Genomic DNA, 144179 nt, shown 5'->3' on the forward strand with positions numbered 1-144179 from the left:
ATAGAGACCAAACTAGGTTCTATCTAGATTCTACAGCTATGCACAGGGGAGACTATACACATAGGTCCTCTTCATCTATATATTTATTAACAGTTATTATATAATCACAGCGTATTCCGCCGCGCCCCACCACTGGAAACATCAACAGAACAAAACTGGTTTCAACAGACAGCATACATAAGCAGGAAAGCCCCGTGTATATACACATATATATATACTCATACATACACTTAACTCATGTAGGCATGTATACAAAGCCACCCATATTGCATTATGTCATAGGTAGACAAAGGTGCTTGGAACTAACTCCAGCAGCGGTACAGTGAGTGCAGCGTCTTCAGTCACCAACTGCTACGCCTCTCCCTGCACTGCAAGCAGCTGCCTCTGCAAAGTTACAGACTGGCTGTGCTCTGTACAGTGATAGTCTCTGCATATGGCTGCACTGTACTGCGCGCCAACTGAGAGGCTAGAAAAAATATGCGGCGCCTACTCCCCGGGAGCAGTAATGGCTGCCGGACCTAAGCCACGCCCCCTCGCTGCCGGGAGTAGAGCCCCGGCGCTAACTGCATCCGGTCTTAACCGGCAATAAACTAACCCCTGCTGCTCACCACTATGGCATAGAGCAGAGGGAGGAGGAGATCACATCGGCTCTCACTTATATGAGAGCAGCAGTCAAACACAGCGCTGTCAGACTCTATTAAGTGAGCCAGCACTGACTCAGCAGTGCAGGAATGTTAAGAGCGTGCGCCAGCAGCTCGTAGAAGGGCAGTGCACAGCGCACCTATGTAATTACAGACTGTCTGAACAGTCTCCCTTGTGGGTATCCGCGCTATAAGCGCGGTAGCTCCGCCCCTTGTAATAACGCTAGCGGCATTATAACAGGAATCCAGGACTGTATGAGCCTGGGAGGGGGCGGAGGGGCCGCAGATCTAACTCAGTCCCCCGCTAGTCAGGGGAACAGAGCTATACTTACCAGCTGCTGGCATCAGGACTGCGGCTAGGCATAGGGAAGCACGGACACAGCTTCTATATTAAGCAGTCCCTCCCTGAACTACTGCCAGGGTGCCTGAGACGCGGACACGCACTCTTTATTAGTGGTGGCGGGTCTCCTGATGCCTTCATGTAGCAGGCTGACAGACACAGCACTCTGTCAGCCTGTCCTCAATGCTTGTTGAAGCTATGAAAATAAATAAAGTTAAAATAAAAGTAAAATGACTAAGTGTGGGCTGGAGCTCAGCCCTGTGACCGGCTCTTCTCGGGCACATTTCTAAAACTGGGGCTGATGGGGCATAGAGGGGGAGGAGCCAGTCACACTTCTGAATTATTTAAAGTGCCAGGCTCTACTCTACCACCGTCTATACCCCACTGTCTTGAACTCCAGTGTCCCCTGGTGGATGAAGGAGAAATAAATAGCTTTTTCATGCTTAACTAAAAACATGTAAATATAAAGAATGACTGGTATATTGCATTCCAAGCCAGCTTTGTTATAAAACTTTCCTTGTACAATTTTTGTAGTGACTCACAAATTCTTCATTCTTCCAAAATAAAGCTCTATTACACACTAGTCACCAACAGCTGAAGGGAAGTATAAAAATGCCATGTTCATTTCCTGTCCTTGGAGTTTGCAAAAGGATGGGCGTGTAAAAAAAAAAAAAAAAAAAAACAATTTACTGCCTTATCTGTTCCATTACATACTGGAGACATGATATCATCCCAACTTGTGTTCCAGAACTTTAACATGCAGATGTGGCTCTGCTTACTTCATAGCACAGTGCATTGTTTGCAGCTGGATGATCTTCTATTTATCTGTGCACACTGCTTACAAATACCAGTAATATAATTGGCTATTATGGATAACATTATTTGTCCCAATTTCCTCAGTCTAAAGCTGGGTACACACTATACAATGTGTGTGCCCCAGTGATTCGATGCAATGCAACAATACATTGCGTGCGCTGTACACTTCACGATCCAGTGTACGACGGCACAATATATTACATGTTGCATGTAGTGGCATAGTGTCGTTCATTGTATCGTTCCATCTGCTGTGCAGAACAGATGGCACAATGCGATTAATGACATTGGGCGTACACACTACACGATCCGGACGATATATTGTACAACAGATAATATAGTGTGTATCCAGCTTAACCCTCTGATGGCTGACAAGCTTCCCATTATTAAGATATACTAGTCTCAAATTATTTGGATACATTTTGTATGTATTATAACTGCTTATGGAAACTATTACTAATGATCTGAATGGTGCACTCAGTTGGTGAGAACTGTATTGTGATAAACTATGGGAATGGTTTGCAACTATGGCCCTGATTCAGAGCGTTCGCTCTGAATCAGGACGGCATTATTTTATTTTTTTTTGTCGGCCTCCTGGCCGCTCGCTAAGCTGTGGGTGAACACCCACAGCTTTTGCGAGTGGCCAGGTGATGGTCGAGACCATCGGGCTTGTGATGAGACCCTTGTGGTAGGGTTTCGTCCATCGCAAGCTCTGAGGCCACCCGTTTGGCCAGTCACCCCCCCTACCCGCCTCCAAATCGGGGCGAGCTGTCAAACGTCAGCCGCCCCGTTTTGGCGCGAGACCCGTAGCGACGGAGCACCTGTCGCTGGCCGAGTCTCGCGCATGCACAGTGTGGGACCATCGACCCGCTTGCGAGCAGGTCTGAATCAGGCCCTATGTCTTTAACATTTGTTTTAGCACAAATTAGCAGATGTACTTGCTTGGGACATTTAATTTTCGATTTACAATACGTGCGCTTACCTTTCTTTAACTTGTGTTTTGGAACTTTTTTTTCCCATTTCCGTGTTTCTGCAAAGAGGAAAACTATACGTTTGTCACTAAAATCCTTGTTAAAATACAAAGAAAAACCATTTCAATCACCAGTGGGCATCTAGGGCAGTGTTTCCCAAACTCATTCCTCAGGGGGAGCACTAGGGTAACATTAAGGACATCTGCATGTACATTTCTGGCCTATTATATACTGCTCAAAAAAATACAGGGAACACTTAAACAACACAATGTAACTCCAAGTCATTCACACTTCTGTGAAATCAAACTGTCCACTTAGGAAGCAACATTGATTGACAATCAATTTCACATGCTGTTGTGCAAATGGAATAGACAACAGGTGGAAATTATAGGCAATTAGCAAGACACCCACAATAAAGGAGTGGTTCTGCAGGTGGTGACCACAGACCACTTCTCAGTTCCTATGCTTTTTGGCTGATGTTTTGGTCACTTTTGTATGCTGGCGGTGCTTTCACTCTAGTGGTAGCATGAGACGCAGTCTACAACCCACACAAGTGGCTCAGATAGTGCAACTCATCCAGGATGGTACATCAATGGGAGCTTTGCTGTGTCTGTCAGCGTAGTGTACAGAGCATGGAGGCGCTACCAAGAGACAGGCCAGTACATCAGGAGACGTGGAGGAGGCCGTAGGAGGGCAACAACCCAGCAGCAGGACCGCTACCTCCGCCTTTGTGCAAAGAGGAACAGGAGGAGCACTGCCAGAGCCCTGCAAAATGACCTCCAGCAGACCACAAATGTGCATGAGTCTGCTCAAACAGTCAGAAACAGACTCCATGAGGGTGGTATGAGGGCCCGACGTCCACAGGTGAGGGTTGTGCTTACAGCCCAACACCGTGCAGGACGTTTGGCATTTGCCAGAGAACACCAAGATTGGCAAATTTGCCACTGGCGCCCTGTGCTCTTCACAGATGAAAGCAGGTTCACACTGAGCACGTGACAGATGTGACAGAGTCTGGAGACGTCAAGGAGAACGTTCTGCTGCCTGCAACATCCTCCAGCATGACCGTTTTGGCAGTGGGTCAGTAATGGTGTGGGGTGGCATTTCTTTGGGGGGGCCGCACAGCCCTCCGTGTGCTCGCTAGAGGTAGCCTGGCTGCCATTTGGTACCGAGATGAGATCTTCAGACCCCTTGTGAGACCATATACTGGTGCGGTTGGCCCTGGGTTCCTCCTAATGCAAGACAATGCTAGACCTCATGTGGCTCGAGTGTGTGAGCAGTTCCTGCAAGACGAAGGCATTCATGCTATGGACTGGTCTGCCCGTTCCCCAGACCTGAATCCAATTGAGCACATCTGGGACATCATGTCTCGCTCCGTTGCACCACAGACTGTCCAGGAGTTGGCAGATGCTTTAGTCCAGTTATGGGAGGAGATCCCTCAGGAGTCCATCCGCCATCTCATCAGGAGAATGCCCAGGCGTTGTACACAGGCACGTGGAGGCCACACACACTACTGAGCCTCAGTATGACGTGTTTAAAGGACATTACATCAAAGTTGGAGCAGCCTGTAGTGTGTTTTTCCACTTTAATTTTGAGTGTGGCTCCAAAACCAGACCTCCATGGGTTAATAAATTTGATTTCCAATGATAATTTTTGTGTGATTTTGCTGTCAGCACATTCAACTATGTAAAGAACAAAGTATTTAATAAGAATATTTCATTCATTCAGATCTAGGGATGTGTTATTTTAGTCTTCCCTTTATTTTTTTGAGCAGTGTATATTCCTTGCAAACTGCAGAAATCATACCATGTGAACCCTTAATGATGGGAGGTTTTAAATTTAACCTGTGTAACCATAACAAATGTTACAAACTTTGCAAAGGGGCAAGTTTAATGGGGAACAGTTACTCTGAGTTACCAATTAAGTTTCATGCGTTTTATTTTTGGAGTTTTTTTATTTTAATTATGCAAGTAGTAACAAAAATGTGTGCATGTGGCCGTGCCATTCTATTTACACATCTAACAATTCCAAAACTATACCCCTAAATAGATTGTGAAACTCCTGTGTTACAGGTTGAGTCTCCCATATCCAAAATGCTTGGGACCAGGGTTATTTTGGATACTGGAATATTCCATATTTTGGAATATATGCATACCATGTGTACATACTGTACATGAAATTTACGTTTCATATACATGTTATACACAGAGCCTGAAGATAATGTTATACAATATTTTTAATAATTGTGTGCCTTAAACAAAGTTTGCGTACATTGAGCCATCAAAAAGGAAAGGTTTCGCTATCTCAGTCATGCTAAAAAAAAATTCTGTGTTTCTGAATATTTGGATATGGGAGACTCAACCTGTAGCTACTTTATTTTTATTTCTCTCTTGTTTTAAATACTTTGGTCTTCCTTGTTGGTGAATAAATACATTCTATAATTTGCGCATGTAATTCTAGAAGAAAAATATAAGCTAATGATGAGCCTAGAAATTCTCATATGTGACTGGAAGCAAATATCCTGCACAGAACACCATGAATGCAGTTTTCAAATAAATTAAGAATGAAAATGGGTATTTGGTGACGTACCAAAACAAGATGCAGTCAGTGGCAACCAGATTCCAAAGCAGAATGTGGGTAATGCAGAGAGTGGAGCTTATAAATGAGCACAGGTGGCTAAATCAAACTGACAGGTACTAATTAAATCACCTGTGGTCAAGCATGGTTATTCTTGAAACCTGGACTGTTTGGGTGCCCTGAGGACTGAGTTTGGGAACCCCTGAGATAAACTGTCTTAGTCCCTTGTATCATACTTGCCTACTCTCCTGTAACGGCTGGGAGCCTCATGAAAATCGGATGGTGCTCCCAGACCCCCAGAAAAGCAGACAAGTCTCCTGGCCGACTGCCTAACCCCCTCCCCGAACCATTTGCAGCTCCCACACAAACCCCTGCACACGCTGAGTCGCATCATCATTGCCCCGCCCCCTGCTTCACAATGTAAGTAATCTCGGCATTGTGTACTGGTGGCGGGGCAAAATTACTCGAATAGTTACCCCCCCCCCCCCCCGCTTCAAATGGGTAATATCCCTAGCCACGCCGCCAATGACGACCTGATAGCCCCCACCCGGAGGCAAGCATGTCTTGTATCATTAGTTCTTAATGCAGAATCTGCACACAAACTGAGTGGTGCAAACCATCGATGGTTCACTATAGACGATTGTTGTACCATCAATTGCTATCACAGATGGTGACCATCGTTGGAAAACCACTGATAGCAGTCCCTAGAACACACACTATAAGACAAGTCTGAACTTGCCAGTTGCATCAGGGGCATATTTATAATGGGTGCAGGATATGTGGGGCACACGGGCCCCTGGGTCCAGGGGGGGGCTCGCACCGCACACCCATATTACACTTACCTCTCCGGAGTCACAGGTCAGCACCGGTGTCTGCCGCCGCGGCCATTTTCCCGTCGTTTGCATAGTACAGGGAAAATGGCCGCCGCAGCCAAATTCCTGGTGATCTGCGCATGTGCTATAAGCTCTGGGCACACTCTAGTGCTGCTGGATGGAGAGAAGGGGGCTTGTGACGAAGACTGCACACGGGCCCCCTCCTCTTTAGAAACGCCTTGAGTTGTATGGTTAGTGCAAGAAGACATGAACTGCCGTACTTAATATTGTTTTTACTCCTGTTCCCAAAGGCTTCCCAAAACGAAACTTATACCAAAGAGAAAAATTAAACACACACTTAAGGATATTCAAAGTCAAAGGTTACATCATGTGACCTTGAAATTTAAAAGTCAATATTTAAATATAAAACTATTTTTTATGAAAACTTTGGTCCCTTAAGCTTCAAACAAGACCAACATGAAAGTTCTACCACAATTAGAAATTATGATTCGTTTTAGTTGACCTTGCAAACATAAAACTTAGGGCCTGATTCAGAGCCGCTCGTAAGCGGCCGCTCGTTCGCTCCGAGCGATGTTTGCCCAACTGCGCATGCGTACAGATCGTTATACGCATGCACGAACAAGTCAGTGCGGTCGAAATTCATGTGCTCACAAAATAGCAAATGCCTGATAATTTGAGTGACAGAAAGAGGTGTATGTGGGTAACAGGGGAAGGTGCTTGAAAACGGGGAGTGGAGATCCGATCGCAGGCGTGTTTAAAGGTCAAAACGGGCGTTTTATGGGTGTGCATAATTAAAACAGCAGCGTCATTGAGCACGTCACTGGGTTATTTTATAGCCAGAACTGCTCGCAAAATTGTGGTAGCAAAAACCAACCACAAGAATAGTGAGCAGCTCATACCCTGGTCGATGTACTCGATCTAATAAATAGCGGACATGACGTAGGATGCGAGCGGCCAGGGGGCGTAGTTTCCCAAAAAACGTCCGCTAGTTTTGTTCGCTCGTTCAGACCTAGAGGCGTGAACAGACAGCAAAGAGCGAATGGTTCATTTGAATAGCAACCCCTTTTTTTGGAACGAACGACCGCAAATAGCGACCGGCTCTGAATCAGGCCCTTAAATTTTTTGTCATGTTTGCAACCCTGTAGCATGAACACCGTGTATCACTGAGGGCTAAAATGTTACATATGAAAGTTACTTCATGCAGTCTATCATCCTACCAAATTTTACGAAAATCTGAGATGGTCTGGTTGAAAAGTTACTTTTTTTCTGATGATTTGGCAAGGAAGGACCCCTTAGAGACAGCTTGTATTAAAATAAGTCAACCCATTTATTAAAGCAACCTAAATTTTTTTTGCTTATATTGACGTTTACAACAGTCACACTATAAAACCATTGACCCTTTCAGTGCCACCATGTTCCACACCCAAATTCAGGTTGCAGCAAAGGTAAAACCTACACAACCCTGCATGACACTAGATTGTCATAACTAATTATCCAGAAGACAAACTATGCTTGATTTTAAGTTTTTCTTTTATTTTAAACACAAATACATTTACAGCATGCAGAAAGTTTGACTTAAATGGCATTTTAACCGTCCCAATGTTGATGTGTATAATTGTATTGGAATTCATCCGCCGACACTTCTTACTGGTATACTGTATTAATGACAGATCATGTGCAGTAAGAGTCAATAGTTTTTAAATAATGCAAATAATTTAGTTGATCACCATGAATAAATAGACTAACAAATCGGATGTACTGTTTTACCATTTCCCATACAAAATGTGCCAGGAAAATACATGGAAATGAAAGAAACTAAAAAGATTTTCATGTAGAAAAAGGTCTAAAAAAAATAATTATATTTTAACAGACTAAAAGCAGCTACCAATTACGCTTGTTGCAGGGGAAAAGAAACACAACAAATTATGCTATTCCATAGTGTAGGCTTAAGCATGTTTATTTCAACCATTCAATTTCATGACAAAATCCTGATATCATGAAGTTTTGTTTAAATATTGAACATACAAATGTAGAAGACAGCAACAGAGGCACAAAGGAAAATATTCTGCTTCCTGTTAGTGTGATGTGCATTGGAAGGTCCCTGTGTTAGTGCACCTGTTGGCTGCACACAGTATGAATACAGTACATCAATGCACTCGGAACCAGTGACAACCACCACTGAGGCACTTGCTCCTATTGTACTGACAGATGGTCATTTTATAAGATATTGACTCCAAAACGCCTGCTCATGTAAATGTACTTTATACCTCTCACCATTTACACCATCTGAGACAAGCAACTGGACAGAGATAGATATAAAAAACAAAACAGGAAGGGGATTAGTGTTAAATGTGTTTTACAGCAGGTCAGCATTATCACTAAAGTTGTTAACTTGTCATCCCTTGTGATACTCAAGCTAAAGTCATGTAGCAAATTGCAGCCATGGAGTGTACAATGTAAACTAGAGGCATCCTAATATAATTCAGCAGATAACTGCAACACTGCTGGAACACACAAACATTTCACAGAGATGACCATTCTAAAACACTTAGAAGCGCAGTAAAAGCAGATTATTCCTTATTTCATTTAATTTACTGCAATAGAGACTAGATCATGCAATTACTTAAAGTGACCATCTAATGCTTACATTACATGTAGGAGAAAGGCTACACTTGGATTTCATGAGTTGTGTGCACCACAAATTGAGGTTATCAGCGCAATCTTTACAAGCCCCCTTTAAAGTGTATCCATTGCCTTCACACAGCGGAGGCGGCCAAATTGTGGGTTGAGCCAAAATTAATGAGACTGCAGTCTATCGATTCACTGGGAACTATGGAGGGACATGCTCATGCATACGGCTTCAGCCCACAAAGTGTAAGCGATGGGCATACTTTAACAAAAGCCAGTGGTTACAAGAACTTTTCAGTTCTCCAAGTTATACTTTTTGTTTTAGAGGTTTGCGCATTTAAAAAAAAAAAAATGTACATGAATAGAAAACCCATCACAATCAAAGTATACAGGATTATCTCAATAATAAATGTATGAGAATGCCTAATCATTTAGGAGGTAGAGTGTAAAACTAATGACATTTTAAACAGCAGAAATATGAATTTTTTGAAGGCTTAGGTCACACTTTCCAAACCCAATGCAAACTGGCACAGTGCCTCATAAGATAATGGAAGCCAGTTTACGTTTGCTTGCTGAATAAGGTCTCACTTGTGAATTACAGAAAAGGAGGTAAGTTTTTCAAGATACACTGCTGTCCATTGCATATCTATATATATATTATCATTCCATTAAACCATCTTTTCAAGGAATGTATAATCTTTAGTGAAATGGACATTTCAAAGTGGTATAATAATGACAATTGAAACATGAAAACACCCCAAAACACACTGCTACAGCCAGTGCAAGCTCCGTTTTACAGTAAAGTGATTAAATAGGCAATGACGATGCCATACACATTTATTAACAGAATGAAGCAGAATGTTTTCACAGCAGTAGAGTTGTGATACATTAGTGCTTGTGAACAGGACAGTCTCAATGTTTCTGAACAGAGATCCCATATCATATATAAAAGTTTTGCTCTTGTATCTTGTTACTGTACATTATTTAAACTGATAACCACTCAGCAGCAGATATAAGAGTAGCCTCAAGTACTGAAATCTTCAGTTTGGTAAGACTTCAGATCAGTGGCAGGTATTATAAAGCACACTTTAGTCGCTAGACACTGTTCAAACTACAGTATTTTAGCTTAGCATTGAAGTTAAGTGAAGTCACTTCAGAGACCAGCTTACTGCCCTTGTATAATGTAGCAGTAGTCTGTTAACGTATTTCAAAAGATTAACCTGGAAGTGTATTAAACCGTTAAAGTTTGTTCCATGTCCCCAAGACAAAAGATTTACATAATTGTAACTAGGTTCTACTTGACCAGTAACGTACATTCAAACTTGGCACAGAGCAGACTAAATTTAAGACATGGATAACAAACTGTGCAATAGATGGAGCTAGATCTTAAATTACATTTCATATGCAAATACATCAAAAGTGAACTCTAGTTTTGCTGCAAATCAATAAGAATTTGCCAAAAAAAAAATTGAAGGGCATAATGAAGAGCTGTACAGGCCAGATATAAATTACAATTTGAAAAACAATCCTACAATCCCCAAAAGGTAAGTGAATCCCAATAATGACGACCACCACTTGACACGTCCCATTTGAGTGGTACTCCAACGATCCTTCAGCAGCTGAAATAAAGAAAATAAAAACAAAGAAAAAAAAATCAACATCGTGCAATATTCAGATATTAAGGAAAACTACACCAAAATATATTTGTTCTGTTATCAGTTCTGTAATCCAATCCTTTACGAACAAGCTGCAATGATGCGGTGCTTTATATAATTCTGGAAAAGTAAGGAGAACCTGCAACCTTTTAAATTCCATTTTTATTTATTTATTTATTTTTATCACAGTCCTTTTCGTGGCACTGATACCAATAACCGAGTGCCATACATCAGCTCCGCAATTTCTCAACGCCAGTCAAAAACAAATCAGTGGGCATCCATGATCAGGTAATCGCGGAAATTGCGCAAATTAAAATTCCCCGACTCGCCAATCCTGATCATTTTTTGTCCTGAATTGGCAAATCAAGGAAATCCAACATGTTGGATTCCCTGACGCTCCGACCCAGGCGTCAGGGGATTGTGGCATTGCGTCAATAATTTACAGATGTATGGGTCCCATAATGGGGTGAGTCACGTTTCTATCTTTGCACCTGTACAAACCACGTTGCAAGGGGTGCAAATACATTTTATTTTCATGCAGGATAGATACAGCTATTAACACTGCAGCTTACATGTGAGCTAGGAATGGCAAATTATGAATTGGGTGCACTACTGTGAAGCACAATGTTAATTGTGGGCAGTACTATATGGCAAGTGCTGTGTCAAAATGTGAATTGGGGACACTACTGTGTTGTATACCGTGAGTTGCGGGCACAAGTGTGAATAGTGGGTACTGTGTGGCATAATGAGATAAGAGGCACTACTGAGTGGCATGTGAATTGGCAATATTTTGTGGCATAATATAAATTGGGACACTATGTCATCATGTGAATTGGGGGTATTATATAACAGTACATATTTTTTAACATTGATTATATAAAGGGTCATGTTACTTTACTTATGCAAATATAACTACATGCATCCAAAACATTTTCAGGAACCTACCCAAAAAATATCCCAGAGTGAACACTAAAGCTGGCCACACACTAGACCAACTTACATCCAACTTGTTGATTGGTTGGAATGAAAATCTGGTAAAGTATGGGAGTAACTGATGATCAGCAATTTGCTCCTAAATTGATAGAAAACAGATGAAAATGGTCGTCAGACAAGTTTGTTAAATGTTTGATCTAAATAATTTGTTCAAACAGTTTTTGTCCATTTTCCAGCGTTTGGGAGCAAATTGCTGACTGTCATTTACTTTCATTCCTTACCAGATTACCAGATCAACTAGTTGGATGGTTGGACAGAAAATCGTTACATGTGTATGCACCTTAAGTATTTATAAAATATATATCTGTGTAAAACTAGATTCAGATATATGTATAAATAAGCACAAGTGCCCTATATACTCCCTGAGGTACAGCAGTGTCCCCCAATTTGGATGAAAAAGAAAATGGTTTCTGTGCTAATGATTTGAAAAACCAATAGAATAAAAAACCTAAACATTTATTAGATATTTATATTAATAGGATAGAGACCAAAGTGCCATTCGAAATAAACACTAAAATTCACAAGCATCAATCAATATTATTCTACATATAGAAAATGGAAAAGGAAAAAGCTTACATCTTGTCTGGTTTCCCACTTCCACCACGCACAGCTACCGGCTGACTATTCTGAGGGAACACTGTCCCCCCACGGATTGCATTTGGGTGTGTCGGCGAGGCAGCTGGGTGCTGACCAGGACGGATAGGTTTAGCTATTACATAGAAGAAATAAAGGAGAGATTATAGTCTTGTGTGACAAACTGTTTTAATTAAGAGTGATCACAAAAACCTAACACATTACAGTAATGTATATGTCATAATGTTCTACTTTACTGTTACTAACCCGTATTAGACACGCATGAAATCTGTACTACAGGTAACAGTGTAGAAAAGGAGGAAAATGAAACAGTATGTCATTAGTTACTATATGTATCACTACCACTACTACACAGTCCTCTGTGCAAAATATCCCATAATTGTCCCTCATTAAGTCATGGAAAGTTTAACACAGAGAATCCAAATCATTTCCGCTTTACTGCTGGCAAGATTTTCATTTGTTCAGTCAAATAGAAGGTAATTTAAGGAATTTTTTTATCTTACTATGGGGGGTATCCAATTAGCCATGATCGGTGAAAAATCCCTGTTTTTAGCCGATGTTTTTTCCCCCCTATCATATTATTTTGGACGAAATTATAAGATATTTCACCCGAAATCACATAGGATCCGTGATAAGCTCTCAGACCTATGTGATTTTGCCATTGAGGCTGTGAAAAAACGTCACTTATCGTGGATTATTTTTCAGGACACATCAGGACCCGAAAAAAAGCCTGGATCAGTGCCGGCGTCAGGCGGACTTCGGGGTTAATTGGATAGCCTCGGGGGAACCATTAGTGCCCAAACAATGTTCAGGGCTAATTGGATACCGCCCTATATATCAAAGACTCAAAACGAGGAGGAGGTAGGAAAAAAAAATTAAAAAATTTAAATAAAAATGAAAAAAATTGGACTTTGCAGCTTGCGCCTACAGACCACCCCACATTGCTGGCCAGAAGTCTGACGCATCCGCTGCCCGTACTAGCACAGAACTCAATGGGGGGGAATTAAATTGTTGTTGTCTGTGGCTGTTAAGGTGTGTATCCACTTCCCGACTGTGAAACGAGAGCACGATTAAGACATTGTAATCATGCTGTCGTTTCAGTCTGTGATGTGCCTACACTGAACGTTCAGTCGTTCAGTGCAGGCACATCCATCATCCCCGTTGAACCCTACGTGATCATCAGGTTGACCAGCCATTTACGGGCAATGATAGATGTCAAAAACAACCAGCGGGCACGCAGCCAAATTGCGGATGATTAGCAAACGATTGAACGATAACAATGTCGTTATAGTTCAATCGGCCTGTTTAATCGCCTAGTGGATACACACCTTTAGAAATGGGCACCCAATGGATCAATTCAATTGTAGCTACGAACAGGGGTGCTAATGCCGCGGGCGCATTCATTTCTGCTTGCACCCTCCTGAGGTGTTGAAAAGCCCTAGTTTCGGGTGCGCTAACCAGGACTTTAGACTGGTTAAGCCGCTTTACGCAGCTAAACCCAGTTTAATGGGGCACAACATGTGCGAAAGGCAAAGGCGTCCGAAGCAATTGAATATTGCCCCCTGACCTTCCATCACTTTAGGCATGAAATTGTGAACGACAAGCAAATTGAATTCCCCCCATTGTTATGGTGCAGCAGCTTTAAATCACTGCAAATGTAAAAGTTTCAACTTTGCATCGTTTACCCGAAGGCAGAGGGCAGCCCTCTTCAAATACTCTGGCAGCATATAAAGTGGTGCCTACTTGCTCATAAATGAAAAAACAAAATTCGATAAACAGTTACTATCTACAATGGATTTACCAATCTGTGCAGAATGTCCCCTCCTAGCCATGTTCTTGGATCTCACAGCTTCTTTAATACGATCAACCTCCTGCTGATAGCGTTTTCTATCACGAGATGCGTTTTCTTTGGCTTCTTTTAGAGCAGACTCCAAGGCTTTAACTCGCTCAGCTGTAGCTCTAAGTCGTTTTTCCAGCTTTGGAAGCTCGCACCGCAAATCCGCATTATCACGTACCAACTACGAAGGATATTTTGTTTATTTCTGTACTGTCTGCACCGTACAACAGTGAATACAATTAGAGGAGTGGTCTCTCTACATACCTGCTTGTGGACCTTTGTGAGCTGCTCAAGGTTATTCTCCAGAAAGTTTATCTTCTGCTTCTGAGCTGCACTGCCCCCAGTGTCATCAGAGTCCATTTCTGCACTCTAGAAAACATATGCTCAGTCATAGGAACGGTCATAGATTAACACTAAGAAATATGAAGAGGAGATGGATTACCTTTTTAACTCTAGTAGTCAAATCTTGAACAAACAGCTTCCTGAGATTGTGCAAAGTCTGGAGCTCCTTAGCCTAGAATTATAGGTGGTTTAACATGAATCTGAAGTAAAATTGTGCTGTAAGAGAATGCAACAGTATACATCAGCAATGCTGCGCTTACCACGGTCTCTTCCAGTCCCTTCAGATCCTGTCGTGCTTGTTCTCTTCTATCCTGCATTACCCTGAAGAAATATTGCAAAACATTAGGGAATGTGAATCACAGCAGGACGGGTCTGAATGCAGGCCGCACTTATACTACATTGTACAGACCTCTGATTCCTGCCAATAGCTGTTCTTCCTATGTATAGTCTAGGCATCTACACATAGGAAGAACACAGATTTGGATCTATATCATTTCTCATACTACAGTAAAACATGTCCTGGAGCAAATCATCATGTACTCACGTGAGGTCATGCAGTTTTTTGCTCTTTTCCTGATCAGCATATTTTAACTTTTCGTGTTCTACTCTCAGTCGTTCCTGCTCGAGCATCATCTTCTGACTTTGGCTGCAAGAAGCAACAACGTAAATAAAACATTCCTCCATTGTCTTGATACTACCTGAAATATAGTTTACCTGCTTGAAAAAACTGTAAGAAAGATTATCTATGCTATATGTGGTGTTCGGTCGCCATAGAGCAATGGCCTACAGTTTAATAAGTGAAACATTGTATTATTTCGACAGAAAACAAATCTGAACATGGAACGGGTAATAAAGAAGTGTGTTCCCATTTTCACTGATGTCCATGGCTTGCCTTCCCAGCTTAGCCATCTGCTGCAAAACTACAGCCATATTTAAAGGCACAGGTGAGGCATTACGACAAACTTACTCTTGAAGCTCTGTGATCAGCTTCTCCTTAGCATCAACCTCATCCCGCAGACTGCTCAGCTGCTTCTGGTGAGTCTCCCGATGACTCTGAATCTGCTGTTCAACAGCATGCTAGGTAACAAAAACATTTTACTATTTACTAATACAGAATTATTAGTGCTAAAGGACATTTAAAAGATAAAGACATACATACACACACGTGTCCTTGTACATCTTTGGTGCAGTCACGCTAAAAAGCCCCTCTTGGCGAATATGTGTCTAAGTCAAAAGGTGATGTGACTAGGACGCATCAGCAGACTGCTGATTAATTTGATATGCAACACTTGTATATCTGTGTGTGACTGAGTCTCTGAAGCTGTATAGGAAGTGCTACAAAGTAGCGGCCACAGCTTTTTTTCATTCCAAGTTCCGTTGTGGTTCATATACAGACTCAGGGGTACACAGGTCTACAAGTGACGCATATTACATTATTCAGCACAGTCTGCTGGTGCGTCCTAGTCACATTGCATTGCTACTTAGACACATTTTCTGTTAAAAATAAACACCCGATGCTAGCAGAGCAACAATATCAGAGATATATATATATATCTCTATATATATGTCCAGAAAAGACTGCAATCTAGTCCATACAAAATGACATCAGGGGGTGCTCCTCTAGAGGCTCAAAGGCCCATTTCTATACAGTTAAAAAGCATTCACCACTTGTTGTACAAAAAGTATAAATCCATTACACAGTGTCAACGTTTCGGTCCCTAAGGACCTTTGTCAAGACTCACTGTGTGTGTGTGTGTGTGTCTCTATGTCTGCACACTTATACATTTTGTGCCCAACGGATGGGACATTCATTTTCCAAAGTTTTGCACCACTAACTATTCCATTTCTTGACGTTCTAACAAAACCCCAGTAAGAGGTGGGACATGTAATGGGTGGGCTGCCAATGAGATGACACGATGTGCTTACTGACAAGTATCAAGTTTAACTTCAGCATTTTTACAATATATTCCTAACACACTATCAATTACATGTGACAACTTACAATAAAATATATAAACCCTCATCAATACATACCTTAACTTCATTAGCAGTTTGTACTTTATTTAAATGTTCCTTTTCCATTTCATGTACTTTTTCTGTGAAAAGAAAAAAGATATAAGTTCGTCAATAATGCACAAAGCCTTTAATTTTACCATTATAATCTCAGTGATTTGATAAATACCATGATTAACAAAATAAAGAAGTTAGCAAGTAAACACAACAGTAATGCAAAATAGATTTTGATCGGCCACATCAGCTCGGATGAAGCCTCTTACGGCAACGCCTTTTACATTGTGAGAGTTACAGTAAGCACATGGAGTGGAGACATTTCTAATTAACTGTTCCACCAGAGAGACAGGTGTCCAACAGCAACTAGGTTACGACTGATGAAAAAGTAAAAGAAAAATGTCTGATTGGTTCCAAGAGCCTTTCCTGCAAGGATACTGGTAGAATATTGTTCTCAAATATCTATGGTCTTCACCACTCTTCATATCTGTCTGTGCTATCATCTATGAAAGACAGCAGATTACTGGAGATGCATAGCTAGGATATTTAGGGGTCAATCCAATTGCTTACTCCAGAAAAGTAACGTATGCACTGCACTATTTTATGTTCTCTTAAGCTGGGTGCACACCAGACAATATGTTGTCCGATCCGGCGGACCGGATGACATTGTGTACTCGCTATGGCGCCGACTATGCGCAGTCCCGCTGCTGAATGGCCCCCGCTATCGCTGTGCATGTACTTGCCTATGCCGGCATCCCCGCCGGATCCCACCGCGAACGACATCGTGCTTGGTACACATAGTTTAGTGTGTACCCAGATTAACCACTTCATGATTGGATGGTTCCCCAATTCATAATCAGACCAATTTCAAGCTTTGGTGGTGGACTTATTTCTCAAATTTTACATTTTACATTTTTTTTCAAGCTACAGAAGTGGCTGCATTTGGTAGTACAGTAGAATAAATGTAGTTCACCACATACTATGAAGGACAGCAACACTGGGCTATAGAGGGTCCATTCAGAACGTAATACTTAAAGTGCAAAACTCCCAAGTGAACTCCACCTTCTATATATCCCCTCTCTGAGTGCCCACAGGAGTAGAGAGTTTTTAGAAGAGCTGCAACTGCCCTGGAAGCAGTAATTTTTATCAGCAACTGCCACTGCAGTCAGTGTCTTCAATACAGTCTCCGGTTGAGGAGGTACCATTCATTCAGATATGCCACACTGCTCCTTATGGAACGGTCCTCTGAACAGTGCCCATGTTTTGTGAAGGAACCTGGGTGGAGTTGCTAAACCACAGACCACCTATTACTTTCACTTTGTCTGTTGTTCCTCACAGAAGCAAGTCTGCTATAAGAGACAGAGGGATATGGCATTTCCAGCTCACCTCTTGTATATCTCTGCTGTAGGGAAGTATTACAGAGAGGGGAAGTTTCTTTCATAAGTGGCTTAGTGCCCAATGCTCTGTTCCTCATCTCGGTTTGCAAGATTCAGTATTTTATTGATTGATACAAATAGGACAGCTGTAGTGTGCAATCTTTATCCTTAATTTCAAAGCAAAGTCTGGAATTATATCAAAATGTACCACAAAAAGTACCTAATGACACTCAGGTGTGACGGCCTTTGCATACTGTGCTAAACTGAAAAAAAAAGCATCCCACAGAGCCAACGTAGGCAAAATCTTAGGCCAAGTTTGTAACAAAGTTCTCACATCTCACCAAAGATCCTGGGGGTGTGGGCAATGGGAAGCTCCCTTCCACCTCCTCTGCAAAAACAAATTACTAAATCTGTTTGTAGAGGGCCCTTGGGCTCAGTAAAGACTCCACTCGAGGAGCCAGACTAATCTCAAAGTGTAACAATGTCAGTCCAGGGTCTTGTTAAGGTTTCCTAGGATTCTAGAGTCCGCTACTCCTGCGATGCTCGTCATACAGGCAATTATCACATCAGGCAGACAGATCAGAGATGATCGGATGGTCGGGAACGAAGAGTCTTCCAACATGCCCAAATGATCCGATCATTGGTCGGCCACATCCGGCAGTGTATGCCCGACATTTCCCGTTTCTTCACAGGGGAGCAACAGGAAAATCTCATCTCCCCAGGGGAAGAGACCAGATGTTGTGTGGTCATACACTGTGAAATAGTATGGCCAATACCTGCTGGTCTCAGGCAGTCAGATAAAATGTCTGATAAACATTTCGTCTGACAATGTATGCCCAGCATAGGCACTTTGAAATATCAGAGCCCTCCAAGGAAACAGACTGAGCTGGAGTTTGGAGAGGCTACTGCTAAATCAGACATGAATGATTCCACATGCTTTCTGGACCATTCCAATAAACAGCAAGATGCGAATGATCTAGCATGGGCTGTGTGACCAGCACAAAACGTTCAATACAAAGAAGAGTCAGAGGTATCTGACAATATGCTTTAAAAATAAAATAAAACAAAAAAAAACAATTTCCTTCTAAAGATCCGTTCAGTGGTACTATGTGAACTGTGAAAAAAATTGAAAGCAAGCTACTAATAAGTCAGCGGTTTTCAGGCCCTTTTTCCTGCTCACAAAAGAGGATAAGGCTAAATGTTAATCTTGACCAGAGGTGGATGCTCCAATAATGTGGTTGTCCAAGACTACCACTATATCACTAAAATTACTTGCTGCAGCCCTAAGAGACAGCTCAGATGGGTTTTGGTCTTGCTGCAGCGTAGGTAAAGCAAAATGTGATTAAAAGGGCAGCCTTCTGCTGCTTGTGGAGGACAGTTTAGAAGAAAACAAATATGGTCAGCCCATAAGATACCATCAGACAGTGCCACAGCAATGGTATACATCAACAACCAGGGAGGCATAAGGAGCTGCGTTGTAATGAGGAAAACAAGATCATGTTTTTTGTGGAATTAACTGTTCCTGCAAAAGCAGCAGTGATCATTCCAGGAATGGTGAATTAGGAGAGAGATTTTAGGAGCATGCATCTGGAGAATGGTCCTTCAATCAAAGTTTTTCAGCATATTGTAGAGGGATGGGGGCTCAGCCAGATGTCAATATGTCTGTTGAACCACAAGGTGGAGCATTTATACTCAAGAACCAGGGACCCACAAGAGTGTATGGTAGACTAGACTATGTAGCAATAGTTCCCAAACTTTTTTGAATCTTGGTGCCCTAGACCTAGAGTATCAGTATTTTTTCATGGCACCCCAAGGCATAAAAGTTTCAAAATTAGAAATTCTCCAAAAATTATTAAATTGTGATTATAGATCATCCTTGGCTTCAGTAATGTGGTGGTAGACAGGGTTGTAATGCTGTTTGTCCACCCATTTTATGATTAGCAGCCACCAGCTCTGGTTTTTCCTTATCCCAGAGGTTAAAAAATGTGGTCCTCAAGGCACCCCAACAGTTCAGGTTTTAGAGATAACCATGGTTGAGCACAGGTGGTTAAATCAAAATGACTCCGGCACTAATTAAGTCACCTGTGCTCAATCTCTAAAACCTGAACTATTTGGGAGCCTTGGGACCTAATTTGGTCCTGGAACACCAACCCGTGGCACCCTTGCAAGTGCCCCTCAACACCCCAAGGTGTCACAGCAACAAGTATGGGAACCACTATATAGGTTCCATTTAATCTAATTTATCTGTTCCCTCCAATGCTATCATGCATTCAAAAGGAAGTATAGAGCGAGGGTGTTGAGGTGCTGTTTGTAGCACCAGACTGCCATGATATATACATATATTCTCCATGTCCGTTGTGATGTCTTCCTCTCAGACATGACCTGTTTCGTCATCAAGAATTAACATGTCAAGATTTACCGGTGGGGCTATTGAAGCCATGAGTTTTCAGGCAAAGGGACTGCCGACCGTTATCGGGACCATTCTCAAACCTAGAAAGTCCATCACGGCAAAAATCTGAGTTTGCAAGATTTGTGTCCCCTGGTATGAGAAGATCCATTTAATTAGCCCATTTAATGTCAGAGGTTTTGTAAAATAACGTGAGACCCTCCATACAATCCAGAATCGGTATGATTTACTGCCGGACCCATGCCCGGCGGTTGGAATCCCGACAGCGGCATCCTGGCAGAGTAGGAAATCCCAATAGTCAAAAGGTAAGTATATACTAACCTGTTTCTACCCCCTAACCATCCCCTTAGGGGTGCCTATCCCTAACCTTCCCCCCCAGTGCCTAAACCTAACCCCCCCTTTCCCGCCGCCTAAACCCAAGTCCCCCCCAGGGGTGCCTAACCCTAACCCCCCCCTTCCCCTAGTCTAAACCTAACCTCCCGGGGGGGTTCCTAATCCTAAATCCCCCCCCCCCCCCCCGGAAACCCTAAACCTAACCAAAGCCCCCCGCGGCTATCCGCATCCGGCATCCCTTTGATCGGGATGCCGGGCGTCGAGCTCCTGGCGTATGTCTAATGACAGGCGCCGGCATATCGACGCCTGTCTTTAGACCCTTGTCGGGGATATGATAGTCGGGAAGCCGGCTGTCGGGATTAGGTCCACTGGCTTCCTGACTGCATACCTACAATCCTTCCATAAGCTCCTTGGGACTTTGTGCTGATGGCATTACAACAACCCACTTTAAACTCTGAGTGGGTGTTATTAAAATTTCTTACAGCGAAAAGATGTTTTTTTTCTTTGACTCCTGGCTATCTCCACAGCATGGAGGGTTTCCAAACAGAGGGGGTCTGTCTCAAAGTCCATCTCATTTTTCATAAAGAAAAGACTGTTGTTAGAATAAAACCATCCTTTTAACCGCTGTGGTTTTGAAGTTTCATTTAAAATCAGTGACCAACATGTTGCAAAGACCAAACTTCAGAGGTAGAGAACTCTTCAACTGTTGGGTGTTGCTCTTAAACCCTATGTAAAAAGAAGTCAAGATTGGAAAAACTGAGAATTTTTGATCCCCACAAAAAAGCGGATGGTCTGCATTGAAGCAAACGATAGCGAGGTGGATTACAACAGTGAGCAGACAGGCATTGCAGAAGGGATGCAATCTTACAATCTGAAGGCACTTTCCCTCATATCAATGAGTGCCTCATTTGGGACATGTGATGGAGCTTGGGTAGCTGTGTCGGCCATCCAGCTGCTCCTCTACGGATAATTTACAAGGCTTTACAATGTAAATGTTTTTTACATCCAAACTTACTAGTTTGCGACAGAAAATGCCGCACTAAGCAATTTCTTAGCATTCTCATCAGTAACAGCAGTTTTGGGAAGCATCAATATCCCCCATAAAATGTAAGAGAAAGTAGGACTTTCGCAATTATATTAAATCCCTCTCTGTATACGTTGGGGGACACTATATGTCTGCCCTTTATGCTCAGACTCTCCTGTAAGAAGTTAAAGGTTAGAGTAAAGTTGTATCCCTCTGTTGATTTGCTCCTGTGAGCCTTGGATAAAGAGATAACAGAGTTTGCTACTGGGATTAGTTATAGATGGGGATGAGTTTAATATCAATATCATTCAGCAGAGTCAGACAAAAGGATTTTACGCAAGTACTACAATTATTTTCTGGATCATCATAAGAGGGGGGACTTATTTCCTCGTGAGTCAGCCCCTAAATCAATCACAACAATCTAACAATTATAAGGCCCAGCTAACCTTTATTCTGTATGATAATCATACTTTTTTGCAAAAATACTTATGTGAATCAATCACACAAGGGCAGAGCTGAGGGAACGAAAGAGGGAGAAACAATCTGTTACTTTCCACTATAAGCAAGGCTTCATTAATGGTAGTGTGAGGCCGCCATGGCAGCCCAGCATTTACATAAGCCTGGTCAGCACCATTTGTGAAGGTAGCTCAGAAGAGGTCAGTCAAAATCAGGTTCAGTCTAAATCTTAACAAGATCCAGCGCACAGCAAAGCCTATTAGTGGTGGTAACAGCAGCACAACTAGCGCTGTGACACAATATAGTCACAATCTACAGAGTCATAGAGCATATCAGCAGTAGCGTAACAGCGAATTGGTGTTTTCACTGCCAACAATATGAGGACAAAGAAAGGATATAAAAAAAAAAAAAAAAGGAGAATAAAAGTCGCTTTCCTTTGGCCAATCTATGAGGCGCGTAAAAAGCACCCAAAATGCAACTAACCTTTCGTTTGAAATACACAGATTGGGTAAACATAAAAGGAACATCGATTACAACATGGAGACAGTTTTGCAGTGAAAACGCATCAAAATAATGGCCATTAGTGCTCATAATTTACCATCCTTCAACAATGAAAGCCAGAGGCCACTCCCTGATTTCCTAAAACACTGAGCAGGTTTTCTAGAATATCTGGTCTGTTTAGGTGACTGTCACAAGATACAAATATAAAAAAAGGAGTATAGAGCTCCACCTTGTGCCCGCAGCTTGACAAGCTCTTCATTCAGAGAATCTGCAGACTCCTCCATTTGCCTCTTCTTCTGCTCCAAATTCTGAACATATTCAGTCAGTGACTTGATCTTTGCTTCATACTTTAAGAAAAAAAAAAAGTTTAGATTTAATTTATAAAACATGTCATGTACTACACTATTTTTCAACTACTACTAACTGGGTCATGTACCCTAAAATACAACATACATATTTATGTATGAACAATTAGTGACCTTCGTTTAAAAAAAAAAAAAAAGTGTCTGGTGTTTATGGAAGCATTCAGGGGTTAACCTGAGTGCTTGGCCTTTTTTGTTTTGCATAAAACAGCTGTTCATATCTTATCATGGTGTAAGAAGCTGTGCGCCTTCCTCTGTTGTGGAACAAGAAGTTGCAGTTGCCATGACAGTCCCTGACTGGACGGGCAAGCTAGGACTTAGTGGCTTTCCTTTGGTTACTATACTCTGTCAGTGTAATGCCGCGTATCCACTACGCGACATAACTGAGCGATTGCAGGATTACGACATTGTAGTTGTGCAATCGCTGAGCAATCGGGCACAAATCGCGCACATTTATGTCGGAAACGTCCAGCAATGCACGCTCTCGCTGGTAGTTTACGACATCAATCATGCTGGTCAATTTACCAATAACGACAGATTGCCCTTGTTCGGGGATGATTGATGTGCCTACACTAACAACTGAATGTTCAGTGTAGGCACAGCACAGACTGTGAAACTACTACACGATTACAAGGTCGTAATTGTGCAGTCGTTTCACAGTCTGCTAGTGGATATGCACCTTAAGACAACACACGTTTGACTAGTGGATTTACCTGAGAGATACGAAGCTGGCATGCAGCAAGTTCCTTCTCGTTCTCATCCATTTGCTTATTACTCTCGGTTTGGGTGCTCTCCAGTTGTTTGCAGCGTTTCACCACGGACTTCACCTCAGATTTCATTTTACTGATGTACAGTCTGGCAACTGTGAATTCCTCATCGATCATGCCACTCACTTCTGGTTGCTATCGGATGAGAACATGAATAGGATTTAGATATTTCGCTCAACGTGAATCATTACAACAGAATGCAGAGATTGTTCCTTTTCAAAATGAAATACAGATTTTTATAGCAGTTTGTAAAATCACATCAATGGTGGTAATCAATAGAGTTCTTCATCCTGGCAGATCAAATTGGATTTTCGTCAATTAGTATTGGGCCACAGCTCAAATCAATGGGCGGCAATTTATTCACCATCATTCATGCTGGCTGACCAAATCCCAGTCTGTGGTCAATGCAGAATACAAGGCTGAGGTGTCTGCAGCAGCTGCCAAGCAATGACATAACTAGCGCTGGGCCCTTTTGGTCCCAAAATTTAGCTTAGAGTTGAACTCCTCACCCAAATCCGTACAAACCAATACAATAACCACCACTGTTCCTTTAATTCGTCATTATTTGCAGTATTCTATTTCTGCCTGGATAAAAAGATTTATGACGCAGTAAGGCAGTATACTGGTTAGCATGGTCTTATAATGCTGGTGTCATGGGTTTGAGTACAACCAGGGCCTGTTAAGAATTTGTGTGTTCTCCTCCTGCTTGTGTATAGCAGGGTAATGGGAATGATCAGATGTAAAGCAGTTGGTAATATGCACTATATAAATAACGTTGTAAATAAAAATATATATTCGACTCAGTTGGCCTTTAGAGAACATATAAATGTACTGCTGTATTTCCACATATAAATATACACTCAGAAAGAAGAATATAAGCCTATCTTATATCACTAAAACAAAAAATCTTGCTGCATTATACGTCTATGGCAGCTTGCCACTAGCACAACTCTGACTCAAAGCAGAAAGGAATCACAACAGCAATAAATTACTAGTGCAAGACATATTCCACAGTGCAGTGCAAAGGGGGATATTAATGTACAGATATACAGGAAATTCTTATTTCTACCAGGCCTCTACCATTTACACACTGTTGCAAATGTTAGAGGCCTGGAGATTTTACAGGCCAAACAAGTTGATAAAGAGATGCAACTGGTAAAGATCAAGTCCCAATAAGCCTATATGCATACATAAAAGTAATGCATCTGATCATGGCCAAGTGTGTTTGTAAATATACAAACAAAAAAAAACAAAAACACAGGTTTACACTTTATTGCATACTCTCATTTAAGAACAAGTGGTCTTTAAGGAAAGCCTTTAACATTGAAAGTCAATGACTTGTTAAGAAGAAAGAAGGGCTTGTAATTTTACAAGTCACTTGCTGATATATATATATAAAAAGCACTCCAACGCTGAAACATTTCCGAGCTCTTTATTAATACATGAGCCACAATGCTGCAAGACTGCCTGTAATAGCAGATCTAAGGAACAATTCCAGTACGAGCACATTAGCAGAGTGACTGTCATTACAGTTCTTGCAGACAGGAGACTGTAGATGGAAAGTAGTCAGGCTTGCATTAGTAATAACGCTAAATTAATTTTTTTTTTTTTTTTTTTTTTTACAAATAAACAGACTGATGTAAAAGCAAGCATCACCTTTGAATCGTTATTTCCTACTGCAATCCCGATCTCTGTGAGATCTTTCAATAATGAGGTCATCATCTCTGTGGTTCTCTTCTTTTGGTGGTTATTCATTTCTTTCAGTTTCTGGAGCTCAGAGTCTATGCTGGATAAATAGGCCTAAAAAACAAACACTGTGAAATAAACAAAGCTTGCTCTGTGTATAGATTGCCAAGCACATAAAACATCCTTAAACCACTTTAAAAGTAAGTGGATAAGAATCATAAAATGTAACAATAAATGTGTTTAAAGTAAAAGCTTAATTACATATTAAACATTAGAAATTGTTGTCATTTTCAGTAACATGACGGTCATTATATTTAGTCACTGCTGTATACAGCACATGCGGCTGCTGAGAACACAGCACCAACGTCTGGATGTCAGGCAGCACTGGCATCAAATAGTGCTTATATTACTGTCCTTGCCCCATTAGTACCAACCAGTGGTCATCTTCTCGAGGCTGGTTGAATAGGGATCATCTGAACAGTACGTAGTTCACAATGAATCTCCCATTGTATAGGAGAAATAAGGTTTATGAAGGGTTTATGCAGATGCCATCGCTCACCGATTTCTGGCTGAGCTCTTCACTCAGAATCTCATACTCTTTAGCTTTGTCTTCTACTTCTTGTGACTTCTGATCGTAATTAACAGCCAGTTCCTCCAGAGCTTGCAGCACTTCTTTCACCTCCTCTTTAGAGGCATCATTTTCAGCCTGCAGGCGGTTTAACTCTGCTTGCATGTTATCTTGGTCCCGTCTTGTGGAAGCCAATAGCTGAAAGTTTTGAAAAATGCATTAAAAACAGCGGTTTTAGGGTCTATTCGCAACCATTGAGTTTGTACCAAGATGCGCAAATGTGTTCCTTCAGTTTTGTCCGATGACTTGGTGGCAGGAGCCAATCAGACTACAGCTGGCCCACCATAGACGCCAGGGACTGGGCTGACATGCTCTATATTAACAAACATATGTATACGTTTGTGGTTATATATAAATTATACAGTTTAAACAGATATTGTAGAGTAAAAGTGAACACATCTGACAGGGCTTTTAAAATCCTTTAACAATTAGTGCACTTTTCACAGGTAAAGTTTTCCAGCTTTGTTACACTGACAGACCTAACACATCTGTCAGCTTGAACATTAATTACTCACATGTTATTAGCAGTCATGAAAGCTAAGCTTTAATGTTGCAAGCTCCATATTAAACATTCTTAAATGAGTAATACCGAATAAGCAGACTTTCTAATAATGAAAGTTAAGGGGCCTATCCATTACACGACTTTGTGAACAATCCGACCAAAGCCAGGAGCTTTTGGTCGCATGGTTCACAAAGTCGTGTAATGGACAGCTGGCAAGGATCAGCGATGCACGTGCACACTGGGTCCTTGCTGACCCCGACTTTCTACTGAACATGTCAGTCAACCTGACGACGCTCGTCAGGTTCGTCATGTTCAGAGATGGGAGGTCGGGCTTCTGCAGTGAATGACGTTCAGTGCGGGCACCGCACCTCAGCGACCTGAAGGTCTGAACGCTAGACATTCAGTCTTTCAGGTAGCCTAGTGGATAGGCCCCTGGCGAGTCACATCTCCATACACCTATGCACGTACCTCTTCTTGATCCAACATCTGCTGTTTCAATTTTTCTACTAACTGACTCTGTTGATTGATTTCTTCATCCTGGCAAAAAATAAAAAGGGATGTAGAACTCATTATACAATTATGCCACTGATTAGGATCCCTCTTTATAAATAATAAAGAAAAAAAAATGGCCTACTGTTTAAGCCAAAGGTGCACTAATGTGCCTAAAACATTGGTAGAGTATGCTTGAGTTTAAAAGGGTTCTAAACTAAATTACAGACGTATAGGCATCCCAGTAATGCTGACAAGCTTAAAGCCTTTTTCATTTCTTACAATATTGATGTGTGCCCATCACTAATTTATGGAGGCAGCAATCTAACACAGTATAAGCGATTAACCACTTGGCTCCTTCTCACATCATACAGCTAAAATTGAAAAGGTGAGAAACAAGAGTATATTCATAGTGTGTGTCCTATAAAAATAAGAGTAAGGGGTAGATTTATTAAAGCTTCTAAAAATGACGAGTGGTGATGTTGCCCATAGCAACCAATCATAATTCTAGCTATCATTTCTATATTGCATCCTAGAAAATGAGAGATCATTTGATTGGTTGCTATGGGTAACACCACCAGTTAATGTTTAGAAGCTTTAGTACCCCTTAGTGAGAAATTGACAAAAGGTGCCAATTAAAGACAATATGGCTCAAATTAGTATCTGCATTTAAACATTTCTTCTGTATTTCCATTGAAGGTCTACTTTCATCCCTAGTTTAATAGCATAACCTCTAAATCAGATACAAAGTAGCAGAAGTTAAAGGGTTTTATCGTATAGTGAATTAAAAAAAAAATAATTCCATTTAAAATGGGGGGTTTCATTGCTGTGTTATTAGTCACACTATACAACATTCACCCCCTACCATTGCTTCCCTGTAGCTTCAGCCCTCACTATCCCATCATCTTCCTCTCCAGTATCTCAGACCATCCCCCCCCTTCCTTGTTCTCCAGCCATATCCCCAACTGCACTTCCCTTTAGTTCTATGTATAGTTAGGGAACAAAAAAAAAAACACACACCAAATCTTACGATAATTTTTCTATTACCATAAGACTACAGCCTGCCATCCATAAGCGAAGCATTATCTAGAGCAGGGATGGGGAACCTTTTCTCTGCCGGAGGGACATTTTGATATATATAGAACATGATTCACGGGCCCAGTGCAGGCCACGCCCTCCGTGTGATGTCATGTGGGGTAGGGCCACAATTGCCGGTGACTACAGCAATGCCTGGAGCATCCCGCGGATGCTCCGGGGAGCTGTAAGGGCAGCGGTGTAACCGTCTGAAGCGTTTTAAGGACGCTCCAGGTGGCACTGCTGCATAGATTCTGGCTGCAGGGTGCCCTTCTAAGCACCCTGCTAACCAGATGAGGCTAGCAGAAAAAAGCTCAGAGGGCCTTATACGGCCCCCGGGCCTGAGGTTCCCCATTCCTGATCTAGAAGGAAACTACAGCTCACTCATTTTCTATGGCTGATATACTGACTGCCCCAAACACACATTAATCACATGACACCATGATAATCAACCTTACCTTGTCGTCCAGTTGTTTGTACAGTTTAGTAACCTCATCTTCACATTTCTTTCTCTCGGCATCCGTGAAGTTAGCAGCAAGAGTGACAGTCGGCTTGTCATTGGCGACAACATTATCAACTACAAATGCATCCAGGTTGGCTTTTTCCTTATCAAACTGCTCCTCAACAGGCACAGTTTCCCCTGCAGAAGTGAGCACACAGATAACATGTACAGTACCATTCTCCATCAAAACGTCACCAATATGAGATCTGACAACCAATATCGAATGGTTCCCCAAGTAACCAAAGAGATACCAAACATTGCCAAGATAATAAAAATAATTAGTAAGGGAATTGTGTGTGTTAATATAAGGAACTACAAACGGATATAGACTAACTCCTACTGCATTAAGTTATTTTATCCCAATACCCTTATGGGGAAAAAAAATCGTGAATGGGTAAGAATATTAAAGCTCCTGAGACAATGAGGGAAATATACCAAAATCTGAAGTAAGCATGTATTGCCCACCATAATCAGGCCTGTTAGTATGCGCTCACCTTTGCGCCAGCGAGCAAGCTCATTTTCAAGCCATTGCACCGTACTCCGCAAAGTCTTTGTTTTCTCTTTTTCCCTTTCGTATTTCTTCTTCCACTGCTCAGCAGTCAGCTCCACATTGACACACACTGTATTCTTAATGGTCTTCGCTCTGACAAAAGTAGAAGAATGGTATTAAACAACTAACTAAAATTCTATTTGAACTAAAAAGATTGTCCAACATATTAGAACGGTGTGCGTCACTACTCGTACTCATATTCATGTTGAGACTTAAGTTAGAAAGCTAAACACACCTGAACACCTAAAGTAAGGGTATTCAACATGAGGCTCTCCAAGCTGTTGTGAAACTGCACATCCCAGCATGCCCTGCCACACAGTTTTAGCATTCCCTACTAGCAAAACTATAGCAGGGCATGCTGGGACGTGTAGTTCCACAACAGCTGGAGGGCTGCATGACCTAGAGCATAGTCATGCTTTCAGGATTCAGCCAGACACCTGAACTAATCCAGTTGACTTGGCTAATTGTTATGCATTTGCACAACACAGTGAATAGGAGTTATTAATTTACTTGTAATATCTCCTCTTGAGACTTTGATTACAAACCTTTGTCCAAACATAAGAGTAGACTTTGTTTCAGCCTCATTATAAGATGATGGTGAACAGCAAATAACGATCGTGGTTCTGCAATTTCCTCCTAGTGAGTCTTGGAGGATTCTTGTCATTTTACTATCACGATATGGAATATAGACCTGTGTAAAGACATACGGTATCAGCACAGAGTTTATTGCATGCAGCAAGTACACATTTCATTGTAACAGAATGGGGGAAAATAGACATAAAACAGGGAGCATTTATTAGATGTAACTTGGGTCCTATGGCGAAAGCAAAGACCTGCTTTCATAACTTACATTACATTTCACATAACAGCATGGACAGTATGTTAGCGGCGATGGGGAATTTTTATTAGCAATGTACATAGGGGAACTAAAACTTTATGCTATACTACACTGGTGATAACTTACATTACATTTCACATAACGACATGGACAGTATGTTAGCGGCGATGGGGAATTTTTATTAGCAATGTACATAGGGGAACTAAAACTTTATGCTATAATACACTAGTGATAACTTACATTGCCTTCTGCCAGTGCAGAGATGACATTGCCAAGAGATGACAAAGACTTGTTAATGTTTTTCGCTTCATCCAGCAGTGCACCTTCAGCTCCAGTTTTGCTAACCTAAAATCATTTGGGGAAAAAAACAAAACAAAATAGATATAAAAAGAAAGCAGCTATGGAACTAGCTTATTTGTACATACACATCAAAGAATCCTCCATAACTTTTGGATTAATCACATGAAAGTGCTTTCTGCAAAACGTGTTCAGGTCAAACTGCTCCATTCAGAAAACCAGTAACAAGGCTCCTATCCGTGATACAGCAGCTTACCTTTATACATAACCTATTCCAATTTGTAGGCTCAACCAAGATGCATGTGTATGAATCCTGCCCCTCCACCATGAACTAGTGACATGGCACAGAGTACCACTGTACTGCCTATACTACCTCAGCAAGGTTACTACAATCCCAAAATAACCATATCCACTCCGTGCAAGCAACATATGTACTTAAATTAACACAATGTGATGGCTGCTTATGTCTAAATACATTGTTTATCAGGAACATTTTTACCCCAGCAAAAGCAAATGTTTCCATAGATTTGAGAAGTCATCCATCTGAAAGCACTTCAATAGCAGGAACACAACTTAAATCCATACATGTAAAATTAGGAGCCTTATAAAATGAGGTGATCACATTTGCGTGCGCGTCACACTAATGGTGCCCTGGCTCCCACTGCGTGGACATTATGGGGCCGCGTTGTTTATCCCGCACTATTCAATTAGCGCCACATCCAAACAGGAGCTGCAAGGGAAAACCTGCGTTAAATGCACCCTCTGGGGCTTAACACGCGAGGAAACTAATAGATTCCAGCACTTAGCGTGGAATAAATGAGTTAATGCACATTACCAGCAAGTTTACCATGCAGGAAAATTGACTACTAATTGAATAACTGTGTGCGTTAAACCCGGAGCTTTATCCGCACTGCAGGTAATTGAGTCTGCCATTATGTGTGATGTAAAACGTACTCGCTGCAGCTGTGGTGTTGTGACTTGCGGAGCTGAATATAACGGGAGGCGAGGGGGAAGGGACAGGGTGGGGTACGCTGAGGTGTCATTTACTAGTGGAATATGAATTATTATAAGGTCTTACCTTTTCACTACCTGCCAAGTCAACCAGGTATAGTTTACCACTTAGCTTCTGCTCTGTTTGAGTATTTTCTTGCTTGACATTAATTAGAAAGATGCTGTGACTTCTAGAGCTGTGTTCATTCATATCTGCAAGATATATTTCACACTGGTGCTTTGTGCTTCATAACAGAAAACATTTCCCTCATTGTCTCTTTTCTTTGTGAATTTCTTCATTAAAACACAAATGGGGAACTTTTAATTGATTTATTATACAGGCCTATACAATATTTTTGGCTAACTTGATGTTTTTTATATTCTTTCAAATTTGTAAGTTAATGGAAACCAATGAAAAGTTTCTGACATAAAATGCCTTCCTGCTGTAATAAATAGACTTGTCTGCACAACTTTATGCTACAAAACGGAAAGGTGTAAGAAAGCCAGAGTACTGTATACTCTAGTGACCGGCCAATAACTAGAAATAAAAAAGCGATGGGCTGTCATTTATGGCTTCAAGATATGAAATGCCAGAAAAAAGAAAGACAGGCAAAACCAATAACTAAAATGGTGTGCGACTTAAATGCCAATCCGGTGGAACGTAAATTATGCCCTATTCCAACGTTTACCTTTACATTTTCAATTTTGTATGGCCTTATTCTTTAACATGGCTGCGTAAAACAACAACTTAAACAGCCATTTACACTTAAATGAGAATTATTTCAGTCATGCTTTAACCCCTCAGTAACAGCTTGCCAATTTAGGAAGGAGATGTGTTTCTAAGCAATGAGAAATGTCTGAAGAATGTGAATTGGCAGAGTCATTAACTGCGCCAGACACCGCAAGTTAGAGAGTCCAGGAATAAAGATGGACAAGTTTGTTTTGAAGTATTTAATTGTTCAATACTCACAGACGTGCATAAGTTCCCCATTTACAATGTACCGCATATAGAAGTTCTAAGTTTGGAGGATAGGGGGGTCACATTTGGGAAGACTTATGAGGTTGTGGTTCACTTGGAATGATTATGTTTCACACAAAATTCATGATTTATAGGGGTATTCAATATGGAGCGAAAACTCAGTTTCTGCGAAGTTTTCGCTCGGATGACGTGATTTTCGCCACTTTTACTTTTACACCGTATTCAAATTTGAAAAGTTTTCGCCGGTGCCAAAAGTATATTGCATTCAACCCTGCGAAAAAGTATCACCAAGGAATGGGTGGCGAAAAAAAAAAAGTGCAGAATTGGGGTTTTGGGGTGCAACATTTCGGAAACCACCCTGCAACCTTCAGACAGTCCCCCAAAGGTAAACTGTCAAAAAATGTTTAAAAAAATACCTCAGAAGACCCCAAAAAAAGCACTTTAATTTTGGGGGCAAAAAAAAAAAAAAAGGGGGGTACAAAGTTAAAAACTAGCGAACTACAATCTAGGGGGGTCCCCAAGTATGCCCCAGGTGTTTTTTTCATTGCAGGCGTTTGCGGCAGGTGGATTTTTCACGTTTTTTTTTTTTTTAAACCTCACTTTAGCAACTTTTAAATATGCTCACCCCATTTTCAAGTGCCCAAAATTTGATGGGACTACTTATTTTCTGCAAAAAAAACTTCTAAACACTATTCTTCGCCACCTTCCCAAATACCCAAAATAGCAGCTATCGAGCCCGTTTAAAGACCCCAAAAACCTTCAGCAGGGCTAATCGGGGGTACCAGAGTGATCCCTCATGTCAGAACATCTTTTTGGGGGTGTTAGGGTGATATCCCCAAAAATCAGCGAAGTTTCCGCTGATTTCACTTTCGCCGGGTGCCATTTTCGACGATTTCATATTGAATACGGGTATAACCGGGGGCGCACGCGCGATACTTTTTAGCCAGCAAAAGCTCTGATGTGCGGCAAAAAATTCGACACGCATAGACGGCGAAGTTTACATTTCATATTGAATACCCCTATTAGAGTAGTTCTGGTAAGGAGAGGGGTAAGAAGGTGCATTTTTATAGGCATTTTTTTTTATGTCAAGAAAGCCATTGGGTAAAGGTTTGTTTTGAGCTTTTGGCAGTCCCCATACAGTGAGGGGAGAATCACACAGCTCTTCCTTGTACACATTATGTGATCTGGGCCCTTCAGGAAGTAACATAAGCTTTGCCTTTAAGGTGTTTTATATCAAGGTAACACTCGTTCTAAAAGTTTAGTGGCACAACCTTAAACTTTGCTGCCCGTGTTCCCAAGACACAGCAAACTCCAAGTGACTGTTTACACACCACGGAATGTGGAGGTGCTTCACACTTCCATATTCAGAACCCTGCATTCACTTTACCACAATGCACGAGATCTAAGGGGGCCAGAACAGAATTAACCTTCAATTGAAAAGACCAATGATGGGTGGTGCACTAAGAGGCATGCAACCATCATTAAGAGAAGACTACATATAAATAAAATAAAAAAGCATCACAGTTAAAGCTACTGTGGCTGGTTGCCAAGGTTTTATGTAGTGGCAAAGTGCATTGTGAGAAAGCTAAAGGCTACAGTCACTTTTATACACTTCAGTGTTTTAATGGGATTTTGCCTTATAATAAAATTACACAATCCCAACGGTTGCTTTAAGTTGATAATTCATCTATTGTCTATTGCATCATGGACCTTAATACCGTAGCTAGAATGCAGCCACATACAAGCATTACTGACCCATGGAAAAGACTGCAAGACAATACACAACAGCATTTCCTGTTAACACCAGTCAGGCTATGGACATGTACTATTTTTTTCTCCATACAGCCTCAGTTACAGCTACTACTAGGTTTCTTAAAGTTCTATACGCTCTACTTACAGTGCCCATATAGTGCTCCACAACAGGATCTTTATTATAATTCAAATATTATGCTTATGTATAACTTACTTGTCACAGCTACATGTCTGTTAGATTTTCCTTCATCTATAGTGTCCATTACTTCTTCAGGACTACATACAAAACGTTCAGTGCAACCCTTTTAGAGAGAAATAGGAAAGTATTACAATATGTTGACAAAACAAAGCCAGTGGAATTAGAACACATCTACGGTGACACCCACCTTTACATATGGTACTCTGTTTTTATCTTCATGAACAGAAAGGTTTATTTTCGAGACTGGAAAAAATGAGAATAAGAAATGAACACTTGTCCAAGTACATCAGCTGGAACGTCAGCAAGTAAGTATTGCACTAGGGCAGTGGTTCTCAAACTCGGTCCTCAGTTCACTTTCTCCAGGGCACCCAGCAGGTGCAGAAATTGCTCAGCGACACATTTTAAAAGATTCACAGCTGGAGCTAATTATTTCACTTGTGATTCTGTGAGGAGACCTGGAAAACATGCCCTGTTTGGGGTCCTGGGGACGGAGTTTGAGAACCTGCGCACTAGGGCATGTGCATGGCAGTTATAGTGGCAGCTCTCAGCACACGAGGGGAAGTGCATGTGACAGTTTCAGAGCAGCTAAAAGAAAATAGTATTTTAAAGACGGGAGTAGTATAATTATTTGATGTATAGAAATAGCAACATCTCCCAATATGTAGACCTTTAACGTTATGAAAAAAAAAAATAGGCATATGACTAAACACATTTTTATGATTTATCAATACCCTGTACATTAAAAAACACTAACCAGCAGCATTTTTGGCCATTGTCATCAATGTTCTCAACTCTCTAGTACATTGTTTTTAGTTTTCCACTACAAGAATCGGCTCCCTCTTAGTAGCTTGATTACTTTCTACCTTTATGGCCTTTGGCAAAAGGTATATCGTCTCATTGCATTGTTTTTTTTAAATCACAAATAATTCCTTGGGAGGGGAGGTGAATAACCTCCAAACCATATTTGCGCTTGTGTGAAATAAATGATATTGTTTACATTATACTGTATCACACTATGGGCATGTATTTTGTTATCTGCATTGTACATGCCTATGAAGTAATAAGAAACTAGGAGAGATGCACCTTACATCCAGCTAAGCTGATAAGTCTGAAGGAACTTCATTCTGTTGTGCAGAAATTTGGCACTAAGCACTGGAGCACTTTGCATTTTTGTCATATATATATATATATATATATATATATATATATATATAGTTATCCATCTACCTCACTCCACTTATCCCGTGACCTTTTTAAGTATAACACTATTGTGCAAATTTCTCTATTTTTCCTACTTTATACAATTGTTTGGACTACATAAAATCATCTATGACGGACTCGGGAATGCAGCAATCTGATACCTGAATCATCCCTGGAGTAGGATCCGATCCACCAAGCTCACAGATAAGCGTATATTTACCCAAGTTTGGTATGCTACCTATTACTGCCAATACATACTATTAATTGTACGTAACCTTATTGCGCTATGAGGCGCATGTCTTCGCCTTTACCATCTCTAGATTAACCACCAATTTGCAATATCGCTTCACTGGAAGACAAGCAGCCACCCACCATTATATTGGGGAAGTGCACAGATCTGGACACTGTTTCGTGAATACTACCTTCTTGCTATAGTGCCTTGAAATATGGAATAAGTTTATAAAAGTTAGTAAACTCATATGTATTCATTTATATTGACATATTATTGAGAATAGAAACGAAGGGCATTATTTTGGGTAACGCCAACAGTCCTATGATTTCTATGGGATAAGCTCAAAATCCCAACAAAGGGGATGCAAGCGCTTAGAATACCGGCAGCGGCATCCGAACAACTGTCAGAATCCTGGCGCCGGCCTCCCAAAAGGTAAGTAGCGGAGTTAGGGATAGACACTAGGAGGAGAATTAGGGTGCAGAGAGCTTAGGTTTAGGACCTATGGTGGGAGGGTTAGGGTATGAGCAGGGTTAGGATACCTAACAGGTGTCTGTATCCTAACCCTGTCGTGATGCCGGTATCAGGATTTTGACCGCGGGGATCCCAAGCGCCTGCATCCCGTACCCAACCCTATTTCTACATATATCTTCTCTGGTGCTCTCTTATCCATCTCTCTATACATACACACATTAGTCTTTAGTTTACACCTCAGGTGGTTTGTATCTTACACTTATTTGGTAGTCCATCATTTTTAGACCTTTGCCACCAATAATATCTTGTGCTGGTCCCGGTTATGTCACATACATTTACCAGTAGGCCATATATCCAATAATTATCTATCAATAAGGAGGACAGGAAAGCTCTGGGAGTAACTTTATTTTGGAGAATAGAAGTACCTTTCCCTCCCCAAATTCAAGACCTACCAACAACAGAACATTTCTTTAAGTATCCAGGAGGTCCAATGAGGATAACTGTACACAGTCATATGTCATCACAGGTAAACTGACTAAACGAATGGTTGGTTAGTTAAATGAATCAATTGAGATCAACACATCTCAAGTAGTCTGTCCAGGGAACCAATAAATAATCACTCACCATCAAGAAGATCCCTTATCTTGTCCAAATAGATTTCAAAATATGACACCTAAACAAAAGAAGAACTTATTATCATTTTTATTGTGGCACCATATTAGTAAGTGCCGGACAGACTCAACTGCACAAATGTAAATTCACACCAAGTTCTGTAAAAATATGAACAAGTTTACACATGTACTAAGAATGATATTGAGTGCTCTAACTGAAGGTAAATGTATGTTAAGCCCATTAGTGTTTTTTCCCATTTAATGTAATGTCAAGCAGTATGCAAAAATACAACACTAACTCCACTTTTCAGTGTGGTATGCAGGGGAACACATTTAAACTGGTGCACAGGTAATTGTAAAACAGATAGATATTTACTGTAAGCCATACCAACAGAAAAACTATTTAAAAGTACAAAATGAAAGTAAATGATTGGTTGACAAGGCACATACAACCCTTTCGCAGTGACCTATGTATCTGTGATTAGATATGTGCCAATAGTTTGTACAGCTTGTGAGTATGACCTCTTACCTGTGTGTTAAACCAAGTCTAGTTTTATTACTCCACAGTGTATTCGGGAACAAACGCAGTATGTCAACACTAAATGAATAATGGTGCGTACACACTGGGCGATAAAGTGGACGACTGAACAATAACGATATCGTTAAATCGTCCACTTTATCGTCCATTTTTAAACACCAAAAAGATGAACGATGACGACGCGCGTTCCCGCGGGTCGTTCGTCATCATTAGCGTTCCCGCTAGGCTGTTTTAGCGGGGCGCGGCGCCCTGCCCTCCTTCTGGAGGGCAAAAAGCGCCCTGCCCTCACAGCCTGCGGGAGCCATTCTCACCCGCGGGACGCAGTGTCCCGCGGGTGGAGAAACATGCGGTGACTCGGCCACCGCCGGAGAATAGACGCCGGGCGCATGCGCCCGGCATCTTTTCTCCCTGTCTGCAGGGCTTGGGGGCTGCCCGGCATGTCCGTAAGTGCCGGGCACGCCCCCAAGAGTGACGAAAAGGGGACGCGTCTTATAGACACGCCCCCTTTTCCGATGACCACGCCCCCTTCTCGGTCGCGTGCGCCTTCGGCGCGCGCACGAGCATGCCCTCTCTAGCTCCGGCGCCCTGCCTCCCGCCGGAGCTAGAGGGAACACTAATCATTGTTCATCGGGCTGACATGCAGGCCAACCTGACGATCTCGTCAGGTTGCTGCATGTCAGGGAATGGGGGAGAGAGCCTGGTGACAGGTAAGTACATTAGAACTAAAAGCAAACTGCAAACCTAAGTACTTTACCCATGTCATCATTACCATCACAAGCATATCATGAGTTTCTCAAAATGTTACCGGTTGTGGAATTAAGGATTCTTTAAGAGTGCAGGGCATGAAATATTTTTTGGCTGCTTCCCAGTTTTGTCTGGTAGATTTACTTCTTGGGCCAAATCGTATTATAAAACAAACTTTCCTGGTGTCAAGACGAGCACATTTTATATATCTCAGAAACACAACTTCTGTTAATTGCCCGATGTAAGACTTTTATTTCTTTCATCTTTTATTTATAAACAGCAGAGAGAATAGACATTATAGTTACCAATCAAAATTACTGTTGACTGATAAACATGACAAAAATGGGAACAAAGAAGCAAACAGTCAAGACTAAAAATGAGACCTAGAAAGTTGGAGTTCTAAAGTTAGGCGATGGAAAGTTGCATATAATACTCAGGTTTCAGGGTGGGTAGAATGCAGCCATTCAGAAACCAAATACCAATTGGAATAAATCTTGTGTTATCCTTAGCAGGGTTAATGGATTCCTTGGCAAGTCTAGAGCAGATGAGTGACCATCTTTCCTTTTCCACAGGAGCCTCAATATCTCTCTGCCAAGCAAATTTAAAAGGTTCAAGGGACTGGAGGAGGGAGAAACCACAATAAGACATAGTACAGGTTGAGTCTCCCATATCCAAAATGCTTTGGACCAGGGGTATTTTGGATAACGGAATATTCCGTATTTTGGAATATTTGCATATCATAATGAAATATCTTAGGAATGGGACCCAAATATACACACAGAATGCATTTGTGTGTTATTATACACCTTATACACACAGCCTGCAGGTAACTTCATACAATATTTTCAATAATTTTGTGGCTCAAACAAAGTTTGTGTACAGAAATGAAAGTCATTTATGTTTCATATACACCTTATACACACAGCCTGAAGGTTATTTTATACAATATCTTTAATAATTTGTGCCTTAGACAAAGTTTGTGTACATTAAACCATCAAAAATCAAAGGTTTCATTATCTCAGGCATGCCAAAATACTTCCTTATTTCGGAATATTTGGATATGGGAGACTCAACTTGTACCTTTAACGCCTTGGTTATAAATGCATTTCTGCTCGTAAGGCGTGGCGTTCCTAAATTTGGGTTAGTGGCTTTGGGATTGAACAAACTTGTAAATTTGAAAATACACAAAGTGTGCTGATAATGCATATTGGTCACACATCCCCGCAAAGGAGCAGGGTGAAAAAGTGCCCAGGATATGGTTAAAATTAAATACTCCTACCGACGTCCATGGACAGATGTTGGTGGAAATCTAACCCAAAGGTAAAAGTGTACATTTCCACAGCAGGAGGGAGGGGGGATAATAACTCAAATCTAGATGTCTGGAACAAGTTAGACTACTATAGTAAATTGAATGCATGGAAACAAAGTGGATGCAGCCTGTCTCAAGGCTGGAGGAAGCCAGGGCAGGGTACCAGCATTGTGATACTTAGCACATTTTCAAAGTCCACCCTTTTCTTACTAGAATAACTCCAGTTCCAGCATAAGACATGACTACGTTGAGTAGCTAGGTAGTAGTTTTCAAAAATCAGAAGGCCTCAACCCCCATTGGAGCCTCGACCCCCATTGGAAGATGATTTAGCGAGACAAGCTCTACTACATCTAGGTATCTTACCATGCCAAAATGAATGTCAGCTTTGGGTATTAGACGTAATATACACCATAGCTTATTGTTTCTCCATCACTCTCCCCTGTAACTTCATTTCCCACTGCCAGCACCCTTACTACTCAATGGTGATTCATTAATCACAGGTCTCAATCATCTCCTGCTGGCAAGACCACTTCCTCTGTAATTAATTTCTCCCCTAGCGATTCATTATTTTGCTTTAGTAATTTAATTGTCTAAAACCCCCTTACCCTGTAATTAATTTCACCACCACAAATCCCATCCTTTAAGTGAATTATATGGTGTGGGAGAATTAAACTCCCCTGTAATTCCTCCCGCTCCCCTGCAGCGTCATACCCCATTAACAAGCAACGGGCAGTGAAATGTTCCTGACATCAGACACCATCCCACTTCCCCAGGTTCATGTAAGAACATGTGCCAACGTGGTAACTGGGGAGCACCCTGCTCCCAGATAACTTGGAGTAGCAGCATATGTTAGTGTGTAGGAGACAGAGCTGTGTTTACAGACAGGTGGTTAGTAATATTACAAACTGTTCATGCAACAAGGTCTAAACAAATGAAATTTGCCGATTTACCTTTATATGAAATTCCAGATTCTCATCCATGGAGTAAATGTAGTTAAATATATCTTGCACTATTCTGGGAATAATGCCCATTCCATCTGGATCATGTAATTTCCCCTGAACAAAAAATAAACATTCGTATTAGCCTGGTAGCAATACACCATTAGAGCTATATTATCGTGATTAACACAAAGATTACCTCCATAGTATGGGTCTTTCCAGATGATGTCTGTCCATAAGCAAATATTGTACCATTGTATCCTTCAAGTACATCTAGAAAAAATAAATATTACAGAAAAATTAAATGGATTTAGCATAGTATTCATATACACTTTATAGGTAGCACAATTTACATGCTGCTCAAGACTTATTTAAAATCACATCTTACTTTTATATAGCGCCAGCAATTTAACTACCACAAAACTGAATTGCCCTACTTATCGCAGATTTCTGCTTTCACCGCAGGAGGGTGCGAACAGAAATCTGCAGTGTAAACATGTTTTAAACAATACAATAATCAAAATATATTTAAACTCAAAAACACATCTAATTTTAACTGAGCAATATTGAATGGTGCTGGGAAAACACACCTAAAAATAACTTAGACAGAATATACACTCAAATTACTCCTAGATAGCACTTAAGAACTTTTTTCAAGCAAGCAAAACACAACACTTTACTTTATTATTGGAAAAATAAAATAATCTCCTGTTTAAATACTCTAATCATGACATACATGTTATTTAACCAACATTTCTGATGCGTTTCGTTATCATCAATGGCGTAGATACCATAGACGCAGCCACTAAGGAGCCCAAGTCGTGCCCCCAGGCACATCTCCCCCTTGAACCCTGCACTCACCATATGCAGTGCAAAACAGTGTTCCCTGCATCAGAGAACCACTCTGCACTGCCTGTTTACAACCGCATCTGAGGAGCAGTAGGACCCAGAACAACCTGGGCTTTTTGCGCATGCACGGCTTCCAGCAAAGTCTTCCAAGTCCCTCTTCGTCTTCAACATCAGACATTCCCGTGTGTGCAGTGCAACGGTAGGTCCCACGGTACCCTATAATCCACTGTTCAACCACCGCACAATATATTTATATTCAGCTACTACCACTGCATCTAAGCAGTACAGCGAGTGTGAATACCCGGCGCACCACAACAAACCCTACAAATGCTGGCTGCAATTGGACAATACAGATAACCAGGTAGGAACAGGTAAACACAGGGATAATAGCAGGTACAGGTTAAGTCATCTGCCGTGTGGACTAACCTCCAATGTACACAATTTCCACCTTACCACTGTAGTGCCAATACCCTGCCTGCTGGGAGGGTAAGTCGTGTCTAACCTCCCAGCATTCCACACATATGGGTGGCTCTCCCATCACCAAGCACTTCAGAGCAGTGTTCCCTGCCTGCTGGGAGAGATGGCCACGTCACACCTCCCAGCTTTCGCTGTGTACGGCTGGCTCTCCCATCAAGTGATGCAGAATAGTGTTTCCTGCATACTGGGACAGGCGATGTCACACCTCACAGCATTTCCTGCACACCAGTGAGGTACACTGGATGGAGGATCTGGACTTGAGATTTAACAAATAAGTATAGAGAACATATGGACGGACAGAATTAACTGAATGTGAGCGGTCCTGTCGGTCACAGTCTAGTAATATTGAAGGTCCAGTGCTTGCATGAAAACCATAAGTAAAAATAAATTACATGATTGGTGGTAATAAGCATGTCTCCTGGGCAAGCCCACTGTTGTGGAGAGCTGCCGATCGAGTAGTCTCTAGAAGCAATTGGGGGCCCCTTCAAAATTTTTGCTATGGGGCCCACAAAGTCCTAGCTACGCCGCTACTAATTTCTAATAATTTACCAGAATAAAATATGTTCCAAAAGTTAGCAATGTAATAATGCTTTACACATTGACGTCAAATGGAGTAATTGAACAGTAACATGCAGCAAGCCAGACAGGATGACAGCTATTTTCTTTTTCCAGTCACTATGCTGAAACATTGCTGAAATAGATAGATCAAGCAAGCTTACCTAACTTTTCCTACTTACAATATAACTCCACAAAGACGTAGACAACAGATTACTTACAAATTACTTCTTTTTAACTTTGGGAGTATTACCTTACTTTTTATAAAGAAACGTGTTTGACAACCCAATCTTCCTGCAATACTCCGATACGAGTTACACATCACTACCTACTGAGCAATAAAATGACAAAAGTCTGTACAATGGGTTAAATGTAATAGAGTGAGAGTTTAGAAAATGTGAGTTTAGCAGTAAACTCAGCCAATGTAATAGGGTCTGAGAAGAGGCAAAATCGCATGTTTTTAGACTAAAAAAAACCTCACGATTTAAACTCTCATCCAGATATTTTCCCATTTTGGAGGTAAAACTCAACCAATGTGAGTTTACTGCTGAACTCTCCTATGTTCTGAACGCTCACCCTATTACAATTGGCCCATTAACTTAATATAAACCTCTTAACATACTTTACAGTAGATAATATAACAATATAAAAGGATCACAGACCAAGATAGCCAATTTAAGAGACAGGAGGAGAAAAGGAGTCTGTAAACAGTGCACAAGCCCCTTCTGAAGAAAGAGAAGACACGGCAAATGAAAAGACAAAGTGGAGGATCCATGTCCTTCACACCAGGATATATAGGACTTCCAAATGCGAAGAAGCAAGATATTGGCGTACCAAGCCACTAGAAAGACCTTGGATGACTTGCGGTTGTTCCGCTTGAGAACCCGAGGAATGAGTGGAAATGGCAGGAACAGGTACACGAAGCTGTACGGCCAAGAGATCAACAAGACATCCACTCCCATCGCTGCTGGATCCCTGGTCCCGAAGCAGCAAAGGGACAGCTGCCGATTTGTCTAGGAGCCCATGAGGTCTATTTGTGGTCTCCCCAACGATGAACTAGAACTAGTTGAAGACCGACCTTGGGATGGGGGGACCATTCCTGGAAGACCAGACCATGAAGATCACGGAAATGGCCATAACGTGTCTTTCTGCCCACAGAAGAATGCGGGTGGCCTCTCTCATTGTTACGAGACTGCGGGTTTCACCTTGCCGATTGATGTATGCCACCGCAGTGGCGTTGTCGGATTGTATCCGAACCGGAAGTCCCCGCAGTAGAGGAGCTGCCTGTATCAGTGCCCTGTATACTGCCCGTAGTTCAAGAACGTTGATCGGTAAGAGGAATTCCCGACGCGAGCAACTCCCCTGGAAGTGGCTGTTCAGGACCACAGCTCCCCATCTGCGAAGACTGACGTCCATAGTAACCAGGGTCCAATTCAAAATTCCTTAGCGTCAACCCAATACCAGGTGGTCTGTCCAGAGCCACCAGATCAAGGCTATGCAGATCTGAGGAGATAGATGCACCAGACAATATATCTGTAGATGGGAACTCGACCACCAGAGACAGAAGATCCAATTGGAACGTTCTGTAATGCAAACTGCCAAATTGGATGGCCTCAAAAGGAGGCCACCATCTTTCTTAGGAGACGACTGCAAAGATGAACAGATACTCTTCGGCTTGAGCACCAAGCGAACCAACTCCTGGATGGCTATCGTCTTGTCAAGTGGCAGGAAAACCTGTAGCAGGGTTGTGTCCAGAATCATCCCCAGGAACTGAAGCCTCTGCGCCGGTACCAGCTGTGACTTCAGGAAGTTGACGATCCACCCGTGCTGTATGAGTATCTGATGACGAAGCCTTTATTAGCAGGTCGTCCAGGTAAGGGACGACAGTCGCACCCTCGGAACGCAGATGAGCCACCATCATCGCCATTACTTTGGTGAATACTCTGGGGAGCTCCTCTGCTTTTAACCCCGCAATCACAGAATGAAGGGATTCCATCTAGAATCTGTGAAAGGAAATATACTGGTTCAAAGTCTGGAGATTTAAAATGAGTCTGGCTGACCGATCGGGCTTTGGAACCACAAAAAGATTGGAATAAAATCCCTGGTTCCCTTGAGCTGTAAAACAGGGTCCAAAATCTCTGCCAGCAGGAGCCTGTCGATCACATGTTGCAAAATCAGTTGTTTCAACAGATGGACTGGAAACCCTGTTGAGACAAAACAAACTAGAGGAGTGAAGGCAAACTTTATCCTGTATCCATGAGATACTAGATTCTGCATCCTAGTGTTGGAACAAGTCTGCCACCAGACCTCCTTGAAGCACCGAGGGCGAACACCCACCTTGGGATCTCTGTGGCGGGATAGGAGCCTGTCATGCCACGGACTTATCCGCTGGCTCAGGATCCAGTCAGCGGGCACTTGCAGCCTGACGTCCTCTCATGCGACCTCCCCAAACTGCTGAATATTAACCTCATGGTTGGTCCTGAAATCTCTCTGGAGCTCAAAAGGAACGGAAAGAGGGTTCTTTAAATGAACAACATGGAGGAGCCGCCAAAGAAGGCAGAAAAGTGGTCTTACCCCCGTGGCTAGAAAAATCCACTTGTTCAACCCTGGACCAAATAAAATATCACCTGTGAAATGAAGGTCTTCTACCGCCCATTTAGACTCAGCATCCGCCTGCCAAGAGCTAGAGAAAGGGATTTATCGGTAAGTACCAAAATCCTAATTTCTCCTTCGTCCACTAGGGGACACTGGAGCCTCAGTACAATGGGGACGTCCCAGAGCTCACATCTCGGGTGGGAGAGCGCTGAGAACCCTGCAAAACTGCACGGCCAAACTCTGAAGCGGAGGCCGCAACAGTATCAAAACGGTAGAATCTTAGAAATGTGTGCTTGCCGGACCAAGTAGCTGCTCGACAAAGCTGTTTTTAAAGAAACCCCACGAGCAACCGCCCATGAAGGTCCTACCGAGCGCGTAGAATGCGCTGTAATGGAAGCTGGTGGTTGTCTGGAAGCCACCACATAAGCCTGTCTGATAGTTAGACGTATCCATCTGGAAACTGTTTTTTTGGAAGCCGGCCAAATCTGGTTGGGCCAAATCAAACCGAACAAACAAAACATCCGATTTACGAAGCGAAGCAGTCCTGTCAACATAAATCCTGAGCGCTCTGACTACGTCTAAGGATTTAGAAGCTGGAGACTCATCCTTAAACACAGGGACCACAATCTGGCTAAAGAATGTGCCCAATCTGGTTCAGGTGATCGGTCTGATCACCTCCCTGTCTCTGCGAGCTGCTTCAAGCTCATCAGACAGTCTTGACATAACAGATGTCATCTGATCAGACCATAATGGTTGGGATGGTGTGTTGGCAGCCTGCGGCTGAGACACGCACTTATCACACAGCAGAGAAGAGTTAGATTGGTCTTGTGTGAACTTCTCTGCACATTTCTTGCATGAGAAGGTTTTTTGTGCAGCTTTAGATCCCTTGGAAGCCATGCTACAGCACTCTGTTACACACATCCGGTAGGTGAAAGGACAGATATAGAGAACACACAATAGAAGGGTGGCAGAGAGGGAGATATGCTATGCACCCTATAGAGCTCTAAATAGAGCTATAATACTCTCAAATAAAACACCCCTTACTGGCCTTATTTAGCCTTCTGCAGTGCAGTCCACGAGTAGCCTTTCTTCTAAAATGGCTCCCCAGCGTCCTTGTGGAAGCGCTGGGGTTGCTGGGAGGCAGGAGCAGAAGTCTGAGTTAAGCTCCGCCCCTTCCACTATGGCACCTTCACAACGCTAGCGGCTGATGCTTGTTTTACCCGCCTTTTAAGTCCTGGCTCTCCCGCTAGTCAGGGAGCCAGGACGCACTGACCTTATTGCTGCCGATGCTGCCGGCGGTGGGGTGTTACCTGGGGAAGCCCGTGACGTGCACCGCATGCACGCGTCTAGGGCTACCCAGAGACTGAGGTCTCTGTAGCTGGAGACCTCAGCGCAGGCAGTAGCAGTGAGGTCTCCCCGGCAGCTCCAGCGGTGCAGACAGGCAGGGGCAGTGGGCTGCCTGTCTGTATCCTCTATTGCTTGAAGCTCAAATATATTCTCTTTCAGTGTGCCTTAAGGAGCATAGGACCAGCTCCCAGGGCACAATTTTTAGACTGACCTGGGGGAGTACAGAGGGGGAGGAGCTAGCCACCATTCAAGTTTTTTTTATTAAAGGTGCCAGCTCCTGGTTAACCCACTTCTATACCCCACTATACTGAGGCTCCAGTGTCCCCTAGTGGATGAAGGAGAAATTACCTCTTTTAGAATGTTTGTATAGACCCCAATTAGTCCAAAACTATTTGGGCTTATAATACGACCAGGTGTTTTAAAGCTGATACAATAAGATTGATTAACTCAGCCTATAAATAAAAGGCAATACCATTGAACGTTGTCATTTGTATGTATTGTCCATATACAATTACAAGCACACATACATACTCCTCACTTAACAACCTACCTGTTAAGCGACCGTTTGGACTTGCGACCGGTTCTCCGACCGGCTAATTGTGGCTTGTACTGGGACAAAAAGAGACAGACTGCTGCGAGGAGGGACCGTGGCTGTGGCGCAGGACACACAGGAGACCTTGCCTCCCATGAAAGAAAGGACGGACGGGATGTGGCACACTCTCGGAGGAGGTGGGGCACACACAGGCATGCGTCATCCTCAACATGGGTCCTACTGCTTCCCGGCAACTATACGTCCTCGCTTAACGACCGATTTGTTTAACGACCGAGTCGTAGGAACGAAGCTCGGTCGTTAAGTCATATATAGCCAGGCATTAAGATCACATTGATCATACTGGTCATCATATGGTAACTATCAAATTGCGCTTGTGTCAAATGCTCCATTTCTGACCTAAATCACAGGGTGTGGCTGTTTGAGAACCGAGGGTTACACAGTATTAATGTTACAGAATGTTGTGATCTTAATCTTTTTTTGCACTATATAGAAACTCCTTTTTTCAATGGAGGGAAAGAGATCACATGAATACAGTATCTCCGCTTCCTGGTTGCAGACACTACCCCTTCTAGCATCAGGTCACTGCCCCTGCAGCATGCAGCCCTGACCTCACAAATCACACAGGTCACTACAAGATCAGTCTGAAACACACTGTGTAGCTGGGAACATTCCAATCCACTGATTGACAAGTTCTTCCAACCCTGGGAGATGCAGATTGGAGAAGATGACCCTAGTAAAATGCACCTTTTAAAACAGGAATTTCTATTAGGAGAGTTTGATAAAGACTACACTGGCTTCGAGTACAGCCTTCATTTTACCCCATTCACATGTGTGCACTGGAGCAAGGATGGTGCACTATATATGTTTTATTGTTGTGTTAATGGGGATAATACAGATCTTTACGGATAATGCAGAGTGGGCTGGTGCATCATATGTGCAACATCAGTGTGGGTAATATAGGCTACTGGGCACCAGAAGAGGAGTAGAGCTGGAGTAGTGTGTGTGTGTAATGTCACTGGGGTTACAAGGAAGTATAGGTCAGTGGAGGTAGAGCTGGGGTAGCGTGTGTGTGTGTGTGTGTGAATATAAATATATATATATATATATATATATATTTATAGATCATAGCTGCCACTCTTTCCCATATATAATTTAACTGCCTGGGTGCTCTCAGTACAGCATAGGATACTGTGTCTAAGATAGCCACGGCACTCTCAGGACATGTACATACAGCAATAACTTCAGGTGGGACGTTACGAAGGTTGAAATAAATTGAAATGTTAAGAATGAAGGTGTTTCTCACCTGAAACTTCAGCTATGGCACTCACAGGACTCAAACATATATGGCTGATGGCCATATTAACAATATGGGGTAATGGGATGGCATGCGTCAGTGATCCAAGAGACATATGGGACATCTGAGGAGATGTGGGGGATCTGGTGGGCATATTAGGGGTATGTAGGGTGATCTTATGCCATGTGGGATGATGTGAGGGACCTTAAAGGACACATGGAGAGGCCAGGGTGTAGTTAAGGAACATGTGGAGAGGTCTGGTGGCTATTTAATAATAAATTATGATGGGACTCAAACAATGAAATAAAACCCTAAAATCTTTAAATGATGAGTCCCCGGTACCCATATAATTTTCACCTCAGTGCGATCACTGAATGAATGAAAATTATATATAATATATATAATATATATATATATATATATATATATACATACATACATACACACACACATTTTAGAGTAAGTATTAAAAAAAATAAATAAATTAGATATTACCTTTAACAATTGCTTTTGCGCAGGCATTGTAAACTTGTTCTTGTGATGTGCTCGACTGGAACACACGGTCAAAGGCATAAGGCTTGGTCTGAAAGACAAAAACCCGGCACACGAATTACAAACACATTAAAATATACATGTAAAATAAAAACAACAATGAATGGCCTATTCCCACTTATGTCCTGAAAGTGTCTGATTAATGGGACACAGCAGTTATACAAGATGCACTCATATGGGCCAGTGTGAAAATGTGCCACGTATGTCAGCTGAGACCAATCTCACCTGTTTCCATTACAAATGCATTGGAAGTGACACATTGTGAGCTGCTAAGGTAAGCAGGGATTCTTGCACTATGCTCTCCCATACAAACAACCTTTAACAAGCGTAATGCTATAAAATGATGTGTAGAGTAGCTGTGGCACTACCCATAAAGCCTAACACTGGCAAAGGGTAAAGAGTATGAATGGGCAGCCATAATGTTAAAGTCTAACTTTATACAGGTTGAGTCTCCCATATCCAAAATGCTTGGGACCAGGGGTATTTTGGATAACGGAATAATACGTATTTTTAAATAATTGCATTGCATAAGGATATATCTTAGGAATAGGACCCAAATATACACACAGAATGCATTCTATGTGTTATATACACACAGCCTGCAGGTCATTTTATACAATATACTCAATTTTGTGGTTCAGACAAAGTTTGCGTATAGAAATTAAATTCATTTATGTTTCATATACACCTTACACACACAGCCTGAAGGTCATTTTATACAAGATTTGTAATAATTTGGGCCTTAGACAAAGTTTGTGTACATTGAACCATCAAAAGGTTTCATTATCTCAGTCATGCCAAAATTATTCCGTATTTTGGAATATTCCGTAATATTTGGATATGGGAGACTCAACCCAGCAATAGAATAAAATAATAATCTCCTTATAGGTGTCTAGGAACACTGCCTCATGCCCGAGTGATCTCAACACATACTGGTAAATTGAAATAAGCTTTTTTTCATCAATATAGGTTTAGCCTACAAAACTGCTCCCACAATGGTGTGTAGGAGACTGATGCACTTTTAACCACTTGCCGGGCATGGTCGTATCAGATACGACCATACCATACCGCCTGCTGCCTCCCCCTGCCACTCACCCCCCCTCTTCACTGATCAGCCCGGCGCTGCTCCTTGCAGACGCCGGGCTATTACTATGAAAGGAGCCGATGCTCCAGTGTAACCCCGCGCTGCCGGGGAAGAGAACAGGCAGCCTCCGTCTGCTCCCTCCCAGCCACTTACCCCCCCTCTTCACTGATCAGCCCGGCGCTGCTCCTTGCAGACGCCGGCTATTACTATGAAAATTACTGTTAAATGAGTTTTATATAACTCTTAAGTAGTTTTAAAGTGTTTAACGTTCAAATTCATGGATTTGAAAAAAATTGCTATTTTTATGATATACTATGTTTCAAAATAGATAAAAAAACAGGAAAAAAAAAAAGGATTCTCTTTAAAACTTATTCGACACAATTTTATTAATTAGATGTTCTTAACCTAATTCAATCATAAAAAAAAAAAAACGACAATTTTGGAGCGGTTTTTGGAAAAAGAATTAGTCAGTTAAGTGGTTAAAGAAACGTAGAAGGCAGAGAATGTGCCCAGATACTTGCCTAGCGGTAAAGGGAACACAGACACATTACAGTGATTAGAGAAAGGGGCAGGATGTGCCAGCCAACATTTCTTATCATAACTAACATTGTGTGAAAAACATTAAGCAATTACAAGAGAATCAAAACACTATGAAATACTTGAATAGTCTGTTTTCAGTTCTTTATGGCAGAAAAAGAGACCAGATCGCTCTGCCTATTTATAAAGGACACCGCAATCCAGCCCTCAGAATATACTAGGATGGCACACTTTTCTTTTCCATACTGTGGGCAATGAACTAGTCTGAACAAGAGGATAACCATCTCACACAGCGAGGGGGCTGTGCATTTTTCTAGGAGAATACCAAACCCCATTAAACAGCATAGGTAAACAAAAAAACAAAAAAAACAGGATATTATACTATTTTTCACCTTACACAAAGTGAGGCTAAGCTGTACGGAGGCTCATCTAATATTTATAAAAGATTCCAGCCACTGTAAAATGCACCTGAATCATCCATGACTGGCTACTGGGTGAAACAACCACCAAAGACATACTGAGGAGAAATTCAATTACTGGCAATGAGCTGCTAAGCATCACCACATTGCTCAGCTGCACATCTATCAGCCAGCTACCCCCGACGTAGCAAGTTTACCAGCGCACCACTATAAGGTGTGAGGGCAGACTTGCCATGTGCAAGTCTGGAACGGCACATTGCATCCATTCCTCCAGATTGAGCCAACCTTTGCGTGCTTTGCTCTAGTATTTAAGAAAACAGCTTATTCTGGATCAATATTGCCATAGGTAAAAAAAGCTACATACAGCTCCTATAGCCAAAGGCTAAATATCAGAAGGATCGCTAAAGGCATATTATGCACTTATTTACTTCAAATACAATCAGATAATAGATTTTATTTATTCATTGCAACCAATACGGAAAATAAAACCTTAAGATATGTTGCAGGGTATTTTTAGAAACACTATTAGAACACACAGCTAACGTGTTTTCACCATAGACAAATGGTGAGCTATAATTATACAATCACTCATTATATAAAGCACATGCATATGACAAATGTTTAACAGCCACATACTGAAATGTTGAAGCAGACTGATTACCAGACTTGGGCATGAGAGCACTGTTAATTCACCAACCTCGGTACCTCTGTAACATGAACTGTAGTTAACTGGAGCCCACCCAAAGTACCTGTAGGTATTCCTTGGCTCATAAGACCTGCAAAATCATTTACTTTATTTTCTGCAATATTTTTCCTCTGTACTGTGCAATGGTGAAAGAAAACAACCAATTAAAAACAGATCACTTTACAAATAGAACTGCCAAGAGAAATTAATTGCTGAATTTAACAATCTGCTGGATCTAGGAGGTACATCATTAATTACCATTACAAACGTATATTTATTGTGAACTATTGCATCTTACTACATATATACATGTGGCGGGTTAGAATGTTCCTCAGCTGTCAGAACAATCTTCTTTATAGAGTGATTTTATTTTTATAAATTATCTGTAGCAATGTTCTTTCCTATACAGTACTACTAAAAAAGTAGTTAATTTATAAAGCGCTTTGTAAAATAAAGTAACGTAGATAATGGATTTCTGAGAAAGTCTGCAGCTCAATCCAAATGAGGACTTAAGGCTAAGGACACACTGTGCAATAATAAGGACAAGCAACCAATTTCCGGCTGCTCGGCCTGATTATTGAACAGTGTGTACACAGCACCCAGGGCAGACCATCATCAAGAACAGTGTGTACACAGCACCCAGGGCAGACCATCATCAAGAACAGTGTGTACACAGCACCCAGGGCAGACCATCATCAAGAACAGTGTGTACACAGCACCCAGGGCAGACCATCATCAAGAACAGTGTGTACACAGCACCCAGGGCAGACCATCATCAAGAACAGTGTGTACACAGCACCCAGGGCAGACCATCATCAAGAACAGTTGGATCTGCTCATGTGATCTGGCCTGCTGCTCTGCAATTATCCAAATGATGCGCCAAGATTATGCACGTTTTGTAGTGTGTACATGATTTGTCCGACATCTCTGCCCGATAGTTCATTTAAAAGGTCACCTCTGACAATCTTTCAGGTATGTACCTAGCTTAAGGTTGAGAAGTGGAATCAATTGCCAACATTCTTGTTGGCAGCATATGCAGAATAGTACTACACTGGGGAAATTCCAGTTAGCATGTACTACTAGCCTTGTAAATCCAAGTCTCAGTTTAAAAAGTCATGTCTACCATTCAATATCCATATAGTGTAAGCAACACAAGTGGCATTCAAATAACAGCTCCATTCTCTTCCCATAATGCCTGTTAATCAGCTTTGGCCAGGCAAACTAAAGGCGCCATTTCTGGAATGCAGAATTATTGGCCAGCTCATCATTACAAAGTACAGCTCAATCACCACGATCAACTGCTCTTCAATGGTAAGCTGTGCATTACTCTTGCACTCCATTGATATTACTCCTAAACCAGGGGGGAGAAGGCAGAGGCGGCCAAACTTTGGGATATCAGGACCACAAGGGGGACACAATCTATTTTCAGGGTCTCTTGATTGTCTGATCTGCAATATGTTCAATCAATTACCTATTCAGTACACTATTTGGGATACCAGTTTAACAAAAATGGTTGAGCACCAATGATTAATTTTAAGGAGGAGATCTGTGTAAGGAGGAATACTATATGAAAAGAGATTTACCAAGGACAGGAATTCCCTTCAATGTACTATATTTATGTACTTATTTTTGGTCTGTGCTCCGTTCTGTTCTAGTTGAAAACTACAAGTCACTAAAAAAAAAAAAAAAACCTTTTACACTACTCTAAAAAAATTAGATGCAATTTAAAATGAGGATAAAATATGATATGTGACAGACAGCAATAGAAACACAAATCCAGCAGAAATAAAAAGAAAACCTATAAAAGTTTTGGTGCAACTTAAACATGCAACTCATTCAGCAAGGAGGTTCCTATAAAACATGTCTCCTAAACAGTATGTGCGTGCAATGTCAAAAGCTACTTACATAACTACAAATCACTGGAATGGCCAGGTCCAAAAAGCTTTCACAAAACATATTATACATTATAAAAACAAGAGATATGGTAAGAACTTACCTTTGTTATCTCTGTTTCTACGAAGTCCATAGGGTCCACAGGGTTGACCTTGGGGTATAGCTGGATCTGGATCCATGGGCACCACGCAGTTAAAGCTTTAGCTGCTCCCAGGATGCACTTGGGTCCGTCCTCCTCTATACCCCGCCCCCGGCCACAGCACCTCAGTTGGTAAGCAGCCAAGGCCGGAGGAGGAGACTAAACAGAGAGAAGGAAGACTGGAACACACAAGAAACCATACTCACAGAAATGGGAGACGGAAAACCGGTGACCAGCCACACAGCCCATTTGAAGCCAGGTGCGTCAGGGCGGGCGCCCTGTTGACCCTATGGACTTCGTAGAAACAGAGATAACAAAGGTAAGTTCTTACCATATCTCTTGTTTTCTACTTCAGGGTCCATAGGGGGTCCACAGGGTTGACCTTGGGGATGTCCCAAAGCAGTATAACTAAGGGCGGGGACGCTCCTGTGCTGAAAGGAGTACCCGGCGCCCAAAGGATGCATCCTGAGAGGCAAAGGTGTCAAACGCATAGAACCTCAAAAACGTTTGAATTGAAGACCAAGTGGCCGCCTTACACAGCTGAACAGCAGAAGCGCCACGTCTAGCAGCCCAAGAGGGACCCACAGAACGAGTGGAATGAGCCTTAACAGAGGCTGGCACAGGTAAGCCCTCCTGTGCATAAGCCTCACAAATAACGGAACGAAGCCAACGGGCTAACGTTTGTTTGTTGGCAGGCCAACCCCTCTTGTGAAAACCAAAGAGGATAAACAAGGAATCAGACTTCCTAACCGAAGCCGTCCGGTCTACATAAATTCTAAGCGCCCGGACCACATCTAAGGAAGTCTCACCAGCTGAAAGATCAGGGGACTGAAAAGCTGGCACAACAAGTTCCTGATTAATATGGAACTTCGAGACCACTTTGGGCAAAAACTCAGGACGAGTGCAGAGCACCGCTCTGTCCTGGTGAAAAATCAGGAAAGGAGGGCGACAGGAAAGCGCCCCCAATTCAGACACCCTCCTGGCCGAAGCAATTGCCAGGAGAAAAACCGTCTTAAATGTCAGCCACTTGAGCTCCACCGCCTCAAGAGGCTCAAACGGAGGACCCTGCAGGACCCGTAGCACCACCGCCAAGTCCCAAGGAGCCACAGGAGGCACAAAGGGAGGCTGGATCCTGAGAACACCTTGGAAAAAGGTGTGAACGTCTGGTAGTATTGCAATCCGCCGTTGAAACCACACGGACAAGGCGGACACATGAACCTTCAGAGATGCAAGGCGTAAGCCGAGATCCAATCCTGACTGAAGAAATTCCAAGATCCTAGAAACTCGGAACACCTGAGGATCATAATGTCTGGACTCACACCACTGAAAGTAAGTGTGCCACACTCTGTGATAAATCCGTGCTGAAGCAGGCTTGCGTGCCCTGAGCATGGTACCAATAACCGAACTGGAGAAGCCCCGAGACCTCAAGACGGCTGTCTCAAGAGCCACGCCGTCAAAGACAGCCGACCCAGATCCGGGTAAAGGCAGGGCCCCTGAGACAACAGGTCCCGACGCTGAGGAAGAAGGTACGGAGCGTCGATGGAGAGGCTCCTGAGATCGGAGTACCAAGGACGTCTGGGCCACGCCGGAGCTACCAGCACGAGCATGCCGCCGTCCTGCTTGAATTTCCGCAGAACCCGAGGAAGCAGGGATATCGGAGGAAACAGATACGCCAGGTGAAATGTCCATTTCACCGACAGCGCGTCCACCAGACTTGCACCTGCGTCTCTTGTCCTTGACCCGTAAACGGGCAACTTGTGATTGTGACGGGAGGCCATCAAGTCCAGCTCCGGCAGTCCCCACCTGTCCACGAGTAGCTGAAACACCTCTGGGTGAAGCGACCATTCCCCGGGATGCACGTCGTGACGGCTGAGGCAGTCCGCCTCCCAATTGAGGACTCCGGGGATGAAGACCGCCGAGATCGCTGGAATGTGACCCTCCGCCCAAGTCAGGATACGAGACACCTCCGACATCGCTGCCTGACTGCGAGTTCCGCCTTGGTGATTGATATACGCCACCGTGGTGGCGTTGTCGGACTGCACCTGTACCGCCCTTCCGTGAAGAGCGGGGCCGGACGACTGCAGGGCCCTGAATACTGCCCGCAGTTCCAGGATGTTGATGAGGAGAAGTGCTTCTTCCGCTGACCAACGACCCTGAAGCGACAAAGAGCCGGTCACTGCCCTCCAACCCCGGAGACTGGCATCCGTCGTGAGCAGGACCCAGTCCGGGATCCAAAATGGGCGCCCCTCGACCAGATGAGCTGTCTGAAGCCACCAAGCCAAAGACAGCCGAACGTCCGGAGACAACACCAGCACCTGAGAGCGGATCCGGTGAGGTAACCCGTTCCATTCTGATAGAATCAGCCCTTGCAGGGGCCGGGAATGGAACTGGGCAAATTCCACCATGTCGAATGTCGACACCATGGACCCCAGAACTCTCATAGCCGAATGGACCGACAGGCGGCAACGGCTCAGGCAACTGCGTATCCGCAGCTGTAGGGAGGCGACCTTCTCCGGAGTCAGGAAGATCCTTTGCTGACGCGAATCCAGCAGGGCTCCCAAATGAACCATCCGCTGTGATGGAATCAGGGAGGACTTTTTCCAATTTATCAACCACCCGTGTGCTTGCAGGCAAGCGATCGTCAGGTGGAGATGTTGAAGCAGTACCTCCGGGGAGCTCGCCAGCAACAGGAGGTCGTCCAGGTACGGCAGCAGCCGTACATTCTGGTTCCGAAGATGTGCGGCCATGACCGCCATAATCTTCGTGAACACCCTCGGTGCCGTGGAGAGACCAAAGGGTAGCGCCCGGAACTGATAGTGGTGTTGAAGGATAGCGAACCTCAGATACCGCTGGTGTGAAGATGCTATCGGAACATGGAGGTAGGCGTCCTGGATGTCCAGGGACACCATGTAATCCCCCGGTTCCATCGCCAGAATGATGGAACGTAACGTTTCCATCCTGAACTTGGGAACTCTGAGGAATTTGTTCAGAGACTTCAAGTTGAGGATAGGGCGATGAGAACCATTGGGTTTCTGCACCAGAAACAGAGACTAATAATACCCCGTCCCTCGTTGTGATAGAGGAACGGGAACAATGACCCCTGCTTTCAGCAAGGACTCTATAGCCTCCTGAACCTGTAACGCCTTGGTCTTGTCCTGAGAAGGACTTGTGCAGAAAAACTGGTGGGGTGGTCTGTGCCGAAAAGACAGGGCGTACCCCTGGGAGACCACTTCTCGAACCCAGGCATCCGTGGTGGTATTGTGCCAGCACTGGGCAAATAGAAGAAGTCGGCCTCCCACTCTGAGGTCCCCCAGAGGGAGGCCCGTCCCATCAGGCCGCAGGTTTATCTTCCTGCTTGGAAGAAGGGCGCCGAGCACTCCAGGCTTGCTTCTTGGGTTTAGAGGCCGTCTTACTCGCAGACTGTCTCGGGAAGGACTGACCTTTCGCCTTACCCTGAACCCGAAAGGAACGAAAAGCCGAACTCCGAACCTTAGCAGGCAGTGCCGCCGAAGGGAGGAAGGCCGACTTGGATTTAGCCAGGGTGTCCACTATTTTGTCCAAGTCCGGACCAAATAGTAATTCCCCATTGAAAGGTAAGGCCTCCAGACCTTTCTTTGAATCAGAGTCCGCTCTCCAGGACCGCAACCATAAGGATCGGCGGGCAGACACCGCTGCAGCAGATACCCGCGAGGTCAGCAGACTAGCATCTAAAGAAGCTTCTCCAATGTAAGAAACAGCGTCCCTCATTTGTCCCAACAACGCCCGCTGGACATCCGGAGCATCGTCCGGGAAGGTATCTTCCAATAATTGGCCCACCCCTCAATGGCCTTGGCCACCCAGGAGATGGCCATGGACGGTCGGGCCACCGCCCCGGAGAGGGAGTAAATAGACTTTAAGCAAGTCTCAACCTTCCTGTCCGTGGGATCCTTCAACGAGGATATCGACGGTAATGGTAAGGTGGCGCCCCGAGTTAAACGGGTGACATGGGAATCCACCGCCGGTGGAGTTTCCCATTTTTTACAATGTGCCTCAGGGAAGGGGTAATTAGAAGCCAACCGCTTCTGAGGAAGGAATCTCTTACTGGGCGCCTGCCAAGCTACCGCCATATGATCCGTCAACTGATCCGACAGGGGAAACACCGCAGAAGCCACCTTAGTTTTTTTGAAACTAGGAAACTTCGACTTAGGAACCGGTGCCTCATCCTCTATAAGAAGAATAGCTCGCACCGCCCTAACTAGTGCTCGCACATTAATGGACGACTTGGTATCCATTTCCTGGACCGAGGCATCCGAGTCAGTGTCATCAGGGACCTCCCCATCATCTGAGGAACCCTCTGAGTCCGATACCTGAGTAGCCCGTGTCATGAGTGGGCGTTTTGAAATCCTAGAAGGCATGTCAAACTGCAACATTGACTGAAAAGCCGAGGAAGCGGCCGCCAAATTTTGCACGGAGTTGGAGAGCACATCCACCCAGGGTGGAGGAGTCACCATAGGGGCCTGAAAAGGTACCACAGGCTGCTGCGGCACAGGGGAAGCCTGCATATACATAGGCAACCCCGCATAGGGACCCACCGACTGAGACCCAGGAGGACTCCGCAATAACTGCGGGACACCCGGGGAATGGGGGATGGTCGGCTGGGACAACGACCTAGTAGGGAGAGCAGTCGGGACCGACAGACGGTCCGCAACAGACACCAGCACTTGAGAAAACATCGCCCACGGTGGTTCCTGCGCCAGAGAAGGTCTGGATGGGCCAGGAGCCACCTGGCATCGACTACACAGGCCATCCTGTGACAAATCCTCCCTATCTACTCCTGCAGAACAGCGTCCGCAGGAGGCCAACACCGGAGCCACTGAGCGCTCAACCTCCTCGTCTGACATGACAGAATATATTATATATCTGGCACCAGGGTAGAAGTAAAACGCACTCACCGGTGTGCTGAACAACAGCCCACAATATGGCACTGAGTAGCACACAACTGTATGTGACGGACCTCACAAATACGTGATCTATATAAGTGAGGTCAGTAGAAACGCCCCTCCCCCACACACCTGTAGGGCTTGTAGGAGAAGTAAAGGGATAGGTATAAGCTGACAGTAAGTAGAAAATAAGCACAGACAGGCAGCACTAGCAAAAGTCACATACCATGCAGGAAGATATACTCACTGCACCTTTCCACTACAATCAACCTGCCCAGATTCAATGTCTGGGAGAGCTATAGTGCTGTGTACGCTGTCCTTAATCAGGGGAGAGGTACACAGGGGGACCGGTCCGCGTGCTCCCTGAAGATCTGCGCTGCCACTGTGAGAAAATGGCCGCTGGAGACCTCAGAGGAGGAGTGGCCGAGTAGCTGCAGCTCAGCGACGCCAGACTCCGTGCTGAAAGGCGCGCTGAGCTGAGGGGAGGAGCCGCTGACAGGGAAGGCTTCCTCCCCTGGGTAGCATATTAACCCCAGGGCTTGCCGGCATCCCGCTTGCCATATATCCCTGGTGGTCTAGTGGTCCCACGGGTTATTCCTCCTCAGAGGGGGAGCCCGCCGCCACCGCTAGCGGCCCCCGGTCTGTCCCCTAGGACCGGGGGCAAAGGACTGCATGTGCAGGCAAAACCTGCGAGCCGCCGCTAATCGGCAACTCGCGGCTTACCTTGTCCCCGGCGACTCCGGCAGCAGTCCAGGGAGGGACCCAGAGTCCGGCTAGTACGGACTCTGGCCTCCCGCCGCGATCCCCAGTGCAGTACTGGCGTCGCGGCGCCAGCGGGGAAGGAGAGCGGCAGCGTGGGCGTCTGCATAGACAGCCCGTCGCTGCCACACTAGAGCCTCTGTTTTAAAATAAAAATCTAACAGGCTCTTTTTTTTTTTTTTTTTAAATAGAAAGCTTTTGGGGGCTGCTCCTGCAGCCCCCCTGCGCAGGTGACCCTACTCCGGCCGGGCACCAACTCAAACTGAGGTGCTGTGGCCGGGGGCGGGGTATAGAGGAGGACGGACCCAAGTGCATCCTGGGAGCAGCTAAAGCTTTAACTGCGTGGTGCCCATGGATCCAGATCCAGCTATACCCCAAGGTCAACCCTGTGGACCCCCTATGGACCCTGAAGTAGAAATGGTAACTATACAGCTTCAATTAAATCAGTTTATGCGGTTGAGGAGTATGAGACTGTGCCTGCAGGGTAAACCCATGCTGTTTGGCATCCAAAACAAAGCCATGCTGCTCTCACAGTAACAAAGCTGCGTTTCATTATAGTGCCTGAACTTCATTCCTCTGTCTGTTAAAACAGTGTTCAAAACGTCATAAATAACTCCATTCCAAACACATACGCATTATATTAATATATATGTAGCTTCCGGGATGAGTGCCCTGAGCAATTCAATTGCCCTCGTGAGATGCAAGCAGAAATTCGTGCTAACTAGTGACTTGGGGCCAGTCGCAGTGTTCCTGTATTCAGTAACAGCATTGCGCCTGGCAGATAAGTCAGATAATGCAGTTTACAGTGACCAAGTTCTGGGCATTAGTTGCGGTAAACTGCATCTCTCGACATGCCGGGCACATCCTGGAAGCTACATCCCCTCGCTTCTAATTGAACTCCCCCCCAATGATCTAGAAGAGCACTGAGGGATACAATGAAGAAAAAAAAAAGTCCCATCCCTTGTGATGGCCGAGGGCACATTATATGAAAGGAGGATCGCTATAGATAGCCAGTAATTTAGCTGTCCTGATAGCCCCTAAGGTTTGGAAAGATATACATACCACAGAGAAGGAATTAATGCCATAGTAAGTACAGCTCACCAACGCTCCAGTGCCCACAAGCTGCTTTCTCTGAGAAATAGGTTAGCTGACCCAACAAATAGCAAATAACTAATATGCAACTGAAGCAGCTATTTGCTATCTAAATAACTGATCATGTAAAAATGCACCAAGAGTGAGAGCTCCAATGCTTAAAAAGAGCAGTGTCTATTTTGTTAACTCCTCCATTCGGGAGCATCCTGACAGTCAGGCTGTAGACAGTCACAATACAGACATCAGCATCTCGACTGTCAGAATCCAGACAGATTGAGGTGGTATTAGGGGGTGATACAATTCTGCAGGAGTTGAATAGCACCAGGAAGTTGGTCCCAGAACTATTTAATTCAGCGCACAGTTTAGTCCAATACTTACACGTTAAGATGGAGAATGCCGGTTCTCGCTGCTTAACCTGGGTGTTTAATCGCGAGTACCAGCATTCTCCAAATAAGGTGCTGGCCGAGAGGCTTTTAGGGCTGCGCTAAGCCACAAACTAAAAAATTGTTTAGTTGCCCTAACAGCATGGTCAAATGAATAGCTGCGGGAGCTCCATCCCATCTCTATTATAACTCCAACTGAAGTGAGGGGTGGGTTAGGGAAAGTTATAATACTTACAGAAAACATCCTTTAAAAGTAAATCTTTAAATGGTGCAGTTTACCTTGTACAGTTGATTGTGCATGCAATAATGGGGGTGGTAGAAAAGGTACAGTTTAAGATGCCCATTTCTGAAGCTGCTCTTGAATAAGTCAGTCTAGCTCCAGCACTCTGGAAACACTCAGTCAACTGATCGTCCAATATATGTCAAGTAAAATGCAAACCTATATCTATATTAACCATTAGGAAATAAAAAATGTTTCCAACTACTTATAAATGGGCAAAATCCCACTTTTGGGAAGGGATTAAACAAACTGCACTTAAAATCACGTAACTGCAATAACAACACATCCAAAATTTTGCTCTTCAATATTAAAAAAAATGCCTCCATAGTGATCAGCAGCCTCTTGCTATGTTCCCTCTGTTTTATGTAAATGTGATCACCAGACAGACACGAACCACTTAGGGGGCCACATTGAAAGAGGGGACTCTCCTCTTTCAAATTAGCATGCCCCTGAGTTTATTGAAGCCAGGATGGAAGAGACAGTCCCTTATCCCTAGACATCATCATGATGTCTGCAGTGAAGAGATGTACTCTGGTGATCCCACATGATTACCAGAGAATAACTTCTCAGTGCTCATGAATGAAGATACATCCCTTTCAAATAAGAGTAGCCCAGAGTCTGTGGATGCCATGATGAGGAGACAGAGCAATTAATTCCTCCCCCCCGTTTCCTGGCTTAATAAAAGTACTGCAATTTGTATCCTGGAAGGGACAACTACTGGCTAATCAAGTATATTCAGATTAAAACTCCTTCATGCTGATTTGTGTCAACTTAAGCATGCACCCGATGGTGTGATGGAGACGATCATATCAAGGCGACATTTGGCACTCCAGACACTGGCACAGTACGCTCTACTTCTGTCACGCCACCTGCCACTCCATTCAGAGACCAACCATATCCTCCGATAAGCGAATATCTTCACACAGAGTTAGTTTCATGGCTAGCAGACATTACAATTCAACTATTAAGGTGATGCTAGTTATACACTTGGGACATCCTTGAACATAAATACTCTAAAGATTAGACATAACCTTGAAAACTGGAGGAGGCTTTAACCTATCAGGCTCAAATTGCAGAAAAAGATCAAGTATTTTTAAATAGGTGAACATGTGTACGGTGAATGAACACTTACTTTTTCTCCAAGTATAATAACATGTGTTCAAAAGCGAGTTTGCACCTCTGCACAAATTTCAAGGAAAATTAAATGTTTTCTTTTCTGATATTTCAAAACACTGTACACCAACCTCTCAGATTGTAAGACCTGATGAATTTACAGATAGGGGGCAATTCAATTGTTACAGTGGAATTTAGCTCCTAGTCCAAGTGCCCGGGAGCTATTCATTCATTACAGTGACCTGTCCAGGTGCTGCACTCATCTCGGATTTCTGCTCACACCCTCCTGATGTGCAAGCAGAAATCAGCAGTAAATACGGCTTCGGGGCTGGTCGCAAGTGCCGGGCATGCGTTCACTGCATCGTGTGTGGCAGTTAGCACAGGATAAGGTGCTTAACGCGGCTAATCTCAGTCACTCTCTTTTCCACGCGAGAATGCACAACACATGAGTTAATTGAATAGAAATTAAATAAGGCACTTGAATCCACAAAGTTACTGTCTGCAATTCAATTGTTTTAGACAACTTTACAAATAGGCACCCAACAGATCTATTAATTTTTTCTTCATTCAGGCGTCCATCAGTATTTACCACAGCTACAAGCACCGGGTTTAGCTGTGCATTGCGGCTATATCAGTCTAAAGAAGTGGTTAGGGAGCTCAAACAACCGTTTGGGCGCCCCAAAATTTTTACTTTGCATTAATTTCTTCTCTCACCTCAGGAGGATGCGAGAAGAAATGTGTGCCCCCCCCCCCACAGCTTTAGGTATCTGAACAGAGCAACAATTGAATTGCTCCATCGGGTGCCTATTCGTATAGATGCCCAGTGGGAGGCGTCAGAAACAATTGAATAGCCCCAACTGAGTCAATGACTGGTCAAAAAAAAAAAAAACATTGCTTGGGCCAACCTACTTTACAACTGTCCTATTATAAGGATATGCCCAGTTGAGTATCAATTGGTTTTTAGTAATCACTGCATTGTAATGGAACCACTGACCTCATGCATATCAACGGACCTATATATTGCTGCTCTGCAATTAATTGCTCTAGAGGAGAGTTGGCCTCAATGCAGATGATGTGGCATTATACCTGGGTAACCCAGTATAATCTTCAAGATGGGCATCTAAGATTATTCAGGAGGCATTAGCATACTTATAAACAAATCAATATTGGTTTCCCTTATTGCTGTAGATGCCCCACATCCATTACTTTTGAATAGTTGGGAGTATTCCAAATTTAAGTATTAGTATTATACATGACCGAAACAGTTTATTCCCTTTAATGTTGTTGCCTCACCTGGGATAAATATATTAAAAAAAAAAAAAAACAACTTAGATAAGATTCTTCTGTTGAGAATTAAGCAAAACAATCTGATCAAGACATAATTTAACATTGCAGGTTCTCAACTTTGACTGGTGACATCAGGCTTAGGTTGCATATCCCTGGAAATCATAATGATGGCCTGACCTTTCCTTACGTTCAAAATAAATGTTAAGCCATCAAAGTACTTTTGGCCTTGCAGCTTCGTCAACTTAAGTTGTATGTACTATTTTAAAGAAAGGAGGGGCCTCACCATTATCATCCTCAAATAACATTTTTACACAGGCACTGGGTGTGGGAAAGGACTAGATTAAGCCTTTTATCAGCCAAGACTGACTACTACATATCCTTATAGAACACTGCCAGGCTTATTTAGCTGAATAATGACACCTTGGAGGCCTGGAAAGGGAGTGGCATGTGGCACCTGAGTCAGGTAATAAGATATTTGATGGGCTGAAAATAAGAACCTCCCATCCTTTTGCTCCATTTCCCCTGATATACGCAGCTGCAGAATGCAATTTTGGATCTTATTTGTGTGCAGGCTTCACAAGTTTAAGAATTTGAGGTTCTCACAAAGAGCAATCTGTATTGCTCCTTTTCACCAATCTTGTCTGCTTATCTAGCGTGTGAAGTAGATACGATACCATTGCACCACTCAGACTGGCATGATGTGGTTGAGCTTCCATTGCCTTAGGGGCAGACACCCAAACACTACCTTCACCATCACAGTCCCCTTATTTCTGCACCCATAAAGGCGGACATGGGTGGCAGATGCTGTGCTACTCACATATTTCCCCTGCTCTGGACCTGCTAGACATGGGGTAGTTAACATGCCGCCCTCCAGCTGCTGTGGAACTACACATCCCAGCATGACCTACCTCAGTTTTGCCATTAGGGCATGTTGTAATGTGTAGTTCCACAGCAGCACCAAATAGGATTGTTTAAAAGAGATAAATTAAAAGTAAACAGGCCAAGATATTTCCCATTTTCATTATTTTAACAATTATATTTTCCAAGGTGAAACCTCTAGTAGATGATACAGGTTGAGTCTCCCATATCCCTAATGCTTGGGGGACAAGGGGTATTTTGGATAACAGCATATTCTGTATTTTGGAATATTTGCATACCATAATGAAATATCTTGGTAATGGGACCCAAATCTAAAAACACAGAATGCATTTATGTGTTATATACACCTTATACACACAGCCTGCAGGTCATTTTCAATAATTTTGTGGCTCACACAAAGTTTGTGTACATACATGAAATTCATATATGTTTCATATACACCTTATACACAAAGCTTGAAGGTAATTTTATACTTTATTTGTAATAATTTTGTGCCTTATACAAAGTTTGTGTACATTAAACCATCAAAAAGCAAAGGTTTCACTATCTCAATCGTGCTAAAAATATTCCGTGTTTCGGAATATTTGGATATGGGTGACTCAACCTGTACCAAAATTTTTTTATTTTTTTTTTCAAAATATAAAAAATACTTAGAATTTTGAGAAAATAAACATTTTGAAAATGTGCCAATTTTATTGAAACATACTGCTCTGTTATAGATCATATGAAAGCCCATATAAAAAAAAAAAATAGGTTTAAAATGAGACATTGCCCAACTCTCCTTCTCAATTAGGTGAGCTGCAAGTGCAATTTAAAAATAAATGTTAATAGCATATTTTTGGTAAAAAAAATGGCACCTTTAAAGGCATAACTTCAAAACCAGTGTACCTAACCCATAAATCTTAGGCGGATTTCCCCACACCCATACCACCATTTATTATAATCAAATTTAATTGAAATTATAGGAGGCGATTCAATTGATCAGGATGTTAATAGCTCCGGAATGTTGGTCCCGGAGCTATTCAATTTTAGTCCGACTATAATCAATTAAATCGAAAAATGCTGGTTCTCCACATTAAAGCAGGGTGAATATTGGCGAGCACGGGCATTTACCAACTAAAGTGCCGTCCGTGAGGCTGTTAGGGCTGTGAATAGACGGAAAACATTTTAGCTGGATTTCTACTCGCATCCTCAGGAGGGTGTGAGAAGAAGTCTTTAGCCGTCCTAACAGCACACTGAATTGAATAGCTCTGGGAGCTCCCTCCCGGCGCCATCAACAGCGCACTGCATTGAATCGCCCCCATAGATTGTAAAGTATAATATTTTCGAAAATGGTGTTTGATGTGGAACGACCCATTAAGTTAAACATAAACCTATAGATACACTAAACACACACACATATACATATACATATATATATATATATATATATATATATATATATATATATAGATCCACTTTGATCTTAATGGGCAGTATACAATTGTTTGAGTGTCCGATCTCCCGTCTAAAGTGACAGTAAATCACGGGGCGCTATTCAATTGATGCCCATTATCGCGCCCATAGAGGTCGGGTTTAGCCGTGTAAAACTGCTAACCCCGACCAAAGTGCTGGGTGGTCGCGAAAATTGCCGTTTTGGCGCCCAAACGGGTCAGTTTTCATCCATTTCAGCTTGCACACCCCGAGGGGTGCGAGCTGAAATGGTGCGCCAGCAGCTAATCGCATTGAACACAAAATGTATATTGATAAAGCGTTACAGACTACTCCTTTATATGCATACTATTGTGCGTAATCCATATTAACATCTGAATTTCAACAGATTTAATAAAATATGATGACAATTTTATTAGACAAGTTCTATTGAATATGGAACTTACATTATGCTGGCACAGAGGAGAGGTAACATCAGCATTGGCAAGTGAAAAAAAAAATCTACACATCCAGAAAATATATATTTTTGCAATTTAATCAGCAATTACATAAGGAGAACATAAACACTGACTAAGTGACTGTGTCATACATGTGTCAGTTGTGTTACACACAACTTGCTTAGTCAGGATTTAGTAGACACAATCACATTCTAACTCAAAGAAACACCCTTACCTTAAGAGAAATACCATAATCAAAAAGGTTAAACCGATTGTCTGTGTATGGAAAGTCAGCACAAAGTTTCCATTAGTCGCCGACCTTCCCCTTAAACTAGCACCAAAAATACTTCTAATGACAGGAGCCAATTAAAGAAATATTTAGCAGTATGTAAGAAAGAGAAGAGATTTAGTGCCAAGAAACAAATCGGATGCAGGGAAAGCGATCAGTAGGGGAGATGAGAGCTCACAAAAAGAGATCTAATAAATCAACACACATGCGTCACTGCTTCTATAACCGGCCTCTGTGTTAGCATTTGCTTTTAATAATAATGTCCTTCACAAAGGTATTTACAATATATCTGCAACACTATACAGATATTTAGCAAAGTCAAAATAATGTCCTTGAAAATGGATTGGCAGAAGGGTATGTACATATAGTGTACAGTTATTCCTCACAGAGCAACTGCCAACCAAGACCGCAGAGTACTACAAGTCACTGACAAAGGATGTTCATACTCTACAATAAGTACTCTGAGAACCCAGTACGTGGTCATATATATCTTTTTTACGCTTCATGAAAGAAAATTTACATGGGAAAAAAATAAGTAATACATATAGGGGCAGGTTAAATTAGCCACAGGGCAGCTTGCGTGTTGATCGCAGGTCTATAATTGAATATAGATCTGGGCACCTTACCAGGGGGAATAGACCGTGTGACAATCCGTGGCTAACTGCATCAGCACCATAGAATTTCACCAATTCTAGAGTGACACTTTTTGGCCATTTTGCCCGATGGACTAACAGGTAATGTCAACACAGTTCAAAATTGTGTGGCAAAATTGTGAACTCTATGGTGTATAGTGTGTACCCAGCTTAAAGGGGACATGCAGTACATACATCTCCCATACATACAGTAGCCACTGCATTTTCCTGTGCACCCCAGTGCAGGTGCAAAATAAAAATGCACAATGTACGGACGATCTATGATACCACTGCCAGCATTTACATGACGTCATAAACATTCATCACCTGCATCACCCCTACATCACATTTATTTCAATCGCTTCCAGAAATTGCCCAGACAAATTTCTCTTCTTCTTCAAAAAAAAAAAACCAGCACAACTGTATCTGGTGACATTAAGGTGATCATTTTCTGAAGCCATTAAGGAGCTGGACTTTGTAAACGATTGGAGTAATGGGATAACGATTCCGGCTTTGTTCGGTCATCAGAGATATAAACCAGTTTGATCTCAATATATCAATGTGATGCGCCTATATATTGAAAGCTTCATATAAAATTAAATAGAAATGTCCATGTTATTTGGAAATATGTGCAGTTTTAATAATACAGAATTCAATGAAGAATGTTACAAATAATTGTGACTGACCAGTATCACTGGATATTACCATGTATCTCTTTGCCAAAAGCAAGCTGTACTTGCAATAATAACCAGGGACATTACCCAAAATAGCATTGGTGGTAACACAAGTTAGTACTTTGAATGCTCCATTCAGACATTTTAGCATTTCTTACACTGGCCAGCTATAGTTTCATGGTAGAATGACAGGGTACAGTAAGTATACTAAGGGGGCAATTCTAATGTTTTAGGGCACCCATCTGCCGGCATTCAATTGTTATGCCAATGGGCGCGACTGTCGACAACCATTACTTAATTGAATTGCTCCGTTGGGCATCCATTAGTTACAACAGCACTAAAAACAACTGAATTCCTTAGACAGGAATATATCTCCCCAGCTAAGTGTCCAGGGGTGTATTCAGTTAACTTCAGCGACTGACAATTTTTCACGCATGAATGCACGAGATTAGTGCTGCTAAGCAGCTACTCCTATGCTAAGTGCCGGGTGTGACACCGTTACGGCGCGACTAGCACTTAGGGGTTTATGTATTATTTGCAGTACTAACGTGGTTATTAACAATCTATCCCTATGTACTAAACTGAATTCAGCATATTGGCGGAAACTTTCACATTTGTGTTTCTGGATGGAGACAGCAGTAGTGGGATCGCTTTCCTGCGGTTAAAGCCTCCAAAAGCTTAAAGCAGTTTCCACCATCGGAATATTGTATAAACTAACAGTGCCAAACTCCGAAAAGCGAAGCATACATTCATAGGGGGCGATTCAATTCAATGCGCTACTCAACAGCGACAGGAGGGACTCCCGAAGCTATTTAATACACAGTGCTGTTTGGGTGGGCTAAGGATTTCTTCTCGCACCCCCCTGGGGATGTGAAGAGAAATACGACCAAAGTGCCAAGTGTGCGCCTGTTTTTCTGCGTGCCCGGCACTTTGGTCAGAGAATGTCGGTTACCGCGCCTCAACACCCTTGTTAAGGCGCGATGACCGCGATAACCGGCATTCTCTGACCACACAGCGCACTGAATTGAATAGCTCCGAGAGCTCGCTCCCGGCGCTATTCAATTCGCACTGAATTCCCCCCCATAGGTAGATAGGGTTCAGATCATAGTCCACAATGATAGTAATTGGGACTGAAATCAGCAGCGCTAATTAGAATTCTGCAGGAGGCTTCTGAGAAATCTCCTGTATTAGTTCATAGCAACAATTCACAAAAATTATGCAGAAAATGCAGTTTCTAAATAAATTTATACAAATAAAAAAACGTAATAGGTCCCTTAGCCCGTGAGCTAAAGTCCCATATAACAACTGAACCGCCCCCTATGCCATTTTATTCTCATAAAAATGCAACATTATACAGCCCAAAGAAGACAATTGTAGTACAAGTACAATACAATATTCTGCAAGTCAAGTTTGTGTATAGGAAAGAGTTTCCCAACTCCAGTTATGAGGGAACCCTTACAGTACATGTTTTCCAGGTTCCTAGCAGGTGCATTCATTACTGGCTGACACATTTTGAAAGATCCAGATACTGAGGAGATCTGTAAACCAAGCACTGTTAGGGGTCCCTGAGGACTGGAGTTGGGAAACACTTGTGTAGAATATGCAATATGGTGCCAATGGTTCTGTAAGTAGGAGGAACCTTTCTTCCATACCTAGAGGGGAGACATTATATGCAACAAGTTCCTACATGGGAATAACAGACCAAACACAATGGGGGGGAATTCAATTAAATGTGAATAGCACCAGGAGGGAGCTTCCTGAGCTTATTCAACTAAGCGCGCCGTTATGGCGGAGATTGCCGGTGCTCACTACTTAACATGGGTGTTTAGTCAGAGAATGCCGGTTCTCACGCCTAAAGTGCCGGGCGCAGGGTTGTTACTGCCGCACTAAGCAGGAAAACAGCTGCGCACCCGGCACTTTTGACAGATTTCTCCTCACATCCCCAGGGGGGTGCGAGAAGAAATCCTTGGCCCGCCCAAACACCGCATTGAATTGAATAGCTTCGGGAGCTCCCTCCCGCAGCTCTTCAACATTGCAGTGAATTGAATTCCACCCAATGTAGCCAACAGCTTTCACAATGACCTTCATATTCTTTGCCTATGTATATAACATATTAAAATTAAATCTGGCTCTCTGTTTATATCTGGCCAAAAACAGGAATAGCTTGGATGGCATCACCTTATGCCATTACAAATAGCTCTGTTCTCATAAAAGCATGTCATATATAGTACATAGAGAGAACATAAACATTTTCATTATACACCTTAAGGATAATATATACTAAATTACAAGTAAAACGTTTGCATTTTGCTTTTCTATAAACAGTTATGACAAATATTCCATATTCGGGCCATATTTGCCTCCACTGACACAAATTGCTTCCTTGGTAAGTAAAGTAAGAGGAAGTGTATTTCCTTAGTTTTTAACAGGCAGAAGATTAAAACAAGTATAGTAGCAACAAGGGAGTACTTGTTTTATATAAGGTTACACGCATCTTGTTTATAAACAACTCTTCATTATTAATGGCCCCTTAATGCTGCATGACAAATACTAAAAAAAAAACAAAAAACTAAGGCATATGTATTATAGCTTGATGGGAGATAAAATTGTGAGATATATATCACTAACCAATCAGCTCCAAACTATCATTTCTTAAACACAGCTTGAAAAATGTAACTTAGAAGCTGATTGGTTGGTGAAATATATCTCACATCAAGCTTTGATACATATGCCCCTAAATACACTATAATATAAGCTATGCCAAATCAAAAGATGTCACAACAAAGCATCAAAAACAGCTTGCTTGAGAATAGTTATTTGCAACTGTAGCTCAAAAGCAAACCTTTAAGGTATTGCAGCATTCACTTTCCCAGCTGGGTCAGGGAAAAAACTCAAATACATTTTTCAACTGAACCAAAGCCCCATCTTGTAATATTACTCCTCAAGTTGGAGGGATATGGAAAACTCTTAGAGGTGGCAAAAGAGGGAACAAAGATACTGCAAATTTCCAGTAAAGCGTGGACAAAAAACATTATAGCAATTGAGAAAAACATGTCAGGTACAGCTACTGAATTAAAAATGTCACCATTTACTGACTGAACCCTTTAAATCAATCAGATCCATTCAAGCTGCTGTCCCTATGCAATACACAGTTGATAAATTGCACTGGAGGTGAACGGAAGTCAAATATGTGGTGGGTTTTACCCATACATAGCACAGACCACATGTCAGTAACAGAACGTTAAATTACAGTAAGTATCAGTGTAAAATTAGCTTTTAAAAAAAATAAAAAATACACAAAAGTCTCATTGGCCTGTAATCAAAATAAGTTATCCATATAAACTCTGCCTTACATAGAGAATGCTGGTCCTAAAGGAGCAGTAACCCGAAGTGCTGAGTAACCACAAACATCCCCAGATGCAGAGTTCTTTAACTCAAGTTACAGCCATCAGCTCTAGGATTACTTCCAGAAGATAAGTACAATAAATGGCTTTTAGACCACAGACTACAAAAATAAAGCAAGATGAGAGCGATGACTAACAAAGACAAACACACCCAAATATTATAGCTCATCAGCCTCCAGAACTGTGCAGTGAAATTAAGAGGGATCATAAAATCCCATGGGTGACACTTGCTATTCACAGACTTAACAATGAAGTAATGAAGCTTCTCAAAGGAGAACATGTCATATACACCAGACACATCTTATTAAAGGATATGCCAGCACCAAATGAAATATTTCATAATGTAGTTAGGCAACATTAAAAGGATTGCATATTTACTGTATACTAAAACAATGTTATTAAGTTCCCCACATCCAATGCTTCTGCATTCACTACATGCTTTAGGGGCCCATGTATCAATCAGTTTGTTTCACAGAAATCAAAGTTCTAATCGGCGCTGCAGGTCGCAGTCCCCATTATTATCAATGGGGACTATGATCGGACCTCTATGTACTAAACTCTAAAAAGCAAAGCTTTTCGAAGTTTAGCCCTGGTAGTTTACACGATCTTCACATGGTGTATGTAAGCCTATGGATGCAGTAGAGAGATCTTTAGATCTCTCCCTCGTAGTCCCTGGCCAGCTCTGGAAGCTGTCAGCTTTCCCCAGAAAAGTCTTTCACTTCGGTGAATACTTCTACATTTTGCCAGAGATATAACTCACAGGGACAGTTACCACAACAGATGTCCTTGCAATTTCCCCTTGGTACAGTACATAGTGAGGATATTTTCCCAGCGAGATGGGTACATAATCGTGGCAGTGCCGTGATTATTAGTACATAGACCGCTTAGTCATCAACATTACTCCTTCATAGATTAATAATGCTCATCCACATGTGTGCTAACATACAATAAAGTAGTGTTCTCAATTAGTAAATAGATTTAATTTGAAGACCTAATACCCCTTTTCCACTCACTGGCCAAAATACCTGGGTTATAGCCATGTCAACCGGGGTTGTGGAAAATGCTCCAAGGTAAAAATCCCAAGTCGATTGACCTGGGATTTCTTCCCGGGTATAGAGCAGGGTTTTTGCGGGTAAAACCCTGGTCAAGCTCAGTGGAAATGGGTTACCCGGGTCTTCCGACCAGAGACCCGTTTCCATCTCGGAGATTGGGTAGTATTCGGAAGTTGTCTATGCGACAGTTGTCACTGGGGGAGGGAGATTATAGCCTCCTCATCCCAGCTTCACAGGAGGCTGTAATCTCTCCCTGCCCGTCTGGCCGGTGAGAGCTGTGACATCACAGCCTCCCGAAAGGACCCCCTCTCCTGGTCACTGGTCCGCTCCGGTCTGGCATTCATGGGAGAGCTGAAGTTTACGGTGCTTGGTGATGACATCATCTCCATGCGCTGGCACTGCACCCGTGTTATTCCAGTGTCTGCATCATAGTGGAAATTAGGCAAATTCCAGGTCTGATCCAGCTTGGAACCATGTTACAAATCACAGGTCAGACCCGGGATTTTGGTGGAAAAGGGGTATTAGTCTCCCTGCCTTTACCAGACCAATAACTATTTTTGTTCCGGAGCAAATAATCACTTTTATAGCACAAATCAAATGAAGATAAAGAATTATTGGTACTCTTTGAATCTGCATGCCATCTGTTGTTTAAAGAAAAAATACAATTTCTTTTCACATCATCACACAATTGATGGTTAATATTTGAAGAAGAAAAATGGACCAATTACAAACTGTCACAGTTCAACCTGACAATGGAGACAATGGACTTCTTGTATTCTGGATTGATGCATATATCAGACAAAAAAAAAGTTAATATAAAGTATACCTAAATGTTTTGTTATAGAAATGTACTATAAGAAATAGAGTATACAACACTTTCTTTTCATAAAATTATATATTTGCTACAGCACATTTAACATTTGTATTTTCTCTGTTCTTATACTACAATCAGGGACCCGCCTAGTCTGAATACTAAAGAATAATATGTCCTAAGTTGGTTTTATCCAAATAACTCAAGTGACAATATAAATATACTTAGACAGCAACTTTTATTGTACTGTACTAAGATACGTGAGAGAACATAAGGACTTGGCATAGTCTGGTTTCCTTTTGTGCCCCACGTTATGACCTATTTAATGGCGGTCTACTTAGAAAATGAATCTAGTAAATAAATGCTTGCCACAGAAGTTTTACTAAATCCATTGTAACCTTTCAGTAAATGAAGGGGAGTGCTTACTGAGATTGGAGATATCAACAGAATTATAAAAAGGAGGGAAGTGGTTATTCCACCAAAACACAACTGTAATATTATGGATGGAGAACAGTTTCCCTCAAAAGCATTTATTCTTTAAGGCAGCTATAGGCAGCCAGTATCTTTCCAGTGCTTGGGGAGCAACATCTTCCAACAATGAAGCCAGTCACAGGGGTAGTGATAAGCCAAGTCATAAACTTAACTTATTCGTCTTCGAAACCACTACAAGTGAACTCGTAGTGCCCCACTATAAGGGCAGGGAGGGTACAGCAGTAACTGTGGGCAGCAGATGTACCTTTCCCCAGATAAGACAGTCTCTGACATTTAGTAAGGGGGGCAATTGGGAGGGAGGGGGGTGAGGGTGAGCATCACAGATCACATCAAAATAAGTAAATAAAGTGTGTGGGCTAAATGGGGCATTAGAGGCATCTTCCAGTGATGACAATAATAGTGACACTTCTGACTATACAACCAACAGAACAGCGAGGAATAGGCTGGCAATCACTGTAAGGCTGGCCCAGTATAGGTGGATGGGGACACTAGAATTGTAAGGAACGCGGCTAGCAGGGGGCCACGGTGTCCCCAGTACCGGCCGTCGGGGGAAGGGAGGGGGGGTTACTGGGTGTGGGGTGTAGCGCAGGCGCTGTCTGGATACTGACCGTGATGATCACCGTGTCCTCCCCTTGGAACTTAGCCACGTACTTGTCGCCCCGCACAACCTCGGAATCGTTGAGAGGCCTGAAGCGGCACATCACTTTGATGCTGCACTCCGCCGGGTCGGCCATCTTGTCGGCTTTCTCCCCCGCCTCAGGCCCGGGAGGTGTGTATGAGGGGCCGGCAGCGGCCGGATGATGTCTGCTACAGTGTCAGTGAGCCGGACCCGCCACCAGTCTCCAGCCCCCGTCTGTGCACCGCCAAGCTCAGTGGGCGGAGGGATGAGACTCACTTCCCATTCAATATGGCAGCCATGGCGGAGGCCGGTGGTGACGATCCTGGCTCCGCCCCCACCCGCCGGCCATGGAGTGGAGATGACGTAATGCTCGCCCACACAGGGATCGCCCCTGAGGGGGACGCATGCGCGACTCAGCCTAGCGAGGGCGGAGAGCGATGGACGACGAAACACTAGAGACAGTCCTGTTGAAAAATGTTCTCAAAAGTTGCATCAATGTCGAAGTACTCACAGCGGCCATCTTTCCGAAGACCAAATGTCATTAACGTTACACATATGTCTACGGTAACATGTCTCCTGTTATTAACATATATGGACTGAAAGAGGCTATAAATGAGGAGTGACATGGAGTGAGAAGTTTAATAAACATTTTAAGAAATTGATTCTACATGGCTCTCTCATTGTATACAGAATGGAATCACAAAGCAGCCAGGTGAGGATCAAAGCAAGTACATAGCCCAGAACTCCCAGCAGCACATTCCTCACATTCAAATAGCAAGTCTAATATATATTTGTAGACTCTCCAACGTGACCCCTTCCCATTTAATTTATGATTGCAGCCACCTGTGTTGAAACCTGAGATGAGCTTTTTGGTTTTAGCTCGGTTACGTTTGGATCTGAATACTGAATCTTATTGGTATCTGAGTCTTGCGTGTTTTGGATAGGCAATAAGATAAATCCAAACTTGCGCTAAGTTGGCGAAAAGAATAAAGTAAAACCGAACCCTCTCTCTAGTTGAAACACCCTTCAGATCAATTAACTAGTTGAATACAGATGACTACAGTCATAAATTAGGTGAATTAGCGGAGCATTTTGTATCTGGTGGAAAGGCTGGAGGCTCTGTATTTTGTGGCTACATTATGAAGGTGTTTTGGAGATTAAGGCGTTATTTTTATTTATGTGTCTCCCCTTTGTGCTGTATTTGTCAACTGCTTTACATAGGCTTGCATTATCATTCCTTTTATTTGGGACACGTGAATTACACAGGTTCTGTGGCTGATTAAAACAAAGTGAAAAGGGAGACTTGAAGTCAGCCAGCCACAAAATCTGTGTAATTCATGTGTCCCGAATGAAATCGGGAGAGTCTTGTTTTTCTGGGTCCTGCTGTCCCACCCACGGGCCCGAGTGAGGGGGAAATAGGAGGGAGCACAAACAGAGGTAGAACAGATGCCGTATGTGCACAGCATCTGTTCACTATTGTAGGGAGAGCCTAGAGGGGCTGCCCAGTATCTCGGAGAGTGCTGGGCGTGCCCCCACAGTGACGTAAACGGGGAGTGCAGCGAGGCTCCGCCCCAGTTTCCCACCAGACTCTGCCCTGGTTTCAGCAGGCTCCGCCTCTTTGAGCCCCACCCCTTTTAGGGGCAGAAATGTCCCTACTTATAAAGCTGCACACACACAACGATTTTTTTAATGAACGATTTGAGTAAACGATTTTTTCCCTTGAAAAAATTTACTAAAATCGTTTACTAAAGTTGTTCATTTACTAAATGTCATGAACGATTTTTATGAACTACAAACGATTTTTGCATATTCCCTTAATGAAAATCGTTGAGTTGACAAGTCTGACTGAACGACAAACTACAAACGTGAACGCACATGAACAATAATTGTTCATCGTTTGACTCAGAAAGTGAACGATTTTTGCCATCAATTATCGTTAAACGATATCGTTTAACGATAATCATTAAAAAAATCGTGTGTGTATGCAGCTTAAATTATAAAAGTCGGGAGGTATGGATATGGCAAGCTTTCAACAATATATTGCAGCTAGGAGGACACTTATTGTCCACCCCTGCTCTAATGTGTACCTGGAGCAAATGTTTGAGATTCTACAATGTAAGCTCTTGTGAGCAGGGCCCTTTCTCCCTTCATATCTCAACACAATTACATAATACCCTGATTTAATTGTGTATATAACTGCAAGTTGTGCCCTTGCATGTAACAACTCTGTAGACCCTTGTAGTCTGAACTGTGTACTGCCCTGCAGAACATTTGTAGTGTGTAATAAATAAAAAATAATTCTAATAATAAAAATTCTGACGTCATATGGCATATAAGAACATAATTTCAGATTCAGATGATAGAAGGGGCACACATGGCAGAGTAACCTGTTTTGTATCAAAGTCTCACAGACAAAATTTATTCTAATGTGTCTTTTTACAACCTAAATTTACAATATGATCCAGTTTTTACTGTATTAGTGTTTCAGTGATATGCAATGCATTTAGCTATGTGCAACAAACTGTATTATTATTGTATCAAAAGTCTGCAATGCTCATACATGTGGCAAACACTTAAGCTGCCCACACACATTGCTATCCTGTTACTCATCCACATGGCAACTGTACAGTTTGATCAAATGCATTGGTGTGGCAACACTGGGTCTTAATAATGGGAAGCAATCGGGAAGCCGGCTGCCTTAATACCGGCAGCCGGCTTCCCGACTCTCTTATCCCGGCAAGGGTGAAATGCCGGGCGTCTAGATGTAGACGCCCGCATTTCCCCGACGCCGGGAGACCGGCGCCCGGCATCACGATCGTAGTGATGCCGGGCGCCGCGAGCAGACAGCCGCGGGGGGGAGGGTTAGGTTTAGGGCTCCCGGGGGGGACTTAGGGTTAGGCACCCCCTCGGGAGGGTTAGGTTTAGGCTAGGGGGAGGGAGGGTTAGGGTTAGGCACCCCCGGGGGGGACTTAGGGTTAGGCACCCCCCCGGGGGACTTAGGCTTAGGTAGCGGGGAAGGCGGTGGTTAGGGTTAGGCACTTGGGGGGGAAGTTAGGGTTAGGCACCCCTGAGGAGGGTTAGGGTTAGGGGGGTTAGGTTAGTGGATACTTACCTATCCACGATCGGGATTTCCAGCGCTGTCGGGCTTCCGCTGCGTCGCACTCTGCTCCTGTCGGGCTGCCGCTGATGGGAATCGAACCGACGGCCATGCGGCCGGCGGTATTTCATACCCATTCCTTAATAATATAGGCAGTGTGTAGTTACTTCAGTCAGAATATGACTGAACACACAGTATATTACTGGTCATCTTCTGACCATAGTTAGCATGTACAATAATGACCTTATCAATTCTAATAGGATCATTATTGACTTTAAAGTTGTTTTGGAGCCCCACACTGTGAGGTAGTTGCAGGGAAGTATGGCCAGCATATGATGATTTCCAAAGGGTTTAGGGACACATTTGCAGGAGAGTGGGAATAGATTTACCAAGTCTACTTTCAAATCGTTTATTTCTTCCTTTAAACAGAACTATAGTTTAAAAATGTGTTTTGGAGGTAATATTTTAATAATGTAACATCCTCGCTCTGAATCAGGGCCATCCCTCTTACTTTTTGGAGCGGCCATCGGGCTTGCGACGAGACCCTTGTGGTAGGGTCTCGTCTGCCGCAAGCCCTGGAGTGCTTTTGGCTCTATCAGAGCCAAAAGCACTCCCACTGACCCTCTGGGGGTCATTCAGACCCTGTCGTTAGCGCCGATGCGCTCGGCCCGGGTCGATGGCCCCCCACAGAGCATGCGCACGATGGCGCCGGCGCCGTCGTGCGCATGCGTGAGACCCGCTGCGACCGACAACGCCGGTCGTAGCGGGTCTCGATCCAAAGGGGGCGAGCTGTCGATGTTGATTGACAGCTCGCCCCGTTTGGAAGGCGGGCCGGGGGGGTGGCAGCCCAAACGGGGGCGTTCCCATGGGAACGCCTACCGTTTGGCGGCGGCCCCACTGACATCACCAGTGATGTCAGTGGAGAGCTTCCGGCTCAGACAGAGCCGAAAGCTCTCCGGGGCTTACAACAAGGGAGACCCTACCCTAGGGTCTCGTTGTAAGCCCCGATGGTCGCGATGGTCTTGACCATCGCAACCATCACCTTAGGCGGTCGTAAGGCTGTGGGTGTTAAATTGAAAATTCAAGACGTCCTCCCCTCATTCAGACCGACCGCACGCTCTGTGCGACCGGCTCTGAATGAGGTCCTCTGTCTCTGATATCCAGCACTCTGGCTGATGGCTGATCACAATAAGGAGATGTGTGGTCTTCACACCACTGCCATTGACCAGTGTAAGTGGCGATTTTACCTTTGTTTTAATTTTTTCCATTTTAAATCAGTGGTATTCTTTTCTTGTGTTCGTTACTTTGTATGTTCGCGAGTACGATTTTTGCTCTGTTTGTAAGTACATATGAAGTAATGGTAGCCGCTAAAATTCATGTGTGTGTAAACCATCCTGATAACTTTTGTTATGTATGCAGTAAGTTCACACCAAAAAGTACAAGAAAACCTATTAGCGCCTTGATAAAGAAGGCTTATAAAGTGTACTTTGTGCTCTTGTTGACCTGGATAATATCTGGGCACCCCATATTTCTTGCATAACTGGCACAACTAATCTGACAGAATGTTTGAAAGGAAATTGCCGTATGATGCCATTCACTGTCGTGATCCTAAGGACCACTGTACTAGCTGTTATTTTTGTCTAACTAGTATTCCAGTAGAACTAAGCCATACATGCCTACCCTCCCGGTTTTTGCGGGAGGCTCCCGATTTTTCGGGTAACCCCCCGCACCCCCGGAAGGGTAGGCATTTCTCCCGCATTCTGCCCACTTCCTAGTGAAGTGGGCAGAATTAGGAGAATACCCGCGGCAATCGCGGGTCTCTGTGAAGGGGGCGGGGCTTAAGCTGTGATTCTCATGAATCACAGCATTTGGCCCCGCCCCCTATATAAATTGTGCCCAATCGCGACAATTTTACCACGAGGGGCGGGGCTTAATGACGCGAATCGTCAAGCCCCGCCCCCGTCGGCCCCCTGCTGCTTCTCTTACCCGGGCTTCTCCCGGGAAGAGAATATTAAAGGTAGGCAACCCTGAACTAAGCACACCAGCAAATATACCGAGGTATCTTCAGTACTAAAACCTGTGCCTCACGGAGAAGGGCTGCCTGTTCCTGTACTTCGTGTTTGTACCAGTGAATCGGGGGTATCAGAGGAAAGCGAGTCAGAAGATACAGAAACTACAGTGGAGTATGGCCCCAAAACTCAAGACAAATCACCTCACATCATAGAACAGGAAGAATTAAATTATTTGGTTCGTTACTTGAAACGGTCAAAACAACAAGATGCACTTTTGGGTTCTAGGCTGCAATAGTGGAACCTTCTGCTGAAGGTATGACAATTTCAGGTTTCAGAATAAGAAACTATGGGCCTGATTCAGACCCACTCGCGAGCGGCTGTCCGCTCGCAAGTGGGTCGATGTTATGCACTGAGCAAGCGCACGACGGAGGGAGCTCCGTCGTGCGCATGCGCCAGACGCGACGAGCGAAGGAAAGTCCTTCGCTCGTTGTGTCCGATCAAAGGGGGCGTGCTGTCAATGTTGATTGACAGCACGCCCCCTTTGGTGGGCGTGCCGGGGGCGTGCCTCCCTGACGGGGGCGTTCCCACGGGAACGCCTCCCGTCAGAAGCCGGCCCACTGACATCACTAGTGATGTCAGTGGGAGTGATTTTGGCTCTGATAGAGCCAAAATCACTCCGGAGCTTGCGGTTGAAAACCTCAACCGCAGGCTCCGGCTCGCAATTTCGATAGTCGCGATGGTCTCGACCATCGCGGCCATCACAAAGCACGCTCGTATAGCCTGTGGGTGGTGACCCACAGCTATACGAGCGTCCAGGAGGACGCTCCATGAAAATGGAGCCCGGCCCTCATTCAGAGCGTGCGCTCTGCTCAGAGCGTACGGCTCTGAATGAGGGCCTATGTTTGGCCACATTTTTTGAAAAGATAAATTCAATGTGTGTGTGTACAAATATTAACAGTTTAATGATTGAGTTTGGTGATCAACACAATACTAGTGAGTGTTGACTGTTATTATTCGACTGTAGTCTAAATGCAGTGTTACTCCATAATGAAAACAAACTCCCTTCAGTACCTCTGACCTATGCAGTGGACATGAAATAAATCTAAGAACTGATGGCTGTATTGTTGGATGGAATGAAGTATAAGGATCACGGATGGAATCTTTGTTGTGACATAAAGATAGATGCACTGCTGTTAGGTTATCAAGGTGGATTCTCAAAATACTGCTGCTTTCTGTGTTTATGGGACAGTAGAGACACTAAAAATCTCTATATCACAAAGAAGTGGCCAGACAGATAAAGTAGCTGGAGAGAAAAACGTCAAGTACACTCCATTGGATGAGCTACCTAAAATAAATTTACCTCTGTTTCACATTGAGTTGGGTCTAACCAATTTTGTGAAAGCTCTGGATAAAGAAGGCCAGTATATATATTTCTTCTTCGGGGTCCATAGGGATCCACAGGGAAACCATGGGAATATTATGGTTGGAAGACCAGGCACCAAACAGTTAAAGCTTTGGCTCCCAGAATCCCCTGGGTCCTCCTCCATATATACCCCGCCACTAGCCTTGTTGTTTGGTGCGGCAGGATTCAGACGCAATTTTGTAAAAGGGGACTGCTCACGCAGTCCTAAGCTTTTTTTTATGTTTTGTTTTATTTTAAGTTTTTTGAGTTGGCAGTACCAAGTGTCTGGATTAAGATGCATGTATGGTGACTACATCTACCTCCGCCGGGCCGCAACATCAGTAATTGTGCTTGTGATTTCGGTGGGTCGTGGCTGAGCTTAGCTAGCAGTGATGCTGTGACCTGGACTGCACCGGATGCTCGAAGATGTCAGGTACGGGGAATCGCGCGCGGCAGTCCTTGCTTATGGTGTCAGAGATGCACCAGAAGCCGCTGCTGTAAGGACCAGGGATTTTCTGCATCCTTACTACACCAGTCGGGGCCCTATCGTCTGACGCCGGAGATCGGCAGCAGACGGTATCTGCTGCCACAAGGCCAGCGTACCCGGTTGGTTAATGCAGCTTAGGGGAGGTAGATGCACTCCCGGCAGCCCCTCTCCCGACCTAGACGCAGTCCCTACGAAGGGTTTTTCATGTCTGGTTTGCTCCGCCTACCCTCCACATGTATAAGACGCTCATGGTCCACGCTCAATGTGCCCTGTAGCTGTTGGTCTCAGGAGGGTCTGGGTCAGTCTCCCTGTATACCTCTCCTTTGGCTAAGGTATACGGTGCTTTATGTCCTACCATTCCTTTGCATTGCTGTAGTGCAGGGTTTCTCAAACTTTTTTGCTCTGGGACCCCGTCTAACAATAAAAATTATTACAGGACTACAGCATGTTACTGCAGAATGACTGCCACACGTGTAGTCAGCAGACCGCTCATGCACAGTAACACTGTGGAGACACAAAACTGTAAGGTGTCTGATAATGCGTTCATTTAATTTTTTACACATTGCAGGGACGAGCTCTTTTCGAAGCCCCTGTCCATGCAAGACTGAGGAGACAGTGGGTTACTGGTGAGGCAAAGGGTGACGTAGGAGGAGAAGCTGTGGGTGACAGGGAGAAACAGAGGGTACAGGGGTGAGGAAGATAGTGGCAGAGGGTGAGGCAGAGGGTGGCATGGAAAAGCAGAGGATGACTGGGGAGGCAATTGGTGATGTAGGAGGCAGTGGGTAATAGGGAGAAGCTGTGGGTAATGGGGAGGCAGAGGGTGCCGGAAGGTGATGGAGAGGCAGGGAGTGGTAGTGGCTGGCAAGGAGCAGCATAGGGTGGCAGGGGAGACAGTGGGGGACTGGGGAGGCGGTGACAGGCAAAGGGTGACATAGGAAGCAGTGGGTAACAGGGAGAACCAGAGGGTGGCAAATAGTGGCAGAGGGTGGCATGGAGAGGCAGAGGGTAACTGGGGAGGCAATAGGTGATGTAGGAGGTAGAGGGTAATAGGGAGAACAGGGGGAGGCAGAGGGTGCCTGTGGGTGACGGAGAGGCAGTGGGTGGCAGGGAGAAGCAGTCGATGACAGGAAAAGGGAGTGGATTGCAGGAGGAGGCAGTGGAAGGCAGCAAGAAGCAGTGGGTGACAGAGAGAGGCAGTGGCTAGCAAGAAGCAGCAAAGAGTGGCAGGAAAGACAGTGGGTGACTGGTGAGGCAAAGGGTGACATAGGAGGCAGTGGGTAAGGGAGAGACAGAGGGTGGCAGTGGGTGATGGGGAGGTAGGGAGAGGAAGAGGGTGACAGGGGGAGTCAGTAAGTGAGAAAGACAGAGGGGGCAGTGCATTTCAGGGGGGAGGCAGTGGATGACAGGGGGGAGGCAGTGGGTTTTTAATAAATTCATTTATTTTCTGTTTCCCCCCTCCAATTCCCACACTATGTGCTCCCCTGTTCCCCCATGGGGTCTGTGCTCAGCACTCCCCTCATTCCTCATGCTCCCCTGCTGATGTTTCTTCCCCCTCCACAGCAATCATCACACATTCTTTGTCCCCCCACCCTGTCAGCAATGGTCCCCCAGGCTGCACTTACTTAAGAACTTCTGCACAGACTGCAGAGAGAGTCTGGCAGCTGGCTCCTCTGAGTCTGTCTGCTGCTTGCTTCCTGTGTGTCAGTTTCTGCTACTGGGCAGGAGGACAGGAGACGCTGAGCACTGGGGTGGGGGCGGGGCTGCCTGATGATTCCTCGGATCTCTCAGCCAGTGATCCGAGGAGTCTGAAATAACAGACAGTTCAACTGGTTTCACTCTCCTCAGATCACTGGCTGAGAGATCAGAGGAGTCATCAACCTGACCCCATGTGAGTCGCGACCCCAAGCTGGGATGGCCGCGACCCACTTTGGGGTCACGACCCACAGTTTCAGAACTGCTGCTGTAGTGGATCTAGAGCCGATTGGAATTATATTACAAATGCAATGTATGTGACTGTTTGCTAGCTGCTGTATTGACACTGTGTTTAATTTCTGTCTGTCAACTATAACTATCACTATTTTCTCTCCATCCTCTTGGGGCGGGAGTTTCTTTCTGAGTACTTCACATTCATTAAGATTTTTGTGAAGGTAGTCAAATTACATTGTTACCTCTATATGTATATAAGCTAAGTGTAAAGGTAAACAGGAGTTCAGGCAGGTTTTATTTATCACTGCTATTGCTCCATTTGACCCTCAACTACCAGGATGTGTAGGGGTTAAATTGTACTTCACATTTACTTGTGGAGACTGAGCTGCTGTCCTCCTCTCTCCTAATTACTTGGAGACGCTCAGCTGCAATTGATCATGGAAATGTCTGCTGAGGGGAGATTTGGGCTCTCTCTGAGTATACCTTTCTCCTAGGACCAAGGTATATAGCACTGGAATCCTACCAACTTTTGTGTTTGTATAAGTTGATTCGGTGCTGACTTGTAAGTATATTTGTATGCATTGTACTTATATCCTACCAATGTGATTGCGATTTAGTGGTCATTTGCAAATATATTTATATGCATGTAGATCCTACCAACTTATGTGTTTAGGTAGTTGATTTTAATGCCCTTTTGCAAATATATGCATTTTATGTGACTTATGCTAACTCTGCTGGAAAAGAAAAACGTTTTTGTTTTCTTTTGTTTTTCCTAACCTCCAACTACCTGGTGTATAGGGGTTAGAGAGTACTTCACATTTATTTTTATCTGTGAAAAGGGTCACATTGCATTGTCAACCCTACACTGGTTGTAGGTTACTTGCAAGTATTTCCCATGTCTCAGGACAAGGGTAAAAATGAGACTGTTGTCCCTGTGCTGGCTTCATGTAAATCCTGTGCAGTTGGCCACTCCGGATTTCAAACAGGATGGACAGTGGTTTGACTGTTATACACCACAACAGTCTACCTCGCCAGGACCAATTCAGGGGTCACCTTGAATGTCCTCCTGGTCTCAGGTTATGACGCAGTTAGTGGACCGCGTATCAGCCCCCACACTGCCTCCCACTTTGGATTACCGACAGTGATTACAGCCTGCTATGTTTCCTCTTCCCATACATCCTTCCTGGATGGAGGGTTATGTAAACTCAGTTCAGAATTTGTTTTTTAGCATCTACCTATCTGCAGATGTTACAGGCGAATAAGGCATCAGCTGTCTAAGAATACAGATGGACTGCACCATCCTTTCAGTCCACGCTGCTTTCAGATTCTGATATATCATTTGAGGAGGCAGAGGATACACAGTTTTCTCCCTCTGGGCCTATTTCTGAGAGGAGGAGCATCATTCATCAGTGGATGTTCCTCTCTAGTAGTGGCTGTTAATTCAATTCTCATTATAGAAGATGAAGTACCGGCACGTAAACCCTAATAAACCTGATGTTCAGCACCAGAAGGTGATTTAGGCTGGATTCCCTAATTCTGAACAGCTCACTGAGCTTATGGGGGAAGCATGGAACACTCCAGGTAGACTGTTCTAGATTCCAAAAAGACTAGTGACTTTTTACACTCCCACAGAGAGAGTGCATTAGGGAGGAAATCCCCTTCCCTACTGGGGATTCTTACGTGACACCTTCCTAAAGGGTTACTCCCCAGAAGGTTGTTTGCACAACTCCAGGTTCCTTCAGCTAACATTACTCAGATTTGTTCTTGATTCAGAAGCTAAATGGGTAACGCTCTATTCTGAATCTGAATCTCTCAACAGGTTCATCCATGTGCCCAAGTTTCGTATGGAGACCCTACTGTCAATTATGATGGCAATGAAACCTGTGGATTTCATGGTTCCCTGCAGATACAGGAGGCACATCTGCATGTACCTATTGCACTATCCACCAAGGGTTTCTGGGTTTTGCTGTTCGTCAGCAACATTACCATTGCCCTTTGGTCTGTCCACAGCCCCTTGGGTGTTTACCAAGATAATGGTGGTCATAACTGCTCATTTCAGAAGGATATTGACAGTCTACAGAGGTTTTACAACATCATCTCCAGCTGACCACTGCCTGTCTACAGGAGCAGGGCTGGATAATCAATTGGAAAAGGTCTTTCCTTTCTCCAACAAGATGGTACATCTGGGGGAGCTACTGGATTCCCTCCCTGGCACAAAGGATCTTTCTACCAGTGGACAGGTTTTCGGCTCTACAATTGCGGGTGAGTATCCATTCACTCAGCAATACAGGTCCTGGGGTTCATGGTATCCACCTTCAGCATGGTGGAATATGCCCAGTTACATTCCAGCCCTCTACAAAGATTGATTCTCTCCCGGAGGAACAGACAGCATCATCTTATAAGGTCTTAGAGGATCCTTCTCACACCAAAGGTTCGTCACTCCCTCCTGTGTTGGCTGGGAAAGGATCATCTAAACAAAGAGCGCCCATTCGGGGAAGATGGACAGATCAAGAAAGTCATCTGCCAATAAACATTCTGGAACTGCGAGCAGTATACAGAGCACTGATCAAGGCCTGGACTTGCTCCAGGGCAGGCCGGTCCAAATCCAGTCCAACAATGCGATTACAGTGGCTTACCTCAATCATCAGGAAGGCACAAGAAGTTATGCAGACATGGAAGAAGTGACAAAGGTTCTGATTTGGGCAGAACGTTATCTTTCGGCCATCTCTGCAATATTCAGACCAAATATGTTTTGTCTCAACTGCTAGACACCTTGAGGAAGACATATGGTCAAAACGCATCGTTGTGGGTGTGGAATCACTGCATGTCCAGAAGGGAATAATCATAAGGACAAATCCAAGTAAATGTATCCAGGCTTGGAGGGAATATCAGAGAATATACCTACTTGTGATATGCATATGTTTTGCCTTATTCTGGTATGCAGGATTACTCACCATTAATACTGCACATGTTTGTTATTTTTGTTTGGAAATTAAAATGGTGTTATGCTATGTGGAGCTCCTCTTGTGTTCTTTTTTGATGTCTACACTAACAGAGGTGTCTCAAGGGAACGTGGAGAAGGAGCATTTATTTAAGTTTTGAAGAAAGTTGGCTAAAGAAAATTGGAACTTTGGGGGACAATTTCTGTCCCTGGATGGTACTTTTATAATCATTTGATCAAATTTTTCTTTCCTAGGAGGAGCGCAAATTTCCACTTGTATATTTATTGATTATCATATAGTATTGGTGATACTATTTGGATTTTTGTTGCTGCTCCTGATATGTTGCGTAATAGGGTCCATATTTTTTGTTTTAGTATATTCTACTCGATCTGTAGGGCCATCGTGGGCATTCAGTCGTGGTGCCTCTGCTGAACAATTGTGCAAGGCTGCCACGTGGTCTTCTGTCCACACTTTTCTTAGGTTTTATGCCTTTGATACTTTTGCTTCACAGGATGTTTCCTTTGGACCACAAGTTCTCCTTTCTGCTCAGGATCGCCCCCACCCTAGTGGAACTGCTTTTGGTCATCCCCATGGTATCCCTGTGGATCCCTACGGACCCCGAAGAAGAAATATAGAGTTATGGTAGACTTACCTAGAAAACTCCTTTTCTCCTGCTATAACAAGTAGGATATGTGAGTAGACCACTAGGGTATTTCTCCAGGCTTCTTTCTTCAGTAGAAAGAGGTTTTGATGAATGTGCTAAACAATTGGCTGCAATCCATTATGCTGTCAAAGTGACAGAACATATTGTAGGTTTCAGACAACTGGTGGTGCAGACCCCTCACTCTCCATTGACCCTTCTACTTCGGGACACACTCTCTGGAGTCTCCCAGCAGAGGTTTGGGAGATGGATAATGGAATTTAGTGGACATAAGCCACAAAGCCAAATATGTTTTGTCTCAACTGCGGGACACAGCAGGAACATAACATGACAGTGGACAAATTCCATTCACTGAACCTACCCATCTTTTCTGACCACACATCCAGATGACAGAGTCACCTTTGTTCATGGGTCCCGCTCACACACTGATGGGTCATATGTGACAGGTTATGCAGTCTTGGATGAGACTACAGGACTTCAGAGTCTTGTTAGACTACCAGGCCACCTGTCAGCACAAAGGGCTAAATTGGAGGCAGTAAAGGAAGTACTACTTCTTCAATGTCCAGGACCACGTACTATATATAGTGACAGTGTATATGTAGTTTAGTCACTTGCTCTGCACCTGGAGACATGGTAGAGGCGTGGGTTTGTAGACAGCCAGAATAAACCCCTGACACATGTTTCAGTGCTTAAGAAATTATGGAAATGGGGAATGATGCATTCTAATGAAGCAGCAATCATTAAAGTCCCTGCCCATCAAAAGGGCAATGATCCCTTGGTTATGATTAACAATGCAGCGGATGAAGCAGCAAAATTGGCAGTAATGTCTGGGATCTTTCATGATCCAGATGCCTACACTTTGCCCTCGTTCCTTAAAGAAGGACTGGTCTCATTTGAAGAGGAACAGGCTAAAGACCCTGTTCTTATGACTCACCACAAGATCCCTGGTCTGTCAGAACAGGGTATACTGTGCCATTCATCAGAAGAAAGTTTAGATCCACTTCCGGTAGTCCCTTCACATCTCCAAGTAGAGCTGGCCAGACTCAACTACCAGCTTCTAGGACACCTTGGCCGGGATAAACTCATTACTTTTAAAAAATAAATTATACTGGCCAGGAATGTCAAAAACTTTAGAAAATGTAGCCCAACAATGTCTTGTGTGTACTCAAATAAATCCTAGAGCACCAGCCCTCAAACCAGTATTACAGTGTGTGCCTCCTGCAGAAAGGCTATGGGCTGCTTTACAAATTGATTTCATAGGACCACTACTGGCTGGAAGCTGCAATTGTCTGCATGCATTGGTAGCCGTAGATGTTTTTTCAAAATGGGTACACGTCATCCCAATAGTGAATGACTCTGCTTCCACAACAGCACGCATCCTATGGGAACAAATTATGTCACACTGGGGTATCCCCAGGATCATTGAATCAGAACGGGGAATGCACTTTACCGGCAAGGTCATGAAAGCACTTTAACTAATTGCCATAAAACAAAGATTCTATGTATGTTATCATCCCCAGTCAGCTGGGATAGTGGAAAGGATGAACTGAACCATTAAGACTCGATTATCCAAAGCATTGTTGGAAAAAGGTTCTTCATGGGTCACTGCACTGCTAGCAATTCTCATTGGTGTTTGGGCAACCGAAGCATCCACTACAGGGATCACTCCATTTGAACTCATGATGGGTTGCAAAATGCCACTTTGCTTCCCTAATGAACCTCAGCTGTTTCAGTAAAGATGCTATTGCCAGAGATGCCATTGTCAGATAACCTGAAGGATTTACTTCAATATGCAGCAATACGACTGAACAAACCCTATCTACAGGGAGAGACACCCATGCCTTCTTTGGGTAACTATGTTATGGTCAAAACATTCCCAAGGTAGGTCCTTGGGATGCAAACTGGGAAGGGCCATATCAAGTTCTTGAAGTCATGGGTGATACTATGCTAAAACTACAAAGACCATTGACAACTAAAAAATTATTTTAAAGGAAGCGCAAGGTATTCTGGGTACAAATTGATCAGGTGAAAACCACATGTGCTGTTTCCACTCAATAAAGTTCCCACATTTTATAAAAAAGAAAAGGACACCTATTTTTTTGTACAATTTTATTGGTTTCTCTGTATATCTGGATATAACAATTTGTAAATAAGTTTTTGAAAGAAATAACTATATTAAAAGAATTGAAAGAGTTATGTTATGTATACTGATATTTTTTTTTTACGAGCAGGTTGTTTAAAAATGGTCTAATATTTAAAAAGGTTCCACAGGATGATTTTCTGTTATTAGTACATTGATAGGTTACAGATTGTGTGTTTGGAAATGGATAGGAAGAAGTTACATATTGAGATACCTGCATTATGTATACAGGTTGAGTCTCCCATATCCAAATATTCCAAAATACAGAATACTCCGAAATACGGAATTATTTTGGCATGACTGAGATAATGAAACTTTGATTTTTGATGGTTCAATGTACACAAACTTTGTCTAACGCACAAATTATTAAAAATATTGAATAAAATTACCTTCAGGCTGTGTGTATAAGGTGTATGTATATGAAACATAAATGAATTTCATTTCTGTACACAAACTTTGCTTGAGCCACAACATTATTGAAAATATTGTATAAAATTACCTGCAGGCTGTGTGTATAAGGTGTACATAAATGTATTCTGTGTCTATATTTGGGTCCCTTTCCCAAGATATTTCATTATGATATGCAAATATTCCAAATACGGAATATTCCGTTATCCAAAATAACCCTGGTCCCAAGCATTTTGGATATGGGAGACTCAACCAGTACTAATATTTTGTTCTATTTTTACAGTACATTGAAAAGCAGATCAACGTAGATCAAAGAGCCCAAGACTTCTCTGATTCTCCTTGCCAATTAATAAACAGATTATTGACAGGAGAAAAGGGGGGGTTATATGGGTATTTGAAGGATGAAAATTTAGGACTTCCTAGAGTAAGGATATTTTGGAGATTTTTATTGGTTATGATGAAAAAATGAAAAAGCAAATGCATTGTAGGAACTGAATGCCACCTAGTGGAGAAAATAATGTAAAGTTCAGTCTGTAAAACTCGCAATGATATTTGGTATGGAGCAGACAAAATCATAAATAATCATAGAGGTTGGGAGGGACAACTAATCCTCTGAGGGAGAAATCCCCAGGAGAATTTTTGTTTTTCACCTCTACAGGGAACCAAATCAGCAACAGAATATCTAAAGGCTGCAGTTGGATCTGATGGAAGAGTAGACATCAGACTTGGTAGGAAAAATGAGAACATTCAAAAGTACTGATATTTCCTTATTTCTTACTTAGATGCAGCTGTAGACAGACAATATTTCTGATAGATGACTGCATGGACCCTAAGATGATCGGATGGAACACAAATCGGAAGGACTGGGACACAGATGACCCAATCCAGATGTCCAAAGATGACTATACCCCAGAAGTGCCCCCACCTCATTTGGCAAAGAAGATGACATCAAAGAAACAACTATAGGCTTTTAGTTTCAAATATTTAGGAGAGGGCCTGCTGATTACATAGGAAGATTTTTTTGTCCTTAAATACAAAAAAAAATCAAGTTTTTTTTCCCATCTACCTATGTCGTAGGAGAGAAACACTGCTTCTCAACCTTTTCATTACTTCTTACTCTGAACTGTAAAAAGTACATTGTCATAATTCACCTTCTTTGCTCAGATGTACATACACACACTAAAATGGTGACATATACAGTCAGGTCCATAAATATTGGGACATTGACAGAATTTTCAGATTTTGGCCTCTATTCACCACCACAATGGTTTTGAAATGAAACAAACAAGATGTGCTTTAACTGCAGACTTTCAGATTTAATTTGAGGGTAATTACATCCAAATCGGGTGAACGGTGTAGGATTTACAACAGTTTCAATATGTGCCTCCCACTTTTTAAGGGGCCAAAAGTAATGGGACTATCAACTCAAAAGCTATGTCATGGACAGGTATGGGCTATTCCCTCATTATTTCATTATTAATTAAGCAGGTAAAAGGTCTGGAGTTGATTCTAGGTGTGACATTTGCATTTGGAATCAGTTGCTGTCAACTCTCAGTATGAGATCCAAAGAGCTGTCACTATCAGTGAAGCAAGCCATCATTAGGCTGAAAAATCAAAACAAACCCATCAGAGAGATAGCAAAAACATTAGGTGTGGCCAAATCAATTGTTTGGAACATTCTTAAAAAGAAAGAATGCACCGGAGAGCTCAGCAACACCAAAAGACCCGGAAAACCACGGAAAACAACTGTGGTGGGTAACAAAAGAATTATTTCCTTGGTGAAGAAAAACCCCTTCACAACAGTTGGCCAAATCAAGAACACTCTCCAGGAGGTAGATGTATATGTGTCAAAGTCAACAATCAAGAGAAGACTTCACCAGAGTGAATATAGAGGGTTCACCACAAGATGTAAACCATTGGTGAGCCACAAAAACAGGAAGACCAGATTAGAGTTTGCCAAACAACATCTAAAAAAGCCATTACAGTTCTGGAACAACATCCTATGGACAGATGAGACAAAGATCAACTTGTACCAGAGTGATGGGAAGAGAAGAGAAGGAAAGGAACTGCTCATGATCCAAAACATACCACCTCATCAGTGAATCATGGTGGTAGTAGTGTCATGGCGTGGGCATGTATGGCTGCCAATGGAACTGGTTCCCTTCTATTTATTGATGATGTGACTGCTGACAAAAGCAGCAGAATGAATTCTGAAGTGTTTCGGGCAATATTATATGCTCATATTCAGTCAAATGCTTCAGAACTCATTGGACAGCTCTTCACAGTGCAGATGGACAATGACCCGAAGCATACTGCAAAAGCAACCAAAGAGTTTTTTAAGGCTAAAAAGTGGAATGTTATGCAATGGCCAAGTCAATCCCCTGACCTGAATCCAATTGAGCATGCATTTCACTTGATGAAGACAAAACTGAAGGGAAAATGCCCCAAGAACAAGCAGGAACTGAAGACATTTGCAGTAGAGGCCTGGCAGAGCAGGACCAGGAATGAAACTCAGTGTCTGGTGATGTCTATGCATTCCAGACTTCAGGCTGTAATTGCCTGCAAAGGATTTGCAGCAAAGTATTAAAAAGTGAAAGTTAGATTTAGGATTGTTTAGTTTGTCCCATTACTTTTGGCCCCTTAAAAAGTGGGAGGCACATATAGAAACCGTTGTAATTCCTACACCGTTCACCTGATTTGGATGTAATTACCCTCAAATTAAATCTGAAAGTCTGCAGTTAAATCACATCTTGTTTGTTTCATTTCAAAGCCATTGTGGTGGTGAATAGAGGCCAAAATATGAAAATTCTGTCAATGTCCCAATATTTATGGACCTGACTCTACATATGTCAGTTTATATGTTAGGAACAGGCAACTGCCATCAGGGGGACTTGTTACAGGAGAATTCTATTCTGCTTCCCAGCTCTGTCTTTCCCCAAAGCCCTCTCTCCCAACCCCCTCCTTTCTCTTCTTGGCCAGCTGAAAATCCAGTTGTCTCACACACATTTGATCAGAAGAAACAGATCACTACCCCCACTTCCTGTGGGGCAGGTTTCACCCAATGTCCATATATGTGAATGAACTGAGGCTGAGCACACACATGTGTTGGGGACTGCTAACTGAAGAACTTATAAGGCCTATGATCTCCAAGGACATAAGTATCTCTTTATTATAGTACATTGCTTGTATTGAACCATTAGCATATACATATATATGTAAACTGTATTTTATATGTGTAATTGAATATATAATTTTGTAGTTATTTGTAGCAGGTTTATGTATGTACTGTGCTACCCTATTTTGTTGTAAATAGTTAATATTATACAAAGAACTCTGTGGGTGTTTTATGTTATTTCATGTGAAATATTATAAAGTAAAATAGCAAATTTGTTTAGAAAAAGCAAGGAATAGTATAAGGAAACAAAGAGAATATAACGATCCTTTTATACTGTTGCATTCTCCCAGGGTACAAGTTGCTATTGTAGGCTCCTGCCGGTCCCAGTCCGGCTGTGCCAGTACTCCTGCCTGTCCCAGTCTGGCTCTGCCAGTATTCCTGCTGGTTCCAGTCCAGTTCTGCAAGTATTCCTGCCGGTCCCAGTCCGGCTATGCAAGTTCCCCTACCGGTCTCAGTCCAACTCTACAAGTTCACCTACTGGTCCCAGTCTGCCTCTACAAGTTCTCCTGCCAGTCCGGCTCTACAAGTAATTCCTGTCGATGCAAGTTCTCCTACCGGTCCCAGTTCGGATGTGCAAGTTCACCAGCTGGTCCCAGTCAAGCTCTGCATGTTCTCCTACCGGTCCAGTTCAGTCTGACCACTGTCATCGCTTACAGAAGTTACATTACCCAGCTACTCCCACCGGTTCCAGTCCGGTTCTGCAAGTTACTACATTCGGATCAGCCGGGTTTCTCCTGGCTGCATCACAGCTATCCATTGCTGTCATTTATCACCATAAGCAGTTCTCACTGCTACCCAAATCTCTATGAGAGAGATCTATATATTACCTCCACGGTTCCTGCCACAATCATCTGCTGCTGATTCTGCTTCAACACCTGAAACAGGTAACTCTGTGACACCAGCCGTGACAGTAATAATCATAGTGAATAATAGATTTGTATTTTTTGTTTACTGGCGAAATACATTCCCCAGCAATCCCAGTACCACAAGTGCCAGAATGCCCATGTATCCAGAGCCCGTTGAGGGGTTTATTTACTAAAGTGAGATTTTTTAGAAGTGGAATTGTTGCCCATAGCAACCAATCAGATTCTATATATTATCTTCTAGAAGGTGCTAGATAAATGATAAGTAGAATCTAATTGGTTGCTATGGGCAACAACCCCACTTCTAGAAACCTGCACTTTAGCAAATATACCCCCTGCAGTACACCTGATAAACACACCATTTAATGCATTATATTGAAACAAATACTCCCTGACTCATTCCATTATTCTCACAATTATTACTCACTCTGATTCCATGGAGGCTTCTCTCGTTCCCAAGTAGCATCCCCGTCCTGTCAAAATAAAAAAACATTAAGAATGACACTAGACATGTTTCCATATGGAAGCCGTGATTCATATGACAGCTTCTGAAGTTGTTATTATGTACAAATAGATGGCCTGATTCAGAGATGGATGCAATGGCGATTACGTACGCAGATCGAGCAATTGCCGTTGCATATGTGTATAAGCCACACTACGTGTGCGCAGTGATCGCACTGTGATTATGGACGCACAGAGGAATTCATCTCAAAGTGAGTGACAGGCTGTCAGCATTTGGGGGTGGTAACGGGGAGTGGTCAGAAAACCGCAGTCATGCCTGTCTTTTTAAATGCCGTTACATGGGCGTGCATAAATTAACCACTGCAAGTCCATACGCAGCATGAGAGGAGAGCTCCCGAGTCTACGGCTGATCAGACCTGCCGCAAAGGCAAAAAGGCTGTCGATGTGCGTCAATGGTACCGATATTTAAGCAGGCAGGGCCGGCGCTACCACTAGGCAAATGTAGGCATTTGCCTAAGAGCACCGGCCCTGCAGGGCGGTAGTGTGGACCGCACATAAGTGCAGTTCGCACTACCTACTAGGAACAAACACACAGCCGCCGGCGCCGGAAGCTGTGTGTTTGTTTCAGCAGCTGATGAGACACAGACTCTCATCGGCTGCTGTGCCCACTGCTGGAGCCGGGCTGGGGCTCTGGCTTCCACAGTGGGTGATGGGAGAGACATCATGACGTCTCTCCCATCGTGCAGAGCGGGCCCGTCCGGGGGACAGAGGAGCGGACGCCGGAGCAGGGATTAAAGTAAGTGGAGTTTTTTTTATTTTTTATGTGTGTGATTGGCTGGTATTACTGCTGGGGGTGAGATCACTACTGGGGGCACTGCTGGGGGGAGGCTACTACTGGGGACACCGCATGACTACTACTGGGAGCACTGCTGGGGGGGAGATCACTACTGGGGGCACTGCTGGGGGGAAGCTACTACTGGGGGCACTATTACTATGGTGGTATTGCTGGGGGGAGGCTACTACTGTGGGCACAACTACTGCAGGGAGGAGGCTACTACTGGGGGCACTGTTGGGGGGAGGCTACTATTGGGGGCACTATTACTACTGGGGGCATTGCTGGGGGGAGGCTACTACTGGGGGCATGACTACTACTGGGGCACTGCTGTGGGGGCTACTACTGGGGGGAGGCTACTATTGGAGGCATTGCTGGGGGGGAGGCTACTACTTGAGGGCATGACTACTACTGGGGGCACTGCTGGGGGGGCTACTTCTGGGGGTGCTGCACTAGTACTGGGGGCACTGAACAGGGGGGGACTAGTAATGGGGGCACTATATAAGGGGCACTGTACAGGGGAGGACTACTACTGGGGGTATTATATAAGGGGCACTGCATAAGGGGACCACTACCTGGGGAAATGCGTAGGTGTGACTACTACTGAGGGCATTATATAAGGGGGACTGCATAGGGGGACTACTACTGGGGGCATTATATAAGGGGCACTGCATAGGGGGACCACTACTGGAGCACTGCATAGGGGGCCACTACTGGGGGCACTGTATAAGGGCTTGTATAGCTATCCAAGGGGGGGCGCAATGCTAAAGCAATGCCTAGGGTGCCAAGAAACCTTGCATCAGCCTTGTAAGCAGGTATGCTTCGTCTCATGCAGGTAAGAAGGCAGCAGTGGGCGTCTTTATACTCGGGTGATCTTTGTAAACTTTAGCATAGTTTTGCAGCTGCGTTGCATTAGCGTCAATCTCTGAATAAGGCCCAGAGAGTCTGAGCTTTGATTGCTCAGAGCAGTAAAATATTTAGGGCTAGCAACACTAACCCAAATGTAGTCAACGTTCATTAAGGGTATGTTCACATAATTGCTACACAATTAGACATGGAGCCATTTTTTTGTAGGAGACCTACTTTGTGCAAGTACAGGAGGGTTGGTGCAACAATATCCCTAGATTGTAAGCTTGCGAGCAGGGCCTTCCTACCTATATATCTGTTATTACCCAGTTTTGTTCTATTAATGCTTACAATTTTAAAGCGCAACGGAATATGCCGCGCTATATAAGAAACTGTTAATAAATAAAATAATATGCAATGATGATGATGACTATGAGCAACTCTAGCTAACTGCTTCTGTGCATTGATCCCTTTAGTTGATGGCATTTAAATAATTAGTGAAACAGACAATAAGTCGAACCTCTTATAGCGCAGGAATAAGAGCAGCTGAAAATCTTAACAAGTGTTATAAGAAAAACTGGACACAACAGATAATAATACAGAAAAAATATGATTTCCGCACTACACTGATGGAATAAACAGATTTAATAAATAATTATACAAATGTTACCCTCCTTGATTATCTCGTGCAGAACCTCTGTATATATCTTTAGGAATTTCGAAGTTGTTCTCTCATCAAAGATCTGAAAACAAGAAACAAAACAGAGAGAAATCTTATAGTGTAGTATGTCCAAGAAATCTCCAGAGTATAAAAGATATAAGTCCAGAATCCCATGAAGAAGTAGCTACTTCGTGTCTTTATATTACAGCTTAGAGATCACCTGGCTTGTGTCAAATTATTCAGTGAAAATATGATGCTCACATCAAAGTTTACATATAGTAAAATGATCCGTACATATAAAGGTATCTTTGAACCTTGTGTTCTCCAAGATATTAAGCCACCTCGTGCTCAAATATCAGTTCCAGGACTATAACGGCCAGGTAGCAGCGACCATATGAGGTTGGGTGAGAGACGATGTGCCCTCTTTTTTTTCACCCTAATTGCCTGTATCTCCGCCACGAATTAGATCTTGCTTCCTGGCCTAAATAGAGGAACTGTGGCCCTGATTCAGAGCCGGACGCTCTGACAGAGCGCTCGCTCTGAATCAGGGCCATCCCTCTCACTTTTTGGAGCGGCCCCCTGGCCGCTCGCATAGATGTGGGTGACCACCCACAGCTATAGCGAGCGGCCAAAATGACGGGCTTGCGACGAGACCCTTGTGGTAGGGTCTCGTCTGCCGCAAGCCCTGGAGTGCTTTTGGCTCTATCAGAGCGGGTCTGAATCAGGCCCTGTGTTTGCAATTTGTTTGGGAAGTTATCCCTATTTTTGTTCATTTGTTTTTATGTATGCTGTAAGTGGATTCTTTTAATTTTTTTCGTGACCTCCAATAATTATCCAACTGTATTCTACTTTGGAATGTGGTCATTGGTTAATAAGTGTTGAAAAAAGAAAGTCCAAGGAGGAGTTTTTAAAGAAACCCTGATGGGATTTTCCACTACATGTTTAATGTAAGCATACATGTGAGTTTTGCAGATAACCTACGGTATTTGAGCACGAGGTTCAAAGATACCTTTATATGTACGGATCATTTTACTATATGTAAGCTTTGATGTGAGCATCATATTTTCACTGAATAATTTGACACAAGCCTGGTGATCTCTCAGCGGAAATCATATTTTTTCTGTATTATTTAAATAATTAGTGTTGCTGCTATCTATGTAATAAGTGAGAAAATCTGTCTGTTTGTCCTTTATGCACAGCCTGAGTTTTGTTCCTAGCTCCACCAAATTTGGCATGGTGGTGTAGTTTAACCAGGATTACAATTTTGGTTATGTTTGAAGTTAGTCAGGGCCATGGAGGTCTACATGGTGCCCACCAAGTAGGCCTTGAATCTGTGATTTGACATTTTTGTTCAAGCAAGCTCGCTCAGGATGTCTTCCAGTGCCTAAAACTGCCCTGATCTGAAGGCACAGGCTGATATGTATCAGTGGGGGCAGGCAGAGCTCCAATAGAAGATAAGTGAGTCAGACGATCAACTGTCACACAGCACCTGCACTGAGAGTTACTAAGTCAACCCGGGCTTGATTTTAGAGAAAATAAAAGTGAAGACATTCATTATGAAGCAGGACAAGCCAATCCTGAGCTAAGGTTACAATACACTGATGCAATGTTCAATCAAGCTCTCATCTGTTTGGAGGACAAAATTCAACAGATGGTAGGCACGATCCTCCATCAGCTAGGGCTTCCAACTCCTGACAGAAGTAACACTTCCAGTCTTAGTAAATACATGTTATGTGAAACAAGCTATAATTTTGCACAATTGCAGAGATTTGTGACAGAAAATGAGCCCAGGATGGTATCAGATCAAAAGTTGCATATAACAGAATTAGTTATATGGCAACAAGAAAAACTGGAGGAATTGTCTTTCTAGATGCTCCAGGGTTATCATGAAACACATTCTTTCTAATTCTAAACTTGGCCAAAGTTCGTAGCCAAAAACAGATTGCAAATTCAGTTGCCTCCTCAGGTATTGCAGCAACATTGCTTATGCAACATTGTTTATACCACAGTGTTGAGATAACAATGGTAGGTCCTTTTCAGGGTTAAAACTATGTTAGCAAATAGTGGGGTCCTTTTCAGGTTCAATGAAATGGGGTTATAGGCAATCATAATGTAAAAAATGAAGGCTGCAGATGACATCAAGGTTCATTACTCAACCAGGGCAACGCCGGGTATCCCAGCTAATGGGCATCTTAAGAGAGGAGGGGGCCCCTTGTGCAGTCTCTGTCCGGGGGTCCCTCCTCTCATCCCGGCAGCACACTGAGCACAGTAGACTCTGAGCACTAGTAGCCTCTAGTGCTGTGCCAGAGTCTACTGCGCATGCACAGGTCTCCAGGGCAATGGCGCGGCAGCAATTTTCCTTGCAATTTCCTGGCAATTTTCCTACCTTGCTTACGCAAAACATCAGGAAAATAACTGCCGCGCCATTTTCTCGGGAAATCGCACAGTACTGCTGCCGTCGACGCAAAACGCCGGCGTGGTAAGTATTGAAGAAATGGGTGGAGGGTGTGCGGTGTGGCCATCTGCTCGCATTACTAGTATGACATTTCTTTTTGTTGAAAGATTCCCTTTTAATTTTTAAAGTGGAACACAACTGTTATTTATTTTCATTTAATTATACTATAATTTGTGTTTGTATATACAGTATTTACATTCTATATTGAAAATGCAAGAGGGCTACCGGGAGGGAGGGGAGAGAGGATCAATAAGGAGGAAAAAAGAGGGGGAACTGAGAGTAAACAGAAAGATTGAGAAGGGAAAGAGCCACTGTCACTTTGGTAGAGCTTTCAAAATTTTGCTATGGGGCTCACAAAGGTCTAGTTATACCCCTGACTAACACTGTTGAGCCTCGATGCTATTGTGCGTCCTAAGAATACACAAATGCTACTGATCATATGTGCATAACTACATCTTTTTTCCCCATACATCTTTGCCCTGGATACATCTGTGTCCACCTTTTAGATGTTTCTCTGTTCAGATCAATTTGTTTCTCCACCTGACTGCACATTGAAACAGCATATGTTAGGCCACCCAGTTTATAAATAAAATAATTTGAACTAGTTTACCTTCTAGTACTGCCTTATAGCCCCAGTTATGAAGACTATGAGCAGACTAGATAAATATCAGACCTTGAAGCAGTTGCTCACCCAGCTGCACATATGAATAGATGTGTACGATTACATTACAGTGGAAGCTATGAATCAGGGCACACATTCCAGTGGCTAAGACAGATGCAGATCAACTGTAAATAGATCATCAAAATCCAATGGACAATTAACCTACTTGGAACTGGAGCTATTTCTAAAAGTCTATATCATATTACATAGCTCCCCAAGTTATAAACAGAAGAAAATTAACTAACATACACTAGTAAAATCTAGATGAGAGGTTCTCAAACTCAAGGCCCCCATACATCAGAGATTGATTGTAGCAATCGTGCAATTTGTAATCTATTGTGTATAAAAATCTTTCCCTTTTCAATCGATTGCAGATTGCAGAATTGGCACAATTGATTGAAAAAGGGAAATATTTTTATAGACAATCGATTGCAAATTGCACGATTGCTGCAATCAATCTCTGATGTATGGGGGCCTTTAGTCCTCAGGACCCCACACAGATCACATTTTCCAGGTCACCCAGCAGGTGCACAGGTGTATTCATTACTCACTCACACATTTTAAAAGAGCTAATTATTTCACTTGTGATGCTGTGAGGAGACCTAGAAAATATGCACTGTTTGGGGTCCTGAGGACCGAGTTTGAGAACCTGTGATCTAGATTATCCCCCCTGGTTCCTTTTTATGTTCAGGTCTACACATTTTTATATACCTTTTTATTCATGTAAAAATAATAGTTTTTCCTCTTATATATGTTAACAAAATACTTCATATAGCAGCAGGACTTTAGATATACAATATACATACAACGGAATAAGTATGTATTACCGCAGGCCGGTTCAAATCCCGACTCTGTAAGCGTGGAAGGGGTGAAGATCCAGACAGCGGATTTAGGTAAGTAATGCTAACCATATCCCCCCCCCTAACCCTCCCTTATGGGTGCCTCACCCTAACCTCCCCCCCTAGTGCCTAACCCTAACCCCCCGCTAAGTGCCTAAACCTAACAACCCTGTCCCCGCAGCCTAAACCTAAGTCTCCTGGGGGGTGCCTAACCCTAACCTCCCCGGGGGTACCTAAGCCTAACCACCCTTTCCCTAGCCTAACCCTAAGTCCCCCCGGGAGCCCTGAAACCATAACCCCCCCTCCCCAGCGCGGCTGTCCGTGCCCGGCGCCTGGCTTACCTTCGTTCGGTATACTGGGTGTCGGGCTCCCGGCGTAGGTCTAATGACAGGCATCGGGATTTGACAGTTGGGAAGCCGGCGGTCGGCATTTCAACCGTCGGCTTCCTGACTGCGGCCTGATTCAGAGCTGGACGCTCTGACAGAGCGCTCGCTCTGAATCAGGGCCATCCTTCTTGTTTTTCAGAGCGGCCTCCTGGCCGCTCGCATAGCTGTGGGTGTCCACCCACAGCTATAGCGAGCGGCCAGGAAGATGGTCGCGATGGTCAAGACCATCGCGACCATCGGGCTTGCGACGAGACCCTTGTGGGAGGGTCTCGTTGCCGCAAGCCCCAGAGTGCTTTTGGCTCTAACAGAGCCGAAAGCACTCCCACTGACATCACTTGTGATGTCCGTGGGGCCAGCCCCAGACGGTAGGCGTTCCCATGTGAACGCCTCCGTCTGGGCAGGCACGCCCACCAAAGGGTGGCACGCCCCCTGCAATGCCCCCAAGTAGTTGTGCCTTTTCAATGCTCCCTGTAGTTGTGCCCCTTCTCCGATGCCCCAGTAGTTGTGCCCCCTGCAATGCCCCCTGTAGTTGTGCCTCTTCCTCAATGCCCCCTGTAGTCGTGCACCCTAAAGTAGTGCCTCTAGTACTAACTCTCCCTCCCTGCCCACATCCCTGTGAAAAACTTACCTGTCTTCGCTCCATGCTGTCAGGGCTCCCGCGTCCTCCCGTCGCTGATGCTGCTGCCTGCTGGATCTAACTAGATCCAGTAAAGGCATGCAGGCTCCTCTCATCGCGGGTGACATCATGATGTCACCCGCACAATGTATCACTGGGAACGCTGAATCAGAGGCCAGCGTTCCCAGTTAGTTGGTCACGATCTACATGCAGGAGCTCCGCGAGCTTCTAGTAGATCTCGACCAACCTTAGCCGGACCTGACCTGAGGCATGTGGCCAGGGGTCGGGGGCAGTGTGTGGGGGCCCCCTATGTGTGGGGGCCCCGGGACAACCGCCCCTGTTGCCCCCCTGCCTTTAATCTGGCCCTGGGTCCAGGGGCCCTACTATAGATTAAAACAGTCACAAGTACCAAGCAATATTCGGTATCTGGTGTCTGTGACTGAGAAGAAAGGACGTGGAAGCCCTTTATCCACATGAAGAAGGTAGATCTAGTGGCACTATGGTGGAAGAGAAAAAACATGGTAGAATAAAATGACAAACATGCGGTCTGATAAATCCCTTGCAGGAAAGGACAAGATCATCTGCCTGAGGATTCAGAGGGGGGAAATGTAATATTGTAGAGTTTAGGTGACTTTGCCAGCTGTTAAAAAAAAGTGTTGTTATAAAAGGCAAAACCCGCCAGATTGGCAAGATGCATAGTCAGTGGAGCATAGCACTCCTAATGAAGCATGGGACCTCAACACTCAGCTGCATATCAGGGGCATAAAAGGAGATGGCTCGCTCTGGAGGCCCAGGCCTGTGTTCAGGGTCAAACTGCAGCTGCACAGAAGTAGACATGGTATGGTATACTGTCATATAATAGCCCACTTAACACATAACAAATGCCCTTATAGATATGTTTAACTAGCTGGGATTCCCCAGTAAACTGAGTTATGGACCAAGGTTCACAGGGCCTGATTCAGGTCCGGATGCTAGTGGGTTGTCGGAAAACTGTGCATGCGCATGACCTGTCCTGCGCATGTGCAGAACGGGTCCTGCGATATTGCTCACTGATTCCCCAAGTTGCAGCATAATTGACATGCTACAGCTTTTGGGCGGTGGAGCGGGACCGTGCCTGACCAGTGTTCCCGGAAACGGGCATGTCACCCTTGATTTCCATGAGTGCTGAGGCCAGAGTCTGCATCGGTGGATGCAGAATTCCTGGTCTCGCAAGCTGCCAGTCTGAGTAAGCCAAAGCGTACTCAGATTGGCCGGTGCTGACGTCATCACAACTGATGGTCGTGCTGGTGATCCGCGGTAGCGTCTACGTACAGCTATTGCTGTCAGGAGGTGTCTATTTCGTATAGATGCCTCCTGCAGTATTTTAATATTTGCTGGATGGTATTGCACAGCCGCTTCCTGGCAGCCTGAATCAGGCCCACAGTCCAAGGAAAACTCATTGAAAGTCTTTAGGAATAGCTTCAGGTAAAACCACTAAGGACCATATCTTACCATTCCCAGGCCAATGATCTTTATTACATTTTATTATTCTTAACCTCATAACTGACAATTTTTTTATATCAAAAACTGCTCAGAAATTGTGGGTCTTCTTTTTTATTTCAAAAAGTTTTAAATTCATTTTAAACATGCATTTCTTAAATATATTTAAATATTTTATTTAAAAAAAAACACCCTCCCGCTGTCCATATGCCTTTATTATAAAAAAGATCCTCAGCAATATCACCCCCTCTAGTAGTAATAGATTCCCGTAGCTGAGCCCTCACTCTTACCCCCTATGACAATGGGCCTCTATTGTTTCGTGCCCCTCCTTCCCATGTTTCACTATACATTATTCTTTTTTTTTTTTAAATATCCTCCCCCCCTAGTGCCAAAGATGACCCCTCAATTAACCATCTCCCCCATGCCATAGTCCCGCCCTTTTGCCTTAATGCATAGTTCAGCGTTGCGTGGGGCAGGGAGGACTGATCATCAGTTCCTCTTGCTGCAACTGATCTCTGCACACCAGGGGCGTTTCGAGAGAGGAGGGGACTCATGTGCAGTCTCTGTCCAGGGCTCCCTCCTCCCTATCCGGCAGCCGGCAGCGCTGCACCGGTAGATTCTGGGCATTAGAGCGTCCCAGAGACCCAGAGTCTACTGCGCATGCGCAGGTCACCAGGAAAATGGTGCCGTGGCCATTTTCCCGGTGTTTTCCCTACTGCGCATGCACAAAACGCTATGGGTAAATAGCCGTGGGACTCCAGAGGCGGAGTATTAAAAATATGGGTGCAGGGTGTGCGGTGTGGGCCCCCCTGAACCCAGGGGCCCGTGTGCCCTGCACACCCTGCACCCATTATAGATACGCCCCGTGACATACGCAGAGATGAGCATACTTGTTCTCGAAGGGGAACTGGCACTCTGGGGCACGATTTTGGAAGTAATGTCGGCTGTCACAGACCGCCGCATCACACTCAGGGGGCCTGAGCAGAGGAGGAAATCCATTCTGCACATGTGCAGAACTTATTTCGTTAATTACAGATGGGGATCCAGAGAAGCAGCACTAACGCATGAGATGCGACCTGGTAAGGTAACGCACTCCTGGCTGTGGTCACATCTCATGCCTTAGTGCCAGGCAAGGGGTTATTTAGCTGCTCTGCTATTATATAAATTCTGAGATAAAAGGACCACAAGGGACTTCTGCAGCATCCTTCTTTGCATAACAGGAGAAGCCACAAGAATCCACCAGGTTCTCATTCTTTGAATTGTTTACAGTCAGCAAATGTAGTATTGCATGCCTTGCTCTAGGGAAGTTGGAAAGGTAAGTTCACCTCCAATATGGCCCATTGTTGAAATGCCAAGAGCAATGAAAAAAAGACTTTTAGCGATAGGTCAAGGCTATGGTAGATGAATGAAATATACAAACAAAAAAAACCACTATTATGTTGACACGGGAAAGAGGGTTGAGCATAGGGCCTGACGCAGAGATGGAAACTTTTGCACAGCATGGATTCAGCTGCTGTGCAAAGATATGCTAATGCCTCAGGAGGCATGTGAAGGAAAAACATTGCCTCTGATCGGCATCTCAGGTCTGATACAGCATCAGTAGACCTAAGCTTACACAGAATGGCCACCTCCTGCCCGAGTGCCAGGCCAATAAATCTGCAGAAGGTGCAGACACTGGGCCTGATTCTGACCCGGTCGCAAGCGCTGTGCGCTCGCAACCGGGTCGATGGTGCGCATGCACAAGACCCTGCTAGCTACAGGCAATCCGTTGCTCCGGGTCTCGTACCAAAGGGGGCATGCTGTCGATGTTGAGTGACAGCACGCCCCCTTTGGTGGGCGGTCCAGGGAGTGGCTGCGGAAAACGGAGGCGTTCCCATGTGAACGCCTCCGTTTGGGGCCGGTCCCACTGACATCACGAGTGATGTCAGTGGGAGAGATTTCGACTCTGTTAGAGCCGAAATCTCCCTGGGGCTTGCGGCAACGAGATCCTACCACAAGGGTCTCGTCGCAAGCCCGATGGTCTTGACCATCACGACCATCTTCCTGGACGCTCGCTATAGCTGTGTGTCAAGCTATGCGAGTGGCCAGGAGGCCGTTCTAAAAAAAAAATAATGGCCCTGATTCAGAGCGAGCGCTCTGTCAGAGCGTCCAGCTCTGAATCAGGGCCTCTGTCCTCTGCACTCCCAGAAAACGGGCCGACACGCCCTGTTTTCTGGAAGCACAGGCAACACAGCCCTGTCCCCACCCCCAAATATTTAGGAAGGGCTGTGACCAACGTTGCAGTCAGTGATCGGCACATGCGCAGTACAGATCCTGCTCATGCGCTGAACATTAAACATTGGAGATGTGTGTAAACTATCAGGTTTACGCATATATCTGAATCAGGGTTGGAGTTTACTGCTTAGGCAGGACCATATGGAGTTGATCCGAACAGTGGGTACACTGACTATTTGATTGCCAGGCTGTGCCTCAGCAGGTAGTAAATCCTGTACCATGTTAAAATGCAGAGTTTGAGGGAGCTAACAGAGTGCTACATACAGATCAATCCTTGACCTATCTCTAAAAGATCACAGGATGCAGAATAGGAGTCTGATATATAGAGAAATCACCGAGCATACTGTAGGGTGAGGGACCTTTCATTAGAATGTTTACCAGAGATGTGCGCTGGTCTTGTAATAGGCAGTTATCTGCCCACTTGCTTGATTGTGAAAGTGAGGACAGGGCTGCATGTATAAGGGGCAGTATGCAGGGTAACACAAAAGTCTCCCAGCCCCTTGCTAGAGAGGAGGTATGGTCAAGCATATGCATTGCTCCACTTACCTGGTTGGCTCGGGCTACGTCTGGCCTCCCAGACAAGCCTGGGCCCAGGTAATCTGCACCCCTCCCCTCCCACTGCACCCCTGTCAGTATAAGGAGCATACGCATTCCCTGGAGGAAGGAACAAAGATAAATAGGTAGAAACAAACTGACAGATGTTGGAAGGAGCAGGATTCCCCAACAACTCAGATTAGTAATGTAGGCTCCCGTGGAAATGATTAGGAAGACTGGTGTCAAATGCGCCTAAATCTAACTTTCCTATTGTTACACAACCCTCTTGTCTGTAAATGTTTATGTAATGTTTATGTTCTTGTCTGTAAATGTTTTTGGACTACCCCTAAAATGTCTGTAGGTAGGTACTCCCTAAATTCTTTCAATTATTTACTGCTCCAGAATATCTGTCATTGTTTTAGCAGGTACTGCCTTATGTTCTTAATGTTTAGTAAGATCCTAATGTCTGAGATTGTTTACACAGCCTCCCTGTGATGTACAGTACCATATATGAACCCAATGTGCCACTAATGATGTGCACAGGCTAACCTGGGGCACTGTTTGTAATTTCTGGTACAGGCACTGGTCAGGGTAATGGGCAATTAATTAGCCTCAAAAACTAAAAGACACAGAAGCTAATTTACCCTAGTAAAAGTCTTGCTCAGGCACCAGACAAGAGACAGAGCATTCTTCAATACAATAAGGTGATATCTGAGTTCTGTCCTGAGCACGTGCTCACCTGTTACCATGAGTGTCTAAGGAAGGACAATAATAATTCCAATGTTCACCTATATGTGTGAAGGAATCGGTACGATTCCCAACAGCGGCTGCCCGACATGGGTGAAAATCCCGATCGTCCCTAAGGTAAGTATAGACTAACCTAATTCCCTCCCCTAACCCTAACCCTCCCTTAGGGGTGCCTAACCCTAACTTTCCCCCCCAGTGGCTTACCCTAATCCCCCGTCTAAGTGCCTAAACCTAACCCCCCCTTCCCCACCGCCTAAACCTAAGGGGGTCATTCAGACCTGCTCGTAAGCGTCAGGACGCTCGCAAGTGGGTCGATGTTCCCCACTGCGCATGCGCACGATGGAGGGAGCTCCGTCGTGCGCATGCGCGAGACCCGGGGAGCGACGGGCTTTCCATCGCTCCGGGTCTCGCACCAAAGGGGGCGTGCTGTCGATGTTGATTGACAGCACGCCCCCTTTGGTGGGCGTGCCTGCCAGACGGAGGCGTTCCCATGGGAACGCCTACCGTCTGAAGCCGGCTCCACTGACATCACTAGTGATGTCAGTGGGAGTGATTTTGGCTCTGACAGAGGCAAAATCACTCCTGGCCTTGCGGCTGGGAAACCCGACCGCAGGGTTTCCCTTGCAAGTCCGATGGTCGCGATACCATCTTTTTGCACGCTCGTATATGCTGTGGGTGGTGACCCACAGCTATACGAGCGTCCAGGAGGACGCTCCATTTTAATGGAGGAAGGCCCTGATTCAGAGCGAGCGCTCTGGTCAGAGCGTCCGGCTCTGAATCAGGGCCTTTGTTTTCTTGTGTAAAGAAATTTTTTTATTTTTTTTTCTAAAACAAAGAAAAAAATATCCTTCAATTAGTACAATGTGCACTGACCTGCAGGCAACTGAAAGTGTGCACTAAACTGTGTGCAAAATACTGTGTTTATAACAACTTTACAAAAGAACTTTATCACCAAATTTTATAAATCCCAATAGGTAGCCGGCTGTATGTGATAGGGTGGGTCAGACGCCAGTTTGAACAGGCCAAAACACACATGGCACAAGTACACATTGTGGCCCCGGCTTCCAGCAATGTGTACGTGTGCCATGTGTGTAGTGACCTTGTCCAAATGGCGTCATCACCACCCTATCCCATGCAGCAAGCACCTATTAGAATTCATAAAATTTGGTGATATTAAAAGCAAGAAAAAATTTACATCTCTGTATATTGGGGCGACTCATCTGCTGCATCCAGCAGAGCATTATACAAGGTGGTGCTGGTGCTTGGTGTGCTTGGTGGGGGAGTAATATCTAACTGGGCAGGGGGGGCGGACATACCTATTTGGGGCAGGGGAAAATAGCATTGGATCTGCAATGTATGTAGAATTTGAGATATTTTTGCTCATTCAGCGACTCAAGAGGTCGTAGTTTAACCTTAAAAAATTTCTTTGGATATCTGCATCCAGATTTCTCAATGTGCTGTTCACATGAGCTGTGAAATCATTTATTGCATCTAGGGGTTTCTGCAGCAGCCGTTCTGCGTTTTGTAAAAAATGGTCCTCACGTTCTGTAAAATTCTCCTTTCTGCCTTGTTTTTTTTCTTTTTTTGGGGTTGTTGAGAAGATGAGGGTCCAGGTGGAAGTTGAGTTTCCACTTGTGTGCTATTCTCCGGATCACTGTCACCACCGAGCAGACTGAGGTCCGGTGTGGATGCTAAATCAGGGTCTTGGGTGGGAGTCTATATAGGGAAAAAAGATATAAAAAATATTATAGTCATGTTTTAACATCTTTTTTACTATTTTTACAGTTTCCTAACACCGTGGAGGAGTGGACCAGCATCGCGGAAGATTTTGAACAACGTTGGAATTTCCCTAACTGCGGAGGAGCCATCGATGGGAAACACATCCGCATCAACCCACCTGCCAACACCGGATCATATTACTACAACTACAAAGGATTCTTCAGCATCGTTGTCATGGCAGTGGTGAATGCCAACTACGAATTTCTGTTTGTGGATGTCGGCAACAATGGGCGTGCTTCGGATGGTGGGTCCTTCAAAAAGACAGCTTTCTACTAGGGATGTGCAGGCTCGGTTCTACTTCGTTCCGTTCGTTTTTTGTTACCGAATCTTATTGGCTATCCAAAACTCGTGACAGCTGAAACCCAATAAGATTCGGGGAAAAAAAACGAACGGAACCGAGTAGAACCGAGCCTGCACATCCCTACTTTCTACCAGAGACTCGCCAACAAAACCCTCAACCTGCCCTCACTGGACCAGACAAAGCACGGCCTAAATTACATTTTCGTTGCAGACGAGGCTTTTGCATTACATGAACATGTGATGAAGCCATTTGCACACAGGGGCCTGACCAGAGAGAAAAGGATATATAACTACCATCTATCCCGGGCACGGCGCATTGTGGAAAATGCGTTTGGAATAATGAGCAACCGCTTCTGCATTTTCCACACCACCATCAATCTACATGTGGAGAAGATAGACTGGGTCGTGATGGCGTGCTGTGTGCTGCACAACTTTCTGCGAAGAAAATCTACTCAACGAGGACCAGTCCCAGCTAGACCAGAAGATGTAGGACCCCTGGAGGACATTGAACATTTGACATCTGCGTCTGCACCACCAACTACAACAACATCCACCGCACGTGCGGGAGAAGTGAGGGAGAAGTACATGACCTATTTCAATGGACCAGGGGCTGTACCATGGCAGAAGGACTGTCTGTGAACTACTGACTAAATTGGACATTTGGGATTTAACAACAAAAACATTAAGGATTTTGGTTTAAACAGTGTCACTTCTTACCAAGACTTCTGCAACCTCCTCATCTCCCTCACGCTCAGACATCAAGATGATTGATTCCCTTTGAGGCTCTTGTTCACTGATGAATTACATCATTTGGTAGTACCACAGCGCAGGAGTATATATTTCATCTGTAGCCGCTCCTGATTTTTTGGAGTCATCCACCTTTTTTTTTTCTTTGATGTACACTGTCCTGAGATTTTGAATCTTTTGCCGTACAGTTTTCAGGTCTGCATCAGATATGTATTTTTTCGTATACACCAACAGTTCCTCGAGTGCGGCCAACTTGTGCGACTTATTGTGGTACTTCCGAGAACTGATCTTCCACAGACAGTCTTTCGAGTGCAGGCTTTCAATGAATCCTGTAACGAATTCACGTTCAGAATCCATGGACATTATCTATGAATAAGAAAAAAAAGGACATTTAAATATTTGTGTATATAGTTTTGTTAAATGTAATGTTGTTATAGTTCACATTTTTAATGTTTTAATATTTTCTTTTTTACAGGTTTTAAAGGTTTGTTATGGTATTCTAATCATGTTTTCTTTTACAGGAATGTTATGTGTTTATTGCTTGGTAATATAATGTTTTTCTTTGTTTGACAGTATGGGTTTTCCACCTTTGGGCCTGTTGTTGTGGTAGAACTACAGGTCCCAGGATGCCCTAAAAACAGTCTCAAAGGTGGGTGGCAGGTCATCCTGGGATCTGTAGTTCCACAACAGCTGGAGACCGAAAGGTAGAAGACCCCCAGCTTTAAATAATGTGTGTTTTTAAATGTAATGTATGGTGATTTTTTTGTAAAATACGTGTTTATTATTTTTTTGATGTATTACACACATTGGTGGACAGTGGGAGCTTAATGCATGACCCAGCCATCGCCCGCCTCAATACGGCGGGCGGTGGCTGGGTCATGCATTTATTACCTGGGGGCACCCATTGGTGAGCAGTGGGAGCTTAATGCATGACCCAGCCTGGGTTTGTTTTGATTTTTCAGCCTAATTATGACTTGCTTCACTGATAGTGACAGCTCTTTGTATCTCATATTGAGAGTTGACAGCAACTGATTCCAAATGCAAATGTCACACCTAGAATCAACTCCAGACCTTTTACCTGCTTAATTGATGATGAAATAATGAGGGAATAGCCCACACCTGTCCATGAAATAGCTTTTGAGTTGATAGTCCCATTACTTTTGGCCCCTTAAAAAGTGGGAGGCACATATAGAAACCGTTGTAATTCCTACACCGTTCACCTGATTTGGATGTAATTACCCTCAAATTAAATCTGAAAGTCTGCAGTTAAAGCACATCTTGTTTGTTTCATTTCAAAGCCATTGTGGTGGTGAATAGAGGCCAAAATATGAAAATTCTGTCAATGTCCCAATATTTATGGACCTGACTGTGTATATATATATATATATATATATATATATATATATATATATAAATATAATGTAAATGTATGTATATATCTATATATATATATATATTTCCTTTAATAAACGGTTTTAAAAATGGTCCAGGGTTCAAACCTCGGCAGAACTTTTTAATGCATACTGCTTCTCAGACCTTCTCTTCTCACAGAGGTGATAAGATGCACTATCGATGCAGAGGTACCAGAGATGCTAGATGGCAATCCCCTCTCACAAAAATACCACATTCCAGTTTGCAGCAGTGCTTCCATGAGTATTAAGGATCTGATGCTATGTTCAACTCCTCTACTGAGTGATGAGCGTTGCTCCTAATGTATAGTAAGAGTCATCTGCCTGTGAGAGACCTGGCGTCATTGATGCTCAAGCAAAGGATGATGCACTGGGAAAACCCCAGGATTCTTTGCATCAATGTGATTCTCCCCTTATCTCTCTGTGGCACTGGGGGAGGCCTGAGCATCAATGTGATTTTACCTTTGTATCTTTGTGGCCAATTGATCCCCAGTACTGGATGGTGCACAGGGAAAGGCCAAAAGGCATAGTTCAGCCCTTCCACAGAGGAGGAGAGCAGGGTGTGGTATAATTTTCACATCATGCAATTCAATTCTCAGCCACCAGATATGACCAAATTACCGCTGTACACGATAGGCATCCATCAGTCAATTTCCTGTGCTTATCTACAGAGAGGGAGTAAATATGAGTGAATATATTGGCCACAGAGTGCATCCGCCAGACCATTCTGATGGCATTCCGCGCTCAACTTGCTGAAATCATTTGCCCCCTTGGAGCCTTTACATTGACAGCTATTACTATTTTCATTCACTATACACATGGCTACATAGTTATTTTACAGTCAAGAGGAGATAATAGTATTCCCATGGGTTTTATCTTTTAATTCATCTCAGAATTTCTTTTAGTCTCTTGTTCATTATACATTTATTATTATATTAAAAATGTATATATTATGGATTGTTCAATAAGTTAAATTTCTACTTATGATCTTTTGGTTTGTTAAAATAGATTGGTGCTATAGCTCCGTTACTTACTTGGGTTTTGTATTGAGGAAATGTAGTATGTCTTATTAAAGGGATACATTCAATATCCCGACAGATGGGATTTCAGCAGTCAGAAGGCCGGCTCCAGAGTCCCGAAGGTAAGTAGAGGGGTTAGGGGGAGGGTTAGAGTTAGGCACTAGGGGGAGGATTAGGTTTAGGGTGCGGGGAGGGGGAGGTTAGGTTTAGGCAAAGAAAAGGGAGGGTTATGGTCAGGGTAGGGAAGGGGGAGGGTTACGATATCGACCAACAGGTGTCTGTATCCTAACCTTGTCGGGATGCTGGAATTGGGATTTTGAACGCCGAAATCCCGAATGCCGGCATCTCATACCCATCCCTTAATAAATTGTATATTTCATCTGGATTTCATGCATATACTGTATAATTTTTCTATTTATGTGTATTACTATTATATGTTGTTAATATCATTATTTCAAACAGTGATTAATCTGTTATTTGAGGGTGTATATCATATTGTTACATGATTAAATTGTACTATTTAAAGCTAGTCCCACACACAATTCACTATACTTCTATGACAGCTTGTAGAAGAGAGTTTATATTTTGTAAAGCGTTGCTATGCTGGTTTATTGCCTATTTGATCAATTAGATCTGGACCTTACTGTGAGGGAGAGCAGACGTAACCCTGTATAACAGGGGTGGCCAACCAGTCAGAGTCAAAGAGCCCCAAAATATCTGTAGGTATGTAAAAAAAGCCAAGATCATGAACGCACAGAAGGCATACATGCAAAAAGGGGTGTGGCCTTGTTCTAGCTAGGCCACTCCCCTGGTATGATTTTTGTAGGAGCATGTAATACGGTCACAATGGAGGTAACTATTAAAGGGAAAGAAAAAGCCAGAACAACATAAAAAAAACAGATCCACATAAAATACACTGAAACAAGCCAGATCCACATAAAATACACTGAAAAATCCACATCCACATAAAATACACTGAAATAGCCACATCCACAAAAAAAATATTAGAAAAAAAAGAAGATTCACATAATACAATGCAGCTCCCCTCTTGTGTCACTCCAGCCCTCCATGTGTCACTCCAGTCCCCCTCATGTGTCACTTCAGCCTATTTGTCAGTCCAGCCACCCCTTAAGTGTCACAACAGTAGCCCCTCCATGTGTCACTCTAGCAACCATCATGTGTCACTTCAGCAGCCCCTCATATGTCACTCCAGCCCCCCCATTTGTCACTCCAGCAGACCCTCGTTTCACAACAGAAGACCCTCGTGTGCCACTTCAGCACACCCCTCTCTCCCTGGGCCACTCCAGTTCAGCCACCAACCCCCACACTCCTTCCCACTGCATGGGTCACTCCAGCCCCCACATGTCACAAATAAGATTAAAAAAAACAACCCACAGCTAATACCTTATTGCGGACTGTCTGTGTCATGTGGGTAGGCTTTGGCGTCTGCGACTGCATCCTCCTCATGGCTGCAGGTTCAGGCACAAGTTGAGATTCACCTCCTGTTTGCGGAGTGACTTCACCATGTCGCCCATACATGCCTCCGGAGTGGAGCAGACTGCTGCAACAAAGGATGAGCTTCCTCTGAACAGCTGCGCGCCTATCAGAGGAGGCAGTCAGTGTCAGTCAGGGGAGCCGCATCAGGACAATGGAAGAGCCACAGGTTGGCCACCGCTGCTCTATAGCATGTATACAATTTTATACGCTGTGAATTTCTTATGTAATGTGCGAATAGTGATTTTATTTTCCTAATGTAAATAGTTGTACTTAGCAGTACTCGCTCTATGGGAGTTTCAACTGAAGTAATTTACTTTTAATAAATATAAAAGGTCATAAGTATATTATACATGAAATATAAAAGAATCCAGTAAATAAATAAAGTCATATTATACTCTAGCTGCTCTATCACCTGTCCTTATGACAGCTTATTTCTATTGTATTCACTAAACAAATACCCCAGAGACATCTAGTACAGCTGTAAAGTGAATGATTGCTTGCAGACAAATAGCATCACAGTGGAAGTGTTGATAGCCTCTTAGAGCACTGGCTATGGATCTATAATCATGAAGTTACAAAGTCTAGCAGACATTAATCTCTGACTTTGACCCTTTAGGCAGCTGTAACTCACGACTAACAAGTAAAGACCTTAGTGACCTGCACAGTGCACAGACGTACAAATCCTGTCATTATAGAAATCTGTTATGTCTGGTAATGGTTCTACCTAAAAACAAGATGTACAAAAATAGTACAAGCTGCATATCCAGTGGTTTCTGCCCATAATAAGTATGGTGGTCGCATGACCAAAGATCATTGATCATTGGATGGAACAAACACCTCTTGAGGTAATTTTTTTATAATTTTTATTTATCCGGGATGTACACATCTATATTAAAAATAGGTGCTCCCTTCCCAATCTGCTGTGTTTTCTGATTTTATTAAAAATGAACATCGCAACGTGCTTAATATCGTGTTTAAAAATGTTGTGCACAATGGTTAAGGTTATTAAATGGTCAATGCAATCTATGCTCCTGTAGTGGACGGGGAATAACTCCCAACCTTCCAGTCAGATCAGGACAGAGCGCTCAAAGCAGGACTTGCCACTTGTATTGGGACAGTTGGGGGGATGTGAAGGTGGCACAAAACTGATTGTAGGCATGTCTTTGGGATAGTGTATTACTCTTACCAACATGTGCATCCCCCCTGGACCTAAAATCCACTAATGCTCACATAATCAATCTACATGGTGACACTTCCAAATAGTAGAAGGTGTCATGCATGATGCACCTATGTAAAGCAGACAATAGTGTAATTTGCTCAATGTACATGCAGACTGGAGTATATTTACTACAGTGCTGGTTTATAGAAGTGCAGGCAGGGGTGTAGGGAGGGCGGTTCCAGTGGAGCGCAAGCTCCAGGCGCCATGCGGGCCACGGGCAGTCTGTGTCTCTGTGACACAGCTACACCGCGCATGTAGTGCTGACCGGACAGAGTTCGGTCAGCACTACACAGTGACAAGCACACAGCCGCCGGTGCCGGCAGCTGTGTGTTTGTTTTAATTAGCAGCCAATGAGAGTCTGTCAGACTTTCATTGGCTGCTGCGCCCACTGCTGGAGCCAGGCTCCATCTTCTGGCTCCCACAGTGGGTAATGGGAGAGATGCTCACCCCAAAATAATTAATGCTACCTAATAGTAGCACCCACTCTGGGTCATATAATTACAAATTAGTGTACTGCATAATAACAGCACATGTATAAGCTGAGAGCTGACTCACCTGGGAGGTATCCCAGAAACCTCCACATGGCACTATAAGGACCAGCACATCCTCCCAATGATGGCTCCCTTCATGCCTCTCAGAACTGCAAACAAAAAGTATGGTGGTCGCTCATATCAGCTTAATGACATTGCACAGCTGCTTGTAAAGGGCGGGGTTTATACTGAACCACAGAAAAAAAGATTCCCTCCAGCTCACTGCAGCAATATCCACAAAAAATACTTAAATCCTACATGATAATAGAGATTCAGAGGTATTAGTTACATACATTTGCAAATATATGAATAAGCGCCAGGCCATCGTCAAGGCTCCTCTATACTGGTGTCCCTAACATTAAGGGGTTCACGTCCGAGAAGCAATGTACCCCAAAAAATTCCAGCCAAGGACCATCCCCAGGGTATCACACGAAAAGGGAAAAAAAGGTTATAGTTAAGTGTAAAGAATAGATGTGTAAAGATAAATCACTAAGTGTTAATGAAATGAGAAAGAATTAAAATGACATAAATAATAAACAAACAATTAGAAAAGTGATAAAAAATATATCTATGTGAATTAAGTGGTGATGCCCTGAAAAAGGTCCAGCCAGAGCAACTCCGGGGGCCCCACTCCCAAACGCTCACCCCAAAATAATTATTGCTACCTAATAGTAGCACCCACTCTGGGTCATATAATTACAAATTAGTGTACTGCATAATAACAGCACATGTATAAGCTGAGAGCTGACTCACCTGGGAGGTACCCCAGAAACCTCCACATGGCACTATAAGGACCAGCACATCCTCCCAATGCTGGCTCCCTTCATGCCTCTCAAGACTGCAAACAAAAAGTATGGTGGTTGCTCGTATCAGCTTAATGACATTACACAGGTGCTTGTAAAGGGCGGGGTTTACACAGAACCACAGAAAAAAAGATTCCCTCCAGCTCACTGAGACGGCGCATGCGCTGTGCAAAAGAAGGGACCACATTAGATACTCTAGTGTTGCTAGTGTTGGTAACATAGAGCAAACACTGGCTGTGATGCGGTCACATGTGCAACCCGGAAGTGCGGACAGTGCCTACACCGTCGCCTAAGACATCATAATGAGACACCTTATATAAAGGACAATCTGTAAAGGGTGGGCACCCTTGACAAAGTCCAGATTCTTGGATGAAACGCGTTGGGCCACGCCCCTTACTGACAGGAACTAGCAGGAGACCTTGGCCCTCATTCAGAGCCACTCGCAAACAGCAGTACGCTCGTTGCGTTCCGATGTTGACTAACCACGCATGCGTCGGTGTAACACTGCGCATGTGCGTACGTCAGATTGCGAGTTTTTTGGGTCTCGTTCGTCAAATAGCGTACAGGAAGTGACATGTCAAATGTGATTGACAGAACAGGGCGTTTTTGGGTGTTGACGGGGGTGGAGATGGAAAAACGCAGGCGTGGCGAGGCGTTTTTGGGGCGTACATACATTAGCAGATGCGAGCGTAAAATGTGTTCGGACCGACTCATACGTCACTGGATGATCCTCTTTCCCTTCAAAATGCTCGCACAGCTTAGGGTCTGGATTACTCGACCACATTGGCGATGGCCTTCTCCTCCGTCCCGGGACTCCACGATGTTGTTGCGATTAATCGCGGGTGGTCTGAAAAGCAATTAGTGTTGGATTGAAAACCGGCTTGGTATGTGTTTTGAAATCAGTTTTTTGGGATAGCACAAAACCGTACGCAGGTGGAAATCAGAGCTGCTAATGTCAGGATGACACAATCAATTTGTGGGGGTTTATTTTGGCCTCAATTTGGTGGTTAGGGCCTATTGTAACAATAATGTCATCATGTTTTAATTTTCTCACCTTTTTATTTTTGCCTGTTGAATTTGCCTCGTTATATGAATTTTTAAACGTTCCTTAAAGAGCCCTTTTTTTTAAAAAAATTGTTGTTGTTTTTTTTGCAAGTTTTTGCCTTTTGGGCCAGGATTAAATGTAACCCATTTGTACAATAATGTCACAATACAATGTCAGATTTTTGGTGTCAATTTATTGGTCAAACCAAAACTAAATTAATTAAAAATTTGGGGACATCTTTTTTTGGCAAAGATCAGTCCCAAAATCAAACAAATTGGCCCAACATAACTGTAGACATAAACGTACAACAAAAAATTTAAAACATTTCACAAGAAAGGAGAGGGAAGTTTTGACCAGAAAGGAATATGAGCCAAGCACAGAAGGAGTGTGGGAAAAGTCGCCATTGCTGTCAACGTTTTTTCACCCGTTTGGATGGGGGAGGGAGGGCGCCAGACCGGGTCCGGGATGTCATCGGGCTGGCCTGTCCAGAGGCAGATGTTGTGGCCTCTGGACTAGGCACAGGGCTAGGCACATTTGGAGGATTGGCTGATGTTGTGCCAGAGGTGGAGGATCCTGATGTTCCGGGAGGAAGGGAGGTCGGCTCCACCATGTGCTGGCGAACGAGCTGCTCCAGGGCATTGGCGATGCGGATGTTGGCCCTGGTATTTTCCGCCAGGGCCTGACCAATGGTCACGTTGGCCGCAGCATTTTGCTCCAGGGCCTCAGCCACCCGTAGCAGACTGGCGTCCATCCTCTGCAGAATCTCCGTATGGAAATCCGATTTGAAATTGAGTTCTGTGAGGAGGGACACTGCCTGCGAGGGGGATTGCCCTGGACTGGCTTCTGCAGGGTCCTCAGCCGGATGTACTGGTTCCTCCCCTGCCGAGCCAGCAGAAATTCGGCGGCCAAGGCTCCCCTCTGGAGCAGACTCATCCGCCTGTGTCTCTGTTAGGAAAAATGAGAAAAGACTCACATTAGAATCTACATATTGGCCCACTAATATTTCAGAGTTGGTGACATCAAAAGATTTACCTGGGACAACATGAGGAGCCGCAAAGTTTGGCATGTCCGTATCCATGTTGGACATGCCAAACACCTCCACAGGCTGCACACACCCCTGTGCCAGCTCTTCTAAATCCGTCAACTCCAATGACACAGGGGTGGGACCCCCACCTGTCCCCCTTGCATGCCTAGCCCTGTCTGCGAGTTTTTGCTTTAGGCGATATTTGAAGTCGCCCCATCTGTGGGAAAAAATGGAAGCCATTATCCTTTTGTTTAAAATGGTGTTTGTTTTTAGGGGGGGCAAGTGTTTACTTACCGCCGTTTGACATCCCGGGCTAGACGGACATAATCACCCACCCTATTGACAGCAACGGCTACCTCTTCCCACATTCTCCACTTCTGGCTTAGACTCATATTCCTGTCTGCCTGTGGCAGGATGTCCACACACTTCTGAATCAAAACCTCCATCTCCTTTCTTGTGAAATGTGGCTGGCTTTTTTTTTTTGCAGCTTTGGCCGTAATACTGGGCCCAGCAGCCTCTTCCATGTCATCCTCCTCACCTATTTGTGTAAATATTCAGATTTCTCTAATTCACAACTTGCCCAATCTTATGTTTCAAATTAATCATTGATACAAAATGCATGAAAGACTTACCGCCTGACTCTTGGGCATTGTTTCCCTGGTCTGTCGCCATGTCTGAGGTCCAAACAAGAAATACACCAGAATTTAAATGTGTTTTCGTGACGTATTTATACATGCGTCCTTATTTTGCGGACGCATCATTGATTGTGCGTTCCTATGATCCCTCCTTAATTTGTGCGGGAAACGAAACACTATTTATGGCTTGGTGTGTCTCGAGTCGAGGTGGCGTTTTTGGATTGTTGGAGGTTACCTTGGTTGGAGTTTCTTGTTTGCGGATAAAGGAGTTGGCGTTTGGAGTTTATTTTGTTTGCTAGATTTGCGTTTATATTTTCCGTTCGCTTTTTTGGTATATTTTTTTTTGGCCTCGTTTCTTGATTTGGTAAGTTTTGTGAAGTCTAACTTTGGTTCAATTGGTGTCTCATTGTGTTTCTTCTTGTTTTTAATTTTTGGACCCATAATTTCATATCTTTTAGCTTTTTATTAATTTCGGACCCAAAGACCTTTTGATTTGGAATCTTATATATTTGCTCTTGGTAAGTCCATTTTTTATCTTGTATTTGTGAACTAATTAGCGCATTTTTCTCTGTTTGTATAGTGACTTGTATTTGCGAACTAATTAGCGCATTTTTACTACTTACTATTGTGACTTGTATTTGCGAACTAATGAGCGCTTTTTTACTACTTACTATTGTGACTTGTATTTGCGACCTAATTAGCGCATTTTTCTCAGTTTGTTTATTAACTTGTATTTGCGAACTAAATAGCGCATTTTTAAATGCTTATTAATCCTGTAAATTTTTTTGTGGTTGCCCTTTCGTTTTTTTGGCTTACATTTCAACCCATTTTGATGTACTGTGTGCAATGTCGTTTTGCTCTTTGGCCAAATGTGTGTTTCGCATATTTTAAGTTTTATCTAGCACAAAATTTAGAAACATAAATGCACAGAGTAAAATTTCTCAAATTATTTTTGTTATTAACTTCAGTTTGGACGTATCATGACAATACCCCGGCATGTAAGCAGCAATGGATGGTATCATCAAGCTAAGTTGTTCTTAATTTTCTTTTGGGGTGGGTCCAAAGCCTTACATTCCAATCTTGCCATTTCAGGTTGATCTTGGGCGGATTGTTCTGGCCATGCTCCCGGAAGCCGACCAACCTCAATCTCGTCCCAGGCATAGGCATCGTAGGCGTGCAAGGCCCCAGATATTTCGAACACGTGTCACCCTTTTTGGAATGCCCGATGATGAGGTTTTAAGACGCTACCGTCTTCCTCCCAAAATCATCATAGACACTCTCTCATTAATAGAGAGTGATCTTGAGCGGCAAATTGACAGTTCAACAGCAATACCACCACTTACGCAAATTATGGCGGTGTTACATTTCTGTGCCTCAGGATCATTTCAAACAACGGTGGGAATAGTGGCGGGCATCTCCCAATCCTCCTTTTCCCGGATCCTGAGGTCAGTGATGGAGGCACTTTTCAAGCACCTCCATCATTTTATTCAAATGCCTTTGGATATGGGTGCCCTTAGTGTGGCCAAGGCCAATTTTTACCAAATAGCTGGCTTCCCACACATCATAGGGGTTGTGGATGGTACTCACATACCACTTCAGCCTCCAGCACGGCTGGAGGCCATATTTCGAAACAGGAAACACTATCACTCCCTGAATGTAATGGTGGTATGTGATGCCTTCCTCCAGATCCTGTCCCTGAATGCTAAATTACCAGGAAGTGCACATGACTCCTTCGTCATCCGGCAATCAGGGATATGGCACAAATTAACCAACCTACAAGCTGGTGATGCGTGGCTTCTGGGTAAGTGGAGACCTTTAGTACATAACAATGTTAAGCTTGATACACAGTGATCCTGATGTTGTCTATTCTTTTTCACAGGAGACAGTGGATACCCTTGCATGCCCTGGCTGCTCACTCCTTATTTGGCTCCCACACCAGGTCCACAAAGTGAGTTTAATACCGCACTTACAGCCACCAGACAAGTGGTGGAGCGCTGTATCGGCATTTTAAAAGGCCGATTCAGATGCCTCCACTGCTCTGGTGGCGAGCTCATGTATTTGCCGGATATGGTTTCGAAAATTGTGGTCCTGTGTGGGATCTTTCACAATATCGCCATAAGGAGTGGTGTTCCCATGCAGCCAGAGGATGCCTTACCTGAGGATGGCCCCCCCGAGGTTGGTCGGGGGTCAGTATGTGGGGGGGGCCATACGCGATGATGTGGTGGCCCGATATTTTAGGTAATTGACCAAACAACAGTGTGTATACCCAATGTGTTACGGTTTTTTAGCGTTCATCTTTTTTGATATTAAATCTTGCACCATCTTCTGTTTGTTTGCATAATCTTTGGCACTCCCACGAAGACTACTTCCTGCTACCCTTCAAAAACCTTTATGTGGAAACTTCAGGAATATATTCTGACACCAATATTGCAACGCCATATTTTTGAAATCATGTGGGCATGGACCTTCGTCAACCAGTTCTTGATTTGTTGTGTGTTTGTTTCGTGTTTTTGGTATGTGGTGTATTTCTGATTATCACTGTGTGTTTTGTTTGTGAGTGACCACTTTGTATTTTGATTTCTGTTGTGAATAAATATTTGGAGAGTGTAATTTGTTTCCTTTTTGGGCACGTTAGAAGCAAGTGTAAACAAACTCCCAAACGTTAATTTTACATAAGGGGTAACCCAGTAATGAAGCAAGTGGAGCTAAAATGTAATATGTTTTCGGGGTACTAACCAACACAACAAGGAATCCTGTACAATCAGTTGCCTTCGTAAGATTGTCCTAAGCAGTTTGGCCACCAAATAGGAACCTGAAAAATGGTGTAAACTATCATGTTGACCACCACAAAAAAGGAAATTGACATTGGTACTGGGAGGTGTTTCTTGTGCCTGTTTGCATTCAAAATACAACACACAATCTGTAGTGAGATTCTGTGGCAATCCTTGCTTGAAGAGTCTACTTATGTCAGTGTAAAGAATCTTGGATTTACTCCAAACGCATGAGACAGAGCTTGATTTAAAACTGATTTATTAAGAAACAATTCGAAAATAAAATAAAAAAAAAACTAATTCCTAAGGAGGACCAACAGATGGTCAAGGCCCTGCATAAGCCCGGTGACCTGCTCCCGCATACGGCCCACACAATTCAATATCTCTTCCCGACGCCTCTGTTCCTCTGTGGGTGACAAAAGTTTGGGGAATAATAAATCGATAATGAAGCAACATTCTAAAAAAACACAAAACAAGCAAACCAAAACTTACAAGCTTGTGGGCCAAAAAAACATTACACGGATAAAACCCAGCACCCCAAAATGTCGTAGGCCAAAAATACAAGGGCCCGTAAAAAAAGGCACACAGGTGTGATATGTGTATGGTGACATCAGCAGGAACAGGTAAAGACAACCCCCAAAAATACCCTAAGGCGACAGAAAGGCAAAAAAAATGGGGACGACACATGAATACATACAGTTTGTGGTGTCCAAAATAAAATTTAAAAACATACCGTTGTCAAAAACGACAGAGCCAGAAGCCACTCCCTGGACCACCTCGGAGGTGGCTACATTCCCCAAACCTCGGGGCAAGGTGTTTGAGGAATCCTGGGAGGGGGTATTTGGAGGAGGGACGGATGGAGGAGAGGGGGAATTGGGCTGGAGGGGAAGTAGGCCTGAAATTTCGGCCACAGGGTCTGGGGAGGAGGGGGTAATAGACGAATTGGGGGTTGGAGAGAGGGGCCGGGACCGGCGTCTTGTCTGGCGATGCCGCCGTAGTGTTTGCTGTGCCCCTAAAAAATGAAAAAAATATTGTGGTTAGTTTCAACAGGAATCCAAAAAAAAAAAAAAAAAATGACTCAATAGGACAGACATGAAAACATGCACATGCAGATATGACTACAATGACTCAATAGGACAGACATGAAAACATGCACATGCAGATATGACTACAATGACTCAATAGGACAGACATGAAAACATGCACATGCAGATATGACTACAATGACTCAATAGGACAGACATGAAAACATGCACATGCAGATATGACTACAATGACTCAATAGGACAGACATGAAAACATGCACATGCAGATATGACTACAATGACTCAATAAGACAGACATGAAAACATGCACACGCAGTTAGGGCCCACAAGATAAACTTGAAAACCACAGTCCAGAACACTTACTTTCCGCAATCTGCATGCGAAAGCATGCCAGCAAGCGGGGCGTCCGCCGGTGCAGGTCCGACCACCTGCGCTCCAGCTGGCCAATATGTCGGCGTGAGCCGAACGAGCGCAGGCATCGACGTACCTCCGCATATGCGGAACGCTTGCGCCTATTGGAGATGGGTGGAGGCTGACTGGTGATCCGCCTGTCCATCACCTCCGTCAGCACCAGCAGTTCGCGCCTGGTGAATGCGGCGGATCTCATGATGGCAATGGTGTTTTTTTGGCAAAATATTTTTAATAAAGCACCCCAAAAAATTTGATTGGCTAATGTATTTGGGAAATTAACAGGACAAATTCTATTGGTTAGTGTATGAGTCATGTGTTCGACAGGGCCACAAATCTCTTGAGAGTTATGATAGGCTTGATGCAGTGATATGCGTAAGCAAATTTAAATAAAGAAATGAACCACAGAAAAATTGTGGGGAGACAAACAAATAGAACAATTGTTTAATTGGGGCTAACATGTCTTTTGAAGGATAAAAGCAAAGGTTTCAGCCGTACGTATTCTGCGAGGAAATACAAACACGGACAAGATTAAAGTTTATTGCATTGTGTTGAAAAAAAAAAAACAATTAAGCTAATTGATACATTGATTGCCATGATACGATTGAGGGAGGTAGGCAGAAAAAACGAGCAGGTCATCGGAATCTGACAGTCCCACTTCCGGTTTGTACTTGTGCGTGCGTTCCCTTCAAGCCATTTCGGGGATGTACGCTCGCTATTTGGCACGCTCGTTAGTTAGAGGAGGGGTCGCCTGAGTTTGGGGCGGATTTTTAGCTGCGTCCGAAAATACGAGCGAGTGCTTGAATTTAAATATTTTTTTACGTACGCCGAACGTGCGTACGCCCACTTGCGAGTGGGTCTGAATCAGGGCCCTTATGTGCAATCAGCACAATTTTGAACTTTTTTTATAGACTTTATGTATCCTGAATTAGGATGTTGTTTTAACACCCAGACTCTGTTGAGTCATAGGGCCTGATTCAGAGCCGGACGCTATTTGCGCTCGCTCGTTCAGAAAAAGGGGCTGGCTATTTAAATGAACCGTTCACTCTTTGCGGTCTGTTCACGCCTCTATGTCTGAACGAGCGAACAAAACATGCGAACGTAATTTTGAAAAAAATGCCTCCTGGCCGCTCGCATCATACGTCATGTCCGCTATTTATTAGATTAATCGAGTACATCGGATGGCGTATGAACTGCTCGCTATTCTTGTGGTTGGTTTTTCCTACCACAATCATGCGAGCAGTTCTGACTATAAAACAACCAACTGACGTGGTCGATGACGCTGCTTTGTTAATTATGCACACCCTTAAAACGCCCGTTTTGACTGTTTGGCACGCCTGCGTTCGGATATCCACTCCCCGTTTTCAAGCACCTTCCTCTGTTACCACCCACAAACACCTCATCCTGTCACTCAAAATAGCAGGCATTCGCTATTTAGCGAGCACACGATTTTTGGCCGCACTGACTGGTTCGCGCATGCGTATTAAAATCCGTACGCATGCGCAGTTGTGCGAACATCGGTAGGAACGAACGAGCGGCCGCTTATGAGCGGCTCTGAATCAGGCCCATAGTGTTTAGTGTACTGCAGCAATAAAAGTGTTGTATCAGACTAAAGTCTGGAGTACATTCCATTATACGACGCTGTAGCACTACCTCACCACACACCCATTACAACACCCTCATCACCACCTGTACAAGCCCCGGGACCAGGAGTACCAGCAGGATCCGTACACCACATGGGGTAAGTAATAGTCTTTCTTACCTACCTGCAATATCATGTTCACCAAGTCCCTGATACTGTGCCCATGTATTGTATTTGAGGTAGCAATAATTATTTTGGGGTGAGCGTTTGGGAGTGATGCCCTGGGGATGGTCCTTGGCTGGAATTTTTTGGGGTACCTTGCTTCTCAGACGTGAACCCCTCAATGTTAGGGATGCCAGTATAGAGGAGCCTTGACGATGGCCTGGTGCTTATTCATATATTTGCAAATGTGTGTAACTAATACCTCTGAATCTCTATTATCATGTAGGATTTAAGAATTTTTTGTTGATATTGCTGCAGTGAACTGGAGGGAATCTTTTTTTCTGTAGTTCAGTGTAAACCCCGCCCTTTACAAGCACCTGAGCAATATCATTAAGCTGATATGAGCGACCACCATACTTTTTGTTTGCAGTCTTGAGAGGCATGAAGGGAGCCAGCATTGGGAGGATGTGCTGGTCCTTATAGTGCCATGTGGAGGTTTCTGGGGTACCTCCCAGGTGAGTCAGCTCTCAGCTTATACATGTGCTGTTATTATGCAGTACACTAATTTGTAATTATATGACCCAGAGTGGGTGCTACTATTAGGTAGCAATAATTATTTTGGGGTGAGCGTTTGGAAGTGGGGCCCCCGGAGTTGCTCTGGCTGGACCTTTTTCAGGGCATCACCACTTAATTCACATAGATATATTTTTTATCACTTTTCTAATTGTTTGTTTATTATTTGTCATTTTAATTCTTTCTCATTTCATTAATACTTATTGATTTATGTTTATACAAGGCCTTGAAAAAGTCGATAGTGACGAAATGTGTTTTTGACTATTGGACCCCTCCTGACGTCATCTCTAGGCGGACGCGGTCTCCATCCATGAGCGGCACTCAGACGGAGAGCGCTCAACACTGCCGGAATGAGCTCCAGCAGCTACTGAAGTGGGACATCCATGTGCGCTGGCCACAGATCAGGTGGCAGCCGGACAGGGAATTTGTACAGCCCAGGGACCCGGTGCACACCTGCTACACAAGTGGAACATGGAGAACGTTACCGACAGGGAAAGATAGGGTAAGCAACTGGCATATCCCTTATTTATTTTTGCACATGTTTCTGCATATATCGCATTGCAGGTGACAGGGATTCAGGGCCTGATTCAGAATCACTCGCGAGCGCTCGCAAGCGGCTCGATGTTGCCCAAGTGTGCATGCGCACGACGGACCCGGGTCCGTCGTGTGCATGCGAGAGATCCGAATAATGACGGCCAAGCCGTCGTTATGGGTCTCGCACCAAAGGGGGCGTGCTGTTGATGGTGATTGACAGCACGCCCCCTTTGGTGGGCGTGCCGGGGGCATGGCTGCCCAGATGGAGGCGTTCCCATGGGAACGCCTACTATCTGGGGCCGGCCCCACTGACATCGCTGGTGATGTCAGTGGGAGTGCTTTTGGCTCTGATAGAGCCAAAAGCACTCCAGGGCTTGCGGCAGCGAGACCCTACCGCAGGGTCTCGTCGCAAGCCCGATGGTCGCGATGGTCTTAACCATCGCGACCATCATTTTGGCAGCTCGCTATAGCTGTGAGTGGTCACCCACAGCTATGCGAGCGGCCAGGAGGCCGCTCCAAAAAGGAGCAGGGAAAGCCCTGATTCAGAGCGAGCGCTCTGTCAGAGCGTCCGGCTCTGAATCAGGGCCACAGTCCAGAGCACTTATATTTTCACAAAAGAGCTCTAAACATTTGTGTCTGTCTTATACAGATATGTCCTCGTAAATCTTTGCTTCAGTCATGCCAAATAGCCTCTCTTGGCGCACCAGGTCGCATGAGATTCTGCTAGCGCCAGGTGTCTTTTTCGCTTTTTTTTTTTGCTGAAAATTTGTTGTCACAATGCGATGCTACTAGGACGCACCAGGAGCTGATTAATTTGATATGAGACAGTTGTATATCTGAGTGCGACCGAGTCTCTGAATCAGCATGCAAAATGCTACGATGCAACAACCACATCTTTTTTCCACGCCGAGTTCCATTTACAGATTCGGTCGCACATAGATGCACAAGCGTTAAATATCTAATCAGCAGAGTCTCCTAGTGCGTCCTTGTTGCCTCACAACTTAGACGCCTTTTCGGCAAAAAAGACGCCCAATGCTAGCAGAGTTGCACAGGACCTGGCGGCACACTCACACTAGGCATGTCGCACTGTGTGGTGTATGAAAGTTAGATGTAGGAGGACACATCTGTATGTGTTGATTGTTATTGTCTGTCAAAACATTTCTGGTCCTTAGATACAATATTGCACAATTAGCAGCATAAGAGATACATTATTACAAGCGCTTCTGTCAAACTTAATAGACAGCTCTGTCAGCCACACAGCGCTTTGCCCATTGAAGGCAAAGGGATTTTTAAAAATGGCCGCTCGAGGTACAACCTCGAGATCTTACAGAGGATCGCAAGGTTTTGCCTCGATTAGGGATCCGGGGCAGGAGGAGAGATACGAGGGGTGCCTCGGATGGCCCCAGATCCCTTAGTTAGGGTGGGCCTGATTCTCAGGGAACCGGACCCGCTCATCTCTAGTAAATAATGCTATACACAAAGTAAATACACCTTTATTAGGTGTTTGAGGTGGTATTAGAATATACAGTAGGGGCCTATTTATCGCCACTTAATTTTCACAAAAGCAGGTGAAAATACACTTTCTCACCTGCAATTGTGAAAATTAAGTTATCGGGTCATTCATCAAGATGGTAAAGCAGGAGATATCGCAGATATCTCCTACTTACCTTCCTCTTGCGGAATGGCCCGCTGTCCCCATACACTAGTATGTGGACAGTATTCATCAAGCTCCAAAAATATTATATTTTCGTAGCTTGACTGCGGGAGAATTCGCCATCTTCAGATGGCGAATTCCCCTGCTTCGTCATCGCAACCAGGCCCGCCAAGAGCCCTGCCGAGCTCTGGTAAAAGGGGGCATGGTCTAATCGTGGGCGTCATGGCCACGCCCCCTTAGATAAAATAAAAAAGTTTTGCTGCACTCTGGCGAGGAGGGCGCAGTGAACCCCCTCAGCCCAGCGCTTAACCAGTGGGGGGCGCGATCAACTTGATCGCTCCCCCTACAGGCATAGGAGATTACAGTGGCTGCTTCTTAGCAGCCGTGAGCAGTCTCCCAGTGCAGCCCAGCACACAGCAGCGTGTGCTGGGCTGCTTTGATGTAGGAGGGGGGGACCGGTGCTGGACCCGGGTAATTAGTACCCGCTCCCCCCCCCCCCTCTTGGCGCCCCTGACAGCAACCTGCTCCTTCCCTATGGGAAGAAAGTCCGGGTTGCGAAGAGGGATCCTTTTCGATCCCTCTGACCCTGTCCGGCTCCTTCCGCCGGACATCGGGGCTCTTGTGCGCATGCGTGACCTGTAGGTCGCGCATGCGCACTCCTGTCACTGCTCCGACCGGAAAGGAGCAGTGAAGCCGCTCGCGAGGGCAGCTGATTTCACATCAGCTGTCATCGCGCTGGAGCAATGATGAATTGCTCTGGTAGCAGCGACGAGTTAGAATGTTAATTATTGGAGCCGGGCTGAGAAGAGGAATCCCCCGGAGGAAGAAGGAATCCAGCGGCTCTTTTCGGTGATTGGAGTTTCCATCTAGCGCCGCGGCTGTCACACGCTGTCGGAGCTTCACTGAGAAAAGAAGTCCCCGGAGGGAGAAGGAATCCATCACCGATAGTAAGGTAGGGACAGTTAGACAAGGGGCTGGTACCACGGACTGTTGTTAGGTGCGGATTACCAGCACGACTTTGCTGCTTTATACCACTAACTCCTCAATTAGTCTGAAAAGACTATAAGCATCATTAAATGTGATTGTTATGCTTTTATATTTTATTATTTTAACATAGCGCTCAATTTTTATTTTACTAATTATTGGGGTCCGTTCGGACCCCGATAATTAACATGATGAATAGGCCTCTAAGCCAGAAGCATATAGGAAGATGTTAATAAGTCTCACAGACTCATAGCAGGAATTCAGCGTCTGATTTAAGATTTAGGTAAACTATAACTTAACAAGCATAGATGTTAGTAGTATCAGCCACTGTACACATATATAAAGCAGTATGCATTATGCGGCAGTTTTTAATAATCCTCGGTGTATAATAATCCTGGAGAAAGCAAGGTAAATTTCCACTATATGAAAGATGCAATCTCTTGCAGGTTGTCTCCATGCTAAAAGAAGTAAGTACCGTACAGATATTCCACTTGAAACAGGGACTGCTTGCTTGTATTTGTACCACCAAAATAGAGTAGGTTATCTGGGCTCTGTAAGCACTGACAAGTTTTGTCCTCTCTTGATGGCCTTATTCAAAAATCATTCAAACATATGTATCGGTTATAGATATACCAATCATTTTTCTTTCCCATAAATATTGCATTGCAGATTTCTCCTGCCATATCTATGCAACAAATTTTGGGCCTGATTCAGACCCACTCGCAAGCGGCTGTTCGCTCACAAGTGGGTCGATGTTGTGCACTGCGCATGCGCACGACGGCGGGAGCTCCGTCGTGCGCATGCGCCAGACGCGACGAGCGAAGGAAAGTCCTTCGCTCGTTGTGTCTGATCAAAGGGGGCGTGCTGTCGATGTTGATTGACAGCACGCCCCCTTTGGTGGGTGTGCCGGGGGCGTGCCTCCCTGACGGGGGCGTTCCCAAGGGAACGCCTCCCGTCAGAAGCCGGCCCACTGACATCACTAGTGATGTCAGTGGGAGTGATTTTGGCTCTGATAGAGCCAAAATCACTCCGGGCCTTGTGGTTGAAAAACTCAACCGCAGGCTCCGGCTCGCAGTTTCGATGGTCGCGATGGTCACGACCATCGCGGCCATCAAACTGCACGCTCGTATAGGCTGTGGGTGGTGACCCATAGCTATACGAGCGTCCAGGAGGACGCTCCAGAATTATGGAGGGCGGCCCTCATTCAGAGCGTGCGCTCTGCTCAGAGCGTACGGCTCTGAATGAGGGCCTTTATTCGATAATACCTCTTTCCTTACCAAATTAGAGGGGAGAGTGGTATTTCCTGATTTAGAAAAATACCAATATGCTTGCCTGTTAGATCAGGTGAGAGATTGGTTCGAAGACACATATCCCAAACTATGGGCTATTATTGAGAGAACAGCCGCGCACCCGCGCTCCCTGATTTATTGTGGCTTCCCAGTACTATGAAACTTTTGGGGCCTGGTCTCTCCAAGGCTATAAATGCTACTCTTGTGGCCTGGCATAAATAATATGGGCCGAGCTCATTTGCGAACCGTGTTTGCTTGCGCGGTTTAGGGTTGGGGTTAGCCCATACTTGCCTACATTCTCGGAAGTTGCGAGAGGCTCATGATTTTTCGGGTAGCCCCCCGCACTCCAAAAATAGTAGGCAGATCTCCTGCATCCCACCTTGTTCCTAGTGAAGTGGGAAGGATGGGAGATTTTACAAGAAATTTGTGGGTCCTTATCGAGGGACCGGGGCTAAATGACGCGATTCTCATCATTAAGCTCCACCCCCTTCTCGCAGACCCACAAAATGAATTTTCCTGTAAAGGGGTGGGGCCTAATGATGGCTATAGGGCCTCATTAAGCAAAGATCACAACTGCTAAAGCGTACCCAAATGGTCGAGTGCATCATTGCGCGTGCATGAATGCCTCACTGCGATCAGGACTGTGATTGCAGTGACTATGTAGAGCCACCACAGAGTGATTGACTGGAAGCACTGTTTGTGGGTGGAAAGGGGGGGTGGTCAGAAAGCTCAGGCGTGTGTGCGTTTGAACGCCATTACAGGGGCGGACCAAAACCAAAACCGAAAAACATAACACGGAGGTGAGGTTTTGACAAAACAAATCCAGATCCAAAACCAGGGGAGATCCAGAACCAAAATCAAAATAAAACACGAGGGTCGGCGCACATCTCTAATTGAAATGAACTTCCTACAATTTTTGGAAAAACACTTAAATATAAATTATTTCCAAGACATTGAAACATGTGCATAAATATGACTGGGTGCTTTAAAAGAACATGTCCTTGTAGTATGTTAAATGGAAATACAATTCAGTGCAATGTGTAATACATTTGATTGGATGATTGCTCAGACCCAGCAGCTGTTGAATTAGCCCAAAAGTACTGTCTTCCTTCATACATCTCCATGATACCATACCGATGCTGGCATTACCAGGCTGCTGAGATTCAGGACATAGAAACCCTTAGTTCTGATACTTGGGGTGAACTGAGGGCAGTCGGCAGGGTGGCACGGCAGCAGCCTGCACCACAGACAATACGCTCCTGGTGGACACACTGACCAGAGCTAAAGGCAGCGCGGGCTGCAAGGTGGATCTGGCGGGTGCCCAGCAACAGCAGAGCCCTGTTAATCTGTAATTGGGGTTAGGAACAACAGATGCCAGTTGTAAGAACCTTTGCAATGGTTACTGTATTCACATTGTTTTCCTATTTAGATTTATAATATCTTATGTGATTTTATGACATGTTTTAGTATTTTGCGTATAATAAATATTTATGTGTAACTGACAGAATATTTGAGACGTTTAATCTTTTCTGAGGAGACTTTGTGCAGTTTTTTTCTGTCTATTTTCTCTTGCTTGTAGTTGGCTGTTTATGCGAAGAAAAAAGTCTATTTGCGCTTATAAGACACCATTAATTTATAAAGTAGAGTAGAATAATCAGGGGGTCTGATGCTCAATAAAAAAATATATATATATTTAATTATATATTTTATATGCAATATATATTTATTTATTCAGACTAGGATATGACTAGCCAAATTGCAAACATTTATATTTGAACATGTAACACATACATATGTACCAACAAATACTAAAAATACATAAAACTAATTGAACAACAATAGTGATCACAATGACTCCATGGAGATCTCCATGTCTAATCTATAAATGACACTGCTATTAAAAAGACTCAGGGTCTCATTCAAACCCGCTCGCAAGCGCCTATTAAATTCTCTCGCTCCAGGACTCACTACAAAAAGGGCGGCTCTCGATGGTGATCAACAGCTCGCCCCGTTTTGTAGGCGGGGTGGTTACACAAACGGAGGCGTTCCTGATGGAACGCCTGCCGTTTGGGGGCGGTCCCACTGACATTACTCGTGATGTCAGTGGTGAGCTTCCGGCATTTTGCGAGCGCCTCTGAATGAGGTCCTCAGCCCATATATTCATAAAATATCGCTCCTGGTTTTAAGCCACAAATCAGATGCAAATGGAAATATGAAAACTTGTATAGTCACCACTCTCCACTAATGTTAGTAATCAGCACTTAGTATGCTGTGCGGGATTAGGCAGTCCTGAATATCTCCTGTGCTGTAAAGAGTGGTGCAGCGGCTGCGCTTGCATGCCGCCCATATATCCACTTGTGGGGGTCCGCCTGGACCACAAATGCTGACGAGGATCCAATGCTAAATGCTAAGAGGATCCAAAGCCCTATGCAGGGCCGGCCCTAGCCCAAATTTTTTTGTAAGCAAGTATATTTTTTGGCGCCCCTCTATGCAGTGCCCCTTTTACAGTGCCACCGGTAGTGGTCCCCCCTGTGCAGTGCCCCTTGTGCCCCCAGTAGTATTCCCCTTATATAGTGCCCCCAGTAGTAGTCCCCCTATGCAGTGCCCCTTTTACAATGCCCCCGGTAGAGGCCCCACTGTGCAGTGCCCCTTGTGCCCCCAGTAGTATTCCCCTTATATAGTGCCCCAGTAGTACTCCCCCCTATGCAGTGCCCCCAGTAGTGGTACCCACTATGCAGTGCCCTTTATATAGTGCCCCCAGTAGTGGTCCCCCCCTTGTAGTGCCCCTAGTAGTAATCCCCCCCTTGTAGTGCCCCCAGTAGTAATCCCCCCCTTGTAGTGCCCCCAGTGGTAATCCCCCCCCTTGTAGTGCCCCCAGTAGTATTCCCCCCTGTAGTGCCCCCAGTAGCCGCTCCTGGTCCCGCCGCCGATACCAGCTCCTCCGTCCGCCGCTTTGCATTATTGGAGTGATGTCACGTCATGACGTCACTCCCATTACCCACTGCGGGAGCCGTAAGATGTCCGGCTCCGGCAGTGGGAGCAGCAGCCGATGAGAGTCTATCTGACTCTCATCAGCTGCTAAAGCAAACACACAGCTGCCGGCGCCGGCGGCTGTGTGTTTGTGCTGTGTAGCGCTGACCGTACTCCCTCCGGTCAGCGCTACACAGGCGGTGCAGCTGTGTCACAGAGACACAGTCTGCACCGCGGCCCGCATGGTACGCAGCTGAGGTGGCCTTCACTATGTGGCGCCTTACGCAGCTGCGTACCATGCGTAATGGGAGAACCGTCCCTGGCCCTATGCAAATGCACGTCATCATTATCTTAGTGCATTCACCCCTTCCCCATCGCTGGGACTGGTTGCCATACACTTTCCATTGTTGTTGCTGTCCACTTGGGGAATCCTCCGTACCATCTGGAATATAGAGGCTACTGACGTCCAATTCTATCGTCAGCATTTGTGGCCCAGGCGGACCCCCGCAGGTGGATATACGGGCGGCGTGCAAGACCCCCTGATTAACTGATTATTCTATTCAACTTTATAAATTAATGGTATCTTATCAGCGCAAATAGACTTTTTTCTTTGCATGTCTTTGTTACACCATAGTATGTGATGGTGTAGGTGTGTATTCACAAGCACACATGTCATTTTGCTGCTATTAACAAAAAATATTTTGGTCATTTGACTGCAAGATTATAGAGATATATATGTATATATTTTTATTCATTAGCGCCTAATCTCTTGTTTTTGTAATTTTTATATAGTTGGCTGTTTATGTCAACACAGGAAATCCCTCTGCTCAGCTTTGTATATGATAAACACACTCAACCAGCAGCACAATGTAAACTTTTATGCTTTTATTGTGGTACCAAAACATAAGGGGAAAAATGTAATAACTTACGAACTTCAGATGCTGTGGGGATTTATGCGAGTCTCCACATAATTTTAAAGTGGCAATCATTGTAAAGACTAAACCAAGCTAGTTTAGCCTTTAAAATTATTAAACTATGTAGCTGTGAGTGACCACTTTCTTATTGGTAATATTACTATATCTGTGCACAGAGTAGAAAATTATACCCTAGTAGGTTTGAATTTGGCACATCTAAGTCACATGACTTAAACTATATTCTGTAGAAGACACAAACCTGCCTGTATCCTATCATTTTGCTCTGCTGGTGGAAAAACATTTAGAAAAGAATCCACAAGAGTGAAGCTTTTCAGTGCAGTGTTTTTGAGCTGAGATAGAATGGCACTGACACGGTAGGAGGAGGCATTGAAAAAGGTTTTTGAAGTGTTGAGTTGACTGAGAAGTGAGACTGAGAGGAACACTTTCCTCAGTTGGATAAAAACTTGAACTGCTTCAACAAGCCAACGTTTAGGATCAGCAGACTTGCGGATTAGAACATCGATGAGGCCACCAAAGATGAGTTCCGTTAATATATTAGTATTAATAATTGCTAAAGTTTAAAAAACACTGAGTGGATTATATTTGTGAAAGTTAAAGCTTGACAAATCTGTTGATGATGAGCTGACAGACAGGGAAAATATAAGAATATCATCACCATATAGAATCACACACACACACACACATATATATATACAGTCAGGTGCATAAATATTGGGACATTGACAGAATTTTCATATTTTGGCCTCTATTCACCACCACAATGGCTTTGAAATGAAACAAACAAGATGTGCTTTAACTGCAGACTTTCATATTTAATTTGAGGGTAATTACATCCAAATCAGGTGAACGGTGTAGGAATTACAACGGTTTCTATAAGTGCCTCCCACTAAGTACTCATAATGCCCATCTTATGTGTCAAAGGTGGTCTTCCACTCATGGTCAGACTGTATCTGAAGTTTTATAGCTGGGTCCCAACTCAATTAAGATGTAATGATTATATATAATAATTATAGTAACTTAACACTAGAATAATGACACAGAGACATAGGTTGGCATTAAAAAGGTCAGGTATTTATTGATGAAACTCAAGATGGAAAACCTAAAAAGAATGGCTAGGAACAATGGCAAGCTTTAAACCCATAGATGTTTAAACCCCTAGGTGGGATCGATATGATATACCACCAGACGCATATCCGGCGGTTCGAATCGCGACGCTGTTCGAATTCACTGGCAGTGAAGATCACGACAGGTAAGTATTTTCTCTATTTGCTAACCTAACCCCCCCAACCCTAACCCTCCCTTAGGGGTGCCTAACCCTAACCTCCCCCCCCAAGTGCCTAACCCTAACCCCCTCCATCCCTGCAGCCTAAACCTAAGTCTCCCAGTGGGGGTGCCTAACCCTAACCTCCCCCGGGGTTGCCTGACCCTAAGTCCCCCCTGGGAGCCCCTAACCTAACCCCCTACCATGGCTGTCCGTGCCAGCCGCCTGGCTTACCTTCAATCGGTATGCCGTGTGTCGGGCTCCCGGCGTAGGCAAAATGACAGGCGTCGGGATCTTGACACCTGTCATTAGACCCCTTATGGGATTAGATAGTCGGGAAGTCGGCAGTCGGCATTTTGACCGTCAGCTTCCTGACTGCATCCCCCCTAGGTGACTATCACCCAAATGGATATCCAAATATGAGGTCAGGCCAACACCCCACAGCATCTAACAAGTAAAGACCAATGAAAGCCACAATTAATGAATCACCAATCCTACTGGACCCAGAAATACAGTCCTACCAGTTACCATTGGTCACCAAGTAACAAAAGAATGGCCTATAATTCAGACATCGCAGGAAACAAAGTACCCACCTACAGGGATGGGAAATGAATAAATAATTACATTAATAATGCCAAGAAAAATTTATAATTTTAAAGAATGAAGGAAGCACAAAGGAAGGACTGAAGGGAAGGAGGTGGATGGGGGGTTAAGGAGATAGCAAGGGAAACACATGATAACTCGGCAAGAGGTAAAAAAAAACAAAACCTGCTGAGGGACGTATTATTTTTATTCTTTTATTATAGCCGAATTATGTCCGAATTATATCCGTCAAGTCAGGCAAAAAAAAAAATCCCCTGTTGAAAGTGGCGAGCAGCAAAAGCCCCGAGGAGGAAAGACAGGGGAAGACAAAACAAAGACAGACCACATAAAAAACAACATCAAAACAACACAAGACTCAACACTGATGAATGTGTCTGGCTTCTGTCAGTGGCAATGCTGGAAAATGACCGTGCACCTCAGAAGCAGAGCACCCAAGGTCGTCCCTGCACTGCAGCTTTTCCACCTGACTTGAAAAGGGCCTGGTGATGGCAGGCAGATACCAGGCCCCCTAGTGCCACTGCCCACTAGGCTCTGACCTATACTGCTTTGCGCGTAATCTGGCTCTGTAAACTAATCCATACAGAGTTAACTGTCTATATAAAAAATGACCCCCACACAAGACAGCCCCCAGCCTTGTGCTTTACGCTGAACTAAAAACTACAATCTAACATCTAACTGAATATTACAGAAATAACCGAATACATACATTCGGTTCTTATTATATCTACCTATCACTATACTTAGCACTATAACCAAAAACTAAGAACTAAACTAAGCCCAATATTTTGAGGTCTCTTAAAACTTCTTTCAAAATCTGATCCATATCATACTAACTAACTAATTATCTTACTAAGTAAGAATTGTCTTAATAAAGTCATTAATAATAAAATATTGTTGAAGTAGTACTGAATCAAGTTTAAACTCTGTCTACCTTCCCCCAAGTTTACTATTGTAACAGCCCTTCTATCTGTATTTCATAAACAATTTGCTATCTAAAAACTAATGATTCTAGGAAATATATTTTTGTTTATATAAATTAATAAAGGATATCACCTAGAGCTATGATGGAGAGCTCAATAGGTAGTCCACAGCCAGAAGGAGAGATGGGATACTGGTCACCTGTGCAGAGTGCAGGAATCCATTCCTGGTGGAAGGAATGCACCTAGTGCTATGATGGAGAGCCCAATAGGTAGACCGCAGCCAGAAGGATAGATGGGATACTGGTCACCGATGTAGAGGGCAGGAAATCGATGATGAAGAGAGATGACCATTGAGCTAGAATAGAGCGCTCAGGGAACACGTCCATCATCTTTGGTGTCCAGCCCATGCCCACAGGTAGATTTCTTGTCTACACAAGACATACATCTTCATACTTTGGCGGGAGGTCAGGAATCCACACAGATGATGTGCTGTGCGGGATTGTGGCTGTTCTTTCTAAGTATCTAAAAAGAAACAAATATAGATGTCATACTTTTAATTCATAATGATATTTCCAAGGTACTCCTGGCCTTCAAAGTGTAAGCAGCAGGTTTGTAGTATGAAATTGCAGTCTATGATTTTACTATGGGCAGTAGAAACAACACTACTGTAAGATGCTGCAATGAGGTCATTGGTTTCCAGCACATGGACAGAATGAGGGCCCCATTTATCAATCATGCATAACCCCTTTAGCACTCGCTAAAGTGATTGTGTCATCCTTTCTTTATTCAACAAACAGTGGTAGTCTAATGGAGCAATCAGTTAGCAATAACGACTTCGCTGACTGATCTCACTGTATGCTGGATGATCGATATCGATCACCAATGATGGGCCAGCATATGTAACCTGGACGAAATCGCTCAGGTTGGTCTGCATTCACGGCCAATGGATGATACAGTCATTGTCCATACGTGTCTGCACATCGCTGGTCGTTTTGGGGTTGGAAGGGGCCAAAAAGTGAATGATATGAACGATAACGATATGATCGATATTGTTATAATTCATATCATTCAGTTTTATTGCTCCATGTGTACGCACCATAAGCTTACAGCTGTTTGTCACTTCTTCTCTCTTGTCATTGACGAGAGCAATGTGGTTCCCATTGCCAGCAATGGGGTCCCAGTGCTGCCTTCTCCAGCTTTCAGGCACTGCTTGGTTCCTGAGGATGCTCCGGGCATTACTGTAATTGCCAGCGATTGTGGCCCCGCCTCTCTGTATGACATTATGCTGAGGAGGCATGGCCTGCATCGTGTGCACCCCTAGTTCCAGCTCTGCCTAAAGCTAAACTCATAATTGTCAGTCAAATTCCAATACTGGCAGCACATGCAGAAGCCATCTGTCCTGCATCTGCACAAGGCTAGATCTACCTTCCCAGAGGTAGATGCGTTCTATGCGCAACCCTGTACCAGGCCTTAGAATGCGAAACAGTGCAACCTTGCTACCTGGCGCATGCTATTACCAGGGCCGGCAACAGAAATCTTGGGGCCCGTTACATATATATCTCTGGGCCCCCTCACTCAACCCATCGACCACACAACCCACACGTGACATGACACATCCCTCCTGCATCTATATCTACTGCATCTATAGATGCATACAGTCTACATGCATCTATATATATATATATATATATATATATATATATATATATATATATATCTATTCTATATTTAGATATCTATATATATAGTTATATTACATATGGCTCCAGCTTCTAGCTGAATATGTGCATAAATAGGGATATATATATGTATGTATATATAACCCTCCACTTGTATATATTAAAAGAACACCCTCCACTTCTGCACATATTGAGCTGGAGGCTGGAGCTATATGTAAAATGAGGAAGGGGGTACTCACTGCCATATGTCAGTATCCATGTTATCAATGTCAAACTTACCTCCACAAACAGCTGCAGGGACAGTGGAGGTGCAACGCTGCAGGCATGGCACAGCTTGAACTGCTGTCTCTGTGCCCGGCAGTGGTAATCGTTTTATTAATTCCTCCCTTCCAGTCCCCCTGCTGCTCCTTGGTAGATGGACAGCAGAGGGAAGGGGCGGCACATGCTGCGCAGCGTCATGCGCACTGTCATATGCGCCAGCACCACTGCACTCAGCATGGACTCGCTGACGGGGTTGAATGGTTTAGCTTAGGGGGGATCCAATACACGTACCAGGCGCAGCCACCAGGGGTGGAAGGTCAGTTTATTGTTAGCCGCAGACATGCGTCAGATGCAATTTGTGCTTATGAGCCCTCTGAAACTCGGGGGCCCCTCAGGACCATGTGGCCCGGCACGGGTATACCCCTTGTACCCCCCTGTTGCCGGGCCTGGCTATTACATAAGTACAATTTGGCAATTAGGAATCTCGCAGCTGTCTGCAGAATATTACATATAACCCATATATATTTATATATCCATTGTGTTTTTATACAGTACATTATTATGGTTAAATTATAATTATAGCAACCCAAACATCTGCTGACAGAATGGGGATGTAATACCAGCAGTTAGGATGCCTCCTGTCAAAATAACAACAGTGGCATCGTATCCCGACAGGGGTCGGGTAAGTATACTAACCCTCCCTTCTTGTAGCCTAACACTAAACCTCCCCACCCCGCACCCTAAAGTGCCTAAACCTGTCTCCCCCTTTCGTGCCTAAACCTAACCCTCCCCCTTAGTGCCTAAACCTAACCCCCCTAACCCTAACTCCCCCCCGCCCAGTGGTGCCTAGCTCTAGCCTCCCCCTCAAAACCTAACCATAAACCCGCTATGGTACCTAAACCTAACACTCTCCCCAGCTAAGATGCCACCTGCTTCAGAGCCGGATTTAGACCTCATGGGGCCCTAAGCAAGATACCAGTTTGGGGCCCCCATCCCTCAAACAATCCACAGCACTATGTTTTCCCTAACACCTTAACCCAAATGACTAAACTAACCCCTTTAGTGCCTAACCCCAACTTCCCCCAGCGGTGCCTAAACCTAACCCCCCTGTCTGTAGTTTAACCCTAACCTCCCCCCACCCATGGCACCTAATCCTACCCCACCCCTTCCATCCCGGCGGCTAACACCTAACTGGCCCCGCTATACTATCGTTCGGGATACCGGCTGTCAGGATTCTGGCGCTGGTCTTGTGGGCGGAAGTGGGGATTCCAGCGATGGGATTTCGAGAGCCAGTATCCCGGCTGTAGTTAAAGCACCTACATCCCCCTTGAGAGGGACCAGCTAATTTGCAGAGTGGGTGCTAAGAGGGAGGCTATTAATGCAGGGTGGGTGACAGGAGGGAGGATATTAATGCAGAATGGGTGAGAGGAGAGAGGGTATTAATGCAGAGTGGGTGAGAGGGGGGCGGGCATTAATGCAGTGGAAGGAGGGTATTAATACAGGGTGGGTGTTAATGCAGGGTGGGTGAGAGAAGGGAGGATATTGAGTCTCAATACCCTCCCTCCTCTTACCTACCCTGCATTATGGCGTTTTATTTATAACATATGGATCATTTATTTCCAACCCATACTGTCCAGTTCACTTTAAATGATAGCCCAGTACTAATAAATATCAATAAGTTTGATCTATTCCCCATTTATATTACACCTCTGCTAGTGTACTGCATTTACTACCCAGCGTAAAACACTACTATCTGTTATCAGGCTGTCCCCGGATTGCTAGTCAGCTCAATGTGTTGCCATTTCATGTTTTTACAAATAATGCAGATTTTTCCTTCCTACGGGCAATAGGAATTACATAGCGTACAATGATATTTTACAGTGCAGACTTCGGAATAGTTGGGTATGAGATGCTGGTGCTCGGGGATCCCAGCTGTCAGAATCCCGACACTGGCATCCCGACAGGGCTAGCATACCGACACTTGTTAGTCAGTATGCCAACCCTCCCTCCCTGGTGCCTGACCCTAACCTCCCCCCTAGTGCCTAAACCTAACCCAACCCCCTTGATGCCTAACCCTAACCTTACCCCTTGGTACCTAAGCCTAACTTCCCCCTCCCTTAACCCAAAGCCTAACCCAACCCCCTTCTTGCCTAACCCTAAGCTTACCCTTTGGTGCCTAACCCTAACCTTCCCCCTTGGTGCCTAAGCCTAACTTCCCACTCCCTTAACCCAAAACCTAACCTTCCCCCCTTGGTGCCTAACCCTAACCTAACCCATAAAACTAACCCTCCGCGATCCCTGCTACTTACCTTTGGTATCCCGGCGGTCGGGATACCTGCACCAGGATTGACAGAGGCGTTGGGATTCCGGCATCAGTAATATCAGCGCTGGCATCGCGGCTGCCGGGATGCCGAACGCATCCCCTTCAGAGGACTCTGGGAGAACAGGATATTGTCCAGACATTGTAGTTCAGGTTTTCTAGGCAGCGTTGGTAGAGGGGATTAATGTTACAGCGTCTAATGTGCATGCCCCAGCCTGAGGCACAGGAGATGGCAGCACCCATGAGTGTGGAAAGAAGTATTGCATTTAGTGTAACTGGTTTAACTTCTATAAAGACAACTATTTTGACAAGATTTTTTTTTAATTAAATTGTTATTCTTCTTTTACTAGCTTGTTTTATTAGTCAGTATCTTTACCTCAAAAATTGAGGTAAGGATACTGACTAGTAAAACAAGCTAGTAGCAGGGTAAGCAGACAAAGTAGGCATGCAGGATGGGTTAGGTCAGAGAGGTCCCTTCTCCAACTAGGAACTAGCAGCAACCATGCAGGATGGGAGGGCAGGGGAGCAATGCTGGCTGCAGGGACAGAAGTGAGTGTGGGCAGCGCTGTACTTACACAGGGTGAGATGCAGCATCCTGGCATCCAGACTGGCTCCTCCCGGGCACCGCTGCTCTGTATGCCCTGTGATGAAGGAATTTGACAGCCACAGTGGTGAGGTTATTACAGAGACCCCTCATGCGCTGCTCCTTCGTCCTGCACAGGCCGGCGGTGATCTTAGATCATCCTTGTCGCACTCAGAGCCTGTCACTTCCTTATGAGAAGTGGACCAGTCCCGGCCCCTTGGCTTAAGTGGCAGACGCAGACACTGACAGCAGCACGTCAGCCTTAAATCCGCCACTGGTGCTGCCTGCTGCTGGTGGCACTGGCAGAGGTTGCTGTGCTGAGACTGCAATGGAGCTGGCTGGAGTTTATGGGGCTGGGCGGCAGGCCATGGTCGATGGCCCTCCTATGCACAGTCTGAGACAGTTAGTGGCGCTGCAGTGGGACTCTGGGAGAGTGGGCGTGTCCGCATGACGTCATGATGTCACGCGGTACTTGCGCACTGCATCTCTGGGAGTTTTCTTCTGACATATTTTTGGGGGCAAAGGGGCCCGTCCACGGGGCCCTAGGCGAGCGCCTAGTTTGCCTTATGGGAAATCCGGCCCTGACCGGCTTACCTCGTTCGGGATGGCATCTGTCCATTTTCCAGTGTCAGTATTTTGACGCCTATCTTAAGTCCCATGTTGGGCATGCACCATCAGGATTTAGACCAACTACATTCCCTGCTGACAGGTGCAGTGGGGCTTGTGGTCTTCCAATGTGTTAAATTCGTAAATACCTTTTTAATATATTCCTTCCTATAAAACCTCTAAGATTCACCTGCCTAGAACCTCTAAGACAAAACCCTGCCTAAAAACCTCTAAGACAAAACCCTGCCTATACCTTCTAAAACCACAAGTTGTCGCTATTTTGATTATACCATTAATGAAATACTGAGACAGTTGAATAGCGGTCCGAAGCGCTAAAGATTATTATTCAAGTAAAAGTACAGATGTTACAACGCTATGATCTAATAATGAGCGCAAATAAATTGTACAAACATCAGGTCATAAGGTACAGTTAAAATACATGAAACGGTTATTAAAGATCAAAATGCAATGAGAGAGAGAGAGAGAGAGAGAGAGACATATTAAAATACAATGAGAGATATATCAATGTCTGCTGAGAGCACACGTTCAAGATGTCTGGTGATGGAGTGTGTGTGTGTGAGGGGGGGGTTGGGAATGCTTCCTGCCCTATTGTCCAAACCGCATGGTCTACAAACAAACTCCATTATGAAGCTACCTCATTGAAATCTCCCATAATGCCATAGTTAGTTAAATATGCAAGCTGAATATCATATGCCAACACATCAGGCAAACACTGCACCATTTAATATTCCAACATGTACCACACAAGCTGATTCCAATATACAACAATACCATCCTACAACAGACCTCATCCAGTAGTCACTAGACCGCGGGGAGGGGGAAGGGCCGAAGCACATGTTTTTCCTTTGTTTGCAAGCCTCATGATCCATAGGCAAACTCCATCCTGCACCAAGCTGCAACTCCGCAAATCATCCATCAATGACTACAACCACAACAAAGACAATATACCTATCTGACCCACACAACACCACAACTGGGCAGAATCACAATTTCCCTTGTTCACCCCACATGGAGGCAAGCCATCTCCAACAAACCGCAGACAACATACCCATCTGACTCACACAACACCACACTATGATCACATTCATGAGTATACAACACACACAAAGCCCATCTCTCCCAAGCAGAGATACCGTTCAAGCACACGGCAAGGCCCAAACACAGAACACATGGCAAGGCCCAAACACAGAACACATGGCAAGGCCCAAACACAGAACACACCAGAGGATCTCAATCAACCAGCATCAATCATTCACAAATATCACAACAATTCCACAATCAATCCCTTTCCTGCATGCTGACAACAGACCACTGTACCCTACGGTGCAGATGAAAAGCACAGACCAGACAACACATTATCCACTGCATGCCAACACAGACCCATGAATATCCTTAGAAAACTGCAAACCACACACCATGCTAAGCTAATAACAGATTAACACCACATAGCTACAGACACCCAAATAGGCTAAATATTGCACATTTTATACTCAGCTATAACAACCCAGAGGAACTGAGACCCATTCTTCCGTTGTCTGGTCAGGGAGTGAACCTCTCTCTTCCTTCTAAAATCTGCAAGTGTGTCTGCTAAACTGTGTTTTCTCAGGATGTGCATGCTATGTTCCCGCCCCCTTTTACCTGTGAGGTCATCAGAAAGGAGTATCCTTTTTGGTTACCTGAGACTACTGTTTCTACTCTCAGCTAGCTAGCTCTATTGATTAGACTGGAATAACCAGTCCTTTGGAGAAATCTGTTACAGGGCATTTATTGGACAATTCCAAATGGATACAAAAGGTCTCCAACCTCCTTTTGTATCCCCCAACATGCAAATCTAAGCTGCTATGGAAAACAACATTTCAAATAGATATTCTCTCTAACATTCATATTTCATAGCCGCATGTTCTGATCTTCATATTGATGTCACCGGAATGCTGTAGAAACAGAGTCGATCAGTATGGTTCCACACACAGTTCAATTGTCATTTACTAAGCCATAGTTACAGAAAACATTCATTTCTTAATTATCCTTTTTGCGTTACGGGACCATTGCTTTTAAATGTATGTATGCGGGGAAAACACCACTGAATTGCGTTGTGCGTCTGAGGGTCGGTGGGGCACTCAGCGAGCAGCACTAAGCTGGAAGGGCATCTATGTGTGTGTGTGGCCATGCCAGTATGATTTTGGGAAGGATCACTAAAAAAACTGACTGTATTCTGTTTAACATTGTGTGTATGAGTTGCAGGGAATTTTGCTACTTTTCAAATATAAGTCTGTGTGATATTATAAATGGGCCACATATACACATATATATATATATATATATATATATATATATATATATTACACAAGCACACATGTATTTTTCTGATGTTTTTAAACTGCAATTGCAAAATGAGTTTATACAATGAATTTAATTCTCATATAGGAAGGAGGCTTCCAGCTGTGCTGTCGGAGCCTCCCTGTTTAGTCTGCCTGTGCTTGAGGAAGGCTGACTATGTACCTTTTGTTTACAAAATAGTGCTGTGAGATTTTATTTCTGAGATGGAGTCTTGGCCCTTTACAAGACAGCATTGCGCAGATTCCAATTGCAAACAGATTGGGCATGTTTCATTTTACTAAAGAGTCCAGTAATTTATAGCTATGACATGTAAAGGGACATTTGCTTTGTCCTACCCTCTGCTGAAGAGACTTTCGTACGATGGTGGTGGATCAATTAAGTCTCTTTCAACTCTCACACAGGGACCGCCTTCTGCTGGGACTTCGAAATAAAATGGTGGAGGTGCTGGGAGGTTGATGGTTTCATTAGCTGCAGCAACAAAAAAATCACATTAATAAGAATAATCCCAATGTATTATTGCTTGATGAATAAAAGAAATGTGAAAAAAAAAGAATAACCCCCATTATATCACTAAGAAAGGACATCTGCGCCAAAGAGAGTAACCAGCTGTGGAGTACATCACCTTGCCAGTGCTACAAATTAATAAACTGAATATTTCCTTAGCCCAGGACTGTAACGAGGGGTGTTTGATCAATGCCGCTGCCCAGAGTGAAAAGTCCAGGTAGCGGTACAGGTACTATACTCATGGTACCTTAAAGGGCAACACCCCACCCTTTTCCACCTTGTGCACCACTTGTTGTGTGATATTATGTGATCGCATGTACCCGGATTAAGTTATCTTACATAATTGCTGCCTTCTCTGGGTGTGTCAACAATCATCCACTTATTTATTACTAGAAACACACTTTTATACTATAATTCCACTTGTTGCTCTGACCTATTACTATTGGTTAAGTTACACATCATCCCATCAGCCTGATACAAGGAAAGTAAAATCCTGCAGATCAGAAAGCTGTGCCATGACGTTAGATGTACTATAAAATAACATAAGTAAATACTCACCCACAGTAATGGTGTAAGGACGGTCAGTTGGTGGTAGCGGGTCTGCATCAATTGCGTCCCTGTGTGGCTCGTTGATGTTGCCCTGCACGTAGGCTCTGCACCTCACCAGCAGGACAGTGCACAGGCCCAGAGCAGCGAGTGTTGGCCCGAAGATCATCAGTACCGCGCTGCAGTCATTCTGGGGGTCTCTT

The 144179-nt window shown here is 44.0% G+C and overlaps 1 protein-coding gene across 1 annotated transcript; it reads right to left on the minus strand.

Annotated features, from left to right (window-relative positions):
- Positions 1-7684: 7684 nt before the first annotated feature.
- Positions 7685-73870, minus strand: KIF5B (kinesin family member 5B). Its single transcript, XM_088447963.1, has 26 exons — positions 73505-73870; positions 48149-48236; positions 40183-40256; positions 39996-40100; positions 36468-36516; positions 34128-34183; positions 33956-34043; positions 31099-31223; positions 29964-30068; positions 29431-29576; positions 28830-28978; positions 28292-28473; positions 26739-26807; positions 25700-25906; positions 25111-25254; positions 23401-23589; positions 22555-22672; positions 16256-16317; positions 15189-15298; positions 14766-14867; positions 14482-14542; positions 14322-14393; positions 14144-14248; positions 13844-14060; positions 12025-12157; positions 7685-10419 (listed from the first exon to the last, which is right to left on the minus strand). Exons 1-26 carry the CDS (start codon positions 73628-73630, stop codon positions 10413-10415), a joined length of 2889 nt encoding a protein of 962 aa, XP_088304089.1. The 5' UTR covers positions 73631-73870; the 3' UTR covers positions 7685-10412.
- Between the last annotated feature and the right edge of the window lie 70309 nt (positions 73871-144179).

The sequence above is a fragment of the Taudactylus pleione genome, unplaced genomic scaffold, assembly GCF_031769625.1.
Source record: "Taudactylus pleione unplaced genomic scaffold, aTauple2 ptg000446l, whole genome shotgun sequence".
Classification (NCBI taxonomy): Eukaryota; Metazoa; Chordata; class Amphibia; order Anura; family Myobatrachidae; genus Taudactylus; species Taudactylus pleione.

What these genes read in the sequence shown, in the direction of transcription:
- KIF5B (XM_088447963.1), bottom strand. Translation starts at nt 73,630, where the DNA reads ATGGCCGACCCGGCGGAGTGCAGCATCAAAGTGATGTGCCGCTTCAGG. An exon ending in ACAAACAACTGGACGACAAG is followed by an intron (nt 26,808 to 28,291) that starts GTAAGGTTGATT and finishes ATTTTTTGCCAG; the next exon opens with GATGAAGAAATCAATCAACA. An exon ending in TAGGAAATAACGATTCAAAG is followed by an intron (nt 23,590 to 25,110) that starts GTGATGCTTGCT and finishes CTCATCCGATAG; the next exon opens with CAACCAGAAGTGAGTGGCAT.